Source organism: Meriones unguiculatus, chromosome 14 (assembly GCF_030254825.1).
Source record: "Meriones unguiculatus strain TT.TT164.6M chromosome 14, Bangor_MerUng_6.1, whole genome shotgun sequence".
In the NCBI taxonomy this organism is placed as follows: Eukaryota; Metazoa; Chordata; class Mammalia; order Rodentia; family Muridae; genus Meriones; species Meriones unguiculatus.
Window position 1 is genome coordinate 67,487,042 of NC_083361.1, and position 141,890 is coordinate 67,628,931.

The 141,890-nt window shown below is 46.1% G+C and overlaps 3 protein-coding genes and 1 long non-coding RNA gene across 10 annotated transcripts in view; 2 read left to right on the forward strand and 2 right to left on the reverse strand.

Moving 5' to 3' along the window:
* Positions 1-13,164: 13,164 nt before the first annotated feature.
* Positions 13,165-23,821, reverse strand: LOC132647239 (uncharacterized). Of its 5 annotated transcripts, none has more exons than XR_009585588.1 (8): positions 23,548-23,821; positions 22,745-22,967; positions 22,545-22,661; positions 15,303-16,661; positions 14,733-14,877; positions 14,528-14,648; positions 13,880-14,042; positions 13,165-13,392 (listed from the first exon to the last, which is right to left on the reverse strand). It is a non-coding gene; the product is annotated as an uncharacterized LOC132647239 (long non-coding RNA). The 5 variants fall into 5 exon arrangements; XR_009585591.1 differs by lacking the exon at positions 23,548-23,821 and adding an exon at positions 23,122-23,505 and having other exon boundaries at positions 13,975-14,042; XR_009585587.1 differs by lacking the exon at positions 23,548-23,821 and adding an exon at positions 23,122-23,505.
* Positions 15,558-75,327, forward strand: Abhd2 (abhydrolase domain containing 2, acylglycerol lipase). Its single transcript, XM_021647045.2, has 9 exons — positions 15,558-15,751; positions 41,892-42,067; positions 43,909-44,076; positions 58,293-58,476; positions 60,826-60,918; positions 63,860-63,970; positions 65,678-65,747; positions 67,701-67,785; positions 69,593-75,327. The coding sequence occupies exons 1-9, from the start codon at positions 15,558-15,560 to the stop codon at positions 69,787-69,789; spliced, it is 1,278 nt and encodes a 425-aa protein (XP_021502720.1). The 3' UTR covers positions 69,790-75,327.
* An 8,282-nt stretch (positions 75,328-83,609) lies between these two features.
* On the reverse strand, positions 83,610-95,698 carry Rlbp1 (retinaldehyde binding protein 1). The gene is made up of 8 exons (XM_021647037.2): positions 95,480-95,698; positions 93,196-93,314; positions 92,852-92,980; positions 90,711-90,915; positions 89,179-89,357; positions 85,908-86,066; positions 84,635-84,745; positions 83,610-84,457 (listed from the first exon to the last, which is right to left on the reverse strand). The coding sequence occupies exons 2-8, from the start codon at positions 93,205-93,207 to the stop codon at positions 84,299-84,301; spliced, it is 954 nt and encodes a 317-aa protein (XP_021502712.1). The 5' UTR covers positions 93,208-93,314; positions 95,480-95,698; the 3' UTR covers positions 83,610-84,298.
* Positions 95,699-105,592: 9,894 nt separating this feature from the next.
* Fanci (FA complementation group I) overlaps positions 105,593-141,890 on the forward strand; it is a 55,507-nt gene continuing 19,209 nt past the window's right edge. For 2 of the 3 annotated variants that reach the window (XR_009585592.1, XM_021647040.2), the window contains exons 1-18: positions 105,593-105,668; positions 110,180-110,282; positions 114,058-114,130; positions 118,632-118,762; positions 119,061-119,217; positions 119,296-119,353; positions 121,594-121,635; positions 122,631-122,754; positions 123,762-123,847; positions 125,452-125,578; positions 128,354-128,446; positions 129,373-129,509; positions 131,730-131,910; positions 134,422-134,509; positions 136,876-137,003; positions 137,583-137,653; positions 138,898-139,012; positions 139,929-140,051. Coding sequence is in view for 2 of the 3 variants with exons in the window: in XM_021647040.2 (XP_021502715.1) it covers positions 110,199-110,282; positions 114,058-114,130; positions 118,632-118,762; positions 119,061-119,217; positions 119,296-119,353; positions 121,594-121,635; positions 122,631-122,754; positions 123,762-123,847; positions 125,452-125,578; positions 128,354-128,446; positions 129,373-129,509; positions 131,730-131,910; positions 134,422-134,509; positions 136,876-137,003; positions 137,583-137,653; positions 138,898-139,012; positions 139,929-140,051 (1,818 nt within the window). In the remaining variant the exon portion in view is untranslated. The remainder of the gene's footprint in view (positions 105,669-110,179; positions 110,283-114,057; positions 114,131-118,631; positions 118,763-119,060; positions 119,218-119,295; positions 119,354-121,593; positions 121,636-122,630; positions 122,755-123,761; positions 123,848-125,451; positions 125,579-128,353; positions 128,447-129,372; positions 129,510-131,729; positions 131,911-134,421; positions 134,510-136,875; positions 137,004-137,582; positions 137,654-138,897; positions 139,013-139,928; positions 140,052-141,890) is intronic. The other variant, XM_060367397.1, reaches the window with a different exon arrangement.

Sequence of the window (141,890 nt, forward strand, 5' to 3'; positions counted from 1 at the left end):
ATCTTCGATGGGGGGAAATGTCCACTGGTTTCATGAGTTCAGCAAATGCTTATGGAGCTTTTTCTGTACTGAGGATGATTCTGGGACTCTGCCGTCAGCACCTCTCCAGGGGACTCGGGCACCATGTACCTCTCCATCGGTTGTGCTTAGCCGGAAGGAGGCTGGCAGTGTTCCTGGCTCCACACTACCTAGGTGGCCTGAATTGTGTTCATACTGTAAAACTTCAGCCTCCAAGTACTCTGGCTGCGATTCCCTCTTCTAGTGCTCACCCATTCTTGTCAATGCCATTGAAAAAAAATGTGTCCTTTTGAACAGTGAAACAATGGAAAATGCCAAGGAGAAGATAGCCAAGGATATTTTTTCCAATTTAGAAAATAGCCCATTTCCTTTGGTCTGTCATTAATACCATCCATTACAGGTTAGCTCCACGGAGGGAGGATATGGCACTGGCATTGTCACCATAGATAGAGCTCATAGGAGGAATGTCTTCATGTCTATCTTTGAATGAAAAAAGGCCTTAGAGAGCTCCTGTCAAGGGGGCTGATGTGGGGGGGCTCCATCTGTCTTCCTCTGTCTTCCCCACCCCATATTCCTAGAGCCTTTCCCAGGGCCCAGCACAGGGAGGGGTTCCGGGCCTCAGTTTCCTTGCTTATATTCTAACACTCAAAGCTGTTTCAAGTACCAAATGAGGTAATGTCTGAGCGTACACTTTGTAAGTAGTAAATAACGAAGCTGGCCCCTACTGTCAACACAAATGCATCTTGTGCCTTGTTTGAGGAGTCATTGAGAGCATGTATTAACATCACAAACATTTGATAAACTGGAACGATTCCCATTATCCAGTCTGTTCCTTTGTTTAAGATATAGTGTGTTAAAGATGATGATGCTAGAGCCAAAGGTGATTCTAGATCCCAGGGCAGGCCTGGATGGGTGATGGAGAAGCTAGTTGTCTGCAATGGGGGAAGCACTGTGCATTTGAATGTGAGTAAGTATGTATATATGGTGTGTATATATGTGTGTGTGTGTGTGTGTGTGTGTGTGTGTGTGTGCATGTATGTATGTGTGAGGTATTCCCACATACAAGAGCCAATCATTGCCTTGATACCTGGGTGAGTTGAGGTAGGAGGGTGGTGATGGCCCCCAGGCAGATCAGACAGTAGTCTAGCCAAGCTGAAGGAGCTGCCATTTGGTTCTGGAATGAGGTCCTCTGGTGTTGGTGGCTACAGCAAGCCCTTTCATTGCCTTCTCTGGAGAGGACGCCATTGGCAAGTCTGCACAGTGTTTGTATCTTTAAACTCATAATAGCAGGATGCTCTGGCGTAGGGCACTTCGCCCTGTCTCCCTCACTTAAGCCTCTCAATGACCCTTCAAGGAAGGTTCTATTTTTCCCATTTAATGAGGTACCATGAGGTTAAGAAACTTGCCCACAGTCACGTAAGTAGTGTGCACAGCTGCAGTTCAGGCCAAAGTTGTCTTTTCGAGAGCCCAAGAGTAGCCTCTCTACCCCGCCAGCACTACCAACCAGAGAAGTCCCTCAGTAAGTGGAAATCTTTTGGGATACGGATTGTTCTAAAGGACTTCTGTTTCTCTCGGATGCTAAAAAGGAAGCTTATTTTATAATCCGACTGGCCTCTTTGTCTGGATTAGCCTAGGATTTAGTGCTATTCAGATGAGCTTATGTCCTCTAGACAACACTATAGAGAGTCCTGGCGCTGACTCTCTCAACACAGCCTCCTGAAGGTCTGTGGTAGATCCTTCCAGTCTGTGGGGAGGCTTCCAGATCCGTTCCCTTTGAAGCCTTTCCTTCCTTCTACCTACAACAGCTTGTTTCCTCTGTGGCTTGTCTTTATTTGTGAGGCAGCCATGTCTGAAGTAGATTTCTTGCTTTTTGGCCTACTGAGATATTCTTTAGTCACTCAAGGAAGAGAGTAGAAAAAAAAAAAAATAGAGCCTAGAACAGTAGCTTCTCTGAATGACAGAAAATTGAAAACCTTCATTTTGGACGGAGAAATGGTTTGCCAGATCTTCAAGATGCTCTTTAAAACACCTAAAAGCTGCTGCCAGCTCAGGTCACATTGAGCTTTCTCTCTAGGGCACAGCGACAAGGCAGCTGCCCACCTCTCAGCCTAATGGAATAATCTGGCAAGGGATCACGGTGGTGCTTTAGCCTAATTGAGTCTTTCCTGCATGTTCGATCTGTTTACAAGAGACCCACTATGTGCTCAGCACCGAGAGTTTCCGTCTGTGTAGAATGTCAGATAGGAAGATGTCATTAGAAAGGCATTGGCTGGAATCCCCAGTGCAGATATTAATGAGAGGTGATTTGTCATTCTTATGAAGAGATGAGACTAGCAAATTTTCGAGTCGTGATTGGCATTTACATGTGAAGGTAGGCAGGCCACTGTGGTCTTAGAATCTAGAAGAGCTAGGCCCCCAATACAGAAGAACCTACAAAATGAGTTCGAGGCCATCCAGGACTTGTCATGGCTTCAAATGGCGAGTACGTGTCCCCACAGAGACGAGCGTTCCCATAGCCAAGTAAATGTTCCTCACACCTCTAGCCTTACGTCAGCCCCTCACATGAACAGTAGGCTAGACAAAGCTCACTGCCCACTGCCGTGACAGCATTTGTGTGGCTCCATTTTCCAGGCTGACTCCTGGATTCCCCTTGTAAACAGAGCGTCAAAGCATCCTTCCACAGTGACTCATGGTCCCCCACTCCAAACCTCTCCCTCTGGCTCTGTCTGCTTCACGCTCTGAGCCTCTGCTCAGCTGTGACCCTGATGTCTGTACAAACCCGTTTAAGACTCTCCTGTTCTGTCTCTCCTCGAGGATCTGTCTCCTTCCCACTGCTTCCTCTGTTTGAATTCTTCCAGGGTTTGTCCTCAGCCCTTCAGGATCCAGTTCGTATTCCCTACAGGTTGCACTGTCCATTCCTTTACGGACATTGTATATTACATTTCTCAGGTAAAACCCACAGAGCTAAGATAGAAGCCAAGGCCTCAGATACAGTGGGATTAGGGTAGAATGACAGAGTGGGGTGTAGTTTGTAAAGTATCACCCCCTTCCCCAGCAGCCATGAACACTTCTCAGGGTTGGTATGAATGCCTCTCCAGGAGGCTCTGTCCTTTTCATTTGCAAAGCACTGTCTTGACCACTTAAAGCAGGTGATGAATTTTCGGTAAGTGCTTATGTCCTCTCCCTGATGATGGAGATGGCTTTGCCCTACTTCTGTTGAGGTCATCTCCCTTGCTGGCAGCGTTCTCACCTCCCAGGACACTAAAGTGGCAAGGCTTGGGCATTGGGAGGGCCCTCCAGAGCCATGCGGCAGGGGCCTGCCTCCCTGTTCTTCAGTACAGTGTATGTCACAGGACTTGGGGCAGGTGCTGCTGGTTAGAGGCAAAACTGAATTTGGACAAAAGTCAAAAGAGGAGGGCACTGGCAGCCTAAGGGTTGGCAGTTGGGACTCCCCCTCCAGCTTTAAAAAGGCTGAGAAATTTTGCTTCTGGAGTGGGAGGCAAGAGAGAGCGAGGCCCAGAACAACAGTAGGGTGTTTGTATTGGACGGATGAGGAGACAGGAACATTTGAGGGTGTGAACTTACTTCTACTTCTTTATTTGGCAAAGCGATCCATTTAGCTCAAACCCCAAAATATACCAACCCAGTGTGCTTCCTTTTGAATTTTTTTTTTTTTTCTAGATTGTTCAGTGTCCACCAAGCAGAACTCAGGGCTGCCGAGGCAGATGCCTGGCCATGTGTGTTAAAAGTCCCTTTCTGTCGCTTTCAAAGCAACAGTTCTCTAACCCTGAAGTTATTACAGCGGCAGTCCTTTAAGGAGTTCAAAATGTTTTGTGAGCCTTTCATATGTCTGTAGCTAGTTTATAATTTTAAAACATTTTTAACCCACGTAGTTAACCCATCAGGTTCTTCCCTCTTTAGCCTGTAGAGGAACTTATACTCATGAAGTTGATATGATTTACCTAAGATTACCTGGCAGACTCGGGACTCGAAGCCAGGGCCTCTGATCCTAAAACCTGTGTTGTTCGGATAGCTCGTGTGGGCTCTCAAACTGTCTTAAAAACTTCCAGAGAGAGCAAGAGACCCACCCAAAGCTGCACTGCAAAGCGTGCTCAGGGGAGCACAACTCTAGATGCCATTGGTAGACGTACAGAGGACACAAATGCTATCCCTCAGATACCGAGTCCAGCCCTTCTGGGTCTTACCACTTGGGCTGTGCTCTAGAGGTTTCAGTTCTCAGAATCCACGGGACTGATAGAGGAGGCTAAGTGTATCTATTCCGCACTAGCCTTCTTTCACTGTTAGGCCCGGGGCCTCAGTGTCAGTCAGTGTGTTGGTTGCTCACACCTGTTGTCTCAGGCTTGGTTTCAATGGAGCTCATGTGACCTTTAAGCCTGCTTCTGTAGACTGGCAGAGGCTCTTGTTTTCTACTCATAGCTTCCGAGGTACTTTACAGCTTGAAGAAGCATGCCTTGCAGTCCTGTGCATGCTACATTCTCTTGCCCTGGGAACTTCCGTCAGACTCAGAAGGATAAAGACCCTGGAGCTGTCATTACCATCTAGCCTTGTATGAAAGGGCCCAGAGGTAGAATTTATCATAAGAGCCACAGAACTGAGAAGGGCAGGACAGAGTGAGCTCAGCTCCAGCAGGCCTAGGGGGGAATGGGATGAGTCAGTTTTCCCTGTGGGGAGGTGAAGGGCTTGGCACATGGGTCAGATCTCCATGCAAATGTGCTGTTTGATGCTTACCATGGTGAGATGCAAGATTCTCAACTTCATAACATTCTGGCTCCCTCTGGCTCCCAGATCTCCCCTTTCTTAGAAGCTTCTCTGCAGAGTGGCAGGTCTGTGTGGCTCCCAGGACATTCCCTGAGTTGGTTTTTGCTGTAGATCCTGAGCTGTTCTCTTCACTTGAACCCTTCTCTGAAGAAAAAGAATCTAGGCAATGGGTTTTGGGATGGAGCTCCGTTGGTAGAATGCTTGCCTAACATGCACGAAGCCCCGAGTTTGATCCCTGAATGTAAAACTGGGCATGATGAGACATGCCTGTAATCCCAGCACTTGAGAGGTGGGCACCAGAGGAGCAGGAATTCGAGGTCAGCCCTGACTGCTCTGTAAGTTCTGGGTCAGCCTGGAATGCATGAGACTGTCAGGAAAGAAAGGAGATGGAGGAGGGGATGGGGGGGTCTGTCCATGAAGCAAATAAGGCAGTGGAGTTTGCCCAGTTCTGGTAAACTGAGAATTCACTTTGATATTAGAGTTTAATTTAGTATAGATTTTAAAAAATACAGTATTTGGAGCTGTTGAATATCCGATTACAATGTTTTCTTAGAAATGTCCCCTTTGAAGATTCTGGAATATCTCTAGAGGAAACAGCTGGCTTTTGTTTTGTTTATTTGTTCCTTCTCGGCATGGGTTGGTTTCTTTATGATAGAGAACATCTCTGCATGGGGGAGAGGCAGGTTCTAGGCGTTCTCCATCCTTCTCTAGGGCACGGCATATTCTTCCCGCAAGCTTCTTTGCAATCGGGAGGGACCAGCTTCTTTAGCGTTTCACTCAGCGCAAAGTGCCCAATTAAATGTTCATGTTTAAGTGGTGACTCAGTTTTCAGATATTTTTAGGTTAGTGAGTTTCTTTTGTGAAAGCTGGTGGGTGAGTAGCCATTCCTGACATTTCCATGTGAAGTCTGTATGCTCTTGCTTTTCTTTAAAAATTCCCTTCGAGCCATGCGGTGGTGGTGGTGCACGTCTTTTTCCCCAGCACTCTGGAGGCTGAGGCAGGTGGATCTCTGTGAGTTTTCGGCCAGCCTGGTCTCCATAGTGAGTTCCAGGACAGTGAAGGCTAAACAAAGAAACCTTGTCTTGGGTGAGGGAGAACTCCTTCTGAGGTTTGTTTTATTTTTGTGTGTGAGCATTTTGCATGCATGTATGCACACATACTGTGTGCATGCCTGGTACCCACAGAGGTCAGAAAGGCATCAGATACTTTGGAACTGGAGTTAGGGATGGTTGTGAGCCTCCACGTGGGTGCTGGGAACTGAACCCCAGTCCTCTGAAAGAGCAACAAATGACCTCAACCACTGAGCATCTCTCCAGTCCCTGTTTTTGACTGGGAACTCAGAAACCATTCTTGAAAACATCAGCAGGTTATGACCTTATGACTCTGTAGACAAATACAGTTAAATAAAACTACTGCGTGAGTTCAAACAAACAAAAACAAGGGGGGGGGAGCTGGATTTCAAGGTCTGAATTTTTAATGAAATTGAAACAACGTTAACATAAATATGTTTAGTTTTCTACCGTAAATATATTTTGCCTTCTACTTAATCAAGTCATATGTGGGCTTATACAGTCCTTCATCTTGCAGGATCTAATCTGCAAGAGATGTCCGTCAGAGTCGGTAAGTGTGTGTGTGTGTGTGTGTGTGTGTGTGTGTCTTTATTGAGTTTTATTTGAGTTTCCGTTTTGTTTGGTTTTGGTTTTGAGACAAATTCTTACTCTATAGCTGCCACTGGCTGCAAACTCAACATTTTCCTGTCTCCATTACCTCTGGCTCCAGAGTTCTGGGATTGTGCGTGTTTCGCTGTGGTTGGCTCGTGAGGAGTCTTCTTAGTTGTAGCTTTCAGCCTCTCTGCTCCAGCAATGCCAGCATGGGAAACCTGCTCTGATCTCCCTGGGTGGCCCCAAGAGTCAGCCACAGCAGTTACCAAAGGAAAACAGCTCGTTACTCGGTGCTGATGCTGAAAAATAAATGCCTCCTGGCAACTTTTGAAATGAGAATTGGGGCAATTGCTAGGGCTTTCTCATTGCTGGGGAGTTTGAGGTAGTGGTGGGCCAGAAGGAGGGTCTTTCAAAAGCCAGAACACATGAGTGGAACACTCCATCCTCCCTGGACTCTGAGGGAGAAGGATATGGATTGTGTGGACATGTTCTGTGAGCTGTTGGCTGAGATGCCCAACCACCAGGGTTGTTAGAGCTGCTGGGAGTGGGACCCAGGTTGTCAGGGGTTGCCCCATTCTCCATAGGTGAGGCCGAATCTCAAAACCTCTTGGATGTTCCTCTGAGAATCTCCCATCTGTGGGCGTGTGGTGATTTGAATAGAAATGTCCCCCACAGGCTCAGGTGTTTAGAGTATTTGGTCTAGTTGATGGCACTGTTTAGGAAGGTTTAGGAGGTGTGTCACTAGGGGTGGGCTCTGAGGTCCTAAAGCCTGGAGCCTATCCTGCTCAGTCTCTGCTTCCTGCTTGCTCTTCAGGATGGGAGCCCCCAGCTTCCTGTTTCTGCCACTGCACCTTTGCTCCACTGCCATGGACACTAGCCTTCTGGAACAATGAGCCCAAATACCTTGGTCATGGTATTTTATCACAGCAATCAAAAAGTAACTTATAGGGCACTGGAAAGATGGCTTAATGGTTAAGAGCACTGTCTGCTCTTCCAAAGGACCCCACTTCAATTCCCAGTACTTCCATGGCAGCTCACGACTCCAGTTTCAAGGAATCTGACACCCTCACATCAACGCACATAAAATAATTTTAAAAAAAGAAAAGAAAAGTAATTTATGCAAGTGGCCAATAACTCCAGGTGCAAATGACACATCTCAGAAGTGGACACTGGACTCTCTCCTAGCCATCTTCTTCCAAGCTTATTACTTACATCCAGTGGTATATGGCATCTCTGACTTCTCAGTGAAATGGCAGACACTGGCTCTTTTCCTACCTATTTATTTACTCTTCAAAGGTGTTAATGCTGCCCACGCTAGGGTCTCGGCTGCTTTTTTTGCCACATCAGGATGGAATGGCGTAGACATAGGTCATGTTTTTGTAGCAGAGTGTTGTCTGTTGACCCCCTAACACCTTACGTTGCCAGAGGCCTCTGTGTCCTAGCCTAGAGTTGTGGGTCAGGGTGAGGAGAGGCATGGACTTCCCTGCAGGCTTGGCTTCAGCAGGAGGGACCCTCTGCGGGACCTAGTGGCAACATGGAAGAAGGTTAGAATAAATTTAGGAGCAACATAGCTTGAAACTTGTTTGTTTGTTGTTGTTTTGTTTTGTTTTTAAGAAAGAGCATCTCACTGTGTTCCAAACCAAGCTGGCCTGGAGCTTTCCCACAGTCTTGCTTCCATATCCTGAGACCCGGGACACTGGGTGTGTACCACCATTCCCAGCTTCCTGGAACCCTTTGGGGAACTTGATGATCACTGTCTATTATCCAGGGATGTATTAAATCTAACAGGGTTCCTCCATGGAGGTCTCGGGAAGAGAATACCCTGGGATTAGTTTTAATCTTGTTGGAGGAAGTCCAAGCAGATTGTCAGTGAGCTGCTTCACTGTTTGATGAGCCCTTGTGTTCCTTAGCCAGGTGTCTCTGTGTGATTTCTGTGTGTCAGCTTAAGAACTTGACTGAGATGAAAGGGAAGGGAATTTAGCGGTGATGATGGTAATAGCTGATATTTTGAGACCCTTACTGGAGTAACATAATGGAATTATTGGCATAAATGACACAGCTCAAAGTATATAACTGTAATTGATTTGAATAATGAAAAAAAGGCCTCAAGGTCTGTGAATTTTCTTGTGTGTGGTCTGAGGCAGGAAAGCAGGGGCTGCATTCCATTACAAAGCACAGAGAGATTTTTTTTCTCCCCTGTGCGTTTAGACAACAACTGTGATTGTGTCCCTAGAATCTCAGACATTTCAAACTGAAAGAGACTGTCAGGGTTTTGTGTTGTTTTTTACTTCTAATCTCAGCCTCTCCTTTTACATCTCAGATCCTTAGGTCCCAAAAAGCTAAATGACTTTTTCCAAGATGACCAGGCAGAACAGGTTCTAGGTCCCAGGTGTCAGGACCTCTGCCAACGCAGGGGCCCCTGTCCTAAGTGATACTCTTGGCCACGGGAGAGCACTGAGAGGCGTGGGAGGCACAGCCCAGGCCTTCAGCACGGGTGGAAACACCAGCCAAGCACGTCTTAGAGTCTAGCAGTAATGCTGAGAGCCCTTAATGACCAGAAACCGGCTATTTAGCAGCACCCTGCCTTTTTTTTTTTTTTTTAATGATATGTAGATAACAAAGAGAATACTATCAGTTACAGCTCCTACATTTACTCATAAGCTAGCAGGACTGGAGTGTAGCAACCCACAGAGAAAACACTGACACAGGTACATGGGAAAAGTCCTTGGAAACATAGAGGGAGACAGGTGGGGTGCGAAAGGCTGGCTTCCCTTCTTCACACACCCAGCCCACCAGCCCTTCCATGACTGCTTAGGGCTTATTTCATTCAGCTGGATTTCATCTGCCCAGAAAATGGAAGCAGGGAGCACTCAAAATAGTTGAAGGTATTGAGTTTGGTTTCTTGTCCATCTGAGTATTGACCAGGCCTGACCAAGATCTGGTGAAATTCCAGCACATTCAGGGTAGTATGGCCATAGAGATTCTAAGCTTCATACATCTAGGCAAAGTTCAGACTATTTAATATTAGATGGCAGGTCAGATTTGCAAAAAAAGAAAAAGAAAAACGGACAGAATAACCACCATAAATAAAATGTAAGATGAGTTGAAGTAGATGTGAAAGAGTTTTATTTTGGAATTGTCTGATAATTCCTAGTTTAATACCTAAATAGATATTTAGGTAGTAGAAAGGTAGGTAGGGTATATATTTATTATACACACACATATGCATACCTTTAAAGTCCTAGACTTGATACTCTGAGGCCCAGTTCTGGATGTAGCTGTTCCAGGCCTTTCCTGGCTTAATTATTCTCCTCTCCATGATCCTAAAATACATAGAACCTTAGCAATGCCCCCATTGTATACAGATGGTACTTAACTGTGGTTCTTTGCCTTCTAGGCACCCAGCTAGTGGTTGGCTACTTAAGCTCCCCGGGATTTAAGGGAGCACTCCTTATCAGGTCATGAATAACTGACTTGCTGCCCAGGACCTTCAGATTCAAGCCTTATTCCAAGGCTGTACATTTAGGCCATAATAATCAAACCATCTGTGGAATTGCCTGCCCTGAATTGAATTTTTTAAACCCTGGCATTTTTCAATTCCTTGCTGCATTTACTATTTAAAAAAAAAGTTGTAGGAGGACAGTCAGTCAATCCAAGTCTCCTCTATAAAGTCCTGCAGATCTTTAAAATAACTCTGTGCCAGAAAAGCTCTCCTTCCACTGAGTGAACGTCATATATCTGAGGGTAAGAGCATTCTGTTAACTCGTTCTACCTTGTGAACCTCTGATCCAACGGAATTTTCTCCTCTGATGGGCAGAAAACTCAGAGTCCATCTAGCTGGACCACATACACAGATGTTGTGTTTGTTGGAGTATTTATTTTCCTTGGCCTGGATTTTAACTTTTTTGTGCATTTTATTGTTGCTATCTTAAAGCCAGCTAGCTAGCATGCCTACCTTTCTCCCTTCCTATTTTCCATCCTTCCCTCTGGTACCAAGCATCGACCCAGTGCCTTGCACTTTTTAGACATGTTCCACCACTGAGTTCTACCCCTGAAAGTTTTTTCTCTAGCAACGAAAATAAAGTCATTGTGAACTTTGAAAATAAAACACTCTTACAAGTAGCTATTGAAGCACCTTGCACCTAGCAATTGACACTTCTAGCGTCACAAAGATGTAGGTTTATAGTATTTACTTATGTGTCATTGGAAATTGTATAGTAAAAGCATCTAGAAATAACAGTGATGTAAACTATTTTTTAACATGAAAGAAATCCTGAGACAGGTGACCAAGGTCTGATATGGTAGCTCCACTAAATCACCTTCTAAGTCTGCTGTTTTTAATAGGCCTGTAGTCATTCATGGCCCAAGATGCCTACTGGAGTTGTAGCCATATTATGTAGCATTTCAGGGAGGCAGAAAGGGAAGAGGGCAGGAGGATTAACTGCCTTTTATGTTTTTTTGTTTTGTTTCATTTTGATTTTTGGGTTTTTGTTTGGTTTTGGTTTTTGTTTTTGTTTTTTTAAATGAGACCAGACTGTTTAGATTTAACAAGGATTTAGTCTAAGGACTCACATAGCTGCAAGGGAGCCAGGAGTATTTTACTGAGCGAGGCACATTCTCAGGTAAGAGTGCTTTGTTAAAGCTACCTTATAGTTTACAGGAAGGTGTAGACTTTAATTAACAAATAGTAAAACAAACCACAACATATCCTATAAGCTTTGACATTTTGCCTTTCAAAACTTTGTTATGATTTTATCATTTGTGCATATACTTGATATTTTTAAATATTCGGATAGTACAGACTTATACAGGACTAGACTTGATATAGGTTTTTTTCAAGGATGATAGGAGGTAATTATAGGGATGATTCAGGTACCAGAAACGATTAAATTGGTGGTGGGATCCATGTCAAGGACTTCATATACTATGTCACAGACTAGGCTGTCGGAGGAACAGCTGCTTTTCAACCTCCGTCATTGTTGCCATGCCAGGCTCTGCTTTACCAAATCTTCTGGTTTGGCTTTTTTGTTTCTTTAGGGTTTTGTTATTGTGTTGTTTGTTTTAGAAAAACGGCACGTACAGATTTTTGCCCAAAATCTGATGTTTGACAACCAGTAAACAAATTTCCCCCCAAAATGCCAGGCAAAGCCAGGCATGGCTACTCAAATCTGTAATCTCAGTAAACAAAAGGCCAAGGCAGGAGGACTGCCAAGAGTTAAAGGCCAGACTAAGCCAGGCAAAGATGACACCAGGCTGTGGCTTGTTTTCATCCTGCAGCTGAGCCTCCAGGCCTGGTGGGCTCAGGTGGCCCGTGATGTGGCTGGGGACACTGCTGTTCCTGCCTCCTCACACCCTGGCCTCTGTAGCTGGTTTGTCTTGGCATATGGAGAGCTCATAGAAATCTGACTAGAACAGGATTGGCTGTGGCACTTAGTTGAGCCGCTCCTTTACCTGCCTTTCATTTTCTTGAGTCATTTAAATGTGGTCAATCAGAAACAAATGGAGCTTGGATCCCAGATCTGCCTGTGCACCAGTCATTTGGGGCCTTGTGTCTTCTGTTTCTCCTCCTTTCCCTGTCCTTGTTTGCTTTTCTCCGTGCCTTTTCGGCTTTCAAGTCACACCATGTGGGGGCTAAGAAGGCCACTGGAGTCAGAGATCAGCATTGGCCTTTCTGCCTGTCAGCCTTGTGACCTTGGGGCAAACATTATCTTTGTAGGTCTCAGCTTCCTCACCCGTAAAGTGGGATGATACCGGCATCTGTCTCATAGGGCACGGGAAGGAGTAAACGGCTCAGTACTCCTGAAGAACAGAGCTTTGTGTATAGTCGTTTACATTTCTTTTTTGGAACCTTGGTTTTGTGCCTTTTACTTTCCTTGGCTCCCATTTTCCTTGTGACCGTTGTTTTATGGCTGGGAGAAAGGGTATGCCTCTCCTTTTGTGCTGTCTATCTTTAAAGCCTTGTAGTTAGGCCATTGGTCGCAGTGGTGACTCCTATGCTGTCAGCACTGCTGAAAATTGTATTGTACGATAAAGAGTAAAAGTAGCTTGAGTTTGCAGTAGTCAGAAGAAACCTGTCTCAGGAGCCAGTGAGAGCCCCAGGTCTTGGTGGGGTCACAAAGCCTCCCCACAGCACTTTGTGATAATGCCCAAGACCATAGCAGACATGTTAATTAAAGAAAGTGCTCCCCCACCCCCACCCCAAGACTAAGTGCAGAGAAGGCAAGGAAGACTGTTTATGTTTCCATTAAAAGAGGTTCCTGGCCAGGCGTGATGGCACAGGCCTGTGATACCAGCCCTTGGGAGGATACAGGCAAGAGGAGTGTCATGAGTTCAACACCTGTCAGGGCTGCTCTCCACACCCTGTCTCCAAACAACAAAAAAGAAAGGTTTCTTTCTCCATCTTTAAAACCTCCCCTAAATCTGATTCTTTTCAGCCCTTAGGTTAATTTGAATACAAGATCAGATCTGATTGGCCCAGCTGTGCAACTCTTCAAGGAAAACCCATATTCTCCGTGAAAGGAATAAGTGACATAGGTAAGTGCTGCTAATACTCATTTTTGCTTTGCTTCACCTCCCGTGTGTTATGGTAAACAACGCATGGCTGTCGGGAGGGAAGGAGCCCCGGGTGAGTTACCAGACTTGAGCAGCAAGGAGACTGGGAAAGATACCGTGGCCAGCCTCGGCTCTCACTCCAGCAAGGCCTCAGAAAGATTTCAACTTTATTTACATTTCGCCAGCACATAATCAGAGAAACTTTGGGACACTCTGGTAGACTTTGCATTTCTGCTTTTCTTTTTAAAACACAGTTTCAGGGCCGGGCATGGTGGCTCACATCTTTAATCCCAGCACTTGGGAGGCACGTCTGTGAGTTCATGGTCGTTTTGTTCAGCAAAGCGAGTTTCAGGACAGCCAGGACTATACAGAGAGACCATGTCTAAAAACAAAAACAAACAAACAAAAATGAAAAGTACCAAAAAACCCACCAAAAACCTAAAATTATATCAGGGATGTTTTCTTTTAAATTTATTATTGTTGCTGTCGTCGATACTACAGGGACTCATGGATCCCAGGCTGGCCTTGAATGTGGCTTTGTGGTCACGGACAACCTTAACTTTTTAGGCTTTTTTAAAAAGCGTTTGTTTTATGTGTGGCTGTGCTCCTGTCACAGTCTGTGTGTGGAAGTCAGGGGCCACCTTGCTAGAGTCGGTCATTTTTCTCCTCCCACTAGACTTGGCAACAAGCCCCTTTAACCCACTGGACCATCTTGCTGGCCCTCCGGGAAGTTTTCAGAACTTCTTTTTCTCTTTTTGTCTTGGTGACAAGAGGCTAGTTAAGAGTCTTTGTCCTTTGATCTGTTTCTCACCAAACTGAAGACCTTGACAGGGATTTTCCCAAGTGTTTTGGGGCCGTGTTTGTGTCACCTTGGTTTTAGAGGAGTCTTCAGGGCCCCTCCGGATTTGTTCTAGGTCTTAGAAGTCCTCAGTCTATTATACACATTTTGGAGATTTTTCTTCACCTGTTTTGTCTCCATCGTTGGCTATCAGAGTTCTCCTAACTGTTTTTAGCAGCGGCTACTTGAAATCCCTGAGGAAAGCAGTTACTATAGTTACCAGGGCTATGAGAATTACATTTTCTTTTTTTGTTAATTTTGTGCTAACTTCCCCCAACTTCATTGTGAGACAGGGTTCCACATGGCTCAAGCTGGCCTTGAACTCCTGATCCTTGTGTCTCTACCTCCCAAGTTCTAGCATTACAGGTATGCATCACCGTGCCTGGCTTTGTTAGCCTAATTCTTTTTTTTAATTTTAATTTTTTTCACAATTTATTCATTATATATTCCGATTGAAGCCCTCTCCCTCAACTTCCCCTAGTTCCATCCTCTCTCCTTCCTTTCCCCCTCCCTATCCCTTTCCCCTAGTCTACTGAAAGGGGGAGTTTTCCTCCTTTGCCATCTGGCATAGCTTGTCAAGTCTCATCAGGACTGCCTGGATCCTCTTCCTGTTTGCCCTGGTAAGGCCGCATTGCCAGGGGCAAGAGTTCATGACAGAGGCAGCCCCTGCTTCCCTTACTTGGGAATCCACATGGAGACTGAGCTGGTAATCAGTTACATCTGAGCAGGGGTCAGGGCCTCTCCATGCATGGTCCTTGGTTGGTGTTGTTAGCCTAATTCTTAAGGCCACAGCTGATGTTCTGGGAAATACAAGATTCTGTTAATGATGTCTTTTGTGGGTTTGAAGTGGTTTGTGTCTGCTTTGTATACAAGAAAACACTTACCTCTAAAAGTGAAAATTAAGACAGTTTGTGGGAAATTAGATAGCATATATATTTTCTGTATTGCAATTTTTAATTTTGGTCTTATGGTTGAATTTTGGTCTGCCCTTGGCCCAGTTTTTGACCAATAGCTGCATTTAGGTACGTCCTGAAAGGAAAAAAAAAAATAATACATTTTAATTGATTAGCTCCATTTCACATTGCCTGAAAGCCTCAGGAGCCAGAGCCACCATGACCTGAGCAGAGTCTGAAAAGAACTCCAGAGCTGTGGACTCTGTGGAGCAGATGGCTGGGTTGGGCTGAGCTTTCTCTCAGCCCGCTCTGAGAATTGAGACGTGGGGCCAGCATGCCACACAGCTTTACCTGGTGCGCCCACGGTCCCATGCTGTGGGAAACAACGCTTTATACACCTGGTGCTCCAGTAAAGTCTACAGCGGGTTAAGGGGCAACAGAGGGTTAATGGTTAAGGGCTGTTCATAGCCATTAAAGCGCTACCCTAGCCCTTCCTGACTCGCCTTCCTCTTCCCCACTCTCACAAAGACTCTATTACTGTACGTTTTCCAGTTTGCTCACCTCTGAACTGCTCGTGAGATTACAGGAAGAACACGGCACCCTCCTTAGCGAGCATTTGCAACTGTTTTTGTGGCGAGGGCTGTTGGCCGGGTGTTGGTGCTGTCTGGCGATGGTGGGGGTCCTTGGAGTACCCTGTGGCCATGTGCAGAGCATATCCAGAGTGGGTCCTGCCTGTGCAGCAGGATGGGCTGTCCGCCCTCCTGGCCCTGGCCACGTGTGTGAGCCCAGGCCTGCGCCTTTGCTTTCCAGATCAAGATGAATGCCATGCTGGAGACCCCCGAGCTCCCCGCGGTGTTTGATGGGGTGAAACTGGCTGCCGTGGCTGCTGTTCTCTACGTCATCGTTCGCTGTTTGAACCTGAAGAGCCCCACCGCCCCTCCTGACCTCTACTTCCAGGACTCCGGGCTCTCGCGCTTCCTGCTCAAATCCTGTCCCCTTCTGACCAAAGAGTGAGTGCACTGTCCTGCCTGCCCCCATCTGCCGCTCGGTATGGCTTTGTGCGACACTCAGAGAATCCTCTTTCAGCCTAAGGATGTTACTTGGGGGAAGAGGTCTTTCTGGGCAAGTGTGATGTCTGTGGTTCTAGTATCAGCCATGGCAAGGCAAGCAAACAAAATGGGTCTCATGTTGTATCCATAAGGCATACATGGGGAATGGCCTCTTCGGTGTTAAAAACAGTTTTGGTAGCTGGCTAGTGTTTAAATGGTGAATCCTATCTCTGTTGCTTGGAAACGTTCTGTCCTTCACAGCATGGTGTCATCAGCATCCCTGACAAGCACTTTGAAGAAAACAGTAGACAGTTTTAGGGAGCTGTGAAACCTTGGGGAATATTTTAACTCTTGCCACCCTGCAGACAGAGAAGCCATCCTTATCCAGAGTCACCGGGAACCACAGAGGTCTTGTCGTGGGGTCCTCTTTATCCCCCGGACATTAAAAAGTGTCTCTAGAGCACTAACCAAAAGAACACACTTGGAGGGAGTCCCTCCTCTGACCCCCGTGGGCCACACCTGCGTTTTGGAGGGGGAAAGGCATGCCTCAGAGAGGAAATCATAGCGGTGGGGCGGTGGGGCGAAGGGAAGCTGTGCCCCACAGGGACTTGCAATCTGGCTCCAAGAGATGCAGTGTTAAATTTCCCACTGGCACCTTCAGCTTAACCAGGCCTTCCTTTGGGCTCAACCGAGACGCAGGCAGAAGCATTCCTTTTAGTTGAGCAACCGTTTCTCTTTGTGTGTCTCACAGCTTTCTCCATCCCTGGGAGCCTTGAGGGGTATGGCTGTGCAGAAAGTGTCTTTCTTACGTCTGAGGTCAGCCTGGTCTACACAGCATGTTCCAGGACAGCCAAGGCTACACAGAGAATCCCTGCCTCAGGAAAAATAATAATAGTAATAGTAATAATAATATAATAATGAAGAAAGGAAAGGAAGAAGGAAGAAAACCAAATTTATTAGTTAATTTTCTCATTGTCACCAAATACGTGTCTCCTCAGCACGGGACTGGCAAATCTCTAACCCTTGATGGGAAGAGCAGAAGCCTCCCCATCCACCCTGTGTTGGGGAGTTGGTGACTCCGAGTGCATGACTGTCTCCTAGGACAGACAGAGGGCAACAGAGGCATCTGAGAGTTGAATTCTTGCTTTGTGCACTCTGGCCATTTGGTTGATTTTCAGAGGCTAGTAGCCAAGGCAGAGGACCTTCCATGTGGCCCTTGGATGTTTGGGGTGGTCCCATGCAGTGTCTTAAAGTCGTGACTATGATGCCCTGGCTCACAGAGAGATGTTGCTTAATCCTCGTGGAAAGGTGTGCACAACATAAATGCCATCACATTTGTGTCTGAAACTACACTGGTGAGACATTGTCCGTCACAGTAGGCTGCACACACCAGGCACCATCGCTAAAGAGATGCTGTTCTTATTACACGATATTTGCAGTTCAGATCTTCTCTGTAAAGGGTATGCACATTAACTGTGTATTGAAAATTCTCCAGCATTTTACCTTGTGTTTTGAATGTTTCTCCTATATTTCATCTGGATAACACACCAATTTAGACGGGCTAGTGACATTTATACATGCTTTCAGATTCTCTGGAACCACTAGTCCCAGTTCCTCAGTCACCTCGTTTGTAGAGAGCTTTTCAAAACCAAATTTATGCTGGGCGGTAGTGATACACGCCTTTGATCTCCGAGGCCAGCCTGGTCTACAGTGCAAGTTCCAGGACAGCCAGAAAAAATAATAATAATAAGGAAGGAAGGAAGGAACAAACAAAAGGAAGGAAGAAAGAAGAAAACAGATTTCTTAGTTAATTTTCTCATTGTCACCTGGTGAGGAAGGCATGGGGATGGGAACAGCTTGAGGCTGGAACAGTGGTGTGAGGTGGCTGGTGTCTGCAGACAGGAAGCAAGAGCCTGGGTCAGTCCACGCCAGTAGCCCTCCATCTGCTGTCCAGACCTCATGTCCAGCAGGTTGCATAGGCTGCCAGAACAGCACCACTACCTGGGGACCAACTGTTTAAATAAGTGAGCCTGTGGCGGCTCCTCCCTTTCCAAACCACAGCACCACAGTGTTTAAGACCCTGTCAGTTTCTATGCAGATGAGCATAAATTTGTACTCAACATGGACTCCTAAGGAATTAGAGCCACGGCTCTCAGCCTTCCCAACGCTGCGACCCTTTCATACACTTCCTCATGTTGTGGCGATTCTCCCATCATTTTCGTTGCTACTTTACAACTGTAATTTTGCAACTGTTAGGAACCGTACTGTAAATATTTTGGGGAGATAGAGGTTTGCCAACAGGGTCCCAACCCACAGGTTGAGAATGGCTGAATTAGAAGGAGGCTTCCTGGGAACACTGCCTTTGCGCAGACTCCAGATAGACACTCTCAAGGTTTGATTCTGTACTGTTTGCTCCAGGTGTAAGTAAAAGCTGCTCACAGAAGGTCTTGCCTCCTTCTCTTATTTTTCTTTTAAAACTAACTCAGACATATTACATCCTTCAGTCTTCCTTTGCTTTCTTCATTTCCTGGAGCATATTCCTGCATGAGCCTGTGGTGTTGACCTCAAAACTACTTTTGAGATGATTGGCTCCTTCTCACTTCCTGATCCATCCTTAGGGGACATCAACCTGAGCCAATGGCATCAGCACAGCGTCCTGCAGTCACTGACCAGGCCCCAGACTTTCTCCCACCACAGCCTCTATTAGGAGGGTGCAGGATGCCTAGATTAAAGGCAGGGTTGATGTTTGTTAGGAATTAGCCATGGCTTGAGGAGGTGGGCATGAAAGACAGCTTCTCCAGGAAGCATGGACTTCCAAGACTTTCTCTTCTGTCACAGGAGCTGCCCACCCAGGGCAGACTGGACCATCCGACTTGACAAATGACTTGGGACAAAGGGATTCTGTTCCCCCAAGATTCTATTTTTGGTTTTGGGTTGTTTTTGTTTTACTCAGTGTCTTCCTTCTAATTAGATTCTGGTCTGTGTTCATGTCACATTAGCAGATTGTTTCCCACACAGTTTTGTGCATGCGCCTGTTTGACGTTCAGCACCTCTCAGATATATTCTGCCATCAGATCCTCTCATTCTTTCTGTCATTTTTAACAGTTGAGAAGCTGGGCATGGCAGCAAGGGCACCTAAGCCAACTAGTGTCGAGAGTGGGTTTCCCTTCTTATCCCTGGGAGAAGTGGGCAAAGAATGTTCTCAGCGTACAAGGGAGAACACAGACCAGCTAGAGGCTAGCCCACCAGAGGGTTTAGCAGGGTTTTCCCCTACCAGGTGGCCTTCAGTTCCTGCATGTCTATTTCTGTCTCTGGTGGAAGCCACCATCCTCTGCTGATCTTTCTCTGCATCACATTTCCGGAATGGCTTCCCTTGTGTTTGAAGCTAAGGGTAGGAAATGGCTATTGTGGGTAAAAGCTGCTCCTGGGACTTTGAAGTTTTTTTCCCAGGAACAAGCCGTCTCCAGATTCCACAAACACTCTCCTGTGCTGGAAGGTTCCGGAGCTGGTTCACAGTGAGTGTCAGCATCGAGTAGTAGCCTGACTTTTAGGCCGCTGCTTATTATGACTTTCATGCAAATCCAGACAGACTCTCTTGCTGCACCCAGATAGCAAACAAGTGGATGAGAGGTAAACGTTCAAAGTAAAGAGTAGAGTGGATTTCTCCTCCTCTTAGCTTCAAGTCAGCTTTTAAGTCTGATTTAAATAATTGACCCAAAGGCACATCGCAAATGAGTCCTGTGATGTCTGGAGGAGGGCTGCTTTGCTGGGATGATGTGCCTTTATTCACTTAGCAACATGTCAATATTTACCTAGCAATTCAAGAAGTGTTTGCTTTTAGTGAAATAAGCAGACCAAAGCTCAGTTAGGAGCAATGAGAAGATTGGGGTGAGTGAGTGGGGGGGGTGTGTGTCGGTGTATAGATCTCCATTTTCTTCAGAATAAAAAATTTAACATATACTCATTTTTTAAAAATAGTAAACAAAGTCCACAAAAACCCATCTATAATTCTTCTAAGCAGAGGTGGTATGCCATTGCTATTTGAGTGAGCATCTCTGGAGTCTTCTATATAAGTGCCCTCCACTGAATCTGGTCGGTAGAATTTCTGATATTTCTCTCTCTCTCTCTAGTGTGTGTGTGTGTATGTGTGTGTGTGTGTGCATGCACAGAGTGCGTTGCAGAGGATTGACCCAAAGGCCTTTCATGTGCTAGGCAAGTCCTCTACCGCTGAGCTCTATGTGTCCTGGCCCAGAATGGTAGCTTGTTTTAACTCTTGCTCTGCCATGCTGCTGCCTGTTCTCTGGCATGTGCTTTTTCTTCTCTATCGTTGAGCTGAATCCTCGCCTTGTGAGCCTGGGTCTTACTAGTAGCTCACACTGGCCGTGAACCTGATATATACCCGAGTTGTCCTCTAGTTCACCATCTTGCATTCTCCTTCCAAGTGCTCAGATTAAAAGTATGTAGAGAAATGTAAACTAGGATTCAAATCTAGCATTTTTGCCTGCCTACTAACCAGGGAACCTTGGGCGAAGTGTAGCCCCTCTGGGCCACCTTCCTTCTATTCCAGTGGGCCAGGCTGACCTCCTTTATTTGCTCTTTAGCATTAACCTCCAGTGCTAAAGGAGCACTAAGTTATTTTAGTGGGCTGGGGAGACCATAGCACAAGGAAAGAAGCTAAGCCCGGGGTGGGGGGAGGGCATCTCCTGTCTTCTGTCTGTCCTCTCTGACCCACGCTGTGGAAGAAACAGGCACTGTCTCTCTTTAGCGCTTTAGGGGTAATCATTTGCATGTAAAATCTACAGACTGTAAGTCTACAGCACAGGATTTGCGTGCTGTATGGCCACTCCCTGGAGCTTTCACGGGAGTGTCCTGAGTTGCCTCCCTGCTTCTGACCCACCCAGTTGCCATAATAGTACCTGAGTCAGCTTCCTCAAGCAGGTGAGCACTCAAGCCTCTTTCAGTGTGGCCCAAACTTGCTTGGCCACCCCGTCCCTCATGACATTCTCTCATAGCTCAGGAAGGGCCTGACCACAGGACTGCTGCCCTCTGGCTACTCCAAATCTTTTTTGTTTTCCACCAAAATACCCTTTCTTGGGGCAAGCGTGTAAAAGAGGTGTGTGTGTATGTTTGTGTATTTGTGTGTGTATAAGTACACATGTGTTTCTATGTGCATATGGAAGCCAAATGTCAAGATCTGGTATCTTCTTTGGTCATTCTCCATCTTTGTTTTTGAGGCAGAGTCTCTTGCTGAACCTGGAGCTTATCAATTAAGCTAGATGGTGGCCAATGATTGCTAGAGTCCACTTGTCTTTATCTGTCCCGGAACACCCTTGGTTCTAGTAGGCCTCCCTCCATGGCTTGGCTTTTATGTGGATGTTGGGGATCCAGATTCAGGTCTTTTTGCTAGCATGGCAGGCCCTTTGCTCACTGAGCCACCTCCCCAGCCCACTGAAATAAATAACCCTTATAACAAAAGTGCAAACTCTATCAGATTCTTAAAAACAAAACAAAACAAAACAAAACAAAACAAAACTTTCCTGTCCTACCTACTCCCCTTTAGACAGACTTGCCCTTCTCCCATCTCCAACAGACAACTTCTGTTTCCCTTTGATGCTTCTCATCTGCTTTTGTGATAATTTGGGTACACATACCCCAGATAAAGAGCCGCATGTTTGACAAGACAGAAGAGGACTGGTGGTGCTTCTGGGCCTTAGCTCTGGTATCAGTTGTCTCTCATTTCCCACAAGTAAATGTAGGTGAGAGAGGTCAGATTTTGGCAGATGCTGTCTGCGTTAGCTAAGAGAAACCCGGAAACTGCACCGGCTCCAATTTGTTCAATGGCGCCCCAGGGAGCCGGGTGTCCCTTTAGCACTGACAAAGCTGTTTGCCGGGAAGGCTCTGTCCTGTCTCTGAGAGGAGATGTGTTTTGTTAAATGATTTTTCTGGTCTTAAATTAGTTGGGGCAGCCCCAGATGCAGAATTGCTGTCCCCAGCCTTTCCCTGGGGCCCTGGCTGAAGTCTCTGCTGGCAGGTGCAGCTTGGAAAAGGAACGCTGGCACCAGGTGGCACTTATGGTTACAGTGTGTACATTTCCCCGTGGGAAGCTGGGCTGTGCCTTTTCACTTTCTAGCAGGTGTGTCTGTGTGAGTTGTGTTCTAGCTAAAGATGAAGGGGTTTAAGAGAAGCATGATGGACTAACAGACAAGCCTAAAATAGAGCTGCCCTCTTCATGGGACGAAAGAAGATCTAGGCCCCCTTTTGGGTCCAGGTGGGGGAACATAGTGTGCCAGAACCCTAACCACATTTATGGCTTTCTCTGATGAAAATATAATAGCTTTCTCCTGTCACCGGTTGTCACCTGTGTTACCCAAAACTGAGTGTTATTGTTCACAGTGGGTTTGAGAAATGCCTGAAACTTGACTGTGAGGGTCACACCCATTCCAACACCATGCCAAAAACAACAGTTGGCTGTCCTGTGCCCTCGTATCCTCTTGGAACACTGCTTCGGGGAAGCTGCTTCACCCGGTCACAAGAGAATGGCAGAATCCTGCTGGCCCTTTGGTAGATCACCCTGGGTCACTGCTGGTTTTCCCTATTGCTCTCACTCAGCAGAGTTCAGGCCCTGAGCAGGTTCCACTGAATCGCTCTTCTCATCCCACTTAACCTACAGTTTTAGTTCCTGGCCACAGGCTTCTGTGACCCTTCTTTGGACTTAGCTGTTGGAGGCAGGGCTTAAGGCATTGACGATATTTACCTGGTAGACATTCTCTAGAGGCGTTTTTGAAAATTGGTTTCATCATAGCTTCGACTGTGGCTGCTCCCCTGCTTTCTCTTCTTCCACATGGCTTCGTTACTCACTTCGCGATTATTCCTGATAAGGCAGAGACAAACTGCTTTTAATTTTTCTCTGAAACAATACTGATTCTTATTTGAGATTTTATTATGTATGCGCACCTGTGTGCATGCATGCCTGTTGTCCTCAGGGACCCCTCGAAGGCCAAAAGAGGCCACCAGAGCTTTTAGAGCGGAAGTTAGAGGCGTTTGAACGCCCCAGGGTGGGCGCTAGGAGCCAAACGCAGGTCCTCTGGAAGAACAGCGGGTGTTCTTGATCACTGCAGCATATGGCCTTTCTCCAGCCCCTCAAGTCATTTTCAGTCTTGTCATTTGCACCCTCTTCCTAAAAGAAAATAATTTGTCTTTTATCCGCCACAAATAAAAGCCTGGTTCTACATTATATATATATATTAACTGTGTTTGTCAGAAATATGCAAAATAAAGGTGCTTTTGCCCTAGTGTGCCAGGGAACTTTTAAATAATTAGAAGTACCCTACCAGAAAACCCAACACTGATTCAGATGTCTCTGGTACAGAACAAAAGTCCTCCAAAAGAATGGAGGACTTCATTTATAAACCCCAACTCTTGGGGCTGGAGAGATGGCTCAGTGGTTGGTAGCACTGACTGCTCTATCAGAGGACCCGGGTTCCATTCTACCCACATGGTAGCTCACATCTGTCTGGAACTCTAAGATCTAATACCCACAGACATACATGCAGGGAAAACACCAATGCACGTAAAATAAACATAAACAAGTTAAAAAAAAAAGCTCTTTTGCATTTTTCCCTCCTGCCTCTGTTTTATAAGACCCTTTCTGAGCAGTAGCAATACCAAAGCCTGGGCTAGCCTGCCATCCCTATACCAGCCTGCAAACCCTGGGCTAGCCACTCTCAGATAAGGTTCTTCAACCTAGCACAGCTTACTTATAGTGAGTTAACGCCGAGAAGAATTTCATTATCTTGGGTTTAAATTCTACTTAGCTCCCACTTGTTCACCCACATTCCTCAGATTTAAGCCCTTCCATCCTCTGCTGAACACTGGAGCTTTGTCCTTTCCAGAGGACAAACTAATTGCCAAGAGTCTTCATTTCATTGACCAGATTTTATCGATTCCAAGAGCTGTACAAATATTTAGATTCTGTGAGAGGATCTGCAGTGGCCCCATGCACTTGTTCCTTGGGCCTTAGACCTTCACGGCCCAGTTACCTGGAAAGCTTGAAGATGGAACACTCAACCTGTTTTTATTGGGGCTGCATGCTAATGGGAAGCCTTAGCTGAGGTTACTTCACTGCAGAATTGCTTATACACACAGTTCAAAGAACTATTATCACCATCATGCTTTCAAGGCAAACAAAACAAAACAAAACAAAAAAAAAAAACGACCTTGGGATATGGTCTGTTACAAGACCAACCCGATGTTCCAGTTTTGCCCAGAGCCGGCAGGTGTTCTGGGACATGGGACTTTTTTTTTTTTTTTTTCCTTTTTGAGACAGGCTCACACTATATAGCCTTGACTGGCCTAGAACACACTATGTAGACCAGGCTGGTCTTGAACTCACAGAGCCTGTCTCTGCCTCCAGGGTGCTGGGATTAAATGTGTGCACCACTATGCCCAGTGACTTTCTATGCTAATACTCAGACAAGCAGGATGAGTTGGCTGTATTGTTTCTTACCATCTTCCTCTGTCATATAATGAGGGTTTTTGTTTGTTTGTTTAGTTGGTTGGTTTTTGAGGGAATGAATATGCATTTGAGGTTGATAATTGCTTTGCCAGTAACTAGCTTAAATGTTACTCTTGTATATTTGTCTGCCTTCTCCGTGTATACTCTAGTAGATGTTTACCCTAGGAGCAGGCTGGCCATGACAGGAAGGAAAGTGCTGCCATCTTTGAAGCATCTTATCTTGACTTAATTGAGATAACCAACATGAACCTACCAGAGGAATCATCTGTGCCTCTGCCTGAGGTCTAGATCTTGGCTGTTTGTTAACATTCTGTTCCTTCTATCAGGAATTGCTGATGCCTGAAATACCTAAAAAGGTTCAGAATCCAGAATTTTTATGATCCCTCCATTTTTTTTTTTTTAAAGAAAGCAGCCATGCCATTCATGCCAAAGCTTCTCAAACTTATCTTCCTCCTACTTGATCCCTCCTTTTGATGCCTTGTCCACCAAGCCTAACTATATTTGTCAGAGCTCTGCTGTGAGTCTTGGCATATACTTGTAATCATAGCACTTGGGAGACAGAGGCAAGAGGATCAGGAGCTCAAGGACAGTCGCAGCTACCTAGTGAGTTGAGTCCAGCCACAGCTACACAAAACCTTGTCTCAAAAGGGAGAAAAAAAAAACCGAAAGAAGCATCTGCTACATTTGGTGCCTTTGCTCAGTGTCAAACCCAGTGCATATGGATGGGCTAGGGGGTCCTTCTGCTGCTGCGGGTTCTGTTGCTAAGTTACCCCTCTCTGCCAGTCTTTCCCAGACCAAATGCCAGCCTCCACCCTGGATTCCCATTCATCCTTAAGTTTCCTCTACTTACACTGCTTTCCTTAAGTTTCATTTACAAGTCTTGCCTGGGACTATGTCCACTTTGCAGCATGCATTTGCCTGATTGCTCCAGACCTGCTTTCCAGGAAGCCTAAAATTGCTAAATATAGCCATCTTTCATCAGCGTCTCATGTTTTATTGATCCCAGGAATTTAGCAATTACCAGTTTTTATCTCAGTCTGTTTTTCTCTGCCTGCCTCTCAGCATTGCTGTCCTCGTTACAGCGGAGCAGACACCATACCTCATGCCGCAGACAGGGAGTATAATTAAGACAGAAATCAACTTTGATAATATATTTCTAGAGGGTAAATAAGTATGATTTCCAGATTTCCTGCCAGCATGTCATTAGCGATGACGAGACTGAGCATGCTCTCTCTCAGCATTTGTACTTTGTCTGAAGCCACAGTGAATGAGGTGCCCGGCTCTGGAGTCTGGTATCTCCAGCAGTGGAAACAGCTTTCCTGTTCGCAGAGCCTTGGGGTTGCCGTGGCTTTGGGATCAGAATCTAAGGGTGGTGGGGTAACTACTCAGCGATGTATTCTCCCCAGTTTGCAGGGAACTCTGTCCCTGTACAAACTCAGGTTTGGATGAGGTATACTGAGCCACCGGTCACTGCTAGATTAAGAAGTTTTATTGTTGTTGTTGTTTGCCACTGAGCCTCCTTAGAGCTCTTCAACTACCTGAGGTGGCAGCCGGCTGTGTCACAATGAGTCACAGAGGTGGAAGAGATCACTTGTGAAACACCCTCAGTCTCCATCCAGGGCTCTGGCTTACTGTGCACATGACATCCGATGAGGCTGCTTGCTGCTTAACTCCTGGGGCCACACATTCTGAAAGTCTGTAACATTTGGGGAACCTTTCCCAAGATCCGTGGCTCATGGAGAACCATCTATGGCCTCCCAGGAAGGAAGAGGTGCCATAATCACCTTGACTTCCTTGTGACAAGCAACACAAAAATGTCCTTCCCGCAAGCCCCTGATCTGGTGTGTTCAGTTGAATCACACAAACTGGCTCAGTGATTTCACACTATATACAATAAAAGACTCCTATTAAGTCTTTTGTTTGTATGTCCATTGTGTATGTGTGTGTGTGTATGTACGTATGTAAGTACACACATGCCATAGCACTCTGGTTTGTTTGTTCGTTTGTTTGTTTTGTTTTTTCGAGGACAGGGTTTCTCTGCGTAGCCTTGGCTGTCCTGGACTCTCTTTGTAGACCAGGCTGGCCTTGAACTCACAGAGACCCGCCTATCTCTGCCTCCCCTGGGATTACAGGCGTGTGCCGCTGCACCCAGCTTGCCATGGCATGCTTGTAGAAGTCAGAAGGCAACCTGCAGGACTCAGGTCTCTTATTCTACCATGTGGGTTCCAGGGATTGAACCCAGGCTGTAAGACTTGGCAGCAAGCACCTTTTATTCCCAAACCATTTGTCAGCCCCAAGTCTTTATTTTTTCAGTTTGAAATTATCAGGCCATAACAGTGTGGACTTTTCCTTCCTCGGCTTTAAAGAAAGATATTTAGTCCTATGAATAAATAGATAAGCATATTTATGATCAGTAGTATCTGGTAATCTACTCTTATGGTCTGTTCTGTCCACCCACACTCACCTCCTTGTGCATCATACACTCAAGATACTCCTCATCTCTACCTTCCCAGTCCTTCAGAAGCCCCTGTATCCCCTGGGAGCTTCTCTCTCCTTTCCTCAGAGACCCCCGCACCCCTTTTTTCTACTCCACCCCCCACCTTTTCTATATTGGACTCTCTCTCCTCTCATCAGAGACCCCTGCACCCCCCCACCACCACCTGTAAAGACAGTAGACTGCTCTCTCCTCACCCTTTCATTGGTCTTATCTCTGACTCTTCCCTAAGGGCAGGAATATAACAGTAACTCTGCATGTATCTTTTTCCTCTCCAACTGAATTCTTTTTCTTCCTTTTGAAACAAGGTTTCACTACGGAGCCCAGATTGCCCTGGAACTCACTATGCAGCATAAACTGGCCTTGAACTTGGGGTAGTCCTCCTGTCCCAGCTCTGGGATTGAGCCACCAAACTGTTCTTCAGAGACTTGAGAACAAAAATTGTTTTCAAGGTCTGTGTTCCACACAGCTGTTCTTTCGCACAGAATTAATTCATGCTGGCGTTTGTACATTCTTGAAGGAACATGAACTATCAGAATGAGTAATCTCAGGCCGGGGATGAAAGATTGAAGGGGGAAGGAGTGACGTTGGTGCCGTGGCTCCTTGGTGAAGGGCCCTGTGTGGCCTGCAGGACTCTTGGCTTCAGATAGATGGGGCACTGAGGTGAGTGAGGACACAAGGCAGTGTAAGCAGCACTCTTGCAGGAAACTGGCTTTTTGTCTTCCAACAGTGCGTTTCACCTATCCAATTTGTCCTGTGCCTCCAACCAGCATCCAGGTTAAGCAAGGTGACTGCTTTGACCATTCCTGTAACTCCCATAGATGAACTTCACACTATTTATTTAGCATTTGTACCTGCCACATAGTCTGCCCTTTGTCCATTGTGCCCTTTGGTTTTGTTTGTTAATGAGTTTCTGAACCCAGTACTCCGATCTCCGACGTTGCTTCCTGGCCAGCTCCTAGCCAGGTCCTTTGCATGGTCTGGTGACAACAGCTGCCTGATTATACCCACAAGTCCCACATCTTTAGGGGAAGAAAAGGAGGTCAGATCACATGGAGCGTCACTTTCCCAGAAAGGACGTTGGACTCATACCTCACAGTAGTGGGAAAGGGAAGGGAACATGGGCCTTCAAGGTAGAAGGAAGAGTATCTTCCTGGGCTATGGAGTGGCCTGGGCACTGGAGGGAAAAGGCCATAGTGTCAAGACCACAGAGCTGTTGAGAAATGGAGAGGGCAGACAGGGAAGCTACGCTCTCAGGGAAAGCTGTTTGTTTGGAGGCTTGTCTGTGGGGATTACACAGGAGCAGCTGTAAGTGTGACAGAGCTAAGGGTCAGACAGGTAAATTCCAGGATTCCAGATCAGCTCCAGGTAAGGCCAAAGAAATGCTTTGGATTGATGGCTCGGGTAGGGAAGAGGAAGGAGGCAGTTATAAGCCACAGGCAGGCAATGAGACAGGTGGGAGGAGAGCCTGGGATATCGTGACAGCCAGAGTGGAAGGCTTTGGAGATGATGCCAAATCCCACAAAGAGCCAGGGAGGATGCAGCCTGAGTGAAGGCCGTGATCTTGGCCAGAATGACTCAGGAATGTCAAGGATGCGCTTTGATAGTAAGATCAAAAAAGAAACTGGAGATGCTCGTGAGAATTCAAACTTGGGGAAGGAAAAGGGAGGAGTAGAAAACTAAGCTAAGCTGGGTGAAGGCTTTCCCCCAAGACTGTGTAGTTCAGAGGCCTCCAGAAAGGAGGAAGTCTGCAAATTGTGAGGACAGAGGTTCCTGTGAGGCCCACTGGCTCTAGTGGCAGGGTGATTACCTTACAAAGTCTCTATTTCCTTATTTGTGAAGCAGAAAAACTGTAGTTATGTCATAGGCTCAATAAGAGGAGAGAAAGTGTGTGAAGTGATTGCTAGGGTGCCTGCACATGTAAGACTCTGGTAGCCACAGTTACTGTCAGGTAGAGATTGTCCTAGGTGCATTGTTGTCACCCAGGTCAAATGGCAAACGGCATAGTACCCAGTGAGCATGCAAACACAAGGGGAGGAAGGAAGTCCACGGACTTCACCCTTCTCACACAGGATGTGACTGTCCTGCTCTGCCCTGCTAGCAGCTTGAGGGTGGAGTGGGGCCCAGGTCTGATGTCTGAATCCAAAAGGCCCCCAGACACAAAGCAGGTTCTAGAGAGATGGGAGGATTCCCTTTGGGGGAGGGGGGACTGAGCACCCCACGAGACAAGGCCGAGAGGTGATGTTTTTAAGAACCATCTCATCAGCTAGCAGGAACCAAGACAGACAGAACTTGTCAGTGTCTTAGTACCCCATCTTTCAAGGAAGCATGAGGAAAAAATTGAATGTGAGAGCTGTGGTAGGTAGACAGCAGCAGAAAGCAAGAACTCACATCTCTTACAGAAAGAATAAAAAGACAAAGAAACAGAATGGGGAACGGAAGAGAAAAAGTGAGCATCCATCCAAGAAACCTAACATTCAGATAACATGGGTTCCTGAAGAACGAGTGAGTCAGGAGGCTGTAGGGAGGGATTAACCCAGGGCTTACCTCACAGCCAGCCCCTCATGCGTGAAGAGACTTAGACTCTGCTTTAACACAGTTCTCTAGATTCTAGCATTTAGAACATGGTTATCTGTCTGGGTTTGTGGTACTTGCTCGCCCTGCAGACAGAGGGCCCGGTGCCTCGCCTCGGGAACTTCTCACAGGACAGGTTGTTAGCCGTTGGAGGCCATGTTTTTCTGTGCTTTGGGAGAGGGCTGACCTTCAGTCATCCTCAGCAGTGCCCTCTTTCAGCCACACCAAAAGCTTCAGCTGCATCTTCTCCTTCCTTCTGGGTCTCTGCTTGCAGCTCACCCTGCGCCCCCCCAGCAATGAATGAAGTAACTGTTTTCCCAGTCTCCACAGCATGTGTCTTGCTTCCATAGGCTTTTGTATTGATCTTTTTATCTTTAACAACAAGACAAAAAAAAAAAAAAAGAGTCCCATATTCAGCCCACACTGGCCTGCAATTTGCCATGGTCCTGCCTCAGCCTCCCAAGCGCTGAGATCGCAGACATGCACCCCCCCCCAGCTCTCTTCCTCCTCTCTTCCTGGTGTTAGAGGCATTTTCTCCATTGATGTGTTAGCTGCTGAGCAGTCCTTAAACCGTTCAGTCATCTTCTACTTGCACATTTTGTCTTTTTCTTTTTCTTCTTTCCCAGCACTGCAGTGAATCATGCTGCATTTAACCCAGTGTCAGATAAACTCCTAAGAATGGAGTTGTTGGGTCAAGGGGACTACTGTAGAAAAATTTGCCAGTGACTGCCTTCAAGCCTTTCCCACCAGTACTGTGTGAGAGGACTGGTTATGCCCCAAACCCACAGCAGTCAGGTCCCAAGATCCTTGTGGACATTTGCCAAGAGGGCAGCTGAGACATATTCTCTCTGTGTGGTTTTCATTTGTATTTCTTTGAAAAGGGCGTTTTTTTGAAATGCAGTTAAGAGCTTTTTGTGTCCTTTCCTGCTGCTAGCCTCTGGCCATTGCCCTAATGGTCACTGGCCTGTTCTGATCATTTGAGAGAGCTCCAGATAGACCAGGGAAATTAGGCCTGTGTGGTAGGAATTGCAAATATTTGTTCCTGGTTTGCCTTTGGCCTTTCAACTTTATGTGTGGTGTTTGCTGTGCAGAATTTTGTAATATATGCATAGTCAAATTTTTCAATAGCTTCTTTTGTGCCTTGTGGAATTTCTGTTTTCCTTAGAAAGGTAATCCTTTCTAAGAAAGAAATCCTTTGCTGCAGATTATTTAAAAAAAAAATCTGAATTTCTTCTAGCACATGCGTAGTTTTATTTTTATTTTAAAAGGCTTGATCCTTCTGAAATTTATCTTAATGTGAGGTCCAGCCCCAATTTTCTTTTTTTCTAGATGGCTGTCCTCACCTAGCAGCATGTACTGAACAATCCATCTTTACCTCAGTTATTCAGGATTGTCTTTCTCTCATTAGAGTTCCAGTATTTAGGGGCATTCGGTGATTCTTGAGCATGCATCGTCCCCTGCCTGTACCTAAACAGCATGTTTTATAGTGGGGGGGGGGGTGCAAGAATGACCTTTCATTTCCACTTCTTTTTCTTAATTACATTAGCTGCTTGATAGGTCATTTTCCCATATGAGCATGTAATTTTTTTTTTCCCAAATACAAAAGTCCTATTGTTTTGATTGTGCATCTGTTAAGTTTACAGATAATTTAGGGATAAACAACAAGCATGTGATGCAAAAGTTTCCAGTATAGACCCATTTGCCCAAGCCCCTTGAGCCCTGAAGAGCATTAGGAATCTGCCTTCTTAATCTCCATTTCATGATGTAAATTCTCGGAGAACAATAATAGAGTCAGGTTCTGAATGTGGCTTCCTAAAAATCTATATAATTACTGACAAAAGAAGCATAATTTTTATTAAATATCGTAAGAACATGCCTTTTGTTCTTACAATAACTTATCATTCTTTGAGGTTTTTTTTCCTTAAACACTGAAAGAAGGCAACATGTATCAAATGGTGGTGTCAACTGTCAACATTTAATTTTTGCAGTTATCTTTTTAATTTTTTCCCTTCATTTCTATTTGACGTGTATGGGTATTTTGCCTGCATGTGTGTCTGTGCACCATGTGTGTGCAATACCCAAAGATGCCAGGAGGAGACACCAAATCACCGGCACTGGAGCTACATTCAATTGGGAGCCACCGTGTGGGTGCTGGGAATCAAACCTGGGTCATCCAGAAGAGCAACCGGTGCTCTTAGCTGCCAAGACATCTCTCCAGCCCCATCTCAAGATCATCTTTTAACTGAAATGGTGGTAAAAGAGCAGTCTGAGTAGATAACCCAGAAGTTTCATATGGAGATGAACCAGTTGCCCCTACAAGGATACTGGCAGAGGGGATGGGACTTTCTGCTTCTGACCTTCCCCCCCCCCTCCAAAGCCTGGCACGGAGGTGGCACTGAGCTGGGAAACAGCCAAAGGCAATACTGGATTGGACAGAGACTGGACCGCGGTACTTTGTGTATGTCCTCCAGACAGGAGGGAAGTCACTGGAGACATGAGGACACAGCAGAGCTGTTCCCTGTGTCTACCCGTGCCCTGTTCGGCCAGTATCGGCAGGTTAACGTTCTGTTTTGGTTTTAATCTGTAATTTCTCAGTGAAAAGGTTTGCCACGGTGATAATGTTTTTCATGTGAAAGTCTGAGCGCGCTGAATCTGGAGGCCTGTGCTTGGCACTTGGGCAGCCTTGTTCCTGGGTTGGCAAGGCCCTACCCAAGGTTAGGCCTGTTGTCTATGGGCCTGTTTATGGGCCTGTTTACTTGGAGGATGCCTTTTGTCCAGTTGAACCCTGGAGCCTAATAGTGACAACTCCCCTGCCACCATCCTTAGAGCATATAGTCAAAACCCAGAGAGACACATCCAAGAGCGGGGACTGGTGCTCTGTAGCCAACTGGGAATTGCATCTTGTAAGATCAAATGCATTTAATATGTGAATACAATTCCAAGGGTTTGGAAGTTTTTTTGTTTTTTGTTTTTTTGTTTTTTTTGTTTTTTTCTTTGATCTTAGTGCAGAAAAGTATGGATGGTTTCATTTTAAGTGGTTTAATTGTCATTCACAGGCCTCTTCTCCTCAACCTTCCTGCCCATGGCACACATGGGATCCACAGATGTGCCCACTCTGCCCAGCAGCCCCCTCTACCCTGAGCTTAGAAGCCAGTCTCAGGGACAGAAGATGGTTTCCATCTTGCCCACTCCAGCTCCTCCTCTTTTCAGGCAGAAGCAGAATCGGTTCAGGGTTGGAATTTTCCTGTGCTGAATCCAGCAAATCTGGAATAGAACATTTAGCTAGGACGGGGAGGGTATAATGAGCCGCAGCTGCGAAGCATCTGTCTCTGCTGGAGCCATGCTATGTGGAGACCACACGCGCTGATCCTGGGAATGGGTATCTGGGAAGCTGCTTGGAGACAAACGGCCGAGGCATTTGTTCCAAAGCTCAGGATGGATGAGAGCTTCCTCCATCAGCTCTGCCTCCCTGGAGGACTATGGAGCTGTGCCCACAGGGCCTCCTGAAAAGGAAGAGCTTCTGGGCTTGTGTCCCAGGTTGAGGCCCCTGGGGTGGTGGCTCTAAAGACCTAATATTGACCTCCTGGTCAGGCTAGAGGAGAGGAACACGGAGAGGGAGCCTGGGCTCAGGTTCAGCCAGTGTCCTGGGCTTCACATCTGGGGATCTGGGGAGAAGAGGCTCTGGTCTGTCAGAACCTTGTGTCTATGTGTGTGTGTACAGACAGACAAATTCAACTTTGCCACCTCAACAAAGCATTGCTCCTCGGCGTCCCTGGCTGGGCCAGCACTGATTATTAGCTTGGTGCTTTATTTTTACCCATTAAAACAAGAAAAAAATGCTTCCCCAAATCAGAGACCTGCCACATTTCTGGAAGTGCCTGTCTTTCTCTTTATTACTTTCTGGGGTCTCATTATCTTTGGAGAGAGACCCAGTATGATTTTGTTATCATTCTGGCCTCATTTTAGAAATCATCAAATACAAATATTAAAATAATTACAAGGCCCTTGTATTTCTGCAGGGGGGAAACTACACTGCCATTCAGAAGACAGTTGTAGAAAACATAAGACCAAAAAATGGCTTTCTGTTGACTGCATGGGAAAAGCACCGTAGAGAGGTCCCAGCAAACTCAATTATCAGTTTGGAGACACATGATTTCAAAACGCATTCTGACAGTTGATTAATGCTTTGTTGCTAATTTAACTTCTAGTTGGGGGTTAGTGAGCCTTAAGTGTAAACTAACAAGAAAAGCCATGGCTTGAGTCACATTTGTGTGCCCCCTCCCCGAGCTGTAAAACCAGGACATACCGTTGTTCATAACTGGTGGGAAGGGTAAACGCAAAGCATGATTTGCCCAGGCCCTGACAGAATGCAGGCATGTTCCTACTCCACAGAACTCCAAACTCCATCTTGAATGGATAACTCCTTACTGTGGCTGCATGCCACTGTGCCTTTGCCTTCTGCCTCTAAGACGCTAGTGCCCCCATCCCCAGCACTCCTTATGTGCTGAACTTCAGCTCAGGACCTGAAAGGGCAGGCACCGTGCCTTGCTTTCCGCTGCATGCTTTGTCACACCCACATTTGTGAGTTTTCTTGGGCTAATCCATCGTAATCCTGATACTGTCTTTGGCTTTGTCCCAGTTGCTGACAGTGCACTCCTAAATTGGGATTCCACGTGTCACTGACCTTTGGTCACAATATTTACCTCCTCCGGGGACAAATATTTTTCCCAGAGATGGACAAGTTGGTTTCCGTGTACACAGAGCTGAGTGGAAGCCTGCTGAGACAAACATTCTCCCTAGAAACCAAGTGGACATTAGAGCTTGCCTATCATAACAGTCCCAACCAACCCCGGACTGGAACTCTGATTAGTATCCCGGCTCCCACCCAGGAGGGACACCAGCATCCCTGCAGAGTGAGGTTGCCAGGAGAGGACTGAAAAAGCCATGGGGGCTGGTGAGATGGCTCAGTGGTTAAGAGTATTTGCTGCTCTTGCTGAGGACCTGGTTAGGGTCCCCTCATCTACTCCAGCTCTAGGGGAGCCAGCACCCTCTGAGGAAACTAGGCATACATGGTACCCTGACATACATGTAGGCCAAGCATACACAGAAAGTAGAAATAAATACATCTTAAACACGCAAGAAGAAAACAGTAGACACCATAGAGAGCTCTTTCATGATTTCCTCTGCTTTTTGAGTCACTGAAACGTCTCCTGGACTTGAGTTCTGTAGGAGAGGGGAGCCTGTGGGCCAGAGGACAGAGCGACAGAGATGTGTTTGTGAAACTGAACAAAGTCAGGGCCTGTGGTCTCTGGAGACTTCCTGGGAGGCACTGTGGCTACAAATGCTTCCCCTCAGGACCTGCCAGAAGAGCTGCAGTGCTGGCATTGGACAGTCCCAATTCTGAAGAAGATGGCCATCCATTTTGCACGCTGACCTTTCAAATCAAGCTCAAGGGCGGATTCTAGATGAATTCCAGAGGCAGCTGTGAGAGCCTGGGCAGAGAGCTGCAGACATTCAGTCCTCTCTGTACCTAAGGCCTTTGAGTTCCAGCAGGGGGTAAATTAAAGGTGAATTTCTTACTTTTGATTAACATCACAACATTTAGCTATTTCTTGACGTGCTTTCTAGTACACAGCGAGGGGTGCGTTTCACGTACACTGAATGTAAGCAGATTGAAGGCTGAGGCTATCGCTCTGTGCTAGAGCACTTCTCTGGCACGCCTGAGGTTGCATCCCAGACACCACCACACCAGAAGAGTAAGAACACACACAGCTTCTTGTCTGCTGGCCCTTCTGCTGGCTTCTTTTCCAGTTAAAGGAGTATGAGCCCACATTGCAGAAGTCCCCTCCGGCCGTGCCAGGCCCGCACCTCCCCCACAGGGAGAACATCTTGTTGCTCCCTTCAGTTTAAAGACGTGTTTCTGTTTTCATTTGTTTCATTTGTTGCACAACATGATCCCAACCTGAAGCCACAAAGCCATCTGTGCTTAGCCACAGATAGAGCCATCTGTCCGGCACCGGGAAACTGTCTGGGGCTTCACTTGGAGAGAGAGAGTGAGTCTGGGTATGGTAGCATGTACCCCAGCACTAGGGAGGCTGAGGCAGGAGGATCAAGACCCTGTCAGAAGACAGTGGCCTTTCCTTGGGATGTTACTGGGTTATGGTTGATCGGCCCACCTTTTAATTTAATCCCCAAGCTGTAGTTGAACTGTGGTCCCTCCTCAAATGCTGAACAGAAGAATGCTGTTCAGAAGAAATGCTGGGCAGAAGAAAGCCACAGTTAAAGTGGGAGGGAGTCTTAAACTGGATTGGGTCCTGGTAGGGAGGCTGTTGCCTTGTACCTGCCAGAGACCCAGCTCCTGAGCTGAGTATGTCCTTTCTCCACATCATTGCCAGCCCTGGCTCTCTTCCCTCAGTAAGCTGATGTCTGTGGGGAGTAACTACCCGCTAGGATTGTCTGTGTCAAGGAGGAGATAGCCTTACAAAGTCCACAGTGGGAGATGCACGTGCTAGTTTGCTTGTTTGTTGGGGTTTCTGTTGGTGGTCGGTTGTTCTTTGTGTGTGTGTCAGGGGCGGGGGAGGTTGTCGCTCTTGCTGCAGTGCTGGGGAGTAAACCCGGAGCCTTCTGCATGATAGGGAAAGCCTCTGAATTATACCTCAGCCTCACACACCACCTTGATAGTGGGTTTAAGCTAGAGGCTGATGGCCGCACTCACTATGGCAGGCCTCATTTACACTGGTGTTTAACTGCCACTGTTCTTACAGGATGATTAGTGGGATCTTGGAGAGGAAGTATCCCTTTTCCTCCCTCATACCTAGCTACCGTGCGCATAAGCGCCGCACAGTGTCAGGGCCTCAGCTGAACTCTTGAGTTTGACCCTTGCACAGTCCGGCTGTCCAAGCTTTTAACTCGTTGGCCTCAGGGGCCCCGTGGAAAAGCAGGCAGTCCCTCTCACAGAGCTGACATCAGAGTCCAGTGAGATCACGTACAAAAAGGACTTTGAAAACCTGTGAAGGGCTACAGAAAAACAAACAGTTTTACTTAACATGTTCTCTGTTCAAAGAGAAAGGCAAATAAATTCAGGATTACAGAGCCATCAATAGAATCTCAAAATCTCTGGCTTCCTTTGCTAAGGGCCTTTCTTTGTTGAGGCAAATCCTTAATGTGTCTTAAGTCTCTAAGGGAAAGACCCCGAGTTTTGGTCTGGTGACATCATTTCTTTGCTGTTATAAAATTCTGGTGGCTTTTCCTTGGCATGGGTCTTGTTCTTGCAGGTGACTAGAGCATGGTCTTTTCTTCTGTTCCTCTTTGAGAAATAATGATTTTTACTCTTCCCTCGTCTGTGAAGAGAAAGCAGATCCTCAGTGGAGCCTCACGTGGCTGGAGAGGCGGCTCAGTGGTTAAGAGACCTGCCTGCTCTTCCAGAGGACCCAGGTTCCGTTCCTGGCACCCACCTGGCAGCTCACAAGCTTCTAGGTCCAGAGGACCCAATGCCTCTTCCAGTCTCTGCAGGCATCAGACACACACGCGCACATGGTGCACAGACGAACACCCATAATCACAGAATAGAAATAAAGTCAAATAGAGAGGGTCTTGCTACGTTCCTCGGGCTGCCCTCAAACTCCAGCATCTGTTGATGCCTTTGCCACAGCACCCAAATGACTGAGACCAAAGACACTTGCTTTGCACCCAGCTAAGAGTTTTTCTTGAGAAAAATACTGTCTTCACAAGGCCCCAACACTGCACAAAGAACTATAGGACACCAAGGAGTGCTTAGAGAGAAATAGCCCTCCCTAGGGAACAGCACACCAGTTGGTTGTACAACCAGTGGTCAGCTCTGAAAACACGTACACAAGTAACTTTACACAGACTGAGCAGGTTTTATTTAGGGGTGTGTGTGTGGGTGTGTGTGTGTGTGTGTGTGTGTGTGTCAGTGTGTGTGCCTGGGGTTATGTGGGCTGGAGGGAGAGCTCAGAATTTTCCCTTCCAATCTTTCCCATTGGGCAGTTTTGTTCGGAAAGCCAGATGTTGATCTGATAAGGACAGGCTGGTCTAGCTTGTTTCTTAGTGACGAGCCTTTCTTAGCCACAGGCCTCAGTGGACAGAGCAGCAAGCAGATTAGGAAAGGAGGAGACATTATTCCCGCTTTGTTAGAGATTAAACACGACCATATGCTCCAGCTCTTGAGAACAGCTTTCAGCAACATGCATGGCCCCATACAAAGCAGTGTAATCAAACGGCATAAACCATAAAGAAAGCCGAAAGGCTTTACTGTGGGACATGTGGGCCGGGGTGCACCATGTTTTCAGATGGGACAAGTCAGTGCAAAGATGTTTTATACATGTTTTATACGTTTTCAATCAAATCTTCTCAAAGTTTCCTGGGAACTCAACAAGCCGATCATGCAATTTACCTGGAAAATGAAATAGCCTGCCAAGGAAATTTTGCAGAAGAATACTGAAGGCAACCTGAACTTTCATCTCTTAAAATGTCCCATAAGCTGTATTGATTAAAACAGCCGTGCTGGCAAATGAATAGACAAATAGATGACTGAACCCAAACAGAAAATAGAGAAACATATGTAAGTGGGAACTTGACATATATTACAGGTAATAGTAGAAATCAGTCTGGATGGGTAGACCATTTATTTTGCACATTTATTATTGTGCAAGAGCAGTGGCCTCATCCGTTAGGAAGAGATGAATTGTATCTTCACATCACTTAGAGACATAAGTACATTCGAGGGAAATATGTTTCTTAAAAAAAAAAAAAAACTAGAGGAGCAAGAGGAAATATGTATGTTATAAGTGGTAATGGAATCACTCTTCTAAAATACCACACAAAGTCAGGCGTGGTGGTATAACCTGTAATTCCAGAAGCAGGAGGATCTAAGAGTTCAAGGCCACTCTCAACAACAAAGCAAGTTCAAGGCTATACAAGACACTGTCTTAAAAACAAAACCAGGCTAGAAGGAAGGAGAAGCCAAAATATAAAGCTTTAATTTTTAAGATCTACCAAAATTAACCACAGAATATAAAAAGAATATGTAAAAATCAAATTAATCTGTCTTGATCATCATGATGCACACCTATAGTCCTAGCACTCAAGGGCTGAGGCAGGAGGATTGCCAAGTCAAGGCCAGCCTGGACAACATATTGAGAAAACCGTGAACTTAAAATATACAGCATGATAAGGAAAGAATTCTAACATACAAATGATGATGTTTAATAATACAGAGCTAACAAAATATATAAATTAACAGGGAGAAGAGTAAAAATGTAATAGAAAATAAACAACATAAACAGAGTTCACAGAAGCAAAATAATTGGAAATAGTAAAAAATGTGAGTCAGGAAATACAAATTGATTTGATTTGGGGTTTTTGTTTTTTGGGTTTTTGTTTGCGACAGGATTTCTCTGTGTAGCCCTGGCTGTCCTGGAACACACTCTGTAGACCAGGCTGGCCTCCAACTCGCAGAGAGCCGCCTGGCTCTGCCTCCCCTGGTTTTGGGATTACAGACATGCACGACCTTGCCAGGCTGGAAAATACAAATTGAAAGGAGAAACTCTTTTACGCTTCTTTATTTATTTGGGAGCGTGGGTATGTGTGTCATGCCTTAGTGTAAAGGTCAGAAGACACAGGGAGTAGCCATCCTGGAGACTGAACTGAGATCATCAGGTTTGGCAACAAATGCCTTTACCCTCCAAGCCAACTTGCCAGCCCAGAGACATTTTTTAAAAGCATAAATTGGGTCAGCCTTAGACATGTTGAAATGAGGTGCCCATTAAAGTGGCCAGAAAGTAAAAATTTAGTGCCAATTATTGATGAGGGTAAAGAAGTCAAACAAGTGTTTTTGTGTATAATTGCTGTGGATATAAATTGATCCATCCTCTTTGGAAGGCAGTTTGGCATATTGATAGAGCTGAAACTGCACCCATCCTCCCAGGCTCTCCTTGCCCTTCTCCCCTGCTGGGCAGGGTCGGTCAGCCTTCTCAGGGGATGAGCACAAAACCTGCCAGGTCTCTTAAGGGACAGGAGTAGTTCTTCCACTACACTTTGTCTTCCCATCCCAGACTGGCTTTGATCCGAGAGTAACCTTTGGACACAGGAGCAAGTGGGTCCATGGCTTCTATATTTTCAGACAAACTGTCTGTCACATAGGTAGTTAGAATGAGCATGTCCTTCCACAGACCACGTCAGCAGTGGCTCTCCAGTGTTTTTGTGTGCTGCTTAGAAAAACACCACCATAATTTATCCTTGGGCTCCGTATTTCTTCCCTGGCCTGAACCATTCTGAATGCTGTTTTGATTTTTTTTTGCCTGTAATTTTTGGATAAGTTATATGAATATTTTTTTAAATGCACTTAGAAACCCACCACATTGAACCCACTTCAAAAATCACAGCTTTGTAAGTCCTGCTGTGTGTTATTGTGAAGTTAATTAAAAATGGTGTTTGATCAGCAGGTGGTATTGTCATACGATTAAAGATTGTGAGACTTCGGCTGTGCACAGTTGACCCCACGCTGTGATTCTAAGGCAGTTGCTCCCCAACTCCCACCCCCACCACACACATGCATACTTTTCATTCTACTGAGTCTAAGAATGTCACCAAATGCCAGTCAGATGAGAGCTAGAGTCACATTATCATGATACATACTATCTTTTAAAGATACTTTTTAAACCTAAGATTTGCTAAGTGGGCTAGGCATGTTTTCTGTCAAAAAGCAAATTCCCTCTTGCTTAGTGTGGGTCCCTGGACATAGACTCTAAAGTACATGTGGTAGGAGGTGTGCCTGGAAGGAATTTCCTCAGAAATGGAGTCACCAAGGTGCTGGGACAGAGCAGTACCTAGGGGGGAGAAAATTGTCCCAACAACCAACCTGATTGGGAAGCGAGTCCTAAAGACAAGGCCCATTTGGCCAGGAAGGGACTAGGGTGACAAGCTAGGCATCTGGAATAGAGACACTGTTCCCCAGGAGTGTCTGTCTGAGGTGAAATGAGCCACTGGTTTAGTACTGGAGCCTACGGAGAGAGTTAGGAGAGAGTTAGGGAAGCACGGGGTGTAACAAGCCCTAGGCGAAGCTGAGGTCCTCGGCATTGGAGGGCTGCAGTAAGGTTTGTGGGTTGAGAGTCTTTCCATTGGCAAGGTGGACAATTGGACAGTGAAGTGGTTGGGAGACCAAAGCTAGAGGCTGGGAGGCCACGGGAAGGCTATTGCCAAGATTCAGAGGTGACCAGGTATCATGGGATGGAAGATGTGTATGTCATCATGATATACAATATCTGCAAAGAGCCATAAAGTGATTTGGTTGTTGTTTGTTTGTTTGTTTGCCATATTTCCTAAGATTAAATCATGTTCTAAACAAAATTAAAAAGTAGCATATGAAAGTGTACATGTTCTGGCTTTGTTTGTTTTGGTTGGTTTGGTTTTAGAGACAGGGTTTCTCTGTGTAGCCCTGGCTATCCAGAACTCAATCTGTAGACCAAGCTGGCCTTGAGCTCAGAGATCCACCTGCCTCCAGTTCTGGTATTTTCAACCTCAGTATATTTAATTTTTTTATTCATATTGTAAGGAAACTGTTTTCTAATTTTCCTCAGGAGTTTAGTTTCCTGGCGCACCCTTCTCCCTCCGCACAACACAGTGGCAGTCTGAGGGCTTTTGTAACTTAAGTGGCTGAGCCTTAGTATTCAGTTGTCCAACTGACAGGTTGATAAGGCTGCTTTTTGTGGCTATTCTAACCACTCAGCCCTTGTAAGTGCCTTCCTGTCCTTCCCAAATGCAGTCGTTTCTGCAGGGATATTTGCACCTGCTGGCAAGTGACCCCATGTCCAGTCACTTAAACACCCTTCTCTCTCAGCCCCAAAGAAGTGGCTTGTTTGGGGACTCACTTAAAACGGAGCTTCATTCCCTTAACTTCGTGTGTATATAACAGTACTCATACCAAACACAAACAAACAAACAAACAAAAAGAGAAAAAGAGCGTCTAGAACCATCTGGTTCTGAGGGAAATGATAGGTATGAATGAACAAAAAGGTTAAAATAATGGAGTAGCCACAGCAGCTGTGGCAGAAGTGAGTATTTACTGAGCCTGGGTGCCAGGCGAGGACTTTGTATACGTTGGCCCATTTGGGAATAATGAGGCCAACCTTGTCACATGGGATGCATTCAAAAGATATCATTTGCTTTCTTTCCCCTCTGTTATAGCAATAACCCAGGTTGAATTACTTGATGCTTTACATTTGAAACAGTGGTTGTTTCTAAAGCTAATCTGGTATAGGCGGCATTAATGGATGTAGAAGAGGAGCAAATGGTGGCATGGATATGAGGCGGTAAAAATGTTCAGCTCAGTGGCAAAGTACTCACTCAGCATGCCCTGGGCCCGATCCCCTGTGTCACAGAAAGCTAAAGATGAAACAGAATGATAAAAACCTATTGTGTTTATGGTATGTGTGGGTACCTGTGTTCAAGAAATATGGAGGATATTGACCACTCCTCTTTTTCTTCCTCTCCTTTCTCAGATACATTCCACCACTGATCTGGGGGAAAAGTGGACATATCCAGACAGCCTTGTATGGGAAGATGGGGAGGGTGAGGTCACCACACCCTTATGGGCACCGCAAGTTCATTACCATGTCAGACGGAGCCACTTCTACATTCGACCTCTTCGAGCCCCTGGCTGAGCACTGTGTTGGAGGTGAGCTACTTTAGGTCCTGGTGTTGAGCCTCCTAGAGAGAGGGGAACACCCGTCAGTGGGGAGCAGTGTGTCAATGCCTGCCCTACCCATTGTCCTAAATCACCAGGATTATCTCTAACCTGTGCTTGTTAGTCCATACGCAGCAGAAATCGGTAAAAAATCGAGATCCATTTGCAAAGTGCAGAAGCCTGTTTTAAGGGATGGTGGGAAGAGCTCGGAGCCCGGAGCGCGGGTCCCAGTCAGTGTCAGCAACAGTTCTAAGTGCTGTAAAATCTGCTGTTGTCTCCTCAGTCCTCCCCATACCCAGTGAGGTGGGCGATGCTATCTCCCTTTACTGGGGGAAAATGGCGCTCGGAAAAGCAGCGTAGGGTGGGTTTATTTGTTGAACAACGTGGGTGTAAAGGCTCTCAGGTGCCTTGTGCGTAAATCTCCTTGGACAAAAGGGTACATTAAAGCCACATTTACTTTTCATGAGTCAGTGACACCTCATCCGAGAGAGAACTCCTGTTTCCGTTGCTGCTAGGATTTGGCAGTGTGCTTTTCCATCTCTACAGTAAACACTCATTACAAATGCTTCATAATGAAGCCTTCTGAGGAAGTGCAGCTGAGTGCCAGCGTCCTTTTGAATGCAGTCCCTACCATGGTTTTTGCTTATCCAAAGACTCCCAGTTTGTTACAGGAGTGTAGTCGTTATTTATGGGCAGATTCCAGGAAATGTGCGCTAACTCATTGGTTCAGAGTACCTAGAATTGCTGAGTAGCTGCTAACGGGTTCTCTCTGCCTGGAATGCCCTTCCATAGACCCTCACATGGCTACCTCCTCGTCACTCAGGTCTCGGCTGTCACCTCCTCTGATACTGTGGACCCCCTCAGTTACGGTTCCTTTCTCTAGACCCATGGTGCCTCCCGCTTTAGGCTCTCATGGCACCTGCCACTCTGGTTACGTCTGTGTCTGTTTAGGGCCCCTCTGTTTAGGCTCCCCAGAACCCAGGAGAATATGCTCTCAGCGAACAGTCGCAAAAGGAGTGACTAACGGATAAGGAAGGTGCTCACAGTATGTTTATAAATACTGTAGCTGATCTTGTACACGTTTATTCCGCTAATTTCCCTACCATGGTCAAATGTTTCCTTTCTCTTACTGCTAATGCTTTGACTTCTAGCATTTAAGCATACAACGGAAGCATGGTGTGGTGGCCCACACCTGAAATCTAAGTATTCAGGAAGTATACCCTTGAGGTTCAGAAATCGAAGGCCAGACTGGGCCACATGAGACCCTGTCTTAAAGCAACAACAATAACACCGCCACCCAAAAATCACGAAAGTTAGTTTAAGCAGTCTGTTCCTGCTGGTACTTAGGAGGAAGGTTAGAAAGGGCAAAACCAACTCTTCATTTCCTATCCATAACTTTCCATCACTCGGGCTCCCTGCAAAGATCGATGAAGGTGATTATTTCTGTACCCAAGAAATACACCTAAGAAAACGAGCTATTTTACTTCTTTTATGACTTCTTTACTTGACTTCAGGAAGAATACATCTTCATCTTGGCAAAGAGATAAACAGAAACATTTAAAAATGAAAAATAGACTAGGCTAAAAATGAAAAAGGACAGACCAGGCATGGTGTCATATACCTTTAATTCCAGCACTAGGGAGGTAGAGGTATGTCGATCTATGTGAGTTCCAGCCAGGAATACAAAGAGATACCCTTTCTCAAGAGGGAGGAGGAGAGGAAGAAAGAGTGGAAGGAGGGAGAATCACCCAAAATGCAACACCCCAGCACCCTGCTAAAGTCAGTGTTCACACATTCGTGGCTACATAAGGATCTCTTTCTCCACCCTGTAGATGACGTCACCATGGTCATCTGTCCTGGAATTGCCAACCACAGCGAGAAGCAGTACATCCGAACCTTCGTTGACTACGCCCAGAAAAATGGCTACCGGTGCGCAGTGCTAAACCACCTGGGAGCGCTGCCCAACATTGAGCTGACCTCCCCGCGCATGTTCACCTATGGTAAGCATGGGGCGCGGCCCAGTGGAGCCTCCCACCCGCCCCTTTTTCTGTTCTCCCGAAAGCGAGCAGCTCCTCCAACCTCCTGCTTTGTGTCGTAAGTGTTGAATGCGCGAATATCCACGAGCGATGATGGGGCACGCTCATTACGGCCCCCAGCTTGCCCTGGCATTTGTGATGCTCTCTGCCTCGAACGGTGGGCGTGCATCCCAGCTCATAGCGATTCACGGGGGAAGGTCCTTGACTTGTCCAAGAGTGCCGCTGGAGCCAGGGAGAGCACGTTCATAGCTGGACTGACGCCGTTGGCTCCGCCACCCCCACCCCCTGTCCTCCAGATTCTGGCAGACAGGTAAAGGAGTAGTGAGGGGCCTCAGTGTTAGCGGAAAGGAATCTGCACGCTGGCAGCTTGCTGGGGTGTCGGCTTCCTGGAGGACGGGAACAGGCTGTCAGCTTTACACAAATGCTTCTTTAGTAGAAACCCCCTTAGCCAAAGTTCTTACTTCTGAGCTGTTTCTTCTCTTCTGTTTGTTTGTGTAGTGTAGCGCTCGTTTTTAAACTGTTCTATTTGGGTGCTTAGGCCTCCAGCTCCCTCCCAACCTCCCAACCCTAAGTAGGAGGGATAGAGTTTAGTGGGGAAAGGAGTAGCCAGACCCCTTCACTTCTCCCTGCTGTTTAGGGTCAATGGGTCTTTGGGAGATATACCAATCTCCGTCAGCAGCAAACGCAGCCAGTAGTCTCCTCCAAGCCGCTGTGCCCGAAGCCTCTCTCTCCATCTGTCTGCTCCAAACCGCCACACCATCCGTGTCTGGTCTCTTCAAACTGCCGCTTGCCACACGCCAACACCACATGCCATGCTTTCTCCTTCTCTGCTCTCATATTTATATCCTCAGAGCCCTAGAGCTCAAGGAAGGCCGTTACCAGCTGGCAAAAGCCATGCCCTGCACAAGACACTCAGCAGCTGTGGACAAACCAAAGCCCAATTAAAACCCCACACTTGGGAATAAAACAAAAACATATTTACATATAGCATAACTGAGTTTACAGAGAAGCCCACACTTCCAATACATGTTTGTTTGTTTGTTTTTGAAACAAGGTTTTACTTGGTAACACAGGCTATTCTAGAACTTATAGCATCATCCAGGCTGGCTTCAAACTTGCAGTGATCCTCCTGCCTCTGTCTCCTAAGTTCTGGGATTACAGATGTACACCACCAGGCCCAACCTGAACTCTTGATTCCCATTGGCTCTCCCTTCAGATTATATATGCACACATGCATAATAAACACACAAGAAGATGCATCTCTATGAGCAAACAAAAATGTGTTGTAATGGGAAAGCACTGAACATTGTCTCTATAATCTTGCCTTCACAGCAGTTTCCAATTCTTCACTCTCTGTTCTAGCTTTATCTGTGTTTACATAGTTTTTGCTCATGGCAAACATAGTTTGTACACTAATAGTAATTTACTTAGAGTCAAGCTATGCAGTCATTTTATTGAATCTAAGACTGTTACTGCTGTTCAGTTATAGTCATAGAATGTATAGTTTTTTAGTATTTTAAATAATATTGCTGTAAATATCTTGTTCATAGATTTTTTTTTCTCTCTCTCTTTAGCACTGGGGCTGAAGCCACAATCCTTTGTAGGTTGGGCAAGCTGCCTGTCACTAAGCTATAATTGTGGCCCTTTTGCATTTTTATTTTGAGACAGGGGCTCATCCAGTTGCCCAGGCTGCCCTTGAACTTGATCTGTAGCCAAGTGGACCTTCAATGTATGTGATCCTCCTTTCTCAGCCTCTCGAGTAGCTGAAACAACGATTCTGGCCGTTTTTCTCGTTAATGACATCTTTGAAGTAGATTTCTGATAGAATTATGCAGTAGCATTTCCCCTACATACTGGACATATTGTCAGATCTCCTCCTATGGGTCATGCACGCTGCCATTGGTAACAGTTAAGGGTCCACTCTCAGGAGGAGGTAGAGGACGGATATGCATGCAGGCATAGGACTGCACTGGAAACGGCTCCAAGTCCATTTCCACCCTTGCACTTACTCCCACTCCTCAGATACCCCCTTGTACAGACACTGCTGCCCACTGTGTGGTCAGCAGCTCAAGATGTAGATAAAAATCCAGATTTACACTTAACCCAGGTGCATGGGGAAACGCACCGTGTAGGGGAAGAACTGGCTCCGAAAAACCAAACTAGGCAACTCTGAGCACAGATGAAAACAATAGGGAGTGATTAGAAGATCCTGGATGAGACAGAAAGCCATCTGGATAAGGAGAAGATAATGACTTGAGCCTTGGCTGCAAGGCTCAGCAGAGACTTAGAAGCTGCATCCAGCAGCAAGTGCACCCACACAAATCAGAAATGCCAGCGAGAGGGGGGCTGGGGGCGTAGCTCGTTGGTATGGAGCCTACCTAGCAAGCAGGAAACACCCAGTTTAAGCTTCAACACTACATTAACCAGGTGTGGTTGTACATGAATATCTGGAGGCAGAGGCAGGAGGATCAGAAGTTCAAGGTCATCCTTGACTATATAGAAGTTGAGACCCTGTCATAAAGAAGAAAAAAAGAGTATTAGGCACTGCCACCGTTGAAGACACCTACACCTAGTCTATGTGCCGGTCTCAAGCTGCTAGAATCTTGTCAAGCACAGCAAACCCAGTGACACGCTTTGGAGGAAGAAACTGAAGTGCAGCAAGGAGCCATTTAGTCAGGGCCATCAAGCCAGTAAGTAGAGGAGCTGAGACAGGAGCCTAGATCCAGCTGTTCTGACCTTTGGAGTCATCTCACAGCTGGTAAGAGCCTCAGGGTCTCTGAGAACCCTAAAGGGTCCCGGGCAGCAGACAGGGAGGCCTGATGGCATTACAGACTGGGGATCACAGTGAGAAGGAAGGAGCAGGGCAGTCTCCAGGCGATGCGTGTTCTCAGAGAAGACCCAGGCAGGAGCTCAGACTCTGGGCCAGATGCTCCAGCCCAGCCACAGCTGGCAAGCTGGCCTTGCTGAGGGAGCCTCGGTTCCACGATCTTCTTCTACAGCATCCTTTTTTAACTCGCTTTTCAGAAAGACAGGTGACCTAGAAGAGATGTAGCCTTTGTGGCTATGCTATTCTTCCCGTCCGGGTCAGTACATCGTCTAGCTGTTGCTGCCCATCTTTAAGTGTGTTGAGGTCAAACAAACATGACCTTCAAGAGGTAGAAAAGTCTAGACCTCGGATGGTTTATTGAAATCCAGCAGCTCTGTGGTGACTTGCAAGGTGCTAGAGAGAGAGCCTGTAGTTTCTGAGCAGCTGTTTTAGCGAAAATTGATTTTTGATAAGTGACTCCTTGGACTGGCGAGCAAGGAGTACTCTTTTAATAAAAGTGGCCTGATGTACTAGAGTGAAGCCTAGGTTTGGTACTTTCAACAGGTAAACTGAGACAGCTTAATAGTAAACATGCTAGAAGTGAAAAACCTTCAGCACTGCTAATCACGTCATAAATCATGTATACTAAATTTCTAAGTGTTCTAGCTACCTTTCACCCCAACACAAATTCATCTGTAGAGTTTTATGTCTATTGCCAGTTATTCTTTGTTTTAGACCATCATTAGGCTTGACATAGCCTGGTGTTTGACGTCATTATCTGACTCACTGCCTCTTCCAGCTATGCTTCTGTCGCCTGGCCTGTTCTTTCCTTCAGCTGAACTTTTGAAGTATTTGGTCAGATTCCATGTTGAATTTCTATATCAGACAGGATAGCCTAGCTGATGCATTCCCAAAGCCCAGCAATTCAAAAGCAGAGATGTATTTCTGCTCCCTCTGTGTGTTCACGGCATAGCCAGGCCCTGGGTCTCCATCATGACTGTCTTCATATAAAGGCCCAGGTTTGAAGAGCAGACGCCAGCCAGCCAGAACATGGCCAGCCTCACAGGGGATAGAGAGAGCCCAGCTCTAGAAGCTTCTACCTAGAAATGATAGAGATCACTCCTGGCTAAAGTGCAGAGTTCATCAAGCTTAACCTCAGCAGAGTGAAGGAATGAGGAATAGACACAGCCCAACTCTCAGCACAGCTTACCATAATTTTAATCAGAATTATAATTTGAAAATCATCTGAGACTTTGTATTGATGCTTCATACTCTCCTCTTTCAGGAACATGGTGTTTTTAAAGTCTTAGACTTAGTCTTCTGGTCTCCTGTAGAGCTCAATAGTCATACAACTGATTAATCAACAGAATTCCCCCTGCGAAATTTTAAAAAACTCCAAAGCCAGGGCCCAGCAAGTTGGGAGCCTGTGGTATGGCCGAGGTTTTCAGAGCCACACACATAATTCTCCTCTCTTATTTCATCTTCAGCTTGTTGTTATTGTTACTGTGTGTGTTGTGTTGTGTTAGATCTTGGTTTGCTTTTCTATTGTAGAAAATTTCAGAGTGAAGAGAGCAGAATGAACCCAGGATAAATTCCCGCATACCGGCACCTCCTTCAAGACTCACAGCAGCTCATAGCCAGTCTTAAGCAGTCTTGTTTCTTCTGTACACCCCCCCCCCTTCCCACATCCTCTCTCAAAGGTTATTTGGAAGCAAGTGCCAGCCAGCTGTTTAATTCATCTGCAACTATTTCAGTGTGCCATGATACACTCTGTAAACTTTCACTTGCTTGGACTAACAACAGTGCCACGTCTGATGGCATATCCAGCAGAACCTTATTTTCTCACAGTTACAGAACCAAGGGTCTGGATTTACAATCTCTCTCCAAGGCTTGTAGAAGGCCACCATCTTGCTGTGCATCTCCATGATCTTCTATCTGTGCTTTGGTGGGGTACATCTCTGCATTATAATCAACAGTCTTGTGTTAGGGCCTGCCTGAACCACCCCATTTTAACATAATTACACCATTGAATACACTGGTACACTGAGGTGCTGGATGCTAGAGCTTCATTATGTGAATCTGGGGGGACACCATTTATCTCATAGCCAAAACATGAGCACAATATATCATCTCAATTAAAAGAGCACCACTTGAGTTCACACAAGAGCAGTTCGCTTCTCCCAAGTGTCTTCTGCCCTGTTTCTCCCTTCCCAGGTTGATCAGTTTAGAACCTACATCAAGTCCATATATTGCAATTGGCTGACGTGTCTCGTATATCTCTTTTAAATCCCCTTCCCTCGCTTTTCCCAGATTCCTAAATGAGCCGTCATTGAGGAGTGACTTGCTGAGGCATTGGGGGTGGGAAGCTCTCTGAATTCCCAGGATATGTCACAAGCCCAGGAGTCAGACTTCTCAGCTTCACCCTGACTATATGTCAACACCAGACACGGGCCCCAGCAGTCTGTAAGAGCCAGAGTGACCGAGGCCTGCTCATCTCCAGGAAGTCCCTCCCCTCCCACCCCTTCTCCTATCTTAGCTTCTCCTATCATTTGAGTCTCTACCAAGATGTCAACTTTCTCTGAGAGCCTTTCACTGACTCCTCTCCTCGCGAGTAATGAGACCCCACCCACGCTACCCAGTCTTCTATCCAGTGCCCCTAAACCTTCTCCATGAATATATATATTTCATTTTTTGAGACAGGGTTTCTCTGTGTACAGCCTTGGCTGTCCTGGAACTTTCTCTGTAGAACAGGCTGGCCTTAAACTCAAAGATCTGCCCGCCTCTGCCTCCCAAGTGCTGGGATTAAAGGTGTGAGCCACCACTGCCCAGCTGATTTTCACAATTTTTAAAAGGATACATTTATCAACGTGTTTAGCTTGTCTCTCTGTCCCCAAAGTCCACTCCAGGAGAGCCAGCCTTTGTGACCCGTGCTGTGACTTCCCGTGCCCAGAGTCCTGCTTGGCCTAAGGATGCGCTCTCCCTCAGAGACCACTGAGTGCTGGCTGAGGACTCTGCTAGTGCATATAAAAAATAGTGCGTGGGTGTAAAGCATCACTGCAGGTGAGAATAACCTCAGGCAGGCGTGCCTGGCAGCCATGTGACTTCTCCCTGGTGAAAAGCTCACCTGTCTAGACCCAAGGTCAGGCTTCCCCCTCACTGTGAAAACCCTTTTGTCTCTTCAAAGACTGAGGAGAAAACAGAAGAGGGTGTTGACAGGAGCCTTGTCCTCTGCCCATTCTGCAGTACCCCAGGGAGAGCATGAAAGACCTTTTCCCCTATTTTTCAGTTTGGAACTCAGCGGTTCCAGAACACGGAAGCACTCGCTGCTTGCCAGCAGCCATCGTTAAGGGAAGACTTTCCTAAGTGGGTGATGACACGTTCTTAGGCTCTTGGGTGTTGCCTGTGGAGGATAATTCATTAAGGAAAGCCTCGTCGAGCAGCTTCCATTGATCTCGCACTAATGAGGGCCAAACTGTGAAATTCTGTGTATTTCTTCATTTCATTCTTTCTCCCTCTGAGACAGCTATTAATTGGAGTCCCTACTTCACAACAGGCTTAGGGAGGCTGAGTGCCTTGCTTTTCGCCACGTGACCGGAGGAGCAGAACCAGTGTATAATCCTTAGTACCAATTTAATACCACTCTTGTTCTATTCCTTGTCTCCTATTTGGGGTCCTATTCATTAGAATCGTAGAGTATGGAGAAACAAGGGTATTGGAGCATTTGAAAGTATCTCGTTTTGGTGATGGGGGCATTTTTATTAATGACTAGAACTTTCACAGCATGTGCTGGGAACTTTCCTAAGTACTTTCTATGTCATATTAAGTCAGATGTCCCCTTTGACAGCTAAGGAAACGGAGGCCCAAGCAAGGCCTCCTTAGCTGTGGATGACAGAGCTGATGTGCAGGTGACCTAGGTTTTAAACCGAGACAATCCAGCCATCTGCTGGAGTCCCTGCCCCTGAACGGCAGGCTGCAGCCACCTCTCCGTGCATCAGCAGCCGCTAAGCGGAAACGGCTTTCGGTCAGATGCATTTTAGAACCAGAGACCACAGGCCATCCCAAGAGCTTCTCAGAAGTGGGGGGGCCTGGTGCTTGGAGTCTGCACTTCATTTGTCCGCTATCCTCCAGTATCTGAAGCGGAACACAGCTGAGAGTCTGAGTCGCTGCCTTCAGGACCCTAAAGAAGAGCTTGTTACTTTGGGCACGCGAGGAGCGCATAGCCACAGTCAATCTAAGTTTATTTGCTGGATTTATCCAAAAGAGAATGTTCATCATTCCATTGGCAAGCTTCTCAGGTACAGGGAACAGGTTTTAGTTTTTAACAGGCGCAGATAGAGTGTTTCTTAATCTCCTGCCTCTACTGTGTGGCCTCCATCTGCTAAGGAACCACCTGCACAGGGTAAAAACCTGAGCGCCGCAGAGGCTAACAGATGAGGTTTGCCTATCTAGTGGACAGAGCTGAGAGAGACTGGATATCAGTAATACAGCAGTACTGGGGACTGGAGAGCAGTAAGATCAAGTGTGGGCCATAGAGTCCACTTCTTTGGGAGAGCTGGCTTTCCAGAAGCATGACCTTCAGGACTGACCTTCTGGCAGGTCTGTATGGGTCATGTACCTCCAGTTCGAAGCTACTATGGCTTTAGTATTCAGTCTTTCTCTGTCTTTCTCTCTGTCTCTGTCTGTCTCTGTGTATGTATGTGTGTGTGCGTGTGCGCACGTGCATGCATGCATGCGTCGTATATACTCAAACTCATGGTTTCATACACACTTAAGTGTTCTAACACTGAGCTTTCTCCCCAGTCCTGTAATCAATTTTTAAAATTAGTACAGGCATATTTTATTGCAGTACATGCTGTATTCAATATACTTTAGCCCTTTAAAAAAGATTTTATTTTATGTGGACGAGTCTTTTAACTACATGTATGTAAGTGTACCACGTGCATGCCTGCTGCCTACAGAGGCCAGAAAAGGGTCAGATCTAACATGGGAACACTGCAGTGGTAGACATGCTGGCTGATTGTTTATTGCCACAGTCGATTTTGTTATCCAGGCCATGTTTGGAATATGACGTTTGCGCCTGTGCTGCTATAAGGCCAGTAAATCAGGAAGCTCTGTGTTCCTTCTCTCTGCCTCTGGCTGAGTACGTTAGACCCCCGTTCAAAGTAGATCATGACTGGATCAAGCCTATAACCTAGGAATGAGCTGGGGAGTGCTTTCCTATCCGCAGGCCCTTCGGGCCCCTGTATTTTGTTTTCATGTTTAGGATTTTATGGCCAGAAAGTCAAGAGCCAGTGGTCCTGTGAGCTTGGTCTCGAGTGAAAGACAGAAATAATACAGGTTTGTTTTTGTTTTTTAAGTCTCCTCTAAATCACACAAAAGGAACAAAAATAGTGGCTTTGGCCCCCATAAGGTGACTGGGTTCTGTGGGAGGATGAGTCTCCCAAGAACTTAGCACCCTTCTTCCCCGGAAGTATCACACTACGTATTTTGACATTGACACTGGGCTCAATGGTTTAAATTGTTTTCTTCCCTGTAAGTTTAAATAGTGATGCAGGCTGTCCCTTGTTTTCTAAGCTCTGAACCTTCCAGCATGGTGTCCTGCTGAAAGAAGGTGCCTGAAGTGATGTCATCATACTGTCGTCTTCTCTTCCTTGGGGAAGAGGCATTTCAGTATCCTGTGGAGTTTAACGTGGACTTAGTCATTTGTTTACTTGTTTGTTCCTAATGTAGATCAGAGCCTTCAGAAACCTTGACTTGCCTGAAGGGCAGTGTCAGTCTCAGAAGAGAGAAAGGCACTGTCCGTAGAGTAACCAGACAGTTTACGGACCTAACTGAGACACTTTGGAACATCAAGGGGGTTCTTTCCTTATCCATATCCAAACAGCAGACACGCTTCAGGACTCTCAGACAGTGCGGGGCTCTGGGCCACCTGACTTCTGGCAACCAGAGATCACCCAGAGTCCAGGGAGCCTGCCAAGAAGAGTTGCAGAAGGGAATTTTACATAAGGTTACATTTCCTCTCCTTTGGTTTTTTTGAGATAGGGTCCAGATAGATAGCCGAGGCTGACTTCAAACTTGCTTTGTAGTCGAGGCTAGCCTTTTTCTCCAAGTGCTAGGATTGCAGTGTCCACTGCACCCAGCAGTTATGTGGTTTTTCTTTCTTATTTCCTTTCTTTTCTTTCTTTAAAAAAACAAAAAACAAGACAAAACAAAAAAAAGTTCAGGTTTATTTTATGTGTGTGAATGTTTTGTCTGCTGTATGTCCATGTACACATTGATGCCCACCGCCTGTGAAGTTTAGAAGAGGACATTGTAGCATCTGGAGTTATGGGTGCCTGTGAATCACCGTGTGGGTGGTGGGAACCGAACTGGGGTCCTCTGGAAGATCAGCCAGTGCTCTAACTACCGGGCCATCCAGCCCTTTTCCTTTTCTTTTTTAATTTTTTTATTGTATTTATTTGTTTTTTAGTTTTCGTGCTCAAACTCTGGGCCTTGCACATTCTACGAGGCCAACATCCTGCCCCCTGAACTACACCCTTGTCCCAGACAGTAAATCTGAAGAAATTCCTATTTTGTTTTCATTGTCCAGTCCATCTTATGATGTGTGATTAGATCACCACCCTAGATGTTTCTGTGAACTTGTCGTAGCTGCCATTCTCAGTGTGGGATTGTATTGAATCCAGAGTGACAATGTGAATTGTCTTGGCTCTGCTTAAAGAGTCAAGCCTTAGAATGGCAGCGGACACTCAGTGAAGAGAGACGACAAGGGAGAGGGGAGGGGAGATAGACGGGAAGGTAGCCATGTGGCAAAAGCTAAAGCGTCTTAGGGGGTAGTTGCTGAGGAGTGGGCCCACGTGCCCCAGGACAGGCAGCAAAGTGCTGCCAGGTCCCAGTGTGTGAGCCTGTAGCTCTAAGAAGCATTTTGTACCTGGACAGAGATGCTGGAAGTATTCATTTTCTTTCTGAGATAAGGACAAGGCAAGCAAACTTCATTTCTGCAGCTATTTTCTCCCTTGGTGACTCATCGTGAGTAGCTTCCCCTTGGCTTTAAGAAATGACTCATGTACCTTTACTATGGAAAAGTGACAGGGGCTGCTGGGCCCCAACCACGCACTGTCGGCAAGCCATGTTAAACTCAGTGGGGTGTTTGTTTCCCGCCTGTGGCACCGTGGTACTGACCAGTGTATGTGCCCAGTGTGTGTGCTTTCACTGGGCATGATTCAAACTTTGTTCTTACTCACTTCTTCACATCCTGTGGCATAGCTACCAAATGCCAGGCCCATGCCTGGCATAGAGCATACCGCAGTGACTCAAGTGCTCCCTGCACAGGAACACCATGTCTCTGAGTTCGTATATTTTTTAGCCTGCTTAGTCATGTTCATGTCATTTAGGGATTTAACTTTTTAGTTTTGGTTTGTCTTTTGAGATAAGCTCTCATGTAGTCCAGGCTGCCTCGGAACTCACTGTGTTGCCAAGAATAACCTTGAACTTCTGACCCTTCTGCTCCTGCCTCCCAAGTTCGAGGAGTACAGTCGTGTACCGCCTCACCCAGTTTGTGTGGCACTGCGGTTCGAACCCAGGGCTCCTGCATGCTATAGACTAGCACTCCCCACTGAGCTGCATCCCTGGCCCTGGAGGCATCCCTGGAATAGTGTTTGAAATGGCAGCTTTCAGAAAGTCTCGACCTTGTCTCTCTAAGAGGAAGGAGGCACGAAGAAAAGACAACAGCTCTTTGCCCATCCTCTTCCCAATACCGCCTTGTCTTCTTGTGTGACTCATCTCTCTAAAGCTGGGCTAGAGGCTCATATTTCATCCTGTCTTTGAAAGCTACAGTGAGCCTGGATGTCTAATCTTGTTATCGGTGCCAATCCCGGAAGGATCAAATACATAGAACCTCATTAAAATCCCCCACTATGGACATACAGATTACTGTAGTGCTTAGCAATAAGAAGCCAGAATAGGCCTAAGAGCATTAGTATCTGACTGCAGATGGAGGTCAGGAGTTCCTAGCACCACCAGGAGGCCAATCCTGGAGCTAGGCAGACACACCATGACTACCCTTCCCTTGCCTGGGATAGGTGGCTGCTCTTCATAGACAACCAACAGCTTATCCAGCACTGGGCAGAGCTGGCCCTTTACCAAGATCAGATGTGTTTCAATTTAATGAAATGGAGGTTCGCAAAGAGCCTGCACCATTAGCTGTAATTGCTCCTCGGCTGTGTAGCAAATCCAAGGTTTGTGGCTGCTCCAGGTCTCAAGTAATTAGGTTCAAATCTGATGCAAGAGGCTTGAGGTGGGAAGATGGGAAGTCTTTAATCGTGAACAGAGCTCCCCCGCAGTGCAGTTGCCTGTGTAGGTATGTGATACAGGGCAGAAGGCTTGGGTTGCAGACACCAGTCATAAAATCCAGCATCCCCACTCATTCACTGTGTGGGGGAGGGCAAGTCACCTCAGTCGACAGATCTGTGAGTCTTCATCTGTGTGACCCAGGCGGAAAGGCTGCAGCAGAGGGTGCCTCCCCTCTTCCATCTCCCCGATTAGACCATGCCGATTAAGCATCCTCTAAGCATCTGGCCCACAGGTGCAGCGGGAGCAAGATTAAGGGCATCTTTATGGGGTTTATATAGCAGCTCACTCCACATTAGAACCCAGCATAAAGCTATGAGTAATTAGCCCAGGGATGATATTAGGCAGAAATCCAAAGAAATGGTAGAGAAGTAAGAATTTTCGTAACAGTTTAAATAAATCCCCTCAGAACCATTCCTTATGCAAATAATGTTCCCAGCATAAACTGCTGTCCTGGCCTTACTGATGTGTCAGCTCTTTCGCACAGTTGAAACTGGCCTCAGGGATCTTTATTTGGCTGGATTTTTAAACTAGTTGGATTGTTTTTTTGTTAAATATGAGACCCACAATTCTCCCCTTGGTGTCTGCCACAGTTTTCCACAGATGCTCAATTAGCTATGTGCCTACATACATTTCCCTCTTGAACCTGAGCACACAGGCACCTTGCCTGCTCCCTCCCTTGTTTTGGTCCCAGCAGGTCAGATCTTTCCTTAGCATTCTCTTTCACTGCAGTACAGTGCTTCCTGTGACCCGCCCTCTGCTGATAGAAACGGGGGTTGCTCCAAGGTCTTTACTGCTACAAACAGTTGCCAAGGACATCCATGTGCATGCATCTTTGCATGTATATACAATTGTGTCTGTAGCATAAGGTTCCCAGAAATGGAACTAAAAGACCGAAACACTGTTTTTGCTTTGTTGTTGTTAACTTGAGGCAGGGTCTCACTATGTAACCCAGCCTGCACCTGAACTCATAGTCCTTCCGCCCTAAGTGTCAGTGGTTTGGAAGAATTAGACTTTTTCTGGTTTTCAAGATATAGTCTTTTATAGCCCCGATTGGCCTGAAACATCTGTGTGGCCAGTGATAACTCTCATCCTCCCAAGTGCTAGGTTTTCAGGTGTATGCCACCATACCTGACTTAAGGACCGAACTTTTAAAATATATATATATTGGTTGTTTTTCTGTTGCTGTGATACAATGCTATGACTCTTAGGGAAGAGTTATGTGGGCTTATGGTCCTGGAGAGTTAGCATCTGTAATAGTGGAACAGAGGCGGTAGGCAGTCATGGCAGCTAGAGCAGGATGCTGAAAGCTCACATCCCGAACTCTTAAGTATGAAATACAAGCCTCTAAATTTTCAAACCTGCTTCCAGTGACACACGCCTTCCAACAAGACCACACCTCCTAAACTTCTGCAAACCGTGCCGCCAACTGGGGATCGTGAGGTTCGGATGCTGAGACTATGGGGAACATTTCTTACTCACATCCGTACGGTGTGCTTGGGTGTTTTGCCTGTATGTATGCGTGTGCACCTTGTACGTGCCTGATGCACACTGAGGCCAGAGGAGAGCATGAGATCCCCTGGAACTGGAATGACACATGGCTGTGAACTGCCATGTGAGTGCTGGGAACGGAGCCCGGGCCTCTCCAAGCAGCAAGTGCACGTATCCATTGAACACCTTCCTGCCCCAGGCTGTCCTTTTAAAGTCATTAATACTTTTTAAACACCATGACCAAAGGCAGCTTCTGAGAGGGAAGGGTTTATTTCATATAACTGCTAGATCACAGTCCGTCATTGAGAGAAATCAAGACAGTGACTCAGACAGGAACCTGGAAGCAGGAACTGAAGCAGAGACCATGAAGGAACTCTACTTACTGGCTTTCTCTTCATGGATCACTCAAGCCCAGGGGTAGCACCAGCCATAGTGCGCTGGGCTCTCCCACGTCAATCATTAGTACAAACAAACAAACAAACCTCCTCAGCCTTGCCTAAAGCCCAGTCTGTGGCGGCATCATCTCAGTTAAGATTCCCTCTTCCCAAATGACTCCAGTTTGTATCACACCATCACAGACAGATAGAAGGAGTTGTTCTAGGCTTTAAAAGCATTGCACACATGGCTTGGCAATTCCGGAAGCTACTGTTAGACCAACTCAGGGTATCAAACCTCTATGCAGTTCAGCCATTCCCCCTTCCCTCCGTAAAGCCACACTTTTCCATGCTGGCGTGTGTGGTGTGTACTTGTGCTGGCCTCCAATAGTTTCTCTGCTAGGTTTTACTCTTAAATCGGCTCCCTGACATCTGGGCTTACAGCTTCCCAGAGGACAGCAGCTGAGATCATTTCTCCTGGGCAGACCAGGCCCAAACACCCTCTCCATTCACACGGCCCCTCTGCGTGTTTCTGAATGAGTTGTCCTCCCTCGCCACCCTATCCCTATGTCAGCAGGAACGCTTGACTGAGCCCTGCAGAGCATCCCAGGAGTCCTTCTGGACTGGAGTTCATTTTCTTTCCCTCCCCAGAGTTGACAAGAAGCTCCAGTAAAAAACATCCTCTGGGTTCTTACCACCATGAAGCATTGTACACATGAGTATAACACCCCAATTTGTAGCTAAGAAGCTAATGAATCCCCGAAGGGATTAACTCTTGCTTGTATGTGCATTGTATGTGTATTGCTTGCATGTGTATGTGCATTGACATAGCTGCTTATGCTCACCCTGAAGATCTATTTGGATGCCCATAAGCATCTACACCAATAAATCACAGCCCACCTAAAGGAGCATTGCAGATCGATTTGATGAGTGTGCATTTGTTCACAAACACTACAAATGCCCGGTTGTCTCTAATCCAAGGGAGCATCTCTCACATAGCTAAAAGGCAATGTCTGTCTCTCTACCTGCTCTCTCTCAACATACATGCAGGCATGCCTCAGTCTTCCAGTGCACTGGCACCCCGTCAGTAACCCTCCAGCTCGCATTTTCCTCAGTATTTGTGGCATCTGAAATGATTGGATGACCTCACCCTTTGCCCGCAGGCTGCACGTGGGAATTTGGAGCCATGGTGAACTACATCAAGAAGACATATCCCCAGACCCAGCTGGTCGTCGTGGGCTTCAGCCTGGGTGGTAACATCGTGTGCAAATACTTGGGGGAGACGCAGGCGAACCAGGAAAAGGTCCTGTGCTGTGTCAGTGTGTGCCAGGGGTACAGCGCGCTGAGGTGAGTTATCTGCATCACACACACACACACACACACACACACACACACACACACACACTCATTTCTTCCATTGGATCCTTCAGTTGACAGTACTGTTTATAGAGCTAAGCCAAGACACCAGACCAGGTGCAGGGAGTACCTTGTAGACAGAACAGAAGGTTCCAGTTCTTACCTCAACTGGATCTGCTTCCATGTCGTTCACCAGAGTCGTCCTGGCAGGCCTGGTAAGCCTGAGATGAATAATAGTACTTTAGGATCAGATCTGTAATTGGATCACCAAAGCCCTTGTTATAGCTGCTGCCTCCCTAGGGAGTCTCCGATTATGTCTGAGTTTCCAGAAGAGGAGCTAACCATTAACTCCTAACCACCCGTTAACAAGACAACACAGGAAACAGCAGTGCCGGCCCCGGGCCTTGTGACCTCCCCACATCCCTCCAGCCAGCAGAAGTATCGAGTCACCGGTGGTGTCTGAAGGGACTTGGGAAGTTCTCTAAGCAGGTGTCTTCACCTGAAGGACTCTCTCAGGCATGCCACCATCCTCCCAGAGAAGCTGGCCTAAGGAGCAAATGTGTACCTCAGCCTTTAGCCTCCTGCCAGCAGCCAGACTACAGGATGATTCACGTGTGTGAAGAACTCCGAACAGTGCCCAGCTACCGAACGTCAGCAGCAGCAGCAGCATTGCTAGTCGCTGAAAGATGAAGAGGGTGCCTTAGATCAGGGGATCACAAAGATCCCCCGTCTGATGAACTATGAGCTGTCTCGATTCACTGAGAATCACTGGGGTGGCTGGCAAGGTGGCTCAGTGGTAAAGGCGTTTTCCGAGTAAGTCTGATGACCCGAGTTTGACCACCAAAACCCACATAAACTAGAGCTAGCCAAAACCAACTCTACAGAGTTGTCCTCTGACCTCCACGTGTGTGCACATGGCGCATGCGCCAACACACGTCATCATGCACACGCAATAATACGATTTAAAATGAAAGAATCACTTGAGGGGATCATGTTAAGAAAAGAAGCTCAGCCCCTGGCAGACCCCTACATCTGGAAATTCTCGTCTGGTGAGGCCCAGCAATCTGCCCTCGGGACCCATTTCATAGATGATTCCATGTTAAAAGGCAGCTATACTCCCTCCTCTTGGCTCAATGAGAAGTATCCAACTCCCAGTTCATGGTCACATAGAACCAGAGCTAGCCAGAATCCGTTCTGTTCTGCTGCTTGGATAAGAAAAAGCTAATCAGGGGTCACCCTTGCATCAGATCTGAGGGGGCAGGGCCTGGAGATGGGGGGTCCTGCCTGCTTTCACCCAACAGCTGGTCAGCATCTCTTTGGTGTTAGAAACCACTAGATTCCCCTCTTAACTTCAGTGACGGAAACTTGCTGTGAGTGCTTGCCAGGAGCAGATTTTATAAATAGGAAGCTTGTGACCAATTTGTCCTCTCCTCCCCTCCTTCCTTTCCTTTCCTCCCTCTAGTTCGCTCAATGCCCCAATCTTAGAATAACAAGTTTCCTTGCATTTTGTAGCAACAGCGCCATCTGCTGTTGGCAGATGATCAGCGCAGTTAGCAAAGTAAAGGATTCAACTAAGCCGGAAAAGGCTGACCACAGCAGAAACCTAGGATTTGTGAGGTGCTTTTCTGCCGGCCCCTTCCCTGAGACCTCTAAGCGTTGCATACACACAATTTCCCTGTTGTTACATGAGCCTCATACAATGAGGAGGAAAAAGGTAGGCTGATTCTCTAAAGCATGATTGGCCTCTGGCTGAAGCCTGCAGCCCTCCACATGGAATCCTGCGGCAGCTTAGGAAAGTGCCACTGACTCTCAGGGCAAGTGGTAACAGGAGTCAAAGGTCAAGAGAGGAGGAACCAAGTCCAGCAGCAACAGGTTGTGGCTGTGTGGTTGAGAAGAAAGGCGTTCGGCAAGCGTTCATATTGTCCCACCTGGGATGGCTTGGCTAGGGTTTCTGTGCCTGAAGCGTGTAGGGAGACCCCACTCATGAATGTGGCTTCTGACCGCTGATGATGTGTTATTCTCTACTTGAAGCTTCAACTTTTGTGAACACATCACCTACACCTTTGTGCTCCCCGCATGTTTGAGGTTTTGTTTGTTTTTTGTTTTTTTTTTTTTTATCAATTGAAACAGATTTTCATCATGCTACCAACAACCAGCTGTGCCTTCCTGGCCCTGGAGGGCCCTATAGGGTCCTCTTCATGGGGCTTTGTGGCTTTCCCCCAAATATCTGAATGCTACACATCAAAACTGTGACCCAACACAGGTGCCAACGCCAGCATGCACTCCCCACACAGCACCTCGTGGCATCATGGGAATCTCACTTGCTTGTGGTTCTTCCAGGGCCCAGGAGACCTTCATGCAGTGGGACCAGTGCCGCCGATTCTACAATTTCCTCATGGCTGATAACATGAAGAAGATCATCCTGTCTCACAGGTAGAGCCTCTTCCCCTCTGACACCTTGGTGGCTCCCACCGTCGTCATAGGTGCTTCTCTGAAGGGCTTCAGGACTGGGTCTCAGCAGGAGGGTCAGAGCAGAGCATTAGTGCCTGCCCACTCCAGGCCCAGGCCCTCCAAGCAGTAAGGAGGGAGCAGGAGTCTGCCAGGGATCTCGGTGATGGCTTTGTTATAACTGTCCCTGTGCTGCCCTCTCTCCCCCCTCCCCGGCACTTCCCTTCCCCTTCAGCTAGAATGGAGCATGTGGAGACCTTCTACTCCCTTTGCCTCTTTGCCCCTCCGGCCTCCACAGCATCTGCTCGCTAGGCGCAGCCCCTTCCTTAAGGGCTGTGTCAGGTCTCCATTCTCCCACCAGGCTGCTTTTCTGAGGCTTCCCCTGGGTCTGTCCTGTCCCTGAAGTGGGCTGAGCATGATTTCATTTCTCCTCGAGCCTGGCACCTGAGAGACATGCAAGACGCAGACTTCGGGGGGGGGGGGGGGCTTTTGGCATCACTAAGGTCATTCTAAGTGATCAGTTTCTCAGTCCTTTTGCTTAGTTGGTTGGTTGGTTGGTCTTCTTGGGGGTGGGGGCGGGTTAGATGTGGCCTCACTACGTTGACTAACTTGTCCCACACTCTAGAGCTCAACCAACCCTCCTGTTGCAGCCTCCCGCATACTGGGCCCACAGGCATGTAGCCCCGTACCCAACTCTTAATCCCCTCCCTCCACTCTAGTACTTAAAAGAACATTGTCTGGCTGGGCGTAGCCACACACCCCAGGCCCAGCTGAGCTTGCTGTGAGTGGGCTCCCATGGTACCTGAGCAGCTCACAGCTGCTCAAACTACAAAGTTGCCAGGCATGCCCTCAGGCCCTTGTGTCAGATGAGCTGAGAAAAGAGAGACTCCTGTCCTCTGTAATGTGGCAAAGCCAACAATGCCACTCAAATCCCGTGGTCTGAATGTCAGTCACATGCTGGACACTGAGCGGGTTCGGCCCAGCTGACATTTTGGTGTGTCTGGTAATTTACTAACGCTCTCTAGCCAAGTGGGGTAAAATTAGATTGCTGATGCCAAATTTAAATCCTCATGTCTGCACCTCTAGAACGGACAGTGAGTCGTCCTAGGGAAGATTGTGTTGTTGGAAAGGGTGAGTGTTGCTGCAGAGTCCTGAAGATTCATTATGCAATTGCTAACGAATCAGGAAGGCATGTTAGCGTAGTTACCATGGAAAGGCAACTAACGGAAATCTCGGGGAAACTTTAAGTTATGAATTTCATCCTCTGCCACCTTATTTGGGAAAAAGTTAGTCCTAAAGGAGGCTGTTGATCTGCTTTTAGAGAGGTTATAAATGGATACCAGAACACTGCATTTCTGCTTCCTACTGTCGAGCCAAACCTCAAACTCAGTCCTCCCCCTGCTGCGTGACTGAGAACACCGGCTTGGAAAGGAAGTCCACCCTGCCTGTTGTCATCCCTACCTTCATCACCATACCCTAAAAGGACATTCCCCTTTGTGGAAACGACCACTCTCTGGAACCCACCCCTCTCTCCGCAGATGGCACAGGCTCAGACAGCAGCAGATGGAGGTCACGGACAGCCCCACCAAGGTCTTGTCTGTGCCGTCCATGTGCAAGTCTGTTTCTTGAGAGCTTGTGCAGCTGCCACAGAGATACATGTGGAGCAGGAAGGGGTCACTGGCCATGGCAGGCCGATCGCTCTCATGTCTGCCAGCTTGTTTCTTACTCATTCCCTAAACTGTATAGTCTTAGTCTAACAGCTGCTTTCATTCCATTCACAACGCCTGAGGTATTACAGCTAATTCAGAGGTAATTAAACACACCGGAAATAGCATAGGTGTGTGCACATCCAGGTGCGGAGGCATGTGTTCTTGTTCAAGTTACTCAAAAAGTTGAGGCGGGAAGATCGCTTGAGCCCAGGAGTTTGTGAACTGCCTGGGTAACACAGAGTCCGCATCCCCTCCCACCACCACACACCAAATATATCGATCCTAGGGTATCTGTGGATTTAGATCTCTGAGGAATATCCTAAAACTGCTTGTCTGTGGGTCCATAGGGTGACAGTTGTTTGGCTTTTCAGCTAACGCTGTGGAGAGCTGCTGACTTGTCCAAATGCTGAAGGGATCACTGGCTGGCTTCCTTATTAAGCAACACAAACACAAACATCGTGCAGGAGGAATAACGACCTGCCAACGGCTGCCAGCATCAACATCAGTGTAGACCCGAATCGCTCTTTGGCCCACTGCCTATCACTCTTCCAAAAGGCTCTTCCTGGGCTTCCTCCCCTGTGCCAACTTGAAACCTAGTCTCCCGTTTAATCTTTAATAAGACTTTGCTGTTCAGTTTGCCATACATGCTTATCCTCATGTATAGTCTAAAGGCTCAAAGGAACCAGGCATGGTAGCCCATGCTTATAATCCCAGAATGTGGCAGGTAAAGGCAGGAAGATCGGGGTTCCAAGATCATCCTCGGCTACATGGGGAATTTGAGCCACCATGTGGTTGCCGGGAATTGAACTTGGGACCTTTAGGAAGAACAGCCAGTGCTCTTAACCTCTGAGCCATCTGTCCAGCTGGGGAATTTGAAATTAGCCTGGGCTACAGAAGACCCTGTGCTAAAACCAGATATGATAGATAGATAGATAGATAGATAGATAGATAGATAGATAGATAGAGCGAGCGAGCTGGGCTCAGCTTACAGTAGAGTGCTTGTCTAGCATGCCTAAGACTCTAGGTCCAATCCCCAGTAACACAGGAAAACAAAAACCAAAATAACTAAAAAAACTGGAAGGCAATGTGTCTAATTTACCATATCTCCTGGTCCTGTGGCAGCTGGCACTCCTGGTCTGCCTGTGGACAGGGCAGCCGGCTCCGCTGTGGTGATCTCTCCTCTACATTGCTTTGTTCGCTTCTGTGTCGTGTTGTAGGCAAGCTCTTTTTGGAGACCATGTTAAGAAACCCCAGAGCCTGGAGGACACGGACCTGAGCCGGCTCTACACAGCAACATCCCTGATGCAGATTGATGACAACGTGATGAGGTGGGTCCCTAAGGACTCCTGTGGGTCAGGTGCCAGGCCAGAGGCTGCCAGTCAGCCTTGCTCCACTTCTTTAGCGACTTCTTTTCATTTTAATAAGTAGGTAGTGCTTAGAAGGAGATCATAGGAAATCTTCATCTCTTGGAAATGGGAAAAAAATATGACCAGTTGGGTTGGAGAGATGGCTCAGTGACTAAGAACACTGGCTGTTCTTCCAAAGGTCCTGAGTTCAATTCCCAGGAACCACATGGTGGCTCACAACCATCTATTGTGGGATCTGGCTCCCTCTTCTGGTGTGCAAGTACACATGCAGGCAGAATGCTGTATAAACAATAAATAAATCTTAATGAGGAAAAAAAGACTGTGACCAATCTTCCCATGTGGCACAGGCAGCTTGAACTGGGTGGTAAAGGGTGCCCACCCAGGAGCCCCCATCTGTACATTGTATGTCCTGCGTCAACACGGGACGAGTCAGTGCTGCCCAGATCTGCCTTTGCAGTGGCGGGAAGTATCTTTTGTACATGGTAAGCACGCTTATCCAGACTTCAAAACCAGATGACCTACGGTAGACCAAGAGACTTGTAGGTCTCAGACAACACATGGAACCACTTTCTGGGGGTGGGGATGGGGTGAAGAAGCAATCCCCACCCGTTTCATTCATTCTTTTCCTGCCTGGAGCCCTGGCACCTATGAGCTGACCTTTGCCTAGAAAGCTTCACTTACAGACTTAGTCTCAGACCTTGTCACTGAGTTTCACATTTTACAATTCCTTGATACCTTTAGGCATAGCCTAAAGCAAGGTAGGCGGCCATTGGCCCTCGTAAACTTGGAGGTGTTGGTTTCTGTTCCCTCAAAGCAAATATGGAATGCTAGTATATATAAAAGATGGAAACAATGATGCCAGCTGTCTTATGATACAGTGTATGACTTACTGTGATGTCTAATAAGGAAAAAAATAATTTAATTTTAATTTGCTATAAATTTCCCATCTATCTTCTTAAGCCCAAAGGTAAACAAACATCCCTCAATTCTTGTAAAGCTCTTGGTCATTGGTGTACTGGGTGGGAGCGTTTCTCTAATCAAACCTCTCTAGCAGCATTTCACAGAGTGGTCACCAGCATTGCTGGAGGAATGGGATGCCTTGGGGAGACCGACCACACAGGACAGATCACCACATGCTAGTTGTGATCTCTGCACACAGCCTCCTACCCCACCAGGGCTCCCTGTTGGTCTAGCCTGAGCCTTCTGGGTTGTTTCCAGACCAAGGTACCTAAGAAGGCTAGAGGTGGAAAAGAGCCACAGCTCTGGAGGAGGCAGGCCATCTCAGAGACCTGAATCAAAACAGAAGGTCCACCTATGGAGACTGGAGGCCCCGCCCTGGGTAGGGAAGAAAGGGAGGCTCAGAGGTCTTCTGGCCAAGGGTAGAATTTGGGGTCTCTGGACATCAGCCCCCAGCTGAACCCTCTCACAGCATGGGGCTGAGCTGAGCTGAGCTGAGCTGCAGGTCGTTCTAGTGTTCTAAACTGCAGTTTGTCATTGAGCTCAGCTGCTCCTTGAGTAGGCAGAACTGGTAGCTTCAAAGCACTCTTATACATCTTACTCTGAAGCACACATCTCATTCCAGTGGCTCCAGGGTAACCCTCATGAAAAGAAAGTTCTAGCTCATGCTTATTTATTTATATTTTGTGTGTGTGTGTGCTTGTGTTCCAGAAAGTTCCATGGCTATAACTCCTTGAAGGAGTACTATGAAGAAGAAAGCTGCATGAGGTACCTGCACAGGGTAAGTGCTGCCCCTCAGCCAGCTTTGCTCGCAGTACAACACATACCCTTCCTTCCTAAGTTTGGGGGTGGAGGCGGAGCCAGAACCTGCTTAGCATCGCTCCAGTCTGTCACTTGGACTTCCTGTTGCACCCAGTCGCCCTCTCTGTGACTGCCATACTCTAAACCCCAGAGCTGCACTCGAACCAGGCTTCTCTCAAGCCTATGAAGTTGCTTGAAGCATCTAGTTTACTGTTAGACATCCTTTGACTATATAATATTGCCTGTGGGTTTTCATGGGAGATCTGTCTGGGTTTCTTTCTGCCCTAGACCCTTTCTTGTGGCCATATGTGTCTTATTAACATGCCATCTAGGACTGAAGCCCCAAATTTTTTGCCATGATCTGGCAAGTACAGAATAAGGCAGGTGGAGTTTTACAACACGGTAATAGGAAACATGCCTTCTGAGGCGTGTAAGTAGCATAGGAGCACACACCTGTAATGACCAGTACTCAGCATGTGGAGGGAGCAGGACTGCTGTGAGTTGAGGCCAACTTGGGTTACGTAGCGAGTACTCAGCCAGCCAGAGCTGCATAGCAAGATCACGACTCAAAAGCAGCAAGAAGGCCAGCAAGAGAGCTTAGCAGGTGAGGGCGCTTGCCACCAAGCCTGTTCAAAACCCGCGGCTCACCTGCTGGAAGAGAATTAGCTCCTCGGTTATCCTCTGACTTCACATGCATGAGTGCATAGACACCCATGCAGACACACAAATAAATATGATAAAAATTTTAGGATAGATTATTTTCGATCTGTTCTTGTAGCAGCTATGGTAAACTTTGTGTTCACTGAACCTGTGGCCAACACGATGCCCATATTTGACCTACGCCAGCACTGATCCAGTCTCTCTCTCACTCTGCTGTGCACCACTGCTCTTACGATGCCAGCCCCGCTCCCCTCTTATCAGTGACCACCTGTTGCTTTGGCCACCAAACCTCAGCTCATGAAGATGGTTGTGAATTATAGTTATGGGTCCTTCTGAGTGAGCATCATTCACCTCGGCCTTTGACATGCCAGAGCTCCAGGAGAGCAGACCCATTCGCTATGTGAGGGTGGTAGCTCAGAACGGTCTGAGGAGCCCCCTCAGTACCACGTGCACTCCAAACGAAAGGAGGCTCTTCTTACCTGTTTTGCTAACGGGCACACTGAGTGCAGTCCCGGCAAGCACTCCCTGATAGCCACCGCCTATTTGTTTGTGCAGTTTTGTTGAAACGGGTATTGAACCTAGGGCCTTTCATTTGCTGGGAAAGTGCTCTACCGCTAGGTGCATCTCTGATGCTTGGGTTTTGCTTTTGTTTTGTTTTGTTTTTTTTTTTAAATAGGATATATATATATCTATAAATAGGATAGATACAAAGATCCCAGGCTGGCCTTGAACTCACAATTCTTTTGCCTCTACCTCCCAAGTGCTGGGATTATGAGTGTGTACACCTGGCTCCCACCCACTCTGTTTGCATCTTTGAGATTCTTCTAAAAGATTTCCTTTCCTTCTAGTAGAGTGCACTTCTCTTTTCTTTTTTATAATATTAGCTGAAGGATATTCTATATATACACACATACTATATCTATACACACACATATATCTATATCTATATATTATACATTATATACACACACACACATGCTTTGATGCTGTCATTTTTCTGAGAGGTGTGGCCCATCGGAACCACTAAAGATAATGAGAAATACTGTGAATGTCCTTAGGTACTTTGCTGTCCCCCCTGAGCACACAGGTCTCCTAGGACACTGGCAGCCTTGCTGTTGGGTGGTGGTCCCGGTAGACTTGCCGCTCATCCCATGCCAGTGACAGTGTGGCATCCCTCAGGCTGTAAGCCAACAAGCTGAGCTGTAAGCATTTCCCTTTTCTTTTCTTCCCTTTTCTTTTCGAGGCCATTTAACTCCAACGTCCCTTCCTGCAGATATACGTGCCTCTCATGCTAGTTAACGCGGCGGACGACCCCTTGGTGCACGAAAGCCTTCTAAACATCCCAAAGTCTCTCTCGGGTGAGTTTCTTCCCACCGTTTCTCTAGCCACATGGCAGATGACCACTGAAAATCGTGTCGCTTTCACTGTTCTGTCGGTGTGTGCAGACAAGTCTCTTGGGAGAGGAGCAGGTCATGACAAGTCCTAGAATGCAAAGGGCCCTGGGTAGAACCTTCTAGATTTTTATCCTGCAGCAGGAGACAGGACCATCCTTGAGGCCCATCACCGAGAGAGTATGCTGTAGCAGTGTTGCCTTGGGCCTAGCGTTCCATTAAATGGGAGAGCCTGGCTTAAAGATATTTAGAACTAAAATTTGTCCTTCTGAGCAAAACAAAACAAAGCCAATTCTGCTACCTCTAATAACGGCCCCTCCATGTGCCTGGAGGATGTAAGCAGCTGAAATGGCAGAGAGCATTGCTCATGGAGACACTGTGCAGAGTCAACCCATCCTCTCTCCACACTACAGGGCAGGAAGAGACAGGGAACGAGGGGGCAGGCAGAGACAGGGAAAGCGAGGGAAGGAAGGCCGGGGAGTCCAGTTACTTTCCATTGGTTTCAAATCCGTGGGATGTCATCTCCACAGTCCTCTGTGATTACATTTCCTCTTGTAAATACAGTGGCCTAAAGGAAGACCTACTTCCCTGCCGCCCCCAGCTGCAAGAGTAGATAAGATAGCAGAGGAAGGGCTTCGGCCTTACAGAGCTTCTGTCCTGCTCAGGAGAAAGGCCGCCGTGGGGGAGCCTGTTACATGATAGAAGCTATCTCCTGTCAACCCCCAGCCACCCACGGACTCTCGGCACACTGCACCACGGCCCACGCCGCCACGTGCGGCAGCACTTCCCGCCTTCTGAGCCAAAAACAGCATCTGCAGGACTAATGCTATCCTCCAGAAATGTACAAAATAGCAATCAGAAAGGAAGAAGAGAGGGAGTGAGACAAGAAAAGGGCTGTGTCCACTATTTCCTCCCTGCTGGAAAACATTTCCTGTTAAACTTGGATGCCTCTTCTACACCCTGGTCTCCAGTAGCCACGGAGACCAACCTAAATATGGGCCCAGAGTCCAGCTTCAGGCTGTCAGTTCTCAGGATAGCCCTGTAGTGCGTGGCTCTGGGAGCCTGGGCATCTTTTAGCATAGCTTACAGCTTAAGCCTCAACCCTGAAGACTGATGCCAGCCGTGAGAAAGCGTTGACTACACCCTTGGGTTCTGCCTTTTCTCTGATAACTAGTACTCTTCAGTGCTGTGATTGCCCTCCTCTGAACCTCCTCACCCTTGGAGTTGCCTAATTAGAATCTGCCTTTCAGCATGATATCCTGAGTAATCCCGGTGCAGAGTTAGGTATCGTGATCAATCAGATGGGGCCCTTTAGCATAGGCAGGACAGCGTCATTTCCCCTCCTGTCAGCCCTCTCTTTCAGCCCTAAGGTTGTAACTTAGTTAGGCAGATGGGGCGGGAGGGCAGGATGCAGCTTGGGTTTATGGAGCTTTCAGTATGCATTCTCAGGACTTCTGAAGCTGGTGCCCATTCTATGAGCTGGGTTTTATTTCTTTATTTTGGCAGTGCTTTATCTTGACTGAACTCTGGGGTGGGGGTAGGGGGGTTCCTATTCTGTGGCAGTGTTTTCCTGTTGAGCTATGTTCCTAGCCCTTTTGATGCCCATGGGAGCCTACTGACTTGCCTGCCCACTTGAGAAAAGACGACACAATACACAGTGGTTGGATACCGCTTAGGTACCTCTGAGGAATGCCCAGGCTCCTCAGCTCACCCACCTGTGCCCTCTGCTCTGGAGTTGACAGGATGTGTAATTCTGCTGCCTTTCCCTCGACAGAGAAACGGGAGAATGTCATGTTCGTGCTGCCGCTGCATGGGGGCCACCTGGGCTTCTTTGAGGGCTCCGTGCTATTCCCCGAGCCGCTGACCTGGATGGATAAGCTGGTGGTGGAGTACGCCAATGCCATTTGCCAATGGGAAAGGAGTAAGTCCCAGTGCTCAGACACGGAGCAGATGGAGGCCGAGCTAGAATGAGCCCTCCGGACTCTGGCGTGCTCCAGCGGCCTTCCTCTGGAACCCACGTCCCTTTGACGGCTGTTTCAGGTCTCCCATCTCCCTCAATGACCTGGATCTGACCTCATACCATCAGCGGGGGCCACCTATCATGCAACCTGTCTCAAGTAGGCAGCTCTCTCCCTGGGAGCTCCAGGCTATTTTTGTGCTTAGTTACGGGTTTTCTCCATTGCATTGTTAGCCATGGTGGCAAGCTACAAGATTCTCACCCTTCTGTCCAGTTTCAGTATCTGATTGCTTTCACGCCGGTCACATCTAGTTTTCCTATTAAGGAACGCGTCTGAACTACAGTTTTGCTTTGCCAATCAAAAGGCCTTTCCCTGAGAACAGTGAAGGATGTATGTCACTTTGTGATGGTCGTATGTACCCTCCTAGAGCCCCCACCAAGAAAGAAGTCAGCATCTTTAACCAATGCTGAAGAAATGACTCAGCTTGGGAGTCTGAGAGCCTGGGACTTCCTGGGCCTCAGTTTTGCTGAAACCGAGGAAATTCCCTGACTCAAAAGCCAAGTTTTCCTTCTTGCCATCCTCTAAGACTCCTCTGTCTTGTCTCGCTGCTGCTGAGAGTTGCATGGGGCACTTGTCTAAAAATTCAGCCTCCCAGATCCCTCCCCTCGGAGAGGCTGACTCAGTGGGTTTGGGAAGGGCTCTGGGGATTTTAATTTTTGACAAGTGCCCCAGGGAATTCTCATCATCCAGCAAACTGAGGGAAACACCACACTAGAGCGCCTTTAAATCAGAAACATCTTGGTAGCTCATTTGACATTCATAAGCCACAGTGTCACTTTGCTACCAGAGACCTCCGAAGCAGCAAGGCCTGATATATGGCTGCCCTTGTGTGATCTCACTGTGGTGTCCCTGAAAGGGAGAAGACATTTGGGCAGAGCCCCGGCTCTGCTTCTCCCTGGATAAGTCCTTTTGGACTTGACTCTCATCCCCTGTTTAATGGGGAACTTGGACCAGGTAGATTGCCGAAATGACCACCAGGTCTACAGTTCAGTGACAAACTCAGTATACTGAGGTTTGAGAGAATATCCCTCCAGGTGAGTCTGGGAGTCCATCTCCCAGGCTGAGCATGTAAATGCCATTGATTGCAATTTTTTCCCCTTTCCCCATTTCATATAAAGAGATTTTTAGAGTCGTAATCACTCCCTTGTAATTTTAGTTTTCCATCCCAGGTCCATCTAACATCTAATTGATACCAAACAATTCAAAGTTGGATCTGAATTTGAAGAGATGTGTTTCCAGCTGAGAGAAGGGAGTGTTCTTTTGAAATCAGTTTGTAATTAAATAGCCTCTGTGTGTTGTCTGTTGGGTAGATCTTTCTGAAATGTCTTCTCAAGTAGACATGTCACTCTAGGGTTCAAGTATTCCACTTTTGGAATCCTGTGGTACTTGAATCCCTAAGAACCTGCACTTTGAAAAATCAGCAGTTGCTCTCTGGAACTAAGTGGGTGATTTGCCTGGATGCTATTATCTTTTTCTCTATTTCGTCTTTGTTGGCTCCAGGACAGACTGATGTGTGGTAGTGGGTCTATGTGGATGCTTATGAAGCCACCGGAATACCCGAATGCCAACCCTCGGGGCTGCGGGTGGAATAGATCATGGCCATCGGCTCAAGAGACTGTGACAGGAATGTCTGTACAGTGAAGAACTAACTTTTTGACAATCATAAGATCATCTCAATCATAAATAGACATCGTCTCAGAACACTGAGATGTCTGTGGTCTCCCAGTTTGCTATAATTTTTCACACTCACCAAATTCTGTCACCGTGCCCCTCCAATGGTTGTCATTTCTCTTTTGCATTTCTCTTTTATGTTCTCTTATCACAAACTGGCACTTTAATCATTCATCCCTCAATTTGGAAGCTAATCCTTCTCTGTCAATTTTGCCTCCACCCAACCACAGCTATAATCGGCTCACATAGTTCCTGCTACTGCCTTCATTCCTTAAGACTTTTAATGACAGCAATAAGGTAATAGATTGAGTCACCACCCCTGGAAGTGAGGGAGCTCCCTTCATTTGCCTGAGGTCTTCTCTTTCCAAGTCCCAACAAAGCAGTAGCTTGGGTACCACCTGCTTCAGAGAAAGTCCTGTTGTCACACATAGGAGGAAGTGGAAGGCTGTCCTGGGAGCCTAGTGCAGCAGCCCTGGAGGCCCACTGAGGAGAGGTAGAGTTGGGGCACAGCCTTTGTTGCCACACTACTGGAACTCCAGCCCCTAGGACTGGGGGGAGGGGATATGTGCCAGCTGAAACCTCCTTAGTGTGTGACTCTGAATGGCACTGGCATTCCATTTTGCTTCACATGAAATCAACTGAAGCTCTTTATTCAAGCTTTGGGCTCTCAGACATGGAAATGAGACCGTGACCATGGCAGTTGGACAGGAAAATTCTTGTTTGACCCTGAATGAGAGCACAGAGGCATGAATGTGGAGATGCCAGCTTGCCTAATGAATGAGGGAACAGCCCTTTATGTAGGTCAGCTGCTTTCCTTCCTCTGGGCTGCCTTGCTTTCTTCCCAAAGTCATCCATTTCTGATAATGATGTGAATTGTCTGCTGGCTATCAAGTACTTACTTGGACCAAAGACTGAATTTTTAGAGAGCATTTGAGTGTTCTGTTTTAAAATCAAGGATAGAAATTGCATAGATCTAGACAATTCTGTGGCACTAATAACATTAAAACCCAAGTAGGGAATGCACCTACATTCCTCCCAAATAATTGGAAGACATGGACTTCGGTTAAATTAGGATTAACTGATTTGAAAAGAAAAAGATCCAGGCCACATAGTTAACAGGAGTTTTGCAGACTCGAAACCCATTCTTTCCTGCGATGACTTTTCATCATCCATCCCAGAGCAGAATGAAAGTGGAAAGTTTGTTGTGCTGTATGCTTTTCATTTGTGTAGCACCTTACACTTAAAAGGGACCTTAGGATCTAGTGGGATATTCCTGAAAGGGGGATCTTCCTTCATTCTCACGGTGTTACAGAGCCGGGTCAGGAAGCCTGTCACTCATCCCCACTGGCTCTGACTCACTATGTTGGACATAGTGGGCAGCCTCCTTTCTCTGAGCACATCATCTCTAAGACTGCTTCATCCACCCATGCATCACTTGCTCAGTCATTGTTAAGTAGTTGCAGGTAGAATAAGGTGAATCCTGACCCCTAAGCTCATCTTGAGAGGACTTGGAGAAAAGGAGCACGTGAATTCAGCTTTTTCTAGTTAGGACGCTGGACAGTGTCTTTGACCTCTCTCCCTAGCCTTCACTATTATGACCATTTATTTACTATTCTGAGGGTAGTCTTGTGACTGTAGCAGGTGAGGGCCGCCGGTAGTGAGGAGAGTACCTCCGGCCTTCAGTGTGACCAGGCAGAGTGTGGACAGTTGCCAGGGCAGAAGTCCTTCCTGTGCAGGCTCGTTCTGAACGCAGTCTGCACTCAGCTGAGCCCTCTGGATAGCTGAGCTTATCTGGCTGGCATCCGGATGAGAGCTCTCTTTGTAAGTGGCTGACTTGACACAGAGTTTGCCAGCTCCGGGGATACAGTGCATGTGTTGTTTGTGTTTGTCCCGGAAGCAGGTGTTAGAGATGTGAGAGGCTTTTCTTTATCCGTGGCCTTGATCCTGACTTAGAGAGACAGTTTTAAAAGAAGGAAAAACCAAAAACAGAAACAAGCAACCACGTAGAGGTGAAGGAACTTGTGGGTTTCCTTCCTTTAGGCACTCAGGGGAGCGCTTGGGAAGCCTCTCACTTCAGTATCTTGTCACAGTGTCATCTGAAATTCTTTTCCTTACCCAGAAAGCCTTAACTTGCCTCTAGAAAATCCCCTGGTATGACAACCTTGTGGCATAAGATTTCAAGCCCTTCTGCTATGAAAGTTTGAGGCAAAGCCACAGCCAAACCAGAGAATTTCCTCAGGTGGCCTGGAGGCTCCTATGACATCACCCCCACCTCTCAGCTCCAACGTGAGTGATCCAGAACAGCCCCTCCACCTGTCTTCTTGGCCTTACTCTTTTTCACAAGCCACATTGGATCACTCAGATGCTTCCAGAAGGGGCCTGGTTGGCATTTAGAGGCCAAGCCATTGGAGGCCAGCTTTCTCCCACCTGTTCTCTAAGCAAAGGACAGTACCCGTTCTTCATGTTCTAGGGTATTTTGTTGTTGTTGTTCCTAAACTATATTTACAGCTAAAGACACAGGAACAGGCCCCTGCCGGCTAAAGAACCAGAATGGCATCCAGAGCCAAGGCTGCTCTGCCGGGCTGCTCTCACTGCTGCCTCCAGGTGCTACAGCCCAACGTCGTCTTTAGAAACAGGCCACAGAGTATAGCTTGCCAACAGTCCCCAGACACCCAGAACATAGACAGCTGTCCCTTTTGGAAGAATCCCTCTGCCATGTTTTCCAGCTGTTTTGTTGTTGTTTTGTTGCTGTTGTTTCCTGGCATGTATGTAGGTAGAGCTTTCACTGATGCCTAATAAAAAAGCTGAAATCCATTTCTAATTGGTAGATTTAAGTCTGACATCCTGACTTTCATGAAAGTTCTCAGCTTTTAACTAGTCAATTAACTAGTCCTGTCAATTAGTAACAAAATCCATAACCTTCCTTCTTCCCCCTTCTGGTCCCTATTAGCCAAGTAATTTTCTATTGCCATAGATTGGGGACAGGCCACTTCTAGCACCCACAGAAGTACCTTAGTCTCAGTGGGCATTCTGCCCCCCCAGAGCAGTCAGTATCACCTAAAATCATTGCTGACCTCTTTGGTCCCCAGGGCTAACCACTGTTCTCCCATGCTGCTCTCAAGAGGGAACCCCACTCCTGGCTACAGGAGCTAGACTCGCTTTGGTCTTCATTTTGGCCTCTTTAATTTCCTAAAGCACAAGACCACGTAGAATCCTGTCCCCTCTCCACGCCGATTCCAGGTGAGCTGGGTCTCTCCCAAAGCCTCAGGCAGACCTTCACTGTACCTGGGCTTGCAATTTCCCCCCACTGCTGCTGCCTTAGTGACCAGGACTGGGGCGGGAGAGGGGGCCAGCTCGCCTCCCTCCTTTTCACAGGTAGACTCCAGCCAACCACAGTCTTATGTTAGCAAATCTGCTTCCAGATTGATTTTTGAGAAACATCACTTTCACATTCCTGATCCTAGTGTGTTTTGTTTTATTCTCTCTGGGTTTTACGGAACTCCAGATGCTGCCCTAGAAATACTGTATTTTGGAGTTCATGCTCCGAAAGCCCCTGTGCCGCTGCGTCTTTTTGATGCCCAACAGCACCAGGTGTTTCGGACTTGCAATTAGCAATGCAACTTTTTCTAAATATGAGGATATTAACCTTTATTAAGAAATTATACTAAACAGTGGTGTCCTTGTTTGTTTTATGTTCTCACATTACTTTTGATTCTGTGTGGTGGTGAACAAAGATCATTACAAAAAAAACTGTAATTTTGTTATCTTTGATTCAATGGAATTTCTTTACTTAAAAAAAAAATAAAGACTAAAAAGTGTAGAGTGCTTGTGTGTGCTCCATCCAGTGAGGGTTTCACATGAGAGGGGGTGCATCTGGGGATGAGCAGATGACTCTGGATAAAGTGCTTGCCGCTCAGCTGGAGGAGCTCAGTTCGGATCCCTGGCACCTAAGCCAGGCGTGGTAGCACATGCCTATAAATTCCGTGGCCAGAAGACAAAGACGGGAAGATCCCCGGGGCTTCCTGTCTGGCTGCTCTACCTGCCTGAAAACTCCAGATTCGTTGAGAGATCCTGCCTCAAAAACCAAGGAAGAGTGTGGTAGAGGAGGACATCCAGTGTTGACCTCTCGATCTTACACATACAAGGGTATCTCCTGTGTCTGCATCAAAGCGTGAGGCTTGGTGGCAATGTGCAGAACACCCATTCCCTCTCACACATGATGTTAAACCAGCCTTGCAAACAAATACCAGATATGACCAGTTCACACAAACCCATCCTCCCCAGGGAAGCCAAAGAAAGCCAGGAATCTGAAATAAGTAAGGTGGCAACATTTTTTAATCGCTTTTTAAACTGAGCCACGTAGACAAATGCAGGGCAGGATGGAAACGGTGCTTGTCCTGTGTCATAGTGTTCTTTGAAAAGACCAAGTTTGCTTCATCTAAATCAAAGTCAGGTTGGGTTGGTCGCATAGTGGTGGTGGTTCCTTCCTGCCTTCCTTTTTTCTTTGTTTTCTTGAGACTCATATAACCTGGGCTCCTCTCAGTCTCTCTTTATCTCAGATTGACCCTCTAAACTCCTGATCTTCCTGCCTCTGCCTCGCAAGTGCTGGTTTTCAGGTGGGCACTACCACACCCAACTCGGTGGTGATGTTTTCTTCTTTGGGTCTGTCTGTATAAACCCGAGCAAAGGGTCTTTGAGGGCCACGGGCTGGCTCAGCCAGGAGAGCTGTGTCACCTCCAAGAGCCTTGCGCTTGAGTCTTCTTCCTTCCTACAGTTTTCTGCAGACCCTTTGACAAATAAGGCAGAATCACATTTTAGAATCCCCCCACTTCTGGTCACTTACAAAGCAGGCACAATTTTTTTTTTTTAAATTTGTGGACCCTGATTTTATACATATAGATGAAATCATAGCAGACACTCAATTTTGACCTAAGGAAACCAACTTGTAAAGAATTAAGGGCTCGGATACAGCTGGGGTCTTGCCTAGCAAGTACAATGTCCTGGTCCAGCCTCCAGCACCAAAGAATAAGGTGTGGGAAAGAAAATCCTGCCAGGCCAGAGAGGCGGCTCAGCAGTTACGACCACAGTGTGCTCTTTCAAAGGACCAAGGTTCAATTCCCAGCACCCAGTGGCAACTACCATTTGTAACTCCAGTTCAAGGGGGATCTGATGCCTCTTTTGGCCTTTGTGGGCACTGCATGCATGTGGCGCATAGACACACCTTCAGGCAGGACACTCGTACGTGTAAAATAACGAAATAAAAGAATGAAAATGGGAAAGTTCAGGTCTGGGATGTTAGGAGCGTGTCGTTTGCCACACCTCTGCTGGGCAACCTCTGGCATTTGTACTCAGGGCCTCTCCTTACTCCAACAGAACGAATTCATTTTTCATTATACTTTTCACAAACAGGCTCCTCAGACATGGTCCTACTGAAAGGAGGGACAGACGGTGGCAGTTACATATCCTATAGTATAAAGACACACTTGTATTCTCTGTTGCAGAAAGGGGTTCTCGTGTGCAGGTTATTAATAACAACCCAAACTATTAATAGTCTGTTCTTCATCAGCCTTACACACACAGTCCGGATGACCCTGGGGAATTACAAGGTTGATAGCAGAAAGCACCAATCAGATGAGTTTCAAGAAGCTGCCCAAATCCCAGGTAGCCAGAGAGCTAAGGAAGAGAATGAGGGATGGCGACAAGAAGGGCCAGACATGAAAAACCTCAGAAATGTGGCTGACGCCTTACCAGAGGGGCAGGACTGAGCTCTGCAAAGACTGCCTTTGTTCCTCCCACTTGCTCTCCTAAAGCCTGTTGTCTAGAAATGAATGTAAGGCAGGTTGTCACAGATGCTAAATCTGCTGCCTTGTCAGATCTCCCGCTCTCTGACTAAAGCACAATTTAAAGATTCATTTCCTGGGGCTGGAGAGACAACTCTGGTTAAGAGGGCCTATTGCTTTTGCTCGGGACTCAAGGTCAGTTCCAGGCACCCACATCAGCATCGGGTACCTCACAACAGACTGTAACCCCAATTCGACCGGATCCAACACCCTGTTCTGATTTCCACAGTACCAACATAACATACATACACACGCTTAAAAAAACAAAATACTTTTTCTCTGGTATTCATGTTACACTATAGGTAACATGTCCCATGGTGAGGACCCAATGTCAACTGGATGGCCCTCCATATTGTAGCCCCCACCTCTCTCTCTCTCTCTCTACTCTATGTCTCCAGGGCAACTTACAGGAAGTGCCCATTTTCATGAATACATTGAAGGGCAGTCAGGTGTAGTGGCATGCATCTTTAATTTTGTGACTTCAAGGGCAGCCTACTCTATATAACAAGTTCTAGTCTAGCCAGGGCTACAAATAAATAAATAAATAAATAAATAAATAAATAAATAAATCTCCGGGCCACCCAGAACTTCCTTCTGATACTATTGCTGGAAGTACCCAGTATCCCTGTGAACATACATCAGATTCCTCTTCAAGTTATTTCCTCCTTTATCTTATGACAGGAAATGAAGTTCTCACATCATCATCCCTCCTTCCCTTCTGTCTGTGCCTCTCCCGTGTCCAGATTATAACAAGTAAATTAAAAAGGCCGACATGAGAAGCTTAGCATGTGTGGAAACACACTAGCCACTTCCTGGCCCTTTGGCTCTAAGCAGGAATTAATGTTAGATTTTAACGTTTTTAATGAATAAGATAAAAACAAGAATGCCTGTATCTTGGTGGCTTGGCAATTAACCCAGCAGTCTGGACACTGAAGCAGGAGGATTGCTGTGAATTCAAACCCAGAATAGGGTACATAGTAAATAAATAAAAGGCGACTGAAAGGCTAATGTCGTATTTTTCAGTTTCTGTGTTATTTTTAACAGTGGTTTTTAGCTGGGCAGGGTAGAATTTGACGTTCAACTTCTTACCAGAGCATCTAAAACTGAGAGACCCAAGGGCAAAAACAAGCCTGGGTATGCAGTTACTAGAACATTGCTGAGCTTAGAGATGCTGAGGAACTGCAGGCAGGTACCATCAAACCCTGGTCCCAATCTTTTTTTTCTTTATTCAGTCACATGGAGGAACCACAGGCTCCGTGCTTGGCAGACAGGGAGAGACAGGGGCCAGGGCTAACTAATAAAGATAGTGAACTTCTAAGACGGCTTCTTCCCCACCCTCCAGATCTGAGACAAAAGCCAGGCAGCTAAAAACAAAGAGTTGTGGGCCTTCTCTCCCAGCAGCAGGCTCCTGCTGACGGGATGGCTAAGTTCCAGGCTGTATGTATCAGGACATGTTCACAGCAGTTGTGGGCCAACCAGCCATCCTGTCTTCAAAATGATCAGCCTAAATCAGGGGAGAAAACTTCAGAGACAAAACAAACAAACAAACAAAAAACAAAAACAAACAAACAAAAAAAAACAACCCTTAAAAAGAGATTGTTGGTTTTTTTTTACTTTTTTATGTTTTTGTTTTGTTTTGTTTTGTTTTGTTTTGTTTGGCTTTCTGAGCCTCCCTCAACTCCTGCTTGGAAGAGGAGGGTCTTTTTCTGTGTCCCCTGCATGTGTGTGATTCCGCACCCCTCATAAACATCTTTCTTCAACTGCCTGCTCCTGCTTGCTGCTTGAGATGTCTCTGCTGCTACCTGCCTCACTCCAGATTTCTCCTGACTTTTAATTCTTTAACTGGCAGAGAACACCAGCTTGATTTTAGATTGCTAGACTCTAACAGGCTTACCCATACACACCCTGGCCTGCTGGCAAGGTCACCCAAGTCACTGGGAGCGCTTGGAAACATCTCGATGCCTAGCTGGTACACCAGATTTCACACATCAGAACCTTTCAGGGTGGGGGTGGGGAGGTAGATCACACAAGGCCTCCAGCACTACATAGCCAGGCACTGTAGTGTATGACCATAGAACTGGAGATATAGAGGCAGCAGGGTCTAAAGTTTAAGGTCAATCTTCAGCTACATAACAACCTGTGTTTAAAAAAAAAAAAAAAAAATCTGGGGATGGGCTGGGGCCAAACCAGAGTAACTTGAAACCTCCTAACTCCCGCAGAAGATCCTAGTAGGCAGCAGTTGGTTACAAGTGGCTCTGTTGGAAGCTTTGATGGGTTCTTGAATGTGCAATCCCCTGAAAGTCTTGTTTAAATTGCAGGTTTTGGTTCAGTAAGGCTTAGTGGAGCCTCAGATTTTGTAATCCTGGCAGGCTCCCAAACGGGGCAATGCTTACTTCCTGGGAGCACCCCCTTGAATGGAGATTCTGAAAGTTTCAGGGGAGCCTGCAATCTTCCAAAATAGAAGCAGAGATCGTCCGCTGTGCTCCTCTGGCATATTTCCATCCCTTCTCCTGGCTGGCTTGGCATAAGACGAAAGTACATACCTCTCCCAGGAACCATGGTTGTCCAGGCAGCACTGGTCTGTTCCAGAGTTACCTGGTGAACTCTCAGGTAATGGCCAATTCCAGGCAATGGCCAACTCAGTTCAGAGTCTCTCTGAAGGGAGAACTATCTCTCCACCCACACCTGGACAAGTGGCCTTCAGACTCTGTCTACATTCTCTGAAGGTTCACACAAGAAGGGCAGAAATACACAGCTGCAATCTCCCAACCCATATCCTGCTCTGATCAGTTTGTGGCCAAACCCCTTGCCTCATGCCGGATATCTCCAGAAAGATGCTTTTATATGGACCGAATGGTTGTCCTAAAACTCATGGCTCTTTGTTCCCATTCCTGTGGCTTTCAAGAGTATTTTATCGTCCTTTCTGTGCCTCATTAGTGCAGAAGTGAAACACTTGCCGAATCACAGATATAGAGGGGCTCAGATCTGGGTCAGAACAAGTCATTTTAACATCCTCGGTCTCCCCACACCTAATGGCAGCACCACCTTCCTAGACAGGCTAGCTGGCAGTCTCACTGCCTATCACCTCCACCTTTCCTGTCCATGTCGTCAGGCTGTGCCAAACGAAGGCCAGCAGAGGGCAGTGTGAACACACAGCAGGCTTACTGGGTCCCTGACAAAGCCACTGGGTTCTCTTACTATGACCACTGAGCTAAGGTACCCTTGCCTTGGGGTCTTCAGATGGATTCCAGTATCCTTTCGTGGCTTGAGGAGGAAGGAGCCAAGGCTTCCCTGAGCACTTCCTGGCTGCAATGTTCTCCCTATCCTCATCTATGAAGTTGGAGCTATCACAAATCAGGAAGCCTGGGCTGCACTGAGCAGGCTTCTGGCAATTAGGGATCCAGGAAAGAGATGGGAGTCAACTAAAACCATCAACCACTATTCTCTTAGGTTTGTAATATAATGCTAGTAAAACAACTACAAGTGTATTGCACACGTGAGAGTGCGTGTGTTACTGAGTAACCTTACCTGGCCTGGAATTTGCTATGTAAACCAGGCTGGCCTAGAACTCACAAAGCTCTAACTCCCAGAAGCTCTAAGATTAAAGGTACATGCTATTGCACCTTAGAAGCGTATCTTGAAAACAAAACAAAACAAAACAAAAAACTCACTTCCCAGAGCTAGGGAGATGGCTCAGTGGGTAAAATAGCCCTAAGCCCAAAAGAGACAGGGCTATGCTCTGAGGAAGCCATCTGCTCAACCAGCAAAGTCTCTAACAGGAATTTTCATACACGCTCAAAAGTCGCTTTGCTTGTGGAAGCCAGCTCCACAGGTGGGAAACACTTTGCATTTGTCAAAACATGCAGATGTGGGAAATGTAAGCTCTGCTAGCTAGTTTAATGTCAACTTGACACAGACTAGAGTCCTTTAGAAGAGGAAACCTCAGTGGAGAAAACCTCGGTGGAGAAAATGTCCTCACCAAATTGCCTTCAGGCAAGCCTATAGGTCATTTCCTTGATGGATATGAGAGAGCCCAGTTCACTGGGGGTGATGCTACCCCTGGCTGATGGTCTCGAGTGCTATAAGAAAGGAGGCAGGCCAGGCATGGCGGTGCACGCCTTAAATCCCAGCACTCAGAAGGCAGAGGCAAATGGATCTCTGTGAGTTTGAGGCCAACCTGGTCTACAAAATGAGTTCCAGGACAGCCAGGACTACACAGAAACCCCCCACCCCACCCCACCCCACCCCCAATAAAAGGAAGGAAGGAAGACAGAAATAAGGAAGTTTTTACTCAGTCGAATACTGTTCCCTCAAAACCACTCCTTCTGCAGAAGTCACCATCTTGGCCCTCCCATCTTGACAACACATCTATGTGTTGTCATACACATAGCCTAACATTCCTGGACATAACTGCAATGTTCTCATCCTTTAAATGCCTTTGGCTCCAGAGAGTCTAAAGCTAACCCTCTGTGTGTGCTAGGATTCCATACCAAAGTTCTGTGTAAGGTTTAGTTTGAAAAAGGAGCTTCAGCTTTGAAAATGTGGGTAAAAGGAATTTGAGAAGTCTTCACTGGCCAGCCTCCTACCCTTCTGGCCACGGTAACAGTTATTTGCTATGATTCTTCCGTCAGCTTAGACGTTCTGTGGAAAGACCAATGAGGTCCACGGGCTGTTGACTGTGAGTGCCATAAAAGGGATCTTCTCTGGTATAGAACACTTAACAGCAGACCTTAGGATAGAAAGATGTAAGAGGCAGGCAGTGGTGGTACACACTTTTAACCCCAGCACTCAAGAGACAGAGACAGGCAGAGCTTCATGAGTTCAGGGTCAGCATGGCCTACAGAGTAAGTTCCAGGACAGCCAAGGCTATAGGCTGTACAGAGGAACTCTGCCTCAAAAAATAGTAAAAAGTAAAAGAAGAGGAGGAGGAGAATGTGGGAAATCAATGCAGGTTTGGTGAAATGGGTGGTAGCAAAAAGACGTTTGCCACAGAATTTGTCAGTCTGAGTTCAATCCCCAGGACACACGTGGTAGAAAGAGAGAACTGGCTCCTACAAGCTATCCTCTAACCTCCACAGGGGCACCAAACCATCACACACACACACACACACACACACACACACACACACACACACAATGTAAAAATAAAACAGTGAATTCATGCAGTGGTACATTCTATAATCCGAACACTTAAGAAGCGGAGACAGAAGGACTGCCACAAATAAAAGGCCAAGTTGGGCTACAGAGTGGGACCATTTCGTATTAAAAAAAAGGGGGGGGAGCAGAAGAAAACAAGAAGTATATTCATACAGGTGCACGTTCATTTACTCATGCATTTATGCAGCCTCGACGGAATACAAGAAAGAGAACTCGTGAGGATCAGAGAAATTCTCGAAGGGGTAAAAGCAGATGGGATTGGACTGACCTCAGAATTCAGGAAATAGTTGAAACAGGCTGCAACAGGCGTGCAGCACCCAGAGTACTCCATGTACGTAAGAATGCAGTGAGCCTCACAGGTAAGAGCTGATGAGTCTTGAGTCGATGGTATGCAGAGACTCAATCCGGCCAGTCAGTCCTCACCTCTAGCCACCACCACTGGCCAGACAACAGGAATGAGTCTGCTACTAGCCGGGAAAGCCAGTGCTGCATCTTGGGAAAAGTAGCAATAAATACCCAGGAGCCTCAGATGAGATAGTACCAGCCTAAGGAAATCACATGCCCTGCCAGCAGAGGCTCGGACAGGAAGTCTCACGGAAATGAGCACTCAAAAATCACTGTGCACTCGTGGAAGCCAGCCCCGCAGGAGAGAAAATATTTATAGTTGTCAAAACAGGCAGATTCGGGAAATGTACGCTGTATCAATTTGTTTTATGTCAACTTGATACAAGCTAGAGCCCTTGCAGAAGAGAAAACCTCAACCTCAGGGTTGGCCTGCAGGGGCTATTTTCTTGGTGGATGAACGATGTGGGAGGGCCCAGCACTCTGTGGGAGGTGCCACACTTGGCAGGCGGTCCTAGGTGCTATAATAAAGCAGGCTGAGCAAGTCATGAGGAGCAAGCCAGTAAGCAGCACTCCTCCAGACCCTTCACTCCGGTCCTGCCTTGAGTTCCTGGCCTGACATCCCTGGATAATGGACTACAAACTGTTGAGATAAAATAAATCCTTTCCTCTCCGAGTTGCTTTTGGTCAATGTTTTATCACAGAATAGAAACCCTACGTAAGATATAAGTTCATCATGGAAGAGGCTGACACAAGACAAAGAAAGGTTTTATTTGTCTAATGAGGACCGAGAGAGCTCTGAGAAGATATCAAATATACAGTTAAGTAAAACCATCCAACAAGGCAAGGACCATCTAGTGGGAGCACCCCCAAGGATCAGACCTAAGATGGAGAGGGAGGGACATGACCTCCACCCTGGAAAGAGCCCAGAGCTCCGAGCTACTAGTGCACTCATCAGCAGATCATCTCCAGATGCAACTGTTCCAAGGCTGCTGCTCCCTCCCTGGAATCCTGGGTGGGAAACCCCTTATCTGCTTACAGCATCTGTGTTCATCAAACCATTTGGGCTCCCTGTCCCCCTCTTTCTTCTTTGTACTGAATTGTGAGTGGGCTTTTATCTCAGCCTTACACATCCTAAGTATCAAAGCGATTACAAAGGAAGTCATGGAGGAGCCTAATTAGTCTTTGAAATCTCGCTACTCTCAAAGCCACCGCCCTATAACTGCACAGGCAGGTGGGACTATAATTGCCCCACAGGTCGTCTGTTTAAAGGCATTCCCTTGCCTCACTACCCTCTATGTCAGTTTGGGATGAGGTGCCAATAGAGCGTTCCTAAGCCTAGGGAGGCCTGGGGACAGCAGTCACGTCAGGCATTCCTGTTCCCAGTCTTGGGTTCAGGAATGCCGAGGAAGGGCCAGGGTGCTAGGACAGGTCCTACAACAGGGCATCTCCTCACAAGGCTGTGTTCTCAAATTCGACCCTCGGGCCAAAGAGCTGCTCCGCAACAACCTTGCCATCGTACTTGGGCAGTGTACCCCCAAAGTCAGCAGGCAAGATGTCCTCATCAATCTCCTGGAAGAAGCCTTCGAGGTCATCGCCATGAACAAAGACCTGCAGAGGAGAGACCAGGGCAACTGAGCAGAAGGATGAGAGAAGGGGAGGACACAGCTGAGGCGCGATGGCTTTCTCTACAGTCCTCCAGGGGTGGCCATCGGGGGAGGGGGTCTGCTCAGCTTGGGACCAGTGCGCGGCACCCGAGGAAGGCTCGGGAGGCAGCCACCCACTCACCCTCTGTAGCAACTTGTTCTTCAGGAAGGGCTTGACCACATTGTAGGTGGTGGTGAAGTACCACGGCTGGTGGATGAAGTGGATAGCTTTGAACCTGGCTGGGAATGAATCCTGCAGTGACAGAGAGAGATCCCCCACCCCATTGCCCATGGTCTCAGGGGCTCTTACTTACTCTCTCTCTCTCTCTCTCTCTCTCTCTCTCTCTCTCTCTCAATGGCACCACATGTTGCCCTGAAGGACAGCCCGTCCCAGGGGCCAGCCACCAGAGAACCCAGGTTTCACCTTTGCTCTAAGGTACAGGGAGGAAATCCTGAGAGTTACACAGCCTAACCTGTCCCATGATGCGAAACAAAAACAGAACTGAAATCCTAGAACTAAAGTTTTTAAAAAGGGATGAGACAGTACCACGCCTTGGTTATTTGGTGATTGTGAGTTGGATATATGTGTACATATTCGTGTGTCCATGTGCCCATGTGTCTGTGTGTGTGTGTGTGTACGTGGTGTGTGTTTGTGTGTGTGTATTGTTTGTTTATTGAGACAGGGCCTCATGTGTATACAAAGCTGGCCTTATAATGTAGATGACTTATGACCTTGAACTTCCAATCCTCCTGCCGCTTCCGAGTTCTAGAACTACAGGCCATGATGGCCAATGCTGGGGATCAACCTTAGAGCTTTGTGTAAGCTAGGGAAGCACACTGCCAACTGATCAGTATCCTCAGCTTGGGAGACTGGGTTGTTTTCAAACCACTTGTCCGCTGAGTAGACTGCAAACCGTTATAGACTATGAGGACACTGTGGTCATGCCTCCTTGTCCTTCAGAAATTGCCTCACCCACCATCTCCCCACCTCTGCTTCCCAAACACACACAGAGCAAATATAAGGTAGCTCAAAGAAGAGACAGGGGAATATCAGTATATGAGGGAATCAGAAGGGGAGATCCCTTCCTGAGGTTCCAGGACAACTCATATGTAGTTAAATCCAGCCTCTGCCACTTTATCTGTGTGCCGCCTTGTAAAGTCAGTCTCTGATCCTCAGTTTCCAGGTTTGTAAGATGAAGCAGAAGATATGGGAGGGAACCCTCCCAAGGAGTCAATGAAACCAGGCTCCACAGTCATGCAAGCGTTTGTGGCTGAGATGACAGCTGTCGCTGCTCTGTATGACACTAGATTGTCAACCCCTCCCTCGGGCCCCTTCTTGCATCATGAAACTGGAAAACCAGGCCAAGCCTCCCCACCTGTGAGAGGTTCCTATCAGGCACTTTTCAAGGTCTCACCTGGAGCATGTCCACCATCTTCTTGAGATCCGACGGGCGGAGCCCAGCTGCCTGCTGCATGGTAAAGCCCTTAAAATTCTCAACAATGCAGAAGCCATTGATTTGGGTTTCCTCGTTCTCCAGCAGTTTCTCCAAAATGAAACAATATGCCTGCAAGATCTAGAAGCATAGGGGCTAGGTGTGTGGCTCAATCACCAGGCCCTAGAGTTGATTTCCAGCAGCAGAAAGCCTGAAGCACAGCAGGGGTTTAAGATCCAACCCACAGGCATGATTAAATCTCGGGGTCCCGAGTGGAGAGCCAACTGGCACATTACAGGGATTTGCCAAATGTGTCCATCTAGGGTCTCCCCCTCACTGAATACTCGCCAATAAAATACCTTCACTGTCCCATTCATGACTAGAAACCACGGAGTTCATCCCGCTAGAAACAACCTGAGCACCCAGTAAGAGACGTGAAAGGAAGGCAGCTGTAAGCTGTGGGATACTGCGGAGCAGTGAAAACGGTGGAAAGCATTAACAACGTGGGGAACTCCTCATGACATTCATTGCCCAGAAGGATCCCTTGCGGGTTTGGTTTTTGTTTGTCGGTGCAAGAAATCAACAGAAGAGTCTTGGGCATGCTAAGCAAGCACTCTACCGTCCTCCAGCCCTTGGTGTTTTTAGACGGTCTCGATTTATAGCTCAGGCTGGCTTTGAAAATTGTTTAGCCCAGGCTAGCCTTGAACAAGAGCTCCTCCTACCACAAACCAATTCCTGAGTGCTGGGATTGCAGATCTGACCATTACCCTGCCTACTGTGGTCCGCCTTTCCCTGATCCTCCTTCCCTCCCTCCCTCCCTCCCTCCCTCCCTCCCTCCCTCCCTCCCTCCCTCCCTCCCTCCCTTTCTTCCTTCTTCCCTTTTTCAGTACTGGGGATTGAACCTGGGGCAGTGCAAACTACTAAACAGTATCACCACAAGCCCTCTTTTTCTACAAATTTTTAGACTGTGTCTTGCAAAGTTACTTAGGCTGGCCTTGAACTCGCTCTACAGACATGGCAGGCCTTAAACTTGTAATCAGTCCTCTTGCTTCAGCCTCCCTAGAAGATGGGTTTAAAGGCCTGTGCCACCAAGAATGACTCATGAACCATCCCACTGTTATAAGAAATGTGTGTGTGTGTGTGTGTGTAAAATAAATTGGAAGAATACTGTGCTTAAAAAAAAAAATCTGGGTAGCAGAATGATAGACGATTTTACATTTGTAATTTTTTGATACTATTTATATAATAAGAAAATCCTTTTCTTAAAAAAAAAAATACCTTCAGCTGGAGCTAGATAGCTCTGTGATTAAGAGAGCTTGCTGTTCTTACAGAAGACCCGAGTTTGGTTCTCAGCACCCACATCAGGTGGCTGGCTCATAACTGCTTATAACGCCAGCTCCAGGGGATCTGATGCCTCTGGCCACCCCAGGAACTAGCACTCATGAACACACACACAATTAAAATATAATATAGATTTTGTGGGTCATGGTGGTACATGACTTTAATTTCACCGCTTGGCAGGCAGAAGCAAAGCAGATGTCTGTGAGTTCAAGGTCAACCTGATCTACATAGTGAGTTCCAGGACAGCCAAGGCTAAGAACAGAGAATTCAAAAAAAAAAAAAAAAAAGTGTGTGTAAATCTTTTTAAAAGATTTTATTTATTTCTTTTTAATTTTTCTTTTTCGAGATAGGGTTTCTCTGTGTAGCTGAGATTAAAGCTGTGCACCTCCACTGCCTGGCTTATTTTTTAAAAGATTTATTTACTTAATATATAGAAGTTTTATCTGCATGTACACTTGCTTTGCACACCAGAAGAAGGTATGGGATCCCGTGGAGTATAGCTATAGACAGTAGTGAGCTGCCGTGTGGTTGCTGGGAATTGAACTCAGGACCCCTGGAAGAACAGCCAGTGCTCTTAACCGCTGAGCCATATCTCCAGCCCTTATTTTTGTTTTCATAATCAATATTTATGAGGAAAATGTTGGCTCCCCTGGAGCTGGAATGACAGGAGACTTCCTGACACGGGTTCTGGGACAGGACTCAGGTCCTCTCAAGTGCTTTTAACTGCTGAACCATCTCTCTGACCCTCTTCCCCAAAATAATCTGTCTAAAAAAAAAAAAAGCTTTAAAGCTTTAGGGGTGCTGGAGAGATGGCCCTGAGGTTAAGAGCACTGGTTGTTCTTCTAAAGGTCCTGAGTTCAATTCCCAGCAACCACATGGTGGCTCACAGCCATTTACAATGAGATCTGGTGCCCTCTTCTGGCCTGCAGGCACACATGCAGGCAGAACACTGTACACATAGTAAATAAATAAATCTTAAAAAAAAAAAAAAAAGAGCTTTGATCCAAAAGCTAGTATCTTGTTTACCAAGAAGACCTAGTAAGAAGATCAGGCATTAGGTAGGGATGATTGCTAGATCCATCACCATTTAACTAGTGCAGAGGGCCGGCCAGCACAATCTAACTTCTTCTTAAGGTCTGGAGTCTAAAAAGCAGAAAGGTCACGTGAAGAAAATAATCTCCTTTATTTACAGCTAACAGCAAACTTAGGGACACAGGCGAAGGCCGGAGCGTAGCTCACTTGGCAGAGCACTTGTCCAGCATGCGTGTAATCCCGGGTTTGATCCCCAGCACTACCTAGAGCCGGGTATGGTGGCACACGCCTCTAACCCCAGCATAGAGGGAGGACCTAAAATTCAAAGGCCATCCTTAACTACAGGAGTAAATTCAAGACCAGCCTGGGGTACCTGAGACGCTGTTTCAAATCAAAACAAAACAAATAAGAAAGGAGGGATGAGGGGAAAACTGAATGAATGAAAGAAAGAAAAAAATAAATAAAGGAAAATCCTTAATCCTTCCCTCGTCGGCCTCTTCAGTGCTTAAACTTACTGGCATGCAGGAAACGCAGGGTTAATTAGGACAGAAGCTGACCTTTCCAGAATCTCCCAACCCATTGTCCTCTGATCCCCATTCCCTCTACTGCTCTCAGCTTTCAGTTTTTGGCAAGGTTTCCCTGAGCTCATATCCCACAGCTGTTGCCTACACTTGGCACTGCTGGGGACAGGTAGGCCAGCAGTGGGCTCTGCTTGCAAAGCTGCTGGGCTTTCCAGCTGCCCTGGAGCATTCTAGGAATTCTGCCCCCGCTTGGAAGATGCCTGATGGCAGGTGACTGCCTGCCTTCCTCCCTCTGAAGACCTGGCCTCCTGGGGATTCCCACAAGAAAGACAAGGGTTAGGAGAGAGAGCCCAGCTGACCTCATCAAAGGTGACTTCTTCACAGTGCCAGTTCTCAATGTTGAAGACCATAACCACTCGGCCATACTTGTCGCGGCTGGAAAGGACGCCGGGGTAACCTGCCTCGATGGTGCAGCGGATGGCCTCCATGGATAGGCTATCGAAGAGCTCGGGGTACTGGAGCCGGAAGTTCACATAGCCTGCAAGGGGAAGAGTCAAGGAGCCCCCTTGGGAGCCATTCCAGCCTCGCTCACCCACCTTCTCGGTTCACACTGAGAACCTTGTGAGCTGTGCAGACATGGCGTACAGTCCCGAACGGGAAGGTAATCAATCATACGTTATATTCCTCCCCTTGGGGTTGACACAGGCTGTCAACTGGACGCGGGGTCAGCTGAGTGGGCGGGTGGGCAGCTCTGAGGGAAAGCCTGGGAAGATAAACTGAAGGCTCCAGCTAGACGGAGGCCCTTCCTAATTCTAGCAATGCCTATATTGTGCACAAATGCCATTCTTACCTATCCCGAACAGGTCCTTGCCTTCACATGGCCATCTGTATCCCCAACCTGGGGCCCAGAGGAGGGGTTTAGGGAGCAATTGCCAAGGAACTGCCAATAATTTCTCTGCTGTTCTAGAACACTCCAGGCTTATCTCGAAACACTTTTGCCTTGTGGATGTCTCTCCCCAGTTACTCCAATGTCTAATGTCCTTGGGCTTTTTTTTTTTTTTTCAGTTGTTCCTTTGCAGTGGGAGCCTTCCTAGGCACTTCATGTACAGCTTCAATCTTCTGTCCTTTATACCCAACTGCTCATTTTTCTCCTCACCCCTCATCACTCAAACTCTACTGATGTATTCCATTTACTCCCACAAACTGACTATAAGGTCTACAACATCAGGGGATGCTTGAACTCCTTGACCTAAAGCAGTGGGTGGGGCCAGGGTGGCACTGGATTAACACTTGTGGAAGGAGGGGGAAAGTAAAAAGGGGAAGCCTTTGGGCCACAGATCACCTGTTTCAACCCCTCCCCCTATAGACAGCAAAGACTTGATTTCTTCAGGAATGTTTTCCTCCACCCAGCACGGCCATGATAGTTCTGTCGCAGCTCCCCATCCCCAAGGCAAGCACCATCTTTGGTTTCACTGGGGTTGAGATTTAGTGCCAAGGGAGAGCATGGGCCAGGCACAGCTTCTCACCTGTAACATCCCAGCGCCCAGAGTGCTTATGAAGAGGGGCTGCAAAGGAAACCTTCCTTTGTCAGCTAAAGGTGGTACCCGATTCCACTCACTGAGTCCCAAGACTGACAGAGAAGAGATTCTTCTAAGAATCTGGCCTTGACCAACTAATTCTGTCCATCCAACCATCCATCCATCCACCCAGCAACTAACAGAGTCCAAGTAATCTTGAGGGCTGCTTAATTCACACACACACTCGAAAGATATGGAGACAGTGACTACCTCGTGGCATAAGGGAGTTTTTCAGTGTGGAAAGGGTGGACACCCTCATCAACACCCTCTCCACCCTCCCTAGGCCAGAATCATCCCTCTCCTCCAGGCCTTACCTTTAAGCAGCTCATAAGCACGGCCCACGTCGAACTTACGGGCACGGATGAAGCGCAAGAGGAAGGCATTGTCCCTGGCCTGTACCCTCTCAGCCACCGCCAGGGCCAGCTCCTCCCCAGAAGCAGCCTGTGCCTGTATCAGCTCCTGTAGCTCCCTCACCACCTCGTCCCGGGTCTCCTCCTTTTCATTCAGCTCATCCTTGGCCTGGAACAGGGTAGGGTGGGGCAGACAGTTACCAGTAGGTGCTGGTGAGGAACAGAGCATGCGTGAAAAGGCTCAACTCTAAGCTGGCTTGCTGGGAGGGGTCTGACTCCTTCGCAGGGGTGGCGCGCTGCTCTCTCATACATGATTGCACTTGGAGGGAGTCAAACTGCTCCGCTTGGGTCAGGGCCCATGTATACTATGTTCTTGTCAAACACCCTGCTATGTCCTCTAAATACAGTGTGTGTGTCGCACTTGAATTTATTCATTGCATGTGTGAGTGTTTTGCCGGCACATATGTCTGTGCCCCTGTGTACATTGCTGTTTTGCCTGCATGTATGTCTGTTTGAGAGTGTCAGATCTTGAAGTTACAGACAGTTGTGAGATACCACATGGGTGCTGGGAACTGAACCCAGCTCCTCTGGAAGAGCAGTCTTAACCACTGAGCCATCTCTCCAGCCCTACATTGTGTTTTTAAGCTTTGCCACAACTCCTTGTGGGATTTGGTTGGTTCTGTTTTGTTTGTTTATTTGTTTGTTTTAGTTTGTGTTTTTAGTTAGCCTTTGCATTTATTTATTTTGTGTGTGTATGTGTGTTTAGGGGAGCACCCATTTAGGACAGTGTGCGCCGTGATGTTCATGTGGAACTCTTTTTGCTATGTGAGCCCTTGGGATCAAGCTCATTTGCTCAGGCTTGATGCAAGTGCCTTTTAGCCAATGAGCCACCTCACCAAGCCCTTGTTTTTTGTTTGTTTGGTTTTTGAGATGGGATTTCTAGCCCAGGCTGACCCCAAATTTGGTATCATAGCCAAGATTTACCTGGGACTTCTGGTGCTGCTTGCACCTGCATGTGCTGGGATTATAGACAGGCAGGTGCTATCATGCCCAGTGTCATGTGATGGTAGGAGTGGAATACAGAATCCCATGCACTTTAGACAACTCCGCCAACTGAGCCACACCGCCAAACCTATTTTTTTTTCTTTTGATACAAGATCTCTATATGCAACCCAGGCTGACCTTAAAATTATAATTCTCTACCTTATGCCTCCCACGCTCTGGAATTAAAGGCGTGAGTCACTATGCTCTGATAGTGTCCTGGTCTCCATCTCCCAGGAGAGCAGGCTAGGGAGGCGAGAGGTGATGCGTTCTTGTCCTACGTCCTCCAAGAAGGAGGCACTTCTGGGGCTCCTAATCAGGGCCTCCTCAACTTGACCCAGCGGAAGGCAGCCTGCCTCAGCCCCAGAGCTTCACAGCCCTTGTTTTGGCTGAGCAAGAAGAGCTGTGAGAATGGCTGGGGCAGCTCTTCCTTTGGGCAGCAGGAAGGGCAAGGGAGAAGAATTCAGATGTGTCCAACCTGAGAGCACCTGTTGATGGAGATTCCAGCCGATGCAGAAATGAGAGACTGAAGCTGAACTCAGCTGCTTCTCACCTTCGCTCAGCCACCCTTAAGACAGCTGCCTACTCCAGCAGATTAGACTCTGAGCTAGTCTAGCCGCCATAGTTCATAGGCACAGATGGAGGCCAGACCCAGAGAGGGGAAGCAGTTTGCTCAAGGTCACACCAGTAGTTGAACATGTCCTAGAACTTGAGCCTCCTGCTTTTCCACTGGGGACAATGTACCCTTGTTAACTAGGGCCACTTCCAAAGCAGTGTTCTTTATATTTGAGTCTAGGATGGCCCCTGGCGCATATGCTCCAGGCTGGAGTGCTAGACTAAAAGGTGGTCTGAATACTGATTAACCCAGCTGTTGTAATGGCTCTGAGCTTCTCTGGATCTCTTATATCTCTAGAACAGGCTAGGCTCTCAGTTCCAGGATGACCTAGAGCGTGGGGCCTTTTCTAAAGGAGAAAGGATTAGGAAGTGTCCGTCCCACCCCTACCATGTTGCCCCTCAGGTTGTCCCAGCCATCACTCCCATTCCCTCCCACTCTGGTACCTCACCTTTTGCAAAGTGTGGCGGGGCAGCTGGCTGCAGGGGCCAAAGACAGGACCATGGTCCTTGGTTGTGAGCTGCTCCAGCTGTGCCCGGAGCTCCTGCTCCTCTTCGGGGACCATCCGGAATGTGCCCACCTGGGCAGACAGGAGTCAGGAAGAAGCCAGGACAGCTCTGCCCACCCCTGCCCCCAGCAGCCAGAACCACCGGCAAATGGGCCTGCTGAGACCTTGCATAGTGCCTTTGGCCAAGGTCTGTGCTAAACCTCCTCTTTCTGGTGGATCAGGGCCCCAAAGAGGTTGTCAAGGACTAGGGAGGAAGGGAACAAGGGAAGAGGGACCAGGATACTCACCCCCTCTGACATATTGTCTCTTGAAGACACTGACAGGAAAGAAAGAACCTGTTTGCTCTGCCCTGGCCTCTCCAGGTGGCCTGCCCCCAGCAGCCAAGGAAGTCAGGATTGCAGTGACACTAGAGAAACCGTTTTGTGTTTGTCTCAGAACAGTGCAGTTTGAGCATTTAAGTCCCTCCCGACAGCTAGGCGATTGGTCAGAAGTACAGATTCATGGGTCCTGGTCCCTGTGATTCTAACTAGAGGGCTAAAATTAGAGTGCGGCCCCACCTGGCTATGAAGGACGTGATTCCTGGGCTACGCTTTGGAAACCCTGCATTTGGAAGAGGAACGCTGCAAATATCCTGCCCTTCAGCTGTGACTAGCCAGGAACAAACCTGAATCGGTCCCCTTCTCAGCTACAGGGTCGGATCACTGCCATGTAATGCAATCTCTCTTCCTCTCTGCAGCCTTCCTTCCCCAATGCAAATGGGCACCCCAGAAATCTTGACCTAGTAGACGGCTCTGCCCTCCCCCACTCCCTCCAGTGCATTCATGCTTAGGAGCCATGGTGAGCAGTTATTCAGTCAGTCCTGGGTGTGTGTTCAGAGCTATGTGACACATTGAGGGTTTTCAAATTTATAATCTCAGAGACAGGCATGGCAGGGCCAGGAAAAAGTAAATGACTTATCCAAGGTAACATAGCCCAAGGAAGCCAGGTCTGAGGATATATACCTAAGCTATGGCACCAAGAAGCAGCTTGGGACAACAGGATGTGGGGACCTGGGTTCTAATCCTGGTGAGACTTGCAAATTGTGTGATTTCACCTGAGTCTCCACTGTCCCTTGTTGGGATGAAAGGGCTATAAGATGTAATTCAATAATGTACACAAGCATCATTGAGCCACCAAGATTTCAGTCATGGCCCACATGTCCCCAGATTTTCTCCCCCTGGGCCTAAATGTCCCCAGTGACTGGAAGAAACTTTAATCATTCTGTTTGTGCCTGTGACCAGGTTCTATTGGTCAACTCAGTCACCTACTCATAGTTGGTGAGCAGCTGGGGCTTGAACCTGTGTCTGCCCGACCCTGTGTCTCTATAATGCCTAAAGCCAAGGCACCTCTGTGCAAACTCCCTGGGGGAGCTGGTGACAGAAACCTTGTAGGTTGGAGAGATCTGGATTTGAATCTGGCTTTTACCACCTGGGTGGCCACAGGCAAGTTATTTATTTAATCCTTCTAAGACTGAGGGCAAACTGAGGACAATCTGAAGACAATAGTGATTGTCTTGAAGACCACAGGTTTCTGTGACCTACCCGAAAGTAGAATCTTTCTCTACAGTGGAGTCCGCTCTCCCTTTCTTAATATCACACTGAGATTAATCTAATCTGTACACTGAAACTTGAGGATCCCAGAGAATATCTAAGGGCCACCCATCTTTTGAAGCTGTCCCTTCCTTACCAAGAAGGGAACTCTGGGGGCTGGAATCCACCCACAAGAACTAAGTACAAGCCACTTGTGGGTAATAGACAGACATTCAAATATGTTGGCTCAAAAGACCAAAAGCCAAGTACAGTGGCACACAACTGTATTTTCAGCACTTGATAGAGGCAAGAGGATCAGACAGAAGTTAAGGTTATCCTTGGCTATATAGTGAGTTCAAAGCCGTCTGTGCTACATAAGACTCTATCTAAAAAAAAAAAAAAAAAAAAAAAAAAAAAAAAAAAAAAAGGTGGCATGGTGGTGCACATCTTTAATTCAAGCACCCAGGGGATCCCTGAGTTAGAGGCCAGCCTGATCTACATAGTGAGTTCCAGGACAGCAAGGGCTACTCAGGGAAACCCTGTCTCCAGCAAACAAAGCAAAGCAAAACTATGAAGAACTGGAGAGGAGTTAGTGAATACCTCAAGCCCAAGTCTCAGATCTTAGAAACACAAGGTCAAAGTCGGCATAGAGAAGCATTTATCTCTTATCTTTAAAAAAGTATTTATCCATGAGCCGTGGGCATGTACATAATGAAAACATGCTACACCTAGCTTCACACTGATGTTCTCTGTCTTTTAGAGTCAGCAAATAAAACACAATTGATTGCCAATATTAGAACATAAAAGGCGTCTGATCGGCAGTTCTAATTGAATTAGGTTCTCAGCGTTTGTATGGGCTGCGCCTACCTGTAGCTTGGTCTGGCTCACCCTGCAGAATGGCAGTCTGAGTCGTGGTGAACCCCACCCAACCCTGACCACTCACTCCCTCCCAGACACACTGTCTTACTCTCCCTGGCCCAGCCAGGCCTTGTTCCTCACTTACCTGACAGCAGTTTCTTGGGGCTACACGCTGCCTGCCAGAATTGTTCTGGCGCTCTGGAGGCTGCCTCCTTTGGAGGTGTGGTCAGGTCAGCAAGCTCGGATTAGAGTGTCACAAGGAACTTCTCAGGCCACCGTTTCCGTTAAATCAGGCTCACAAGCGAAGCACCCTGAGGGAGAGGGGAGAGGCCCAGCCTGCAGGCGACTGTCAAAGCCCTGCTTTGTGAGCTCCTGCTTGGGACTCTGTTCAACCATGTGGAAGTCACTTCACTGGGATCTGGGCCAACCCCATCTCATTTCCCTGCCCTCTCTCTTCTCCAACTGGGAAGCAGGGATGCCTGGGAGGGTGCTCCCTCCCACAAAGGGTAGGACATATAGAGAAGTGAAGAGAAATTGTGTAAATGTGGTCATCAATGCCATCCAGGCCTATGGTCCGCAGTCCTGTGCAGAGGGAACAGAGCTGGCAAAGCTGAGGCAGGGAAGGACCTGCTAGGTATCCCAGGCTGGCCCCAAACCACTGCCCACTTTTTTTGTAGCAACTCTGTTGCTAATCCACACCCTCAGTCCCTGCCTCTTTTGGTTTTGAGCAGTCCAGGTAGGTTTTGAACTCCTGATCCTCCATCTTCTCCCTCTCAAAGGCATGGAAAAGAGGTGTGTGCTGCCACAGCAGACCTCCCCTGCCCACTTCTGTTTGTTTGTTTTGTTTTTAAGACCGGGTTCCTCTGTGCAGCCTTGGCTGTCCTGGACTCGCTTTGCAGACCAGGCTGGCCTCGAACTCCCGGAGATCCACCTGCCTCTGCCTCCCGGAGTGCTGGGATTACTGACATGCACCACCATGTCCAGTTCCTTGCCCACTTTTCAATCCGTGCTCTAACACCTTTCTTTCTGTGTGGTTGCTTTACCACAAAGCCATGGCTTAGTCTCCTCTGAGATGTGGGGTCACTAGAGAACCGAACTGGGGCTGTGGGGAAAGATCCGAGATGGCCACACAGCACCCACTTCAGGTGCTTAGCTCCCTGACCCCTGGGGGGTGCTCTGGGGAGCTGGCAGTGGTGCTCAGTGCAGAACCAGTGGGCACCTAGGGGAAGGAAACAACATATCCAACCTTCATTGCAGCCAGAAACCCCTGAGCCGGCCTCAGGAGGGCGCACCCAGCCTCTGCCTTGGAATTTCATTGGGGTGTGAGGGATGAAAGCCCTTTAGATTATTCCCTGTAGGAGATTCCAAAGTCAGGGGGCTCTCTACTTCCACCGCAAGACATGTCTGTTTAATTAAAGTTAGCTTCAGTCAGAGCCTAAGCAGCCCAGCTTTGGTCCTGGTCCTCTCTCCTTGAGGTGCTCAGGGCAGGGATGAGCTCATATGCACAGGCCATTTTTCTGGAATCCAGCCATGGAAATGTTATGGTCTCACCATGGTTTGGGGCTTACACAGGAGAGACCACGTTGCAGACGTGAAAAGAAAACAGTTACCCAGAAGCTAAGGAGGTGGCGCCGAAAGATAACACCTTGGTCTCAGCCCTCCAGCTTTCAGGATTCTGAGAGAATGAGTTTCTGTTGGCTAAGTCACCTAGGCTGTGATGTTTTGTTATGCCCAAGGAACCTCACTGGCTATGAGGCTCATGGGAGAGGATAAGTATAAGAGGCCCAGCTGCCTTAAGCTGCTAAAAGGCTCTGTAAGGACCAATCACAGGGCTTCTCCACAAAGCTTCCTGTGTTCCAAGAGCACTGTAAAGTCCGTGACATGGTCTAGGGGGAGAGGGATGCCCAGAGCAGTGGTTCTCAACCCATGGGTCATGCCCCCTTTGGGGACTGCTTATCAGATATCATACATATCAGATATTTACATTATGATTCACCATAGTAGCAAAATTACAGTTGTGAAAGAGGTTTTATGGTTGGAGTCACTACAACTATATTAAAGGGTTGCAGCATTAGAAGGTCGAGGACTGCTGGCCTAGAGCATCTCAGGACACTAGCAGGCCTGAGGCCCTTCTGGGGAAGAAGAGCTCCCGCTCCCATGGCACAGCTTCGCCCTCACGGACCTTCTCCTGCCCTCCCCTCCCATCCCTAGAGTGGTGTTTAGCTCCTTTGGTTAGAACAATGGTGCCACTGTCCTCACTGGCCCACAAACCTATGCTGCTTCTCCAGCAGACATCTTTGGGCTGCCTGGCCTGTCTGGCCCTAGCTGACTGAAGAGAGGGAGGGAAGGGAAGGCTTGCATTTGCAGGGTCATCGTATTAGTGTAAAAATATTTCAACGCTGTTTTTGTCATGAGCAGAAACAGATGGCCATCTTTGTGTCACAATTTATTGAACGAAAATACATGCACAGCTTTCTTGGCTGCAATTTTGCCAGTAAATTTAATTTTGCTTGAAAGGCTGACCATAGACTCTCATTAGATTTTCACTCCAATCTTACTTTCCGGTATTAACTCTTAGATCATACACGTGTGTGCACACAAGTGTGTGTGTGTGTGTGTGTGTGTGTATCAGAATGAGCATGAAAGGGTTAAAGAGTTAAAGAGGCTTAGGAACCCAAAAGCAGAGCTGATCTGGTACAGAAGTATCAGACCCAAGTTTAGGAAACCATTTAAGGGTCAGTTTGAAGTGGGATCCCATGGGCGGGAGAGACTGTGAGCTGCAAGTCGGGGGCAGATTCGGGAGACGGTCATTGCGGCAGGATTACTTTCCGGTATTAACTCTTAGATCATACACGTGTGTGCACACAAGTGTGTGTGTGTGTGTGTGTGTGTGTGTGTGTGTGTGTATCAGAATGAGCATGAAAGGGTCACCGCGGCAGGATTACTGGGTGAGGATTGTAGCAAGTGGTTGAGGGATTAGTCTGCGTGTTTGTCACATGTTGGTCTTGGCGTGCTCTTCTTTTATAGCCCCAGGCGAGCGGGGTTATATCTGGGGTGGTGATATGTGCACGTGGCTGGCGTTCTGGTAGGCTCTGATATATTTTCAGAAATCATTCTCTATTGGCACTAAGAAATGATCAGTTTGTGCCTCTGGTGCACCAACAGATAGCGGTGGTCTTTCGACCCACATTTATTGAGCGGCTACTATGTTTGACATTGGGAATCCAGAGAAAGAAACACCAAACCCTGCAGTTTATCGGAATTATACATAAGATAATTATACAACAATAAGGTACTGGCTTTAGACCCCTCCACCACAAAACAAATAGCACGTGATGTGACAAGATAAGCTCCAAAATGAGTAATGTGATAGCATCTTAGAGTGCTCCTAAACACACAACTACAAAAACCACATTAAAAAAAATGAGTGTATGAGGGGTCTTTGGATTATTAAATTTGAAATATGTTATAAACAATATTTTCTTCTAAAAAATTACCAGTGGTGGAGATGGTGGCAGTAGTGGTGCATGCTTTTCATTCCAGCACTCGGAGGCAGAGGCAGGCAGATCTCTATACATTTGAAGCCAGCCTGGTCTGTAGAGCGAGGTCTAGAACAGCCAGGGCTACACAAAGAAGTCCTGACTTGAGGGGTGGGGGGGGGAAGGGAGAGAGAGAAAGGAAGGAAGGAAAAAATTACCAATGAATAGAAACACTGCAACAGTTCTGAAAAGTCCTGGCACAAAGAAATCTTTCTAAAACCTGTATAGTCCTTAAAATGCTTGTCACCCAAGCGTGAGGACCTGGACTCCCCAGAGTCCCCAGAGTACATGGAAAAAGCCACTGTGAGGAACTGTCATCCCAGTAGTGGGAAGCAGAGACGGGAGGCTCACTGGAGCTCAAAGATGGGCCAACTTAGCATAATTGGCAAGCCATAGATCCTGGTGCAAAAATGTCTCAAAAAACAGTATGGAGAGCTGTGCTGAGGAACAAACATGAGGCTGACCTTTGGTCTCTACATGAACATACATACATGTGAATGAACATGAACAGGATGTAGGGAACAGAGGGCTATAAGGACCAGTTTGTGTCTGGACAACATGATGAAGATATGGATAACCACCATGGACCGAGAGGGCTAACATTGCGTATGCGAGTTGGGGGTGGGGAGGCTCTGAGACACCATAAAATGGCCAGTACCAGATGTCTAGGGATGCAGGCCACCTCTCTTGTGGAGATAGAAGACAAATTGCCAGAGGCAGTTCTGTCCTACCTTGTGGCTCCTGGGTACTAAATTCAAGTCGTCACACTTAGTAACATGCTTCTTTGCCTACTGAGCCATCTTACCAGCCCAGTAATTCAAATTCTCTCTCTCTCTCTCTCTCTCTCTCTCTCTCTCTCCTTTTCAGATAAAAAAAAATTGTACCACCTGCAAGATGTGCTGGGACAGTGGTTGCTCAGAACTTGTGGGAGTGGTCAACCAACGACTGGTCTAATTTGAGGCCCACGGCATGAAAGGGAGTCCATGCCCTATACTGCCTGGATGACCAGAAACTGGAGGCTGGGTATCCCAAAGACCTAGGATAGAAAAAAAATTTTACTCTTACAGATGGGTGCCAATCATCATCAGGGAGACTTCCTCCAGCAGCTGACGGGACCAGATGCAGAGACCCATAGCCAAACTTAGATGGAAAGAGAGCCCAAACTGGAGATTTCCACAGGGTCCCTCCCCTTAAGCCCTCTTGGAAGAGGGGGAGAAAGAAGTGTAGGAGGCAGAGGGTTTGAGGACACCAGCAGACTGTGGCCCACAGCAACAACTAAGAAGGGCTCATAGGGGCTCACAGGGACTGACAAGGAAATCATGGAGCCTTCGTGGGTCTGTACTAGAACCCTATGCATGTATGTTATGGTTGTTAGCATGGTGTTTTTGTGGGGCTCCTAACAGTGGGAGTGGGGGGGTGTCTCTGACTCTTTTGCCTGCTCTTGGGACCCTCTTTCTCCTACTGGGTTGCTTCTCCCAGCCCCTGATAAGAGGGTTTGTGCATATTCTTACTGTAGTCTGTTATGCCAGGTTCAGTTGTATCCCTGGGGGCCCACTCTTTCCTGAGGGAAACAGAGGAGCAGTGAATCTAAGGGAGAGGAGAGGTTGTGGCAGGGGTGGGGTGGACCAGAAAGAGTGGAGGGAGGGGAAACTGTGGTTAGGATGTATTGTATGAGAGAAGAATAAGTAACGAAAGAAGAAGAAAAAGAAGAAGAAGAGATGAGGAGAAAGAGGAGGAGGGGGAATACGGAGAAGAAGAGGAGGAGAAGAAAAGAAGATTCAATCAGGAACAAAAAAAGACGGTTTTGTTTATTTTTTTGTTTTATGTATATGTATGTATGGGGGTATGTGCCTGTATGAGTGCAGGTGCCTGAGGAATCCAGAAGAGGGTGTAGGATGCCCTGGAGCTGTAGTTACAGGCAGTTATTAGCTATCTGAAATGAGTGCTGGGAATTGAACTTGGGTCTTCTGCAAGAACAGCAAGTGCACTTAATAGTTGGGCCATCTCTCCAGCTCCCAGTTTTAATTTGTGGAACACTGGGTGCCAGGCCTGAGCAAGGTATGGGAGGAAGACCGTTTTATAACAAATTTTCCCTTATTATTAGCCTGAAGCAGCACAAAACATACAGAGATGAACCCTAGGTCGATGTGGTGTGCAGGTACGCCCAGCCCAAAAGAGATCAACAGAAGATTAAACATACCCGGTGTAAGTTCACAGTGTAAAGGATGTTACAAGCTTGCAAATGAGGAACTGGGATGAAGTTATGCCTTAGATGAGTCTCATGAGAAGAATTATAGCATCAAGGCATGAAGTGGGAAAGCAAACCTCAAGACTAAGCAAGGGACAGTTGACTCCATTTTTTCTTTCTTCTCCCAGTTAAACATAATGTTAGAATTTGATTTATTTCTATATTGTTCCTTAGGGTGTTTTTCTCTAATCATGCCCCAAGCTAAAGGTCAATTTGTTTGTTTGTTTGTTTGTTTTTTACTTATTCTTCCTCTATAACCTTATGATTTATACATTGTAAATTGTTTTCATGGTATGTTCTGAGAGTTGGCTGACCACAAAATGCCCTATGGTATGTTACAGGAACTGTAGAACTATAAGCCCCCAACATGTACTTTTCCCATGATCATAAAAATAACTGAACATTTTCACTTTTTGTAATCACCTGCTTGCTTGCTATATAAAAAGGCTTTTCTGCCTTTAGTCTTGGCCATTTCTCTGTCCTGCTTCTATGGACACAGTAAGTTTGGCCTGGCCATGAAATACATCTTTATCTTGCAACATCTCTGTTGTCTCCTGGGTTTTGACACCATAACAGCTTCATTGGGAGAAACAGCCATAATGCAGGTCCTGAAGGGACCTTCAGTTTCCTTCATATTCCAGGATGTTAGGACAGTCATAGCATTATACTATAGGCAGCTGAGGAGGTCTTAGCGAGGGTGTGTGGAGAGACTTTAATTCCAGAAAACAAAGGGAATTTCTTTGCACAGGTTTTCAGAGGACTAAGGTAAGTTCCACATCACTTGAATTAGCTTACATGCCATGAGTCAGGAAAGAGGCAGGCTCTAGACGAGATTGAGAGTCAAGGTTATCTTGGGTCTGGACACTAGGGTGAAACTGTAAAGGGGAGGAGAGAAATCAGCCCTTGCTCAGAGCTGCTTATCAACTCCCCAGGGAGAACGGCAGCAGCACACCGCCTGGCTTCTACGACCAAAAGCAGCTAGAGGATCTGTGATCTGACACCTGCCAGATTTAAAACACTAAGATGACACTAATGTGAAACTAACTTGGCCGCAGCAGTTTTGGTGAGTTAATGGAAAAGAGCAAATGCAGGAAATCCAGGAATGCCAGCCATGTCCTCAAGATTCATCCATGTTGGAGCACGTGTCAGAATTTCCTTCCTCTAGAGCTGGACCATCTGTTCATCAGGTGCAGACTTTTGGTTGGTTTCTACCCTCAGTATTGTGAAAACGCTGGTCTGAAAATGGTCTGAATATATTATGCTGAAAACCTTCCACCTCATGGTTGTTTTGTTTGGTTGGGTTTTTTTTTTTGTTTGTTTGTTTGGTTGGTTGGTTGGTTTTTAGACATGGTACCCTTGAACTTCTGATCTTCCCATCTCCGCCTCTAGAGTTCTGGGATTAAAAGTGTGTGCCACCATACCCAGTTTATGGAGCACAGGGGACAGGGCATGGGTTCTCATGCCCACTGGACAATCACTCTACCAAGGGAACCACAGCCCTATCCCCTGCTTGCATTTCTCTTACAGTCTACATTCCTGCAAATCAACATTGTTAAATGCTCCTAAGTGTGGACTCTTTTTTTTTTTCCTTGCTGATTCTCTCAAAGCTGTGCTGTTCTTCAGCCCAGATTACGGGGAAAGTGCCTCTTTGTCCCTTCTCTGCTCATGCCCTTTTCAGAGTCCAAGGAATTAGACAAAGTGCCCAGCAGAGCCCACGTGTCCTCTTTAGACCATGTTTTCACCTCTTCAGACATTCTTAAGTTTGCAGCCAACCTATGCCTCTTCCAAGCACCATCCTCTTCACAACGGGCCCCACAGTGAAGGAAGCGCAATGGGTGCCTGAGGGGCAGCTTTGTAGGGAAGACAGATGGTAAATCTTCAGCACAGGTGTCCACGAAGCCCCTTGCACAGCAGGACTGAGTCTTGAACAGTCCTCCATTCAGACTGCTTCTCTGGATTCTAACTGTGTTTGTTCCTACAGTGTTGCTAGGCTCTTGTGTACTTGCTAAGCTTGAAAGCACTTTCAGTGCCACCACTGTAAACCTGTTCTTAACTGGGCTCTATTTCCTTTTTATTTTGAGTTAGAATGTCGCTATGTCACTCTCCATCTTCCTGTATCAGCCTCATCCCAACTGGGATGACAGACTTGTGCCACCATACCTGCTGCTGGCTGTATTTTCTAGCATCGGGTGTTTCACTCGCTCCCCTTGTATGTGTACTCAAGCTGCTTCTTGGTGAGTGCAAGGCTGCTGTGCACACCCAGGAGATAGAAGGGCACAGAGAGATTTATATTTGCAGCAAGTGAAGGAGGTCACAGGGGGATCATTCCCAAAACAGTGTCTTCCCCAGGAGACACAGGAGCTTGCACTGGGCAAAGTTACATGTATTCGTACAGGAAAGACATCATCGCATGTAGAGGCAGGCATACTTTCGTTGTTATTATTTTTTTAATGTGTGTACATGTGTGCATGTTTGTGTTTGCAGCTGTGTGTGCATGTATGTGCAAATGCAGGCCTGAGGACATCCTCTAGTCTCATTCTTTGAGCTCTATAGACTTTTTTTCTTTCTTTCTTTCTTTTTTTCTTTTGAGACAAGGTCTTTCACTGATCTGGACTTGCTAAGACAGGTATGCTAGCTGGTCAGCAAGCTCCCCAGATCTGGTTGCCTCTGCCTCCCCAGCACTGAGATTACAAATGAGCTCCCAGTAAGTACCTACCTAGTGGTTCACATAGGGAATCTAGCTGGTGAACTGAATGGAAAAAGATTAGCTGCTTAGCAAGGGAAGTCTGCACTAGAGAGGAAAACTGCTGATGCTAATCCAAATCTCTTCTTCTTCTTCGGGGTTAATATTGACCATGAGTGGTGCTGCATTTGCAATACCAGGCACTTGGGAAGTAGAAGCAAGAGGGTTAGGAGTTCAAGGCCAGCCTGGGCTGTGTGAGATCCTGCCTCAAAATACAATGTCAATGAAAAACATACACTATCATTCATGGAACTGGGTAGACATTCATACAAACAGTTCAATAATTGCTCTGAAATGCACAAATGGAAACTCAGTGATGCTAATGGGCTTATTTAATCTACATCAACTGCCAACATATTTACAGGTGAATGGTCCAGTACTAGAAAGGGTTTGGAAGGAAGGTTTTGTGGAAAGATGTGATGAGGTCATCTTGAAGTAAATGATTCCTGTTAGCTCACAAACTGATGCATTAGCCAACTCTTAGGTTGCTTAGCATCCTGTGACGCCACATTGGTCGCTGCCAAGAGTGCAGGAAAAAAGGACCCCTGCCCCCCCCCGTCTGTCTCTTTCTCTCTATCTCTGCCTGTCTGTCTCTCTGCTTTGCTTTGCTTTCTACCCCCCCATTTCTGAGGTGCCCTAGCCCATCCCCCCTTTCCCTCTTTTCCTACTGTCTCTCTCTATCTCTCTGTCTCTGTATCTCTCTCCTCATTTCCAGTCCCCGCACATTAAATCTCTTCATTCCAGCTCTGTTGTATGCAGCATTTTTATTTTTATTATTACAGTTCTCTCAGGAGCCATAACTCAACCTCAGCTGCTGGGCTTTCACCACATCTCACAGTTCAATGTTGAGACAGAAATGTAGAGGAGTCCCGGCAGGGAGCATGGGAGGACAGCTGAGACACATCCCTCCAGCTGCTGCTTCTTCAAGATCCGGTCAAGCAGAACCACTGCATTGATGTCCTTCAAAGACGAAGCCTTGCCATCACCCTCCCCTTTGGTCCCCACTGCCACCGTCTGGACCACCACCACACACAACTTGCAGCCTTCCAAGGGGACCTACTTCAGGCCTCTGCTTTCAGCTCATCCTCTGGGGCCTTCATCTGACAAGGACGTGGTTAGACAATGTGAATACGCCCATGCCCTTCCCCCCACTGCCCCTAATGTTAAGGAAACACGCACGCCTCTGCTTTCCCTCTACCACCGTGAGCACCTTCACGGGCTTAGCTAGCCAGGAGCTTGTTGATTCTGGGCACTGTGCACAAGCTGCACCCTCAAATCTAAAGAAGAATCTTGAGCCGCTGCTCCATCCATCTTGACTCTACAGTTTATTAGGTGTTTATTAACAAAATGTATTGAACATTCACTGCCTCTGGGAAAGTAACGGCTAAACGTTGAAGTTACGCAAGGGGAAAAGGTTAGTATGCATCCTCAAGCACAAGGTGAACTATGAGTGCTTCTCAAGTGCTTCTAATGCAAAGACCTGCAAAGCCGTCAGCTAATCCAACCCCTTCCGCACCGGTTTCAACTACAGAGATCAAGAAAGTTTAGCCAGGGCAGATCATAACGCGCATGCTCACTTGGGGCTCCCCCAAGGCAAGTAGGCAGGTCACAGTTCCCTCGCCCGCTGACCTAGACCGCGAACTCCACAAAGAATCCCCCCCTTCTGTCAGCTACAATGGTTCGCCCCACTGAGCCAAGGAGTCGGAAGTGCGCCTCGGGGGCGGGACCTGTTGCTGTGGGCGACGGAAGTGCGGCTGCGCGGAGTCGCGCGGGAATTTTAGGAGGAGGCTGCGCGGAGGTTGAGGTGACGCTCCGGGGTCTCTGCGTTGCAGGGCAGGACGGGGTGGGCGGGTGAGGAGCGGCGAGCTGCGCCGGCGACGCGGCGTCCCGCGTGGCTGGTGCCTGCACAGGGGTCGGTGCCTCAGCTTTGGCGGCTTTCTCTGGGGCGCGCTCCGCTTAACCCTCCCCATGGGTCCTGCCTGCTTCGGGGACGCCCCCGAGCCCTGTTTCGCGCGTGGAGCTCGGTGCCAGCGGGAAGTCAGGCCAGTGGCACTGCGCAGGGTAGGCAGGGTGCTCAGGGCGTGGACCCTTGAGCAGAACGGAGCTACGGAAGCTATCGACCCCTCTGGGTGTTTTATTTCGTTATTCCATTTACATGGCGTTTATTATAGCATACAAAGCATCACTCAGTCTTCACTAAATGCTTAGTATATTTCCGGCACTGTATTTGGAAGTTGGGATAGAAAAATCCACATAAGCTGCCTCGTTTTATGGTTTCTGTTTCTTTCTCCCTTTTTTTTTTAAGCCATGGTCTCATATTGGCTACAAACTCTATGTAGCTGAGGATGACTCTGAACTTCTGATCTTCTTGTCCCCACCTCAGTTCTGGGATTACAGGAGTGCATCACCATGCCAAGTCTATACAGTCCTCGGGTTGTGACGTCATCACGCTCAAAGGGCTTCAGGCCTGCTAGGCAAGCCCTGTAGCCCACATCAGATATTTGTTAGGTCCTTATATAAGCTTGTTACTGTGCTGAAGAGAACAACCACAGACAAAACTGGATACGCTTGTGGAATGGTAGACCAGTAGGAGACCTAGCCACTAATTTAAAACGTAATATCGAAAAGTTGGTAGCACTGTGGAAGGAACTTTACAGGTGTTTGCGGAGGATGTAATGGAGAGTATTTTAACCTGAGCATCTAAGAGTTGAGCCGAGAGAGAGCAAGGTTGGAAGGGTGGGTATTTATTTTGTTTTAGTTGAGAAATCATTTTTAAGGGCCAATAATAGGAGGACCTTGGAGATTTGAAGGACAGAAAACAATTAACTCATTATCTTTAGGATAGAGTGATAAAACTGGTAAAAGAAACTTTTATTTGCTTACTGCCTCCTGCTAACCTAGGCCTAGTCCAGGGAGCTTCTAGCTTCTGTACAATCTAACCTAGGTCTAGAACGCTTTCATCCTCTGAGATTTACTGCTTAATAAACTCACTCTTTCTGAGTTCTGGTTGGCTGGTTCAATTCAACTATTCTGGCTCAAACTCCTCTCCCAGTTAACTTATTCAATCTGGCTTTTCTCTCAGCCTCTGAATTGCCATGCTTGGCCTCAAACTAACTCTAACAACCTTTTCTAATCTTCTGGCTCCTTGTCATTCTCTAGCTCATTTGGTCTTTATTTGAGTTCTCTCTCTGCAAAATGTCTATTATTGTCCGTAAAACAGCCTCCTCTCTCTCCCTTAAGTAGCTTCTGTTTCCTCCCTGTTTTTATAGGAGTTGGGTGTATCCTATTCTGTCAAATCTTTCTCTGAGTCGTCACTTTTTCTGCCACTCAATTAAATGTCACTTTCAAACCTGGGTGCTTCCTTCCACAAACTAACTTTACCTTCCTTGTTTGGGATTAAAAGTGTGTATCACCATGTGTAGACCTAAACTTTTCTTTACCTGAAACTTGTTCTATACCAGGCAGGCCTTGAACTCATATCTGCTTGCCTCTGTCTCCTGGATTAAAGGTCTGTCTGTATTCCACCCTGATCACACAGACTTAGAAGGTCTTCGGATGTGATCTTTTGCCAGAGCAGCTATGTTCTGAATTAAAAATTCTCTACAAAAACTAGAAAAACAGTTACTTTATATCTTTTTTCATGTCTCAAATACCCATTACCTGCATTCAGTCCTTTCTCATCACCTAGTTTGAAGTAACATTTTTCTGGGTGTGGTGGAAAGTAAGTGCATAAGAATGTAGTTGGTAGAGAAGGTATAAACCCAGTCTGTGCCTCCACAGCTTCAGAATGGCTGTTTCAACTGTGTGGACACTCACTAAGATGTGTAGACTGGTTAATTTCGTTGTGTGTTGGTTTTGGTTTTGGTTTTTAGCCAGTTTTTTTTTTTTTGTTTGTTTTTGTTTTTGTTTTTGTTTTTGTTTTTCCTTGAGACAGGGTTTCTCAGTGTAGCTTTGGCTGTCTTGGACTCACTTTGTAGACCAGGCTGGCCTCGAACTCCTAGCAATCTGCCTGCCTCTACCTCCCCGAGTTCTGGGATTACAAGCGTGTGCCAGCTAGTTTTTTTTTATTCTAAAGTTTTAACATTAAAAGAAAACAGAATAGAAAGGAAGTTAGGCATGGGCTTAGACCCTACAGGACTTTTTAAAAGATTCCTTTTCAGTTTTGCTCATGTGTATATGTGAATCTGCCATATGTGCGGAGCTGCTCTCTGAGACCAGAAGAGAGTTACAAGCAGTTGTGAGTCACCTGATGTGGGTGCTGGGAACAGAACTCAGCTCCTCTGGAAGAGCAGTATCGGCTCAACCCCTGAGCCATCTCTGCAGCTCCAGGACTTTTTTTGTTTTTGAGACAGGGTTTTTGTTGTTGTTTTTGTTTTTAGTGTGGCCCTGGCTGTCCTGAAACTCACTCTGTAGACCAGGCTGGCCTCAGACTCACAGCTCACAGCGAGATCTGCCTGCCTCTGCCTTCTGAGTGCTAGGATTAAAGACGTGCACCACCATGCCGGGTTTCTTCCTTCCTTCTTTCCTTTCTTTCTCTCTTCCCTCTCCTCCCCTTCCTCCTGTTGGATTTTGGTCCAATAAAGCAATTTTAGAAAATGACTTTTAAGATAAGGATAGGTTGGAAGAAAAATATGTAATTCAGCTTTTGTTTTCAAAAATATCTTATTGCTGTGTAGACAAGTTAAGAAAATATTTTTGTCATGGTTTGTTAACAGATGATGGTGGCTTTGAGGTAATGTGGTCAGAGTAGAGGTGGAGAGATACAGCCAGTCAGAACGGAGAGATGTTTGGGTAGGACTTGTGGCTGCGGAGGGTGGAAGCAGTGTCTTAAGAATTTGCCAGTTTTCTGGGTTGAGCAACTGAGTGGGTGTGGGAACCAGGAGGGAGAGTAGATAGGTAGGGTTTCTCCCCCACAGGATGCGTTTACCTCTTCCCTGCCGTATTACTCAGTACTGTGTCCAATGTGCCTCCGTTCATCTCTTCCACCGTCTTCATCTCTCCCACTAAAACAGCTCCAGCTCACCGCTCAGCAGCTTCTCTCTCCACATTCCCTTCCCACTTTGATTTGCAAGTTAATGTGACGTCGTCGGTTGCTTCCTCAGACTCCACTGCTCACGAAGTTGATAGTTGGCAGGAGAATCTAAGTTCTGTAACTGACACTTGAGATCTTATTTCTCAGCCTCTCTTTCTGCCTTCTTACTGTTCCACTTGGCCTCCATTGCAGCCAATCTACTTGTCGCGTATGTCTACATGAGGGTGTCGGATCCCCAGGAACAGGAGCTACAAACAGTTGTGAGCTGTCATATGGGTGCTGGGAATTAAACTCGGGTCATTGCTCTTAACTGCTGAGCCATCTTTCCAGCCTCCCCTTCCTACCCCCACCCTGCCCCAATTTTTTTTTTTTTTTTTTAATTCAGACATGCCCTCCTTCCTAACACTGTAGACCATCTTGTTGTCTTGGCTACCTAAACTTAAGTCTCTTAATTTCCAGTTCAGGCTTTTTTTCTGAAAACATTTTTAGCATTACTAACTTCTCACTTGTTTTATTTTTGTTTTTTGGTTTGTTGAGACAGAGTGTCTTGTACCTAGGCTGGCCTCAAACTCACCATGTAATTGATTGCTGGTCCTGAATTCCCAAGGCTGCCTTGTCTTCATATGGTATGAGCTAACCAGCTAGTGAATGTGGTCTCTCCCACACTTCACCTTCACTTCCCTGCTCTCTCTCTTTTTAAGATTTATTCATTATGTGTACAATATTCTGTCTGAATGTACACCAGCATGCCAGAAGAGGGCGCCAGATCTCATTATAGATGGTTGTGAGCCACCATGTGGTTGCTAAGAATTGAACTCAGGGCCTTTGGAAGAGCAGCCAGTGCTCTAAACCCCTGAGCCATCTCTCCAGCATCCCCGCCCCCTTTTTTCCTTTTTCATGGCATGGGAATTGAACCCAGGGCCTTGTACACTGTAGGCAAGCACTGTACCACCTAGCCATCTCTTCAGCCTCACTTTTTTTTTGTGCCATTTAAGTGGCTCTTAACATTTATGATGTTATTAGTTTATTCATTTGTTGAACAGTATTTTATTGTATACTTATATAGACCTATCTATTTGCAATATATTTGATATATCACTAAGCGCCGTTTTGGTTTGAAGCATTATGTTGAATAGATGGTGAAAATGTATGCAAAAGCAATGAATCACTTATAGAATTGTAGGGAATTCTTAATATTAATTCTTAATATGACAAGCATCATCTCACTGACAGGCAGGAAATATTCAAGAAGCCTCCAGCTGTGACCCTCTTTTTCTTTACAGTTCTCTGATATGAGCAACAATGGATCTGAAAATTTTATCTCTAGCAACAGATAAAACAACAGATAAGCTGCAGGAATGTCTTCAAACCCTGAAAACCGATGATGTGAGTACTGCTAAAAGCAAAGGCCAAGCTTGACAAGTTCAAAGGATGTGTGAGCGGGGAAAGAGAGCAGTGCTCAGAGCCCTTGGGTACACTTGGCTTGTTCTCTTGTCAGTGTTAGATGGGGATTTACTTGATAAACATAGATAAACAGAGTTGTAAGCTGTAATCCTGCTGTTGGGGAAACTGGCAAGATTGCAAGTTCATGTCCTGCCTGGACTAAATAAAAACTAGAAAGAGGGCTGAGGGGCAGTTCAGTGGTAGAAGACTCCCTCGGCATGCACAAGGCCCTGAGTTCAGTTCCCAGCACTGTAAAATCCAAAATAAACAAACAGAAAAAGAAATTAAGTGCTGCAAATAAATAAAAAGGACAGCTGAAGCCATTTTGTCTGTCTGTCTGTCTATCTATCTATCTATCTATCTATCAGTTTTAGTTTTTTGGTTTTTCAAGACAGGGTTTCTATGTGTAGCCTTGGCTATCCTGAACTTTCTCTGTAGACCAGGCTGGCCTCAAACTCATAGAGATTCACCTGCCTCTGCCTCTAAGGCGTGCACTACCACCGCCCAGCTAGAAAGCCATTTATAATCAATTTGAAATTTGAAATAACTTAGATTGCCCTTACAGCTGAGTATATACATATCAGCATATTATAGTTTTTAATTTTTTTACTGAGTGTGTTTCCCCTGAATGGAAGCAAGCATGTGTGCTGTGTGTATGCCCAGTGCCCAGGGACGCCAGGAGGCCATCAGATCCCCTAGAATTGAAGTTTCAGATGGTTGTGAGCCACCATATAAGTGCTGAGAATCAATCCTGGGTCCTCTGGAAGCTTAGCACGCACTGTTAAACTCTGAGCCATTTCTCCAGCTCCTGAATCATACCGAATCATCCTCAGAGCAGCCATATTCGAAGCTACATAGAGGCCGTAGTTATTAACGTGAAGCATTACTTGTTGATGCATCTTCATTTATCTTTTTCTTTAAAGAAAATAAGTTCATAGGCAGAATTTTTTTCTTTTTTTAATTTATTTTTATTAATTACAGTTTATTCGCTTTGTATCCCAGCAGTAGCCCCTTCCCTCATCCCCTCCCAATCCTACCCTCCCTCATCTCTTCCCATGCCCCTCCCCCAGTCCACTGATAGGGGAGGTCCTCCTCCCCTTTGACCCTAGCCTAACAGGTCTCATCAGGACTGGCTGCATTGTCCTCCTCTGTGGCCTGGTAAGGCTGCTCCCCCCTCAGGGGGAGGGGATCAAAGAGCCAGCCCCTGAGTTCATGTCAGAGACAGTCCCTGGGCAGATTTTTTTTTTTTTTAAACTATTGGTAAGAGAAAACCAGTTCCTGGATCTTCACTGTAAGTCCATGATTATAAAAATGAAACAGTAATGACCTAGTTATCTACCTGGCATATTGGCCTTATCTCAGAATAGAGGTCGTAAGCTCTGTAAAAGAACACTTGACACAGAAGCCAGGTAGAGCTCAGCGGTGTACTTTAAAATAACCTCTGGGTTATTTGGGTGCTCACCAAAACCGGAATTTCACCGTCTTCATTATATGCCGCCACCCTCCCAGTAGTTGCTTAAGTTTGAAATTAGGATTCTTCATTGACTTCTTCTGTTTCTGCGTCACTCAGCCCCTCCTTTACCTCCAAACTATGATGGATTTCTATTTTTTATATGTTCTTGGATTGTCTTGATTGACTCCTTTTCCCCATCTCTTATATTAACATTCTAAGGCTGCTGTTGTAAAGGACCTCAGATGGCATGGCTTAAGTAGTAACAGTTTATTTCCTGATTCTGGGTAGATCTGGGAATTCCAGATTAAGGTGCTGGCTCTTTCCAGGCCTGTAGTAATCAGTTCCGGGCCTACCCACCCCTTAATTTCTCATCATTTTACAGTGACCTGCATGGCTTGATCCTGGAACCCTGACTAGGGGTGGCAAGGGAGTGAAGAAAGAACAGACTTACTAATGAAATCACAGATGTACACAAAAATGCTGTGGAGCTGTGCACACTCTGATGAAGCGGCACCATACCACCATGGCCCAGAACCTCAGCGTGTTTACTATGAAGAGCACAGAGGGCTGGGATTAGCTGTAAACACTGAGGAGGAAGCTGCAGCTGCTAGTTTATGCACAGAGTAGTAAATCCTTCGTAAACGCTTGTACTTAGACCAGAGCAAAGCTCTGCCTTTCTGAGCCTAACCTGGCAGAAAGGCTTTGCTGATTTCCCAAGGGCCCAAGGGCTTAGTCCTCAACCTGGCTGTGCCATGTCAACAGTATACGTTCACACGGAACTTCGTCTGTTCTTTACACTCCACTCAGTTTCCTAGAAGGTGTCACTCACTTGTCAATCCCCAACAGTATCACATGTTTTTCTCTTTTGATTTTTCGAGACAGGGTTTCTCTGTGTAGCCTTGGCTCTCCTGGACTCAGGCTGTAGACCAGGCTGGCCTCGAGCTCACAGAAATCAGCCTGCATCTGCCTCCTGAGTGCTGGGGTTACAGGCGTGCACCGCTGCATTTTGCTTCTCACTTGGTTTTCTTCAGCAGCCTCTCTTGCACTTAGATGAAGCCTGAACTTCCTATGAGATCCTTCTTCATCTGGTCCTTGCCTATCACTCCGGTCTTACTTTCTGCTCCTTTCCTCTTTGTCCTCCTTACCACTCACCTGACCCTGGTCTTTTCTCAGGTACTCAAGCATAGCAAACACTTGCTGTGTTGGGCCTTCAGTACAATGCTGCCTCCATCTCGCTAGGCACAGCCAGCTCTTTCTTACCCGCCCAGCCTCTGCTTAGGTGTCTCCTACCTCAGAGAAGGTGTGACTGTTCTACTTGCATTGTCTCCCTTCCCTCGAGTTATCATCTTAGCTCAGCTACTTGTTTATCATCTTTCCAAGTTTGTTTTTTTTTTTTTTTTTTTTTTCTGGTTTATTTTCTGTCCTTTTTTCCTCCTTTCTCATAAACTGAGTCAAATTGCTATGCCCACTTTGTTTATCCTTATACTGTTCTCTGAAAAAGTACATGCATCAGAAGTATTTGCTGATAGATAAATCATGCCACAGCACCTAGTGCTAATGAAGGAGTTAATACATATTTGGAATTTTGAGGCAAAGTCTTTCTTACTTACTCTAACCTTGAGCTCCCACCTCAGCCTCCCAAATACTGGATTACAGACATGAGCTGCTATAATATCCAGCTCTATATATTTCGGAATAGCTAATAGTCTTTTTTATTCTTTCTTTCTTTTTGGAAACAGGGTCTCTAGCCCAAGCTGGTATCGAACTCCTGTGCAGCCAAGAATACCTTGGACTTCTGATCCTCCTGCCTCCATCTCAAGAACTCTGTGGCGTGTGCCACTGCACCCACTTTTTGGAGTGCAAGAGTGTGAATCCAGAGTCTATGCATACTAAGCAAGTGGTTTACCACCTGAGCTGCATTCCAGCCCTGGTCTTTGCTTTTTTGAGAAGTTTTCCTCTGTGGTTCTTGCTGGCCTTGTAGTCGCTGTGTATCCTGGCTGGCCCAGAACTCACGAATGTCCTCCTGCTTCATCCTGAAGTTCTGGGATGTCAGTTCTGCATCAGTGTGCCTGTCTGGCTTTAAGCCTTGGCGGTCCAGGATTCTATTGAGGTCTTCCTGCTCTATCTAAATAAAAAACAATTACTTGTGTATGTCAGAGTCTGACCTAAACCTGGCAGCCCCGCCTTTCATTCTGCACATCGAGGTCATGTAGGTAGAGGAGCAGTGGCCAGAGACTTGTAATTGTTTTCTTTGTTTGGTTGCAGTTGACTAATCTCCTTCAGGATCAAGCAGTGAAAGGAAGAGAGGTTGGAGCATTCCTGAGAGCCATCTTCAAAGGTGATTCAGGTCCCTCTCAGTGTACCCACTGAGACTGGTTTACTCTGGGTGTCATTGCTGTTTCTCAACTGAAGCAGAGCTCTCCTCAGTGCGCTATACTAGATACTTTACTGAAGGGAGTAGGAATGGCAACCTGCGATTATATCGTTGGTTTGGGGCCTGTGAAGATTACACTCTGCTTGGGTTTACTCAGTCTTTTAGAATTGTGGTGAAAAGAATAAGATAGGTCTAGCACTCACCAAGGACCTAGGGAGCTCTGGGTTTGAGTGGGATGGAATATTTTGCATGTCTCATACAGAGCCTTAATTCCCAGTGTAGCATGCTTATTTTACTGTCTTGACAATGGCTCTGTGTTCAGACCGTGACCCAGAGTGGTTTCACAGATTGTGGTAGAATTAAAAATACTTGTTTGTTTGTTTGTTTGTTTATAGGCAAGATCTCACTGTGTAGCTCCAACTGGTCTGGAACTTGCTATGTCGACCAGGCTGGCCTTGAACTCTTAGAAATATACCTGCCTTCATAGAAATACTCCTGCCTCTGCCTTTTGAGTGCTGGGATTAAAAAGTGTGCACACGCCACGAGTGGTGGCTTTAATCCCAGCACTCAGGCAGGCAGAGTCAGGCAGATAGCTGTGAGTTCTAGGCCAGCCTGGTTGACAGATTGAGTCCAGGACAGCCAAGGCTACACAGGAAAGCCCTGTCTCAAAAAAAAAAGTGTGCACCAATATGCCCAGCCCTAAATATTTTTATTTTTGTATATGTGTATTTGTGTGGGGGTGTGTGCACGTGTGTACAGTACCCACAGAGGCTAGAAGAAGGAGCTGGATCTGGCACTGAAGTTACATGTGGTTTGCCTGATGTAGGTGTTGGGAACTGAACTCAGGTTCCTTTAAGAGAGCAGTACATGCTCTTAATCGTTGAGCCATCTCTCCAAGCCCATCCTCACCCCCTTTTTTGACACAGGTTTCTCCGTAGCATAGGCTGGGCTCAATCTCATAATGGCCATCCAGCGTTAGGTTCCTGGGTGCTGGGATTACAGGTGAGCACCACTGTGCCTATCTCCAGGCTCGCTCTTGTTTTGTTTTTAGATTTTGAGACAGGATCTCACTACACATCTTAGGCTGGCCTTGAATTGTAATCCTCCTGCCTCAACCTGCTACCTACTGGGATATATATACAAACCACAAGCCCAAGTCTGGTAGAAGAAAATTCTACAAGGCGAAAATTAAAAGTGACTTTAGTCCACTCAGGAGGCAGAGGCAAAAGGCTCTCTGCAAGTTTGAGGTCAGCCTACTCTACAGAGCAAGTTCTAGGAAAGCCAGGGCTACACAGAGAGGCCCTGTCTGGGGGCGCGGTGGTGGCTTTAGTCTCAAAACAGTCATTTTTAGTTGGCTAAAACAGTCTCAAAACAGTCATTTTTCCACTGCAAGGGCATGAAAACACACCTTGCAATTCATTTAGTTGAGTAGCCTAATTGGAAACGTCTTGAGTGTTTTGTGGAAATGTCAGAGAAAAAGAAATAACAAAACAGTAATGGCAGCTGCCTGTTTGTATTAGCAAGTAGAAGAAATATGGACAGCTCCTTTCTTGGCCAGACAAACCTGGGCAGGTCATGTGGCTCCCACTTTTGTGCCTAACTTACATTTAAAGATATAAATGTGGAAAGCCTAGATTGCAGTGTAATGAGTTCTCGCATGTTCCTAGCAACCACCTTGCAGTCATTCAGTCTTAAGTTGACTGGGCATGTGACCGATAGCAAGGTAATTCACCCTTTTAAAGTATCTGGTTTTGGTTTTGGTTTTTGAGACAAGATTTCTCTGTGCAGCCCTGGCTGTCCTGGAATTCACTCTGTAGACCAGGCTGGCCTCAAACTCAGAGATCCACCTGCCTCTGCCTCCCACGTGCTGGGATCAATGGAGTGCAGTACCATGCCTGGCTAAAGTATGTGGTTTTTGTTTTTTGTTTTTTGTTTTGTTTGTTTTATTGAGATAATTGGCATACTTAGCTTATCTCCTTAAACTGTATGATTAAGTGGTGTTAAGTATATTAAGATTGCACATCCATCACCACAGTCAATTTGCTGTTATTGTTTTGAGACAGGATCTCAGTATGCCTTAGGGTCTCTATTGCTGTGAAGAGACATCATGACCCACAGCAGTGCTCCTAAGAGAAATTATTTAATTGGGGCTGGCTTACCGTTCAGAGGGTTAGTCCGTTGTTATCATGATGGAAAGCAGGCAATGCACAGGCAGACTTGCTGCTGGAGAGGCAGCTGAGAGTTCTACATCTGGCTCAGCAGGCAGCAGAAGAGAGTGAGTCCCTGGGCTCGCTTGAGCCTCTGGAACCTCCAAGCCAGTGACATACGTAGCTCTCACAAGACTACACCTCCTAACAGTGTCATTCCCTATGAGCCTGTTGGGGCCATTTGCATTCAAACCACAGTATGCAGCCTTGCCTGGCCTGAAGCTCACTATGGAGACTAGATCAGCCTCAAACCTAGAGATCCTCCTGCCTCTGCTCCTGAGTGTTGGGGTCAGTTGTGTGCATCACCATAATGAATTTTAAAGTGTTGCATTTTTCTTAAATGAAAACTGGTGACAATAGCTGTCATCTGTGTAAACCCCAAGCCAACCCTGTCCAAAGAGACCTCTAATCTACTGTCTATCTCCATAAATTACTCCTCGAGACATGTGTAAGTCGGATCTTTATCTGCACAGCGCTCACGTGCACAGGTTCTCATGCGTGGAAACGCAGGTGAGCACATGCCATGAGGCACATGTCGAGTCAGGGGACAGCCTTAGCAAAGACTGTCGACCTTTGCCTTCCTTCTTGTTTGAGACAGGCTCTCTTTGTTTTCCCAGTGCATCTATCAGACACTGGCCCAGGAGCTTCCAGGAGTCTCCCTTTTCTACCTTCCTTCTCCTGGGAGGATCACAGAGGCTCATGCTATACATACAGCTTTTCTGTGGGCTCTGGGAATTTGAACTCAGGGCCTCCCACTTGCACTTTTACCCACTGAGCCATGTCGCTAGCCTGACTCCTTTCCTTTTCCCTCCTTCCCTCTCCCTTTCTTCTTCTTCTTCCCTCCCTCTGTGCTCTCACTATGTAAACCTGGCTGCCCTGGAACTCTGTAGATCAGCCTAGCCTTTACCTGCCTCTGTGCACCCCAGCACTGGGATTAAGACATTCACCATCATGCCCAGTGTCCTTTCTCTCTTGATGGTTTCTTTAGAGCACAGTTTTTTTTACAAGATGATAGCTAACTTACTTTGTTTTAGTTTCTTGTGCTTTTTGGTGTTATGTCTAAAACTATTACTCAGTCCAAAATCATGGCAATTTAAACCTGTGTTTTCTTCCCACAGTTTTATAGCATAGTTTTTTTTTGTTTGTTTGTTTTATTTTTGAGATATGACCTTACTGTATGACCCAGGCTGGCCTCAAACACCTAAACCTGCCCCAGTTTCCCAAGGACTAGAATTACAGTTTGTGCCACTATATCAGGTTTTGTTTGAGTTACTACATTCAGATCTTCGATTGATCTTGAATTTGACTTTTGTATATGTTGTGAGGTAGAGATCTGACTTTACAATCCCCAACCTCTCCCCCCGCCCAAATTTGGTCCCTTTATAAAAAAAAAAATTAATTGCCTGGACTTAATCTTTTTTGTTTTAATTTTTGAGACAGTCTTATTTAGCCCATGCTGGCCTTAAGCTCCTGATGTAGTCCAGGATGACCTTGAACTCCAATTCTCTTGCTTCTACTTCCCAAATCCTGGGATGAAGGAGTGTTCCACTATGTCCAGGTTGTCTGTCTTTCTTCTTTTTTTCTTTCTTTCTTTCTTTCTTTCTTTCTTTCTTTCTTTCTCTCTCTCTCTCTCTCTCTCTTTCTTTTTTTAAGATTTACTTATTATTTATATAGTATTCTGTCTGCATATGTGCCTACATGCCAGAAGAGGGTACCAGATCTCATTTTAGATGGTTACAAGCTACCATCTGTACTGGGAATTGAATTCAGGACCTTTGGAAGAACAGCCAGTGCTCTTAACCTCTGAGCCATGTCTACACCCCCAGGTTGTTTTTCTTATATAGATGCTCTTTTGGTTGAGTCTTTGGCTCATTTCTGGAATTGAGTTTGGCTGCTTTTGTCAGTATTCTTGTATTACTTATGGAAGAGATGGATTTCCACTGTCCTTATTATTCTGTTGACAAAACTTAGTGATAATGTCGGACATAAAGCTTCAAGCTTCGGCAGGTGAAACTGCATTCCCACACTGTTGCACTGGATGAATAATACAGTGAGATAAAATAAATTAGTGACGCAGGTGATGCTTCAGTTCTTTTGCTTTGACTAAATTGAGTACTTCATCAAAACATCTCAGTATCGCTGTCAAAAACACCATTATTCTGCTTCAGTATAACATTACTGACTTGTCTGATTTACCTGTGTATCCTTATGCTTTCTTTCTTCTTCCTCTGTTCTGTACACCTGTTGAAAATATCAAGGCTCCCCCTGCTCTGAGGAAGATGGAGCCCATAGGAGATACAAGATATATTCCTGCTGTATCCAGCTGGTTGAATCAGGAGATTTGCAGCAAGAAGTAGCATCTGAGATCTTAGGGTTACTAATGCTGGAGGTAAGAGGGAAGGGGAATAAGAGCTGTGGCTTAAAACGTGCTCGGTAAGGTGGAAACTGCTGAGATGGTGCTTACTTTCTGGTGTCATGGGTGCAAATCCTTGTAGGTCTTGAAAGCATTAAGAGGTTGATGGAGAAGTCTAACCATACGGAGGAGAACAGCATGGTTCCATGAATCCCTGATAGCGCCTGTTGTGGGAGGTCATGTGTATTCAGTATTTCAGCAATAGACTTACTTCACAGAAAGGTCTCAAGCATTGGGTTCCTGCTCAAGTTTTTCTTTGTCCTTGAACTTTTAGGTTCATCATTTTCCAGGACCATTACTTGTTGAATTAGCCAATGAGTTTGTTGGTGCTATCAGAGAGGATAGCCTAGTGAATGGGAAATCTTTGGAGTTACTGCCCATCATTCTTACTGCCGTGGCTACCAAAAAAGAAGTGCTGGCTTGTGGAAAAGGTAATTTTCTTTCAGTTCTCGTGACTTTCTCTCTTTTCATGTTATGAAATCAGTTTCACCACTCATTTTGTATTTTAGGTGATTCGAATGGGGAAGAATGGAAGAGGCAGTTGATTGATGACCTCTGCTCTGTCAGGTGGGTCTCATGAAAGTGTAGGCATGTCTCAGACCACATGTGGCCAAAAGCTAGACACGTGTGGCCAAAAGCTCACAATGATTCCTTTCAGGAATTTGATATTTGTAAAGTTTTTGTTGTTGTTGCTGTTGGGGAATTTTCTTTTGTTTAGTTTTTAACAATTTTTTTGTTAATTATATAAATTATAGGTTTGTTTTTGTTTTTTACTGATTTTTAAAAACTAGGATTTCAAAGTAATGAGCTTCATTAAGGCATTTCCACGCATGTATCTTCATACTTTAGTTAACTGTACATTAATCCCCTCCTCCATTATATCTCCATTTCGCCTGCCTCCCTCCAGATATTCCCTTCTGGTTTTTTGACTCTCTCTCTCTCACACACACACACACACACGCACACACACACACACACACACACACACACACACACTATATCTTTCTCTCTCAATCTAGGTTGTTTTGAGACTGGGTTTTACTGTATAGCTTAGGCTGTTCTTGAACTTATGATCTTCATCATGATTCTGCCTGCTGAGAGCTGGCATTGTACAAATGCTGTGAATACAGGCCACTATCCCTGGCTATATTTGTAGAGTATTTTTGTCTATTTTATTGATTGTTGTTGTATATTATATACCACCATAAGAGCCAGGCATGGTGGCACACGCATATAATCCCAGCACTTGGAGAGGAGGCAGGAGGATCAGGAACTCACTGTCATCTCAGTCGTGTAGCAAATTTAAGAGTAACCTGAGCTGTATCCAACCTGTCTCAGAAAATGGAATGAGCGGTTGTCTGGCTTCTATCCTTAGTGCTGCAGCTTGCCCACTTTTCTGAGTTCTCTCTCTCTCTTTCCCCCTCTGCGGGCATACGTGTGTGTGTGTGTGTGTGTGTGTGTGTGTGTGTGTGTGTGTGTGTGAAAGTGCGAATCTTGCCCCCAATTCTGGACAACATCTGTGCTTTCCCAGACACTGGGCTTTCTCACTCCCTAAAGCTCCCCAGCAAGACCCATCATGTCACTGCCTGCTGACTGCCATGCTTACCCTGAGAGGCATGGCTTTTTCTCTTCCTCCTCTGTATCTTCCCTCCTCCAGGCAGTTATCAAGACTTAGCTTGCCTCTTCTGTTTTCTTCCTCTTAATGCTAATCAGATTGTCCTAGAGTTTAAAAAGAAAAAGTAATAATAACAGTATGCTCTCATAGCACCATTTGGTTTGCAGTAAGTGTGGGAAAGAGAATATTTAGTACACTTAACACGGAATGTGTTTCCAGTTTATTTGACTCGGTTCTAACACAGCTGCACAGTACTCTGTGGTTTGGAGAGGTGAGCATTAAGGCAGAGGAGCTATCTAGTTTATTTGTGTTTTCCTTTTCTTTGTTTTTAAAACACTATAATTGTTTTATTTTTTGAGACTAGGTCTCATTGTGTAGCTCAGGATAGCTTCAGCTTTGTGGCATCTTTCCTGTCTCAGCCTCCCAAGTGCTGGGATTACAGGTGTGCACTGACAGGCCTACCTAATTCTTATTTCTTAAAGACAGGCTCTCAGTGTATAGCTCTCAGGCTCAGAATCGTGCCAGCTTAGCCTCTGGAGAGCTGGTAGTATAGGTCTCTGTCGGCAGTCCTGGTTCAGATATTTTCTCTATTTAAAATAAAAAATGTTTGCAGTAATGAGTTAATATACCCAAGTGATGTTTTGTAAGTATGTATGTGAACTGTGTTTCAAGAATTAAATTGGGTGGTTTGTGAATGTGTGCTTCTTTTTAAAGCTGTACCTTCTATACTCTGTAAAATGTATGTAAAGTGTGTAAAATGTATATAAAGTGTGTTTGCGCCCATGATTTTACCAGTACTAGGTATTATCAGAGTGGTTTGTTTGTTTTTTTGGTGCTAGGGTGTAAACCTCATTACCTGTCTTGATTTTCTAGTCTGAATGAAAGTCTAATTATTGGTCCTATTTATTCATGTTTGTGTTTCTTAAAAAGGTAGGGTCTCACTACCCTCAAAGCTACTGTGTAGGGAGGGGTTCCTTGAGCTTCAGGACTTCATACTGCTTCTGAAGTGCCAAGACCCCAGTGCCACCATGCCAGCTAGTGTTTTAAATTGTATTTGTTTTGTCTTGCTTCCCCATATTGAACATCACACTTGAAATGGCCCCCTTTTTTCTTCTTTATCAGTTTTATAAAATTATATGTAAAGGAGTTAAAAATGAAATAAATGCACACATTTCCTCTTTGTCTTTAACAGATGGGCCCAACGATACGTGATCCAACTCACTTCTATGTTCAAGTAAGCACTGTTTGTTTGTCTTTGCATCAAGCTTTGTCAACATGCCTACAAGAAATTGAAACACAGCAAGCTCAAATTCTACTTTTTATGAGTAATAGCAATGGAACCTCTGTTTCCAGTAATGGAATTCCCTCTCCTCCCTCTGTTTTGGCTCAGTTTATTAAGTATATAACTGACTTTCTTTTCAAGATGACTTGCTTAGATAAATTTATTGGCTGCCTTAAAGCATTATCCGTAAGAGAAAACTGAAAGAGGGCAGCTATAGTCTAATATCTACTTTATTCTTTAATTCCAAGTGTTACGTAAAGACTCGTTTTATTATTTCTTTATGTGTGCATGTGTGAGTGATTGCCTGCAGAGGCCAAAAGTGGGTGTCAGATCCCCTGGAGCTAGAGTTACAGGGGGTTTTAAGCTGCTCATTGTGTGTGTTGAGAAGCAAACTTCAGAGCCCTGGAAGATCAGCAAGTGTTATTCATTTGTCTGTGTGTGTGTTGTGTGTGTGCATATATGTATATATCTTTGAACTGTGCAGGTACATGTGTACACACGTGGGTGTGTGTGGAGGCCAGAGGTTGGTGTGAGAGACTATGTCTCAATACATAAATCTCTTACATATTCAGCACGTAAGTATATAATACATGATGCATACATAATGTATACATATTGAATATATGTAATATATATAAGATGTAAAACTTCTGTATTGAGACACAGTCTCTCACTTGAACATGTAACTTGCAGTTCTGCTATTCTAGCAAGCCAGCATCTGCAGAGATCCTGTCTTGGCTGAAATTATAGGTGCTGGGTCCTGGGGATCCAAGCCCTGGTCATCACTCTTGCACAGTAAATGTTTTGCCTACTGAGATTTCTCCCTAGTCCCTAAATTTGATTTCCTAAAAAATGTTTGATAGACTTTGACTACTGTAAAGCCCTGAATTTAGTCTGTGAAAACAAAGCAGTTAGGCCCTGGCTAGACTTGAGTCTCTGCTTCACAGGGATGTCCGTCTAACGACAGAAGAGATGGATCTTGTGGTGGCAAAAGTGTTGATGATGTTCTCAAAGTTGAATCTCCAAGAAATACCACCTTTGGTCTATCAGCTTCTGGTGCTCTCGTCCAAGGTACAAATAGAACAGTTGTTTCTTCTTAATCCTTGTGGCTTATACAACTATATCAGTTCAGCCTTTTCACATTGTTGGTTTCCATGCTAAGGCATATGTGTTTTTATTTCATTGGTGGTAATTGATCGAGCTTTTCAGCCGAGGAGAAAATACTGTTTCTTTGTGAAAGTAAAAGAAATGAAGACCTCAGAAAGGGTGTATACTAAGACCACAGAGAGGTTGACATTAAGGTATTTGTTGTGTGACACTGTTCCCAGAGAACAGTGTGAGCAAATGTCTACCCAAACCAGATAGGGAACCAACAACAGATCCAAGTAAAGAAGCCACAAAGTCCACCTTGGTAAGCTAATATGATTTATTGGGCTCGTTCTTAGGAGTGTGGGTAAGAGTTAATTTGCAGGAGCAGAAATGGCTCAAAGAATACATTATCCAAAGCCCACCCTAGCTCGCAAAAACTGGAGCCCCGGAGTGACCTGCACACACACATGGAGAGGCAGGTCAGCAGGTGGGAGAGCGTCTCTTCTGGCAGCTCAGCTGGTCTGAGAGTCTTCTCAGTATCTCAGCTGGTCCCTGCTTCTTCCAGGCCGCTCAGCTGGGCCGACAGTGTCTCTCAGAAGTCCTTGCTGCATATATGGGCTTGCAGAGGATGGGTCCTAGTGCATCTCTTCAGTTTCAGGGACTTTGCCCATCCTTACTACCCTAGCTTAAGGAGCTTCCCTGCAGGAAGGAATGTTGCTAGATCTGGGAGGAAATCACCACACAACAGTGTTTCAAATTAGGGTTCGGCACCTGAGGCACCTAGCTGCTTCCATTACTACCAGGCTGTTTCCCCGGTGTTGTAAAGTATTTCAAACTCTGTTGCAACTTGAAAGTGTTTCGTACATTATCACTGTGCCGCCAGGCGGTAACTTATTAATTCAAATCTGTACTAGATAATCCCTGGTTATTTTACCTTCAATTAGGTGGCCGTTCTTGTATTGTAATAATAATAATTAATTTATTCCTAGGGAAGCAGAAGGAGTGTTCTGGATGGAATAATAGCCTTCTTCCGTGAGCTAGATAAGCAGCAGAGCAAGGAACAGAGCAGCGATGAGTGAGTAATGCAGCGTTCTCTGCAGTGCATCCTCAGCTCACCTTCCCACTGTGTGCTCCAGTCACTGGTGCGGTTGTCAGCTTTGCTGTCACTCCTCCCTCCCTTCCCCTCAGTCCTTCCCTAGTCCTCCCCTACTGCTCTGTCACGACGGCAGGAGACCAGTGCAGTCCCTTACACTCTTACACCCTTCTGGGAAAGTACCACTAACTGTCTTGTAGATGCAGGTTTAACGTCTATTTATTACAAGAGACCTAACAGACAACTAAGTGTCTGCTTGGGACCACACTGATGAACCAGTCAGACCAGACTCCTGCTGTTATCAGAGCTTAGATTTTGATGAGAAGAGAATCTTAGAGTTCACAGTGTATGAAGATAAGTCAAAAGGATGATGTGTCAGCGACTCTAGATGGGGCCGGGGAAAACCATCTCTGGGAAGGTTCTGTTTTACCCGGAGCCTGACTGATAAGAGCCAGCGTATGTCCATGAGGCGAGCATTTTCAGGTAGGGACTAGTACAAAGGGAGAGCTCAGTGTGGCAGGTCTGAGAAAAAGCGTTTTCTTTTTAATACACGTGCGCAGAGTGCCTGTTCTGTGCCAGGTGCATCTGCGGTGACACTTGCATGCCTTTTGTACTTAGGGAAACCAAGAAACAAATTAAGGTGTCGTCCTTTGTTTTCTAGACAGAAAATAACAGCAGTTTGAATCCAAGTAGCCTGGCTAAGGGGTTCATGCTGTCGAGCCTAGTGCAGTCAACGGCTTCCAGTCTATCATAACCTTTGTTACTTGGCTCGCACAGTTGATGAGAAGGTGGTTCCCTGTGTTGACTTAGGAAGAGTTGAGAGCAGGCTTCAGAGAGGGCAAGAAGCTCAGTTCTGACCATATTAGACCTGAAATGCATGTGAGCAACATATGGAATGCTGAGCAGGTGGGAGTTGTAGGGGAACGTCTGACCCCAAAATCTAAATTGATACTTACTTAAAAATTATTGAAATGTGAGGAGACGTACACATGTAAATGGGAAGGGGCTAAAGCCACAGGACAGTATGGAATCATCTAGGGAAGATACGAAGAAGAAACTGACAGCTCTGAGACGTTGCATTTAACAGTTCAGCTATGGGAGAGAGGGTGAGGCTAGCAAGTGGGAGAAAACTGAGATCAATGGCAGTGTCCTGGAGGACAAGGAAGTTGCACGAGGAACAAGGTGTCAGGCGTGGGTTTCTAATCACTGCATGTTGGGAACTGAGGCAGATAGTTCATTCATTCAAATTCAAGGCCAGTGTAGGCTGCATAGCCAGGAGGGACGTTACTGGTTCTGGCCATGTGGAGATCATCTGTGGCCCTTACAAGAATAGTGAGTCACTGGACGGAATAGGGTAAGGAGAGGACTGAGCCTGATTGAACTGGGTTGGAGCTAGGCAGAGTATGTAAGGTAAGGAAATGGAGATAGTAACTCTAGACAGTTCTTCCTGTGAGTTTTGCCTTGAGAAGCAGGGTAGGCTTGCCACTTCTGCTTCCAGGGCTCTGCAGCTTCAGCTGGCTGCTTGTTTGTCCCAGCACCTCTTCCTTCTGCAGCCCTAACCTGGACCGTGCTATTGAATCTTCTAGGTTGTCGGAGCTCGTGACTGCCACAGCAGATGAACTCCATCATGTGGAAGGCACCGTTATTCTGCACATCGTGTTTGCCATCAAATTGGACTGCGAATTGGGCAGAGAACTTCTGAAACACTTGAAGGTAGCACCTGCTCTGAGTTGCTTTCAGGGAAAAAAGTTCCTATCTCTTTTGCCTGCTCTCAGGACCCTCTTCCTCCTAAGGGTTGCCTCATCCAGACTTGATATGAAGGTTTTTGGTTTTGGTTTTGGTTTTTGGTTTTTCAAGACCTCTTGAAGGCCTCTTCAAGGCCTCCTCTTATTGTAACTTTTTATGCAGTGTTTGGTTGATATCTTTTCTGAAGGGAAATGGGAACAGTTGATATAGGGGAGAAGGAAGGTGGGAGTGGGACTTGGAGGAGTGGAGGAGGGGAAACTGGTCAGGACGTACTGTATGAGAAGAATAAATAAAAAATAAGCAAAATTTTCTATACGGTAGCTTTCAAATAACTTTGAGAACGAAAAATCTTTGAAGTTGAAGTTCATCTATTTTTATAAAGAAATATAGTTACTAGAAATATATTATGTATAAAGCGTGTATATTACAAAGCCTATATATGTCTCTATGCTTTCAGGTCTTTATGAGTTAGGGTGTTTGTAATGAAGTCTCTTTTGAGACAGTTAGTGACCAGAAGCACAAATACAGGGCATCTATGGTTCTAGGAGATCGTTTGTCTTTGAAAGTAGAAGATATATGCTGCTGGAACCCGTAAGCCAACAAGCTCCAGTTAAAAACCTTTCTCATGCTGCTCAGAGCTGCATATTCTGGTGCCTTGGGCTTCCTTACTCTTTCTCTAAAGCATCCCTCTCCGCCGTGTCTTTTGGTTGTCTTCCATTTGTCAGACACCTGTGCCATTGCTTTTTTTTTTCTTTTTCTTTTTTGTTTTTCTTCTTCCCATTCTCCAATTCTAGGAAGCTGATGAAAATTACAGCTTGCCTGCGCTGGCACTTTTGCTTTTTTAAATTTTAGTAAAATTGCCTTTGAACTTTAGCAGTTAATTAATTTTGAAATAAAAATCTTCAGCTTGGCATGGTGGTACACGCCTATAACTCAAGCACTCAGGGAGGCAGAGGCAGGCGGATTGCTGTGAGTTCGAGGCCAGCCTGGTCTATAGAGCAAGTCCAGGACAGCCAAGGCTACTCAGAGAAACCCTGTCTCGAAAAGCCAAAAATAAAATAAAATACAAATGTTCTTTAGGGACCAGTCAGATCACTCAATGGGTAAAAAGAGCCTTGACTACCTGAGTTCAATCCCTGGGACCAAGATGGTAGAAGGAAAAAGCTGATTCTGGAAAGTTGTGCTGTGACCTGCAGGCATATAATATCACAGATCCCTTTGGTGATGAGGAATCATTTAATTAATATAGTGACTGCTAGCTTTCTTCACTTACAAAGATACATATTCTCCTTTGTAATTAAAACAAACAAAAACCAGTGTATAAGCTGGAGAAATACCTCAGTGGTTAAGAACATAAAGTTCTATTCCCAGGACCCACGTTGGGCAACTCAGTCACCTGTAACTCCAGTCTAGGAAGTCAGATGCCCTCTTCTGGTCTCTGCAGCCACCTAATTCAAGTGTACAAAGTTTTACACATACACAATTTAACAAATCTTTAAAAAAATATGTCCTAATTTATGAACATGTGAAAATGCTTTAGTCTAATAACCATATAATAATTGTTTTTCCATATGTTAATGATTCTTTGCCTAATCAATAATTAAGCTAGGAATTGCCAAGTGGTAGAATTAGGAGATTTTTTTTTTTTTTTACATTTTGAGGGCTAGGTCTTGCTATGTAGCCCTAGCTGGCCTGGTACTTGTTCTGTGTCCCTGGTTTGTCTCAAACATGGGGCAATTTTCCCTCAGCCAACTGTAGGAAATGTCTATTGTGTCCTTTCTTCTACTAATGTAGCTTTTTAATTGTTTTTTTCTCACTATTCACTAGCAGTCATTATCTATTTTGAGCTCAAAGTTACCGAAGTTTGGCTGTTTGGCTTCCTCGTGTTGAGCTATGTGTCCTTTCCATGTGGTGACATCCATCTTTGAGCATTTTACGGCACAGGATATTTAAGGTTTCCTTTGTGCTTTCCTTTGCATGAGAACACCAGCCACTTCCCCAGGAAGCCCTGAGTCCATTGTATAGGAAAGACGGCAGGGCAGTGACTGTAACTTAGGTTTTAAAGCTGTGCCTGTCAGTTTATTGTTCACTTTTTATGTATTCAAAGTAATCATTTTGTTGCTAATTTCAAAGAACTAGTTTATACCTTTTTTTCTTTTTCTTTTTTAAGATGCTGGTATTATGTAGCTCAGGTCGTCCTTGAACTCATTCTGTAGCCAATGTTGTCCTCAAACTCCTAATCCTTCTGCTTCAACTTGCTCAGTGGTAGAATTACAGGAATGCAAACCATACCAGGTTTTGTGTGAGATGCATTTGTACCTGAGTTTGTGACTGACTACCAAAGAAATTATGATATTATACGTTCTCATCTTTTACGTCTTGGCTGACATTGGCCACCACTGTCTGTCTTCTGTTGTTTTCGGTCTGATGGTGGTGAAATGACACCTCTTTGAGCTTTTACTTTGCATTTTGTTAATTAGTAATGAGTGTTTATTTTTTTTCTCATTTTTATTCTAATATTTTTGGTTAAGTATCTTCAAATCTTTTGCCTGGTTTTAAAGTCAATTTTATTACATAAGTTGTGCTTTTTTGTATTTTATCTAAAAGTCTATTCCCAATCATATTTTCTCTATATTCTAAATGCTTTATAGTTTTACCCCTTCCATTGAAGCTTCAGATCTATCAAAGAACTTTTTTTAAGCAGGCTTTATTGTAGCATAATGACTGTTTGGTTTATTCCAGGCCGGACAGCAAGGGGATTCCAGTAAATGCTTTTGTCCTTTCAGCATTGCTCTTCTTCTCTCTCTAACAAGGATACAGAGATTTGAGGAACAGGTATGTTTTTTAACGATACTTTGATCCTTTTCCAGTTGACAGGAAAGCATACAAAAACCTATTGTTGTTATGCCTCTCCTATTCTGCCTGGTCTGTGCCTGCTGGAAAACTTCAGACTCCTGGCATATGGCTCCATTTCCTGAGGAGAAAGCCAGATGGTAGCGTGAAGTAAGAGAATTGTGTTACATGCTCAACTGGCAAGAGAGCCAGTGTAGTTGGCTATTTAGCAGCATCCTCGAGGTAGCATTCTAAGAACTATCCCTGAGCACCAATGATGAATGAACAAAGGCCTTGCCCTCTTTTCTTCATGGGTTCCAGGATTGTGAGTAATGTTTTTGTCTTCATCTTGCTTTTTTGTTTTGTGGTTTAGAACAGGGATATACACGCTGGAGAGCAGGCAGTAGAATGCTGAGATACGCACCTGCCTCTGTTGACCTATTAAACAAGTTGAGGCAAGGGAGTAGATGAGATGGCCCAGCAGCTGAAAATACTTGATACCAAGCCTGAGGACATTAGTTCAGATCCTAGGAACCGCCTGATAGAAGGAGAGAGCCAACTTCTGAAATCGTTCTCTGACCTTGACATGCGCAGGCGCCCCTCCAGCTGCACAATGATGATAAATAAATGTTTCAGAAAAGCTTTAAGTTTGAGATAGGGTCTAGGTTGCCTGAGTTGGCCTCAAACTTGTAACTGAGCGTCTGAGATTACAGGCGTGCCCCAGCAGCCCCAGCATGCGGAATGCTTATATGGCTGTTTAGACCTTTTCCCATGAAGAAAGGCCTGTCTCTAACTCTCCTCAGTTCCCATTGAAGCTCACAGCTTTCGGATCATCCGAATCTCCTTAAACAGTTGCTGAAGGGCTGTGTGTGATCTCAGATCAGAAACTATAATTTTGGCTCATTTTCTTATTTCTCCAATTATATTAGGTGTTTGATCTTTTAAAGACTTCAGTTGTAAAAAGTTTTAAGGATCTTCAGCTCCTCCAAGGCTCAAAATTTCTTCAGACTCTCGTACCTCAGAGAACTTGTGTTTCAACCATGATCTTAGAAGTGGTAAAGAATAGGTGAGTTGGTAAGCCATATTCCAAAAGTGTTTGAGGGGTCTGGGTTAGAAGAGGCAGGGGGGACCCATGCTTCGGGCCATTCAAAGAATGACAGCTACAGCTAATGACTGTGTAAAATTAAAGTTTCACTCCTTCAGATGGGTAAAAGAAAATGTTTCTATGCTGAAGGGAAGAAAACCCATCGTGGGGCCTAATTTCCTAGGCACTGTATAACAAGAATATAAAACATTGTCTTTGTTCTTTCCTTGATACTGTAGCTCTAATAGCCTATGTCTCTACTGATGCCTTGTTATGAGTGAAAATACTACATTAGTCTGGAGGTGGTGGTGCATGCCTTTAACAAAGTTGATGACTATGCCTTTAATCCCAGAACTCTGGAGGCAGAAGCAGGTGGATCTCTGTGATTTGAGGCCAGTCCGGTCTACAGAGTAAGTCCAGGACAGCCAGGGCCACACAGAGAAATCCTGTCTTAAAAAAAAACAAAAAACAAAACAAAACAAAAAAAGGCAGAATATTTTTACTTTGATCATTGAAGTCTTGGACTGGGAAGTCAGAAGTGAATTATTTATTGACTTAACAATCTTAGATCTATTTAAAACTGTAAGGAAATGACCATCATGGGTTTTTTTTTGTTTGTTTGTTTTTTAATTTTGGCATAAAGATTAGTTGTTGTGACAATATTATGTCATACTTTTGTCTATGGGTTAGATATAAGGTTTTACATTTTAAGGCATAATTTAAGGTTGGTCTTTTTCGTATGGTGGAATTCTGATTTGATTCTGATGTGAACTCAGCACATCATACAATTTAGAGAGATTGAGTCCTCGTTTCGGAGTGTTCTTAACTCAAATCTGTCTTCGTATGCACTGATATTTGACAGAATTCAAACCCGCTAAACAGGTTCTGCAATGCCTGTCTGTTCTGTGTCTGGATATAGTTTGTTTGCTGGGACTGTTCGAGACAGAGGCTCGCTATGTAGCCCTGCCTGGCCTTGAGTTTCTGGCAATTCTGCCTCCACCACACCCTGCTGTATATCTAGTTTCCTTTTCCCCAAAGTGTCTCTCTGGTATTCTCCCGGGTGAATCCCTCCATGTTAGGCCAAAGACTCAGGCAGTACACAATCAGGAAATGAGCGTTCTACCCATCTGGAAGTCCCTACCAGGCATGGGCCCTACATACATCTTCATCGATAAGCTAGAATATGATCTAGGGGAGTAGGCTCTTGCCACCAGGTAGCGCCAGACCTCAGCAGGGAAAGATGCGGATGGCATCATTATAATCTCCCTAAATAATTTGCTATACATGGTTTCTCCAGTTGAGTTAGTTAACCTTAAAATAACATACACATTATATGACTGAATTTTGAGTACCCCAACTTGTCGTATTTTGGTAGTATTTTATTTTATTTAGACTTCTATCTGCCTATTAGTGTAGAAAAAGGCACTAGATAGAGGCATTTCTGCTCTAACATAATATATTCCTTAAACACCCTTTGTTCTAGAGAGCTGTGCTCTCAGAGCAGTAGACCCCACGGGGATAATAAGATGGGACAAAGTTAAAATGTATTCAGCTTTGCACTCTGAGCACTGTGATGGTTTATGTTCTTCACCTAAAGTTCTGTAGTAGATCCTGGACCTTACCTTGGTCAGCAAGCTTAAGTATCTTAGAAACGGAATTTCAAAACTGCTGAATTTGAAGAAGGAGCAACATGTGTAAACATTGGCAGAGCCATGTAATAAGTGCTTCAGGCACACTGATTAATGCTCCTGACCTAAGCCTGGAGGGAGCAAATGAGGTTCTCAATTTATATGCTCAGAGTCCTAGATCACGCTTCTTGCCATGCCGATCATGGCATGCCTTTACCAGCTGGCAAAAGCCACGCTCCGCATGAGACAGTTAACACGTGTGGACAAACTATAGCCCAACTAAAATCCCACACTTGGGATTAAAGCAAAAGCATATTTACATAACATAACTGAGTTTACAAAGAAACCAAAACGTCCGTTAGGTCTACACTTCTAGCCTATAATTTCTGGATTCTTCTGAGTAAGTATTCTGCCCATGGAAGCCTCTGCCCTACAGTTCCATGACTGCATGAAGAATTCTGTCAAATATCAGTGCCTGCGAAGACAGATTTGAGTTAAGAAATGAGCAAATGGCATTGAGTATGAGGGTGGATATTTACTAAGAATCTCTTAATTACACTTCGTTTTCTTGCAGTGTTCATAGCTGGGATCATGTAACTCAAGGTCTGATAGAACTTGGTTTCATCCTAATGGATTCATATGGGCCAAAGAAGATTCTTGACGGAAAAGCTGTTGAACTTGGCTCCAGTCTTTCTAAAATGACAAACCAGCATGCATGTAAGCTGGGAGCTAATATCTTGTTGGAAACCTTTAAGGTAAGTGTATTGGCTACTTTTATGTCAACTTGACACAAGCTAGAGTCATCAGAGAATGGGGTTGAAGGGAGCCTCAGTTGAGAAAATGCCTTCAAAAGCTTAGGCTGTAGGCAAGCCTGTAAGGCACTTTCTTGTTAGTGATTGATGAAGGAGGTCCCCGCGCACTGTGGATGGTGCCATCACTGGGCTGGTGGTCCTGGGTTCTATAAGAAAGCAGGCTGAGCAAGCCATAAAGCACAAGCCAGTAAGCAGCACCCCTCCATGGCCTCTGCATTAGATCCTGCCTCCAGGTTTCTGCTCTGTTGAGTTTGTTCTTGTCCTGACTTTTTTGCTGATGAACTGTGATGTGGAGGCATAAGCAGAATAAACCCCTTTCTCCCAAGGCTGCTTTGGTCTTGGTGTTTTCTCACAGCGGTACTAACTAACCCTAACTAAGGAAGAGTCTCATCTGACTACCATCTCAAAACTGTACCTCAGTAATATAACTAGAGCAAGACGTTGCCTGGGTATTTGGCAGATAAGGAAGTTTGACGGTTGGCAGAGCGTATGTGACAGCTTGGCATGGTTGGAAATATTACAGATCCAGGTTGATGAACACACTCCCATTTTTCTTTCTGTTTATTTGTACTGGGAGAGGGAAACGTGTATCCCATGAATGTGAAAACACCTCCCCTTGTGTGCATGTGTGTGCAGAGACCAGATCAGAGCATTGGGTGTCTTCCTCTTTGGTTCTCTACTTTATTGCCTTAGACATAGCTTTCACTAAAGCAGAACCTTAAGTTTAAGTGGAAGGTAGCTTTCTCTCCCTCTAGCACACTGTCAGCTTTTTCCCTTTGACAAGGACCTGGAGAAACCCAGTTTTAAAAAGGAGTTATTTGGGCTCCTAATTTCAGATGTTTTAGCCTGTGCTGGACTGGCTCGATGCCTTTGGGCCTAGACAGATCAGAATATCCTTCATGGCAGCAGGAGCAGGACAGGGGAGGCCACTCTCCTGATAGTGGCTGGAAAGCGGAGAGACAGCTACACACAGACACAGAACATACAAGAGTAGAAGGGACAAATGGAAGAGAGAGAGACAGGTAACCAGGTCAAGCCTACAAGCGTGAACAAACTGGCTTGTCCCTTCCTTTTCTCTTTTTTCATCTGGCCCATGGCCTCCTGCTTATTTCTGTCCACGTTCAGGGCGGTCTAGCTTTCCTCAAGTGTTGTCTCATGTGCCAGCAGTGCCAGAAGGCTTCCATACTAATCTAACAGAATCAGATTGATACCTACACCTTTAATCCCAGCGCTCAGGGAGGCAGAGGCAGGCGGATCTCTGTGAGCCCTTTGCAAGTTCAAGGCTAGCCTGGTCTACATAGTGAGGTCCAGGGCAGCCAGAGCTACATGGAGAAACCCTGTCTCAAAACAAAACGAAACAACCAAAATCAAGTTGACAATCAAGAAGAGCCATCATGGTCCTGGAGAGATGTCTCAGTACGTAAGAGCACTGGCACTTGCAGAAGACCTGGCTTCTGTTTCCAGCATCCCATGGTGGCTGCAGCCCTCTATAATTCCAGTTCCAGGGTGTCAAGTGCCCTCTTCCGGCCTCCTTGGGAACCAGGCACACACGGCGCACATACATACACATGGCAGCAAAACACTGATATGTGTAAAAATAAATGAATCTTTTTAAAGAGAAATTTGGCTAACATATGATAAGTTTTGTTTTTAAAATGTATATATATATATATATATATATATATGCATTTTAAAACGATCCATTTAATTTCAGAGGTGTTGGCTGTATCAGAATATCTGTAGAGCATATGGTTGTTATTAAATCACTAACTGTTTTGAACCTAAAATAATGGAATGTCAGGTTAATCAAATTTAAGTAAAGAGTTCTGATAAAATACAAGTTAAATTTCAGAAGTTTTAGCCAGGCATGATGGTGCACACCTTTAATCCCAGCGCTCAGGGAGGCAGAGGCAGGCGGATCTCTGTGAATTCAAGGACAACCAGGGCTACACAGAAAAACCCTGTCTCAAAAAATTGTTTTTCAGAAGTGTTTTTGAATACGCCTGCTCTGCATCTTGGAGCTGAGAAGACATCGGATAAAATCATGCTTCTAAAACTTTCCGTGGGCTTTGAAATTTTATGTTTTAGGAGCAGAGTTACAGACTCTGTCAGATATGTGGCTGTTGACTGCACCGGACACCTAAAGTAGGAGTAGTCCTTCATGTCTGACCTCAGAGCTCATGAGAACTGTATGATGCTTAGGTTAATACAATAAATATTTCCATACCTAACAAATCATTTGGGTGCAGAATGAGGAGAAAGCTATGATTCTGTTTTCTGGATGATTTGTATTACATCCCGATTTGTCTGAAAAGTTGAGTTTTATACATATCCAAATTATTGTTCTGCCTAAGATGCATTGATGCTTTAGCAAGATGAAATTCACCTAAAGCATACTTTGTTGATTCTGTTTTGTTTTGTTTTGTTTTGTTTTGTTTTGTTTTGTTTTTTTAGATCCACGAGATGGTCAGACAAGAAATTCTGGAGCAAGTCCTCAATAGAGTTGTTACTCGGACATCCTCTCCCATCAATCATTTCTTAGGTACTGAACTTCAAGAAGATAAGAGTTCTTAAGAATATTTCCTTTTAGATGTCATAATGATTGAGTCGGGTGGGGACCATCTATGGGGTACAAGAGATGGCTCAGTGGTTAAATCACTTGCCATGTTTGACTGGAGTTTGAGTCCAGGTCCTCAGAACCCACATAAATGCCAGGTGGGCAGGGTGGCCTATTTGTAATTTCAGCCCCAAGAAGCGGAGACAGGGAATCCCCAGAGCAGACTGGCTGCCATAAGGAGCCACATTGATGGGCTTGGGTTTGACTGGGAGACCTTGCATTGATGAATCAGGTGGAAGGGGATGGAGGATGACTCCCAGTTCCAACCCCAAGCTCCACGTACACGCGCGCACACACACACACATGCAGCACATGCATATACACTCATGCACACACAGGAGAAATGGGAAAAAGAAAATAACAAAACTTAATAGTAATATAATAGAGTATAATGTGTTGTTTTGATTATGATGTCAGTAAGATACATGAATGCACTTAATGTTTGTGGTGTCGGTAAGTAAGGAAACTTTTAACGAATGAGTTAAAAGTTGTCCCACTTCTCCTTGAGGCCTGTTGTTGTGTCACTCAGTGACAGACGCTGGCCTTAAATGCCTGTGCTCTGGGCTGGTGCTGTCCTTCTCCATTCCTGACTTCTAATTGGCTGTTTTTATTAGGTATCTCCTAATGTCTAAATCCATTGCCTTTTTCTTACCCACCAAGTGCTGTGCCAGCCCTCCAACCCCATTTCAGTCTTTTCTTTTGGTCAAGACAGGGTTTCTCTGTCTTGAAACCCTCGACAGCCTTGGCTGTCCTGGAATTCACTCTGTGGACCAGGCTGGCCCCAAATTTAGAGATCCACCTGCCTCTGCCTCCCGTGCTAGGATTAAAGGCACATGCCACCACTGCCTGGCTCAAAGTCATCTTTTAATTTTAATTCTTTTTTTTTTTTAGACAGGGTTTCTCTGTTTTTTGTTGTTTTGTGGATTTTGTTTGTTTTTGGTTTTTGTTGTTGTTGTTGTTTGTTTTTGGCCTCCTTCCTGTCCTAGAACTCTGTAGATCAGGCTGGCCTCAAACTCAGAGATGTCTGCCTCTGCTTCCCGAGTGCTGGGATTAAAGGCATGCACTACCACACGGGATTAATTCTTTATTTTTATTTTTTTTAAAGCTATCATCTTGTTACTAGTTTCTAACTTGTGACCAGAGGACATACTTTGTATGATGTTAATTCTCAGAAAGTCTTTTTAAGTCACAACTTCCTACATGGTTTCTGGGTTGACTTTTTTCTCCCTGTGGCAATCCCCCTTCTGCACCCCTGCATCTTTCCACCAGATTAGTATTCTCAAAACATTAGTAACTCTGTCACTCTGAAGTAAGTATGTTCTTTTCTAAGTTATCAGTCTTGCCAGATGTGGTAATGATGCAATTTCAGTGCTTTGGAGGCTGAGGCAGAAGGATTGCAAGTTTGAACCCAGCCTGACCTCGCCTTTTTATCCTGACATTTCAAGTGCCTGACGCTTCAGTCCTAACCTACCTTTCCCCACACTGATTTACTATCCTGGATCCTTTGCTCCCATCCACTGACCTCCCATCACCCTCCGATTCTGTGTCGTTCTTATCGTTCTTAGACTTTGTGCACAGTCAGCCATTCTAGGTTTCTGTGCACCTAAATAGTACTAATCCTTCAGTACTGCAAGTAATTCTTTCCCTTGATCTTCTAAAATGCTCACAACCTCTTGTGCATTTCCTGTTTAAATTCTGTCTTTACTATTTGTTAGGTAATACATGCTTTACTTGATATTCTGTTATTTGTCTCTTTTGAGATATTTGTGCTTGTGTTCTGGCTAAATTACTAAATCTTTTTTTTTAATTTTTATTTTTTTAATATTAGTTACAATTTATTAACTTTGTATCCCAGCTGTATCCCGCTCCCTCATTCCCTTCTAATCCCAACCTCCCTCCCTCATCTTCTCCCAACTAAAATTCTTGAAAGAAGAATATGCTTTATGTATTCCTGATAGGGCCGTATGTTTGCCAAAAACAAAACTCTATACATGTTTATTGACTTACTTTTGTCTAGAGATATGAAGAAATGTGATACTCTTGCTATCAATGTAATGAGTTGTTTTCTTTTAGACATTTTAATTTTGTTATTTTATATTATCTAAATATGATAATGATACAAAAAAAGAAAAAATATCCTGGTAACACTGGGGAAAATTACGTGTGACCAGTAGAAATTTATACTTTAAAAAAGAAAGCAAATGACATTTCTTCCTTTGTATAGATTTTAGATGTTAATTAATTAATTTTATAGCTAATGTGGGGCGACTAATTGTAGGTTCTGTTTTCAGACTTGCTTTCAGATATCATCACGTATGCACCTTTGGTTCTTCAGAGCTGCTCCAAAGTCACAGAGACTTTTGACTATTTGTCCTTCCTGCCCCTGCAGACTGTGCAGGGGCTGCTCAAGGCAGTGCAGGTGAGTCAGCTGATGCGCCAGCTAGCTTCCCAAGCCCGAGGCTTTAACTGTCTAGTCGGGAAGGCCTGGTGCACCTTTTATAAAAACGGATGTTAGAGCTCCTGTTTTCCTAATGCCGTTTCGTATTGAAAGGCTAAGTGCACGGAGACAGACCGCTTCCCAAAGTCATCCTCTTTATAGCTGTTTTCCGTCAGCTCATTTTTGGGTTAGTCAAGTACCTGAAGGTGTCTTAGAAAATTAGTGAGCACAGTGGGTTCGTGAAGGCACTTAAACTACTTTTTGTTTGTTTGAGTTTTGAGATAGGATCTCACTCTCTAGCCTAGGCTAGCCTGGAACCCATTGGGTAGTCAAACCTGGCCTCAAATTGGTGCAGTCCTACTGTCCTCGTCTCCTGAGCAGCTGGGATCATGGGCCTGTATTACCATGCCTGACAGTAACAACTTTGAAGTCACTGTGTTTATGACTAAGTGTCATCAGCATCAACTATATATATAAAACAGACCCAGGGCACACAGGATACGAATGGTCATTCATAGAAAGGAGCTAAGCTAATGTGACATGACCTGCTCTCTTCATCAGCCCCTTCTCAAAGTCAGCATGTCCATGAGAGATTCCTTGATCCTCGTCTTGCGGAAAGCTATGTTTGCCAGGTATGCTGCATTCCTTGAGACCACAGGGGGCCATACCTCCTAGCGTAAGTTATCTCTGCTACCTCATACTTGCCCCTGCTGACTGAAGTCACGCCCTAATTCAGCACAGCTCTTTCAGCAGGTGAGGTGTTATTCCAGGGGGTTTATGTGCTTTCCAGTTAGTCTTCAGGCAACCTCATGAGGTGCAAATTATTGCAATTCTCATTTTGCATACATAAGGACAATTAGGCTTAGACATGATAAGTAACTAAAGTTCAGACAGCATGTGGCAGTGGGAATAGTCTATCATCAGTAGAGGTGATCTTCAGGATCCTGCTCTCCCTCCCCTAAGGTAACTCTCATTGAAAGGCTTGAAAACATCATGAACTGCCCACCATGCCAAGGGGAAAGGAGGCAGGACGAGGATACTCAAGTTTCTTGCTTTAGCAGGCAGCAGCATTAAGTCAGTGGTGGGCCCAGTGAATTATTGAGGGGCATGTGTTCTCCTTGGAGCTCATCAGGGCTCCTGTCCCCTCATCCTTTATTGTCTAGGGTATTCTATATGCTGGAAATGATTAACACTGCCTCCTAAGAACGTAGTGCCGGGATGTGTGGAAGGCATTTGATACTTTGAGGGTAGGATACCACTTACCAAGGTAGCCGTGTTGTTAACACACTCCTACCTGTCCAGGGCAACGATAGCAAGTAGTTGTCACCTCTGTTCTAGAACTGACAATTTATTACTCCTCAAGGCAAAGGCTGCCTGCTAGACAGGATGACATGCTGTACCATTTGCAACATGCATTGATCCCTGAGCCGCAGCCAGCAGCTGTCATTTTTCTGGATGGAAGGTTTACATGGCATCAAGTACTGTGCTCCTGTATAAACAGAGAACGCTGTGGAAGAATACACCCATTCAGACACAGTTAATCTCAGCAATTTCCTTTGCTGTTCTTATGTGGATTCAGGTTCCAGCCTAGTTGGTAGGATTCTTCTGATTACCATGGAGCCTTACAAGCAGAGAAAAAAAAAGTGCAGCCAGTCATGAGGTTAAACAGATAATGGAAACAGTCCGCTGCATTCCCCTGCTGTTAATTGCTCCGAACACCTGGTGCCCTATTTTGATCGTGAATTCAGTTAGGCCTGGCTTCTGCCCCATTACCCCCCACACAGTCTTCGTGCTTCCTCTGTGTGTAGCTAAGCTAGATTTGTTTTGTTTTTCATTGCATATTCCGGCGCTGCTAACTTCTCTGTTCCCGAGCCAGCCAACTGGATGCCCGGAAGTCTGCAGTTGCTGGGTTTTTGCTGCTCTTAAAGAACTTTAAAGTCTTGGGCAGCCTGTCATCCTCCCAGTGCAGTCAGTCTATTGGTGTCACTCAGGTAAGGCTCACTCCGTGACCATCTGCTGACAAATAAGGCGGAAGCCAGCTTTTTCATTCCTTCATGTTCTCACACAGCTCAGGCTGGCCCTGAACTTACAGTAATCCTCACGCCTCTGGCTCCCAAGTGCTGGAACTGCACGTGTGAGTGCTCTCTTCATCCAGTACTTATTAGGAGCTGGTGTGCTCTGTGTTAGAATGCTGTCTAATGTGGTAGACAGCAGCCGTCATGTAGCTGCTGAACTAGACACTTGATTGACATGTGACTAGTCCAAATTGAGTTGCACTGTATATATAAAATCCATACTTATTTTCAAGATTTAGAGTGAAACAATATGTATATATATATTTCAATCATTTTCTATTGAATTACATGCATGTTGACATTTTTGTTATGTTGAGTTAAATAAAATATTAACACCTGTTTCATTTTGCTTTTTTAGTACAGCTATATAAATTTACTTTTTAAATATTTTATTTTTATGTCATAGTGTTTTGCCTGCCTGCTTGTGTGTGCACAGCTAAGCAAGACTATGAACCTCTAAAGCTCTTTGGTGTTTGTGGATGTAAAGAGCTCAGCTTTTTTTTTTTTTTTTAATAATGGAAATCTTAGGTTTTTAACAAAATCATGTATATGGTGACTACTGGATTGTCATGGCCTGGGTAGTCAGTTGCCTCCTGAGTTGCTGGCACAGTTCAAGTAAACCTTAAGGAGCAGAGGAAAGCTAACCCTGTCGGGATGCTTTAAGGCAGAAGGAGTGACATGGGATGTGTGGTGACGGTGGCCACATCTGCATCCGCCGCGTGGTTTCAGCTCAGGGAAAGCCAGGCCTGGCGTGGCCCCCGACGAGCAGCGCATCCTCCTTCTCGGAAGCCCCGGCAGAAGGCTAGATGTGAGCTGCCACCCTCCCTTTCAGGTGCACGTGGACGTTCACAGCCGTTACAATTCTGTCGCCAACGAGACTTTCTGCCTTGAGATCATAGACAGCTTGAAGAGGTGCTTAGGGCAGCAAGCCGACATCCGGCTCATGCTTTATGAGGTAAGTCAGGAAAGTGGAAGAAATGTGCGGACCCCCTCCAGAGAATAATCCTCCTTATGTCAACTTTTTCTCTAGGTTCGGAAGTACGGTAGATGTGTTTTTATACAGTTAGAGTCAGTAGGTAATAGTGAGTCCAGAAGTTAAGTTGTGAAATTGCAAATAATTGATATACTTTAACCATTTTATTTTAATTTTAAATATTCAGATATACTGTTAATTTACCGGTCTGGATTTAACACCAAATTTGTCATTTGTGAATTCTGTTTCTCATATACAGCATACCTTTATTTTATTGCCTCAGATTTCACTTTTTTTTTTTTTTTATGTACCTAAACTGGCATAAAAACTTCCAAGAGCTGGGTATGGTGGCATATGCCTTCAATCCCAGTACTAGTGAGCAGAGTTTCTTGGTCCTTTTCTATCACATGCTAACACCATGACCGAGACAGCTTCTAGAAAGAAGTGTTTAATTGGGGCTTACAGCTCCAGGGGGACAGGAGTTCATCGCCATCATGGCGGGGAGCAGGGCAGCAGTCAGGCATGACACTGGAGCAGCAGTTGGCCCCTCACATCATACTCCACAAACAGGAGCAGAGAGTGCTTTGAGAAGCCTTAAAGCCCACCTCTAGACACATTCTAGTCCTTCCCAACAGTTCTACCATCTGGGACCAAGTATTCAAACATGAGCTTATGGGGGTCATTCTCGTTGAAACCATAACAGAGGCAGGTGGCTCTATGAGCTCCAGGCCAGCCAGACTGTGGGGTGGGGGAACAAAAGGCAAGAAACATTTAGGATGATTGAGTGTAGACACCACTGAGAAGGTTCTGGGTTTAGCTTTCCCCTTTACAGTGGTCTTACCAAAGATTCGTCAGACATTAAAGAGTTGCCTTCCTTAAATCTCCAATATTTCCAATACACTTAGCTTAGTAGGAAGACAGCTCTTCGTCTGTCCGTCTCTACCTCCCTCCCTTCTTTCCTCCCTCTCTCCCTCCTTTCTCTTATACTTGTTTTTTAGGTGCAGCTCAGATTCAGGCACATAATGGCAGAATAGTTAGCAAAAAGCAAGAAACAAACACATGGCTCAGCCAGGACAAACAGTAGCCAGTGATTGGTAGAGTCACTGCTATTTCTGGCATTTGAGGTATTCGGGATGTCCTGTGTTTCAGTGTAGATGTTTCATGGAAGGAATGGAGAGTATCTGGTACTCTTAACAAGGAGGGTAGGTCCTCACAATTATTTCAGAAAATAGGTTGGTTTTTTTCCCCTCCCCCAACAGGAACTCATATAGCCCAGTCTAGCCTCAAACTCTCTGTGCAGCTGATGACGTTGAATTCTTGAAGTACCTGCCTCCACCTTCCAAGTGCTAGGATTACAAGGGTGTGCTGTCACACCTGGCACTCATTCGACACCCTAGAACAATACTGAGCAATACAAGTCAGTAGACGCTGGAGTTTTCAGGTTTATTGTTGAAAATGGGGAGAATTTTCAAAAATTGTCTCAGGCTAGGGAGGTGGCTGCGAGAGTAAAGGCCTGTTGCTGGATGTGCAGACAGGAGGAATCGGGGCGGGCTGGCCAGTCCACGTTCCCTGAGCAACTCTGTCTCAAACACTGAGGTAGAGAGTGAGCGAGGAAGACGCCCGTACTGACCTTCGTCCTACATGTATACAGTGGCACACACACATTTGTTTAGTAGCATTGCCAACCCTTCTGTTCATATATACATATTCATGTAAAATGTATATAAGTTTGTCATCTAACTTTATGCTGTAATCATTTTCTCATCTCAGTAAATTTTCTCTGGCAACATAATTTTTAAAGCCCAATGAAATTTTGGATAC

Coding starts and splice junctions, on each gene's coding strand:
- Rlbp1 (XM_021647037.2), bottom strand. Junction 86,067..89,178: donor AAGAAGTCACCTTTGATGAG/GTCAGCTGGGCT, acceptor CTATGCTTCTAG/ATCTTGCAGGCATATTGTTT. Junction 84,458..84,634: donor AGAACAAGTTGCTACAGAGG/GTGAGTGGGTGG, acceptor TCTCCTCTGCAG/GTCTTTGTTCATGGCGATGA.
- Abhd2 (XM_021647045.2), top strand. CDS start 15,558: ATGAATGCCATGCTGGAGACCCCCGAGCTCCCCGCGGTGTTTGATGGG. Junction 15,752..41,891: donor TGTCCCCTTCTGACCAAAGA/GTGAGTGCACTG, acceptor CTCCTTTCTCAG/ATACATTCCACCACTGATCT. Junction 65,748..67,700: donor GCATGAGGTACCTGCACAGG/GTAAGTGCTGCC, acceptor CCCTTCCTGCAG/ATATACGTGCCTCTCATGCT.